A 121,896-nucleotide genomic window follows, 5' to 3' on the forward strand; every position below is an offset into this window, starting at 1 on the left:
TATTAGTTGCTTCTTGATGCAACGTTGGATATCTAGGGCAATTATTCAAACTCACAAACAATACATTCGACTGATAGCCAAAACCAAATCCAAGTGATGTTCATCGACTGCATATCGTTGTAGTCAATAGACTTATAGACACCACCGAATATGCTTCCGCGTATAATGGAAACAGCTATAGTGAAAGCAACGACTGAGAATATCGCTGACAATATGAGCTTTTTGCGAAAGCTGACGCGAATCTTCCATAGAACGCTAATTGGAAAGCACATAACTATATGAAGGTTAGCGATTAGCTTCGTGGGCGGAAGAACAACTAACTAAGTATATCTGAGAAGACATCCACGACACATGAAACGATAGCGGCAGTATACTCTAGCCTAAATGCCGATGCTGTGTAGCAATAACCAAAGAAGACACGTTCATTTGAGCCGACGAGACAATCATATCTCACGAGACCGAGAGTCACGACGCCACAAGCTGCCGTGGTCACAGTGACTATCCACCAGAAAATCTTGAAACCGTGTACATTGTGAATTAGACGGTAGAAAAATAGGAGAAAGTTGAATTTGACGGTCCAAAGGCATACGGTCCCAAATACAATTTGTAGTAGCGTTCCATACAGTGCCCTGCGTGTGTCTTCTATATAGTTGGGGCCCGGCATCATAACACGGTTGGCGATTGCCATTAGATCGTAGACATCGTCGATGTAAAGTTGACATATAACCGAGGAGGCGAGGATCAAGGCCAAGGAAGTGAAGGTAAGATAATCTTCAAGGACCAATTTTCTGAAGCAGACAAATCGAATATAGGCGCGAGCACTGAATGATATAGCGCATAAAACAAGCCCGCCCCAGATAATCCCCTTGAGAAGTTAGCACGCCGATACGTAGCATGGATTAAAATTCTCACTTTGAAGGCATCCGACGATAGTAGCTCGTCAGTAGAGTGAACCATGTGCTCAGTATCGTTGCTATTGAAACTCATGGCGTCGGCTATATGGAGAGCAACGGAATGGTGGATTTTTGTAAGGCTGATCGTTTGAGTGACTATATTTCGTAATAGCAATTTCAGAATAGACAGGTAGATACCTCTTTGTAAAAGCTGAATGACATTATGCAAATGCATACCAAGCCTATGTCTTTAAAAGTATAACTCTAAAGCATTATGTCGTGCAACTATACTAAATGTCCTGGCAGCTTATGATAGAATAGTAAAGCCCTTACATCGGCTAGGGTATTCTATCGCAAATCCTGAGAAGATAACAGGTATCACTGCAGAGGATAAACAGTAATTCATCCAATATGTATAATCATGATCTCCAATAGCAAAGTTGATAGCGTATCTTTTGGTTTCACCTCATAATAAATGTATAACTTCCAGTATTGCACTTGGTGTTACTTACCAACAACTGGGCATAGGAGTACATGTACATACTTAAGTCTACAAGTCCCAAAAAGGTACCTAGCATATGTCAACACGACATTCATACCCCGGTGAAGGATAATAGATCAGGTACATGTAGGTCCCTCCCTACTTCCAGGAAGCCCCCAACGCGGTAATGCTTGGCTACATACATGTAAATATACTGCACGTACCAGTTAATCAGCTGAAATGGCTTAGACTAGGTAGCATAGCCTTAAATACCTTGCTGCTAAATAGACAAAGGCGACTGAACAAACCGATGTTCATCATCCCCCACAATATTATCAACTCAAAATTTACTAATACTCATCAAGATGACCTATCTCATGTCTTAGATTTCCCTTGACGCCTTAACACTTAAAGATGTGGAGAAACCCTCTCCGGTCTCTCACTGCGCAGCTCAGGCCCATTAAAACCCCTGATGCAGATCTTACTGGAAAGGTCGTCATTATAACTGGCGCCAACTCTGGTCTAGGGCTTGAGGCGGCCCGGCTGTTTGTGCGGTTTAATGCTAAGACCGTAATTCTCGGTTGTCGAGATATCCAAAGCGGCGAGCATGCAAAGCGCGATATCGAGGTCTCAGAGAATAAACCTGGAGATGTCGTTCAAGTGTGGAAAATCGACTTAGCATCATACAATAGCGTGACGGAGTTTTGCCGCCGAGTAACCACGGAGCTCAGTCGCCTGGACATCGTCGTTGCAAATGCCGGCCTCATAGCGTCGCGTTACGAAGCCTTTGAGGGTTATGAACGCCAACTAACAGTCCATGTCATCTCAACGTTTCTAATGGTCCTTCTACTCTTGCCAATGATGAGGCGGACGAAGGCCATGGATAGTCAGCAACACACGCCTATATCGTTACCACGGAGGTTAGCTACTACTGATGTACCACATATCGTTATTGTAGGCTCGAACTCTCATTTCTATACCCAATTCCCAGAGCGAAAGGAACCATCTATTTTCGAAGCCCTCAGGGGTGACTCGAATATGGGTGATCGCTATGGCACAACAAAGCTCCTCTCGGTGCTTATCGTAAGAGAATTAGCCGAGCACATGGTTCTTGACAAAGAGTTAGAGCCCTCGGTCATCCTCAACACACTTGATCCAGGCTATTGCCAAACTCGCCTTTTACGGGAAAATGCATATTCACGCCCTCTTATGTGGATTCTTGCTATAGCCTCTACCTTGGTAGGCAGAACAGCTGAGATGGGGGCCCGCACGTACGTACTGGCAGCTTCTGCAGGGCGGGAAAGCCACGGAAGATACATGGAAGATGGTGAAATTAGTAGGGAGAGCGGCTTTGTGTATAGCCAAGAGGGGCAGGTGGTGCAAAAAAGGGCTTACATCGAGTTACGGGAGATACTGGAGAGAATTCAACCTGGTATATCGAATCATATCCAAGGCTAGATTTCAATTTATCTAATATATGAGATCTGGTAAAGCTTTCCTCATTACGTGGTGATTAAAACCCCTGGACGTCCGCGCTGGATCATGCCCTTAGCATAACATAGGAGTAGTAGGGATGCTTCCGATTTCATTTTTTCGTAATGTTTGCTACTAAGCCCCAGATCTGATACCAATCAGGTGAAGTAATGCCATAGGTAAACGTGGAGGGTCTCATCTTTGTACGATATTCTTTAGCTTTGCCCCTGACATACCTTATCTCAGCGCCATAACTTCAATACTATGTAGATATAAACGCCACACAAACCAACACACACAGATACGGAGATATTACTATAGCTACCTCACAACCCCACATAGCACAACTGCGCATCCTGCGGCGCGAGGATCTAAGACTCGGGCACTCTCAGCGATATCCCTTTTAAGGTAGTGAACCTCGAGTAGAGATGTTTGCCGCCTAAATTTGCTTCAGATATCTCCGTTCTAACCTAGAAAGGGCGGGATACTTGAAGTGACTTTCCGCATCATCGTCGTACGGCATGATACCTCTTCGTTTGAGTACTTAACTTACCTCTACTTTAAAGGTACCTCTTAATTAATTACACTTGGCATTAGTTACACCACAGATATAACCCATTACTAGGTAGATTAAGATAGCAATCCACTAACTCCTTCGACGCATGCACCCATACGGGCCGGGTCACTAAACTTGTTCTGATTACACCAACATGTAACGCCACAGTTGGTTAACCGGTCTGGGGTTGGTCTTTGGATTTTAACTTACTTTCGTATATGTATCTCTTATGCTTGGCTGTATATCGTGAATAAACCTTTGTGTTTCTCGTACCCAAATACTCATTGCCGAGTCAATTGTCTGTTAGTTTCTTCATATATTCTGCCATTCACGTACTCCAGGGCGCCCTGATATCTTCCTTTTCTATTAATTAATCTTGCCGCCTTGAAATGATGTTTCTTACGCTCAATAAGCTCGGCCACTGGGCAGAATGTGTATACTTCGTGCTGAAAATTACGGGATACGAGCTTCAAATAGTATATTTACTCTTCTATTAATCGTATAAACGAAAAAGGAAGGTCCTTATACAGATTTCCAAAAAGAAGACTTAACGAGTTGTACCTGAAAGTAGTATCTTGGCTACTCGCTGGGACACTTCTCTGCATTTACTATTACGTGGTGAGGCCAAGAATCCTGACAGAGCATATCATTCGCCTATCAAATATTTCTTGGTTATGACGAGTTTCCTCATCCCTTGTTAGGGTTATTTGCCTGATCTGGTCGGTCCCTAGCACCCCCTTAGCACTCCTCTGGGAACTCCCTTACTCTTTCTCGTCTCTCCCTTCCTATCCAATAACAGCACAATTTTGGCTTCCTAGTTTAAATGTCCTGATTGAGAACAAGTAGCCAAATAAGTACCTAAGGTAGTCATTGACGCAAGACACAGCCCATCCTATACAATGCCGAGTTACTCACCGCAATCGCATGGCTTGGTTCCTAGTGCTACTAAGAATCTACCTTCTAATGATAGAGACTATATTTACCAGCACTTGAATGAGCCTATTGTAGAACTTCTGGGCTGCTCATTCCATCGGTATTCCCATATTATTCCTATCAGCCCCCTAAACCCGGGTTGGACCTTAGTAGGCCAGAAGGTCATTTCATTCTTGCGCCGCCTGCCTTTGGTGATAACAGCTTCACCAGGTATAACTAGCGAGCATGGGAGGTCGAGGATTGATATCGATCTCACTCTGAGATGGGTGATATCTGAGTCTTAATAATGCCAGTCGCTATATACCCCTTAATATATGCCATACGTAGAGCAAATGTTAAAAGCAGCAGAAAGGCCGTTGCATAGTAGCCGTGTAGTTGTATAAATCTACTAACATTTAACCTTTTACTTTCTTTCGAGGGCGCGTAGTGCCTTTCTATAGCTACCTACCTATCTTAGATATATACCAAATTCATGCCAGTACCCATTATACCCTGACACATACCATCAATGAAGGCCGGAAGCGGAAAATTAGTTCCTACCCGAAACACTGACATTGACGCTTGAGGATTGTTTATATAAATCCAGTGTTTGAAACATTAACACTAATCAAACTTTAGAAATGTTAGATGTATTCGACCCTAACATACTGACTGCAAGGCCATTCTCGAAACCTTCAACTACAAAGACTTACTAATGAAGATTTCTGCATTACAGACTGAAGGCGAGAAATATAAAATACAGAGAGAGACGGTCACTCATTGTTCCAACGAAGATAACAATGAAGTCGTATAATCAGAAACTATCGGCCTAGCTAACTATATGCTTAGCTATTAGACGTCGAAAGCATCCGTCAAATCAGCAGCTGACGATCTACGCACGCTATCTCTATACGTACTTTCTCGCGCAGGTTTCGGGAAGTCCTTCAAATTCGTAGGCCACGACGAGAGGCAATTCTTTACGAGTCCGTCTAATAGCTACAAGGAGGCCTACTAACGGATAGACGATCTTTCCTACGACGGCCTTATCTTGTAAAAAGCCACATTAGAACTGGTAAGGAGAACGCCATACGCAGCCATATTCTCTTGCAGATCCAAGACGGGATATGCTGCCGCGTTAATATATCGCAACGTATCGTAATCCTCAATATGGGTATGGCTTTGGACGCCCACCATCTATCGACCTACCCCTCGGGTTTATCAGTTGTTGTCCACGTCATGGAAGCGCGAATTGAAATTGCGGTTAATGAATCATGAGAAGCATAGGAGGTAGATAAGACATATCAGCAACTAATATTGCGTGGTCAACAATTATTAGTTTCCATTGCCATTCGTATCTTAACTGCCAACGAATAAGAAATAATTGAGGTTGTATTAATGGTTGGATCTCACCTTTTAATTTCTTGTGACAGTTTGTTTGCATATTCACATCTATAATCTCTCTTTGCTCCTAAGAGGGTTTGAATCAATTAACGCCCACCCCTAAGTCAAGATGGCCGAGATCATAGCAACAAATACGGAGCCTCTCCCCGAATATTACGTCCACAGCTTTCCAGCGCCGGGCCTCAATCAGATCGTTAGGCATATTACTGGAAATAACGCTAATGGTGAATCTCGATTCCTATGTTCAGACCATGGGGAACATTATCGTTTCATGCTGGAGCATCAAGCAGTAGCCAACATCATATATTCTACCCGAGAGACCCCTGTTGATCTGAATGCCAACGCAGATATCATCAAGGCCCATGAACAAGAGGTTTGCCGTTCCTAACCCATACTAGATTAATGGAGTATATCCTATCCATTAACGAATTATCCTAGCCCCCGTTACACTATCCCAACGGCTCAATTGTCCGCATGATTGATTTCGGTCCGGGCGTAGAGTCCCCTTTTCATCGAACACTAACCATTGATTATGGAATCGTTTTGGAGGGGGTCTTCGAACTTACTCTTGATTCGGGCGAGAAACGAATCTTGCGCCAGAGTGATGTGTGCATTCAGCGGGCTACTTCACACAAGTGGAAGAACGTCACCGGCAATGGCACCTTGCCAGGACGCATGCTGTGGGTTCTCCTTGATATTAAGGAGGTTACCATAGATGGCAAGAAGCTTAGGGGTGACCTTGGTGACCTACAAGAAGAATATGCAGGCCATAGCAGTTATTGACATTGGAACTTTATGGTCTTCGTAGATAGTCGTTTGGTCCAAAAGAATACATGTATGGATGGACAATAAAAATATAGCTTCGACCGGCCAAAATGGTCCTTGGAGTAAGTGAGCATGGAATTTGTAATTATGCCGGCTCACTAATACTCACTAATACTAGTATAGGGGTCATATACAAACGGAAAATGGTCTCTGATTGGTTAATCTCGCTTTCAAGGGGGCGGGTAGTTTCTAAGCAATCCTTGCTTATCAATCAAAATATTCATAGCCCAGATATAAGTAATGTTGTTCAAAATGTCGAGGGCTTCTCACCGATGTCATGTGTTATAAAATTTATTTATACATTCCATATCCCAACAAACAATTATAATGCCTCCAATTCGAACTGCAATCATCGGGCTCTCAAGTTCCTCCTTCGGAAACTGGGCCAGTCATGCCCATCTCCCGTACCTACTCAGCCCCGAAGGCCAGAAGAAGTTTCAAATCATTGCATTATGCAACTCGAGCGTAGATGCTGCCAAGCGTGCTATTGATACCTTCAAGCTACCACCTGAGACGCGCGCATATGGTGATCCAGATAGTCTTGCCGCGGATCCAGATGTTCAGCTCGTCGTATGCGCGACACGTGTGGATAAGCATTACGAGACAATTCTTCCAAGCGTACGCCAAGGCAAAGATACATACGTGGAATGGCCCTTGGCTCAGAATGCGTCACTCGCAAGTGACCTAGCAACCCTCGCACGGCAGAAAGGGGGCAAGACCGTCGTAGGACTGCAAGGCTGGCATGCACCAGCAGTTATGAAAATTCGAGAGTTAATAGGGAGTGGTCGCATTGGAAAGGTATTGAGTAGTGAGGTTCGTGCGTCTGGGGGATCAGTGGATAGGCTTTCCTTGCCGACTGGGCTGGAGTACTTTGCGGATAGGAAAGTTGGGGGAAACCCATTTACGATTGGATTTGGTCACTGTGAGTTTGTATAAAATTCTTATTATGCCCCGTACTAATACTCATGTATTATCATAGTATTCGATTTCGTTCAGTTCGTGCTTGGAGATATCCAAGTTCTACACTCCCATTTACAACTCCAACGACCGGACGTGAAAATCTGGGACCGATCAAGCGGAAAAGTCGTAAAAACAGTTCGTTCGGATGTCCCTGACCTAATTCTCGTGATCGGATCGCTACAAGCTTCGGAATACGTTACTTCAGGCGCAACAGTCCATCTAAGATTCCGTCGAGGGCAAGCTTTTAAGGGAGAAGACCCCTTTGTATGGTCAGTAAATGGAGAAAGGGGCGAGATCCGTCTCAGTGCCTCGGGCGGACCAGGAATCTCAGCAGCTTCCCACGGAAAACCGCTAACTATTGAGGTTCACGACTTTGATACGGATAAAGTAGAGAATGTGGAGTGGAATTGGCATGGAAGAGAAGAGCTGGATATATCCGCAAGAATAGTTGGCGCCCTTTATGAAGCATTTGCCGCCGGCGATGCGACGAAGTATCCTACATTCGACCATGCCTCAAAGCGCCATGAACAATTAGATAAGATATTAGCACAGTTCTCGGCCGCGTAAATGGCAGGTAGTCTTATAAGCCAGCCAGTGCCGGTATCGTTAAAGCAGCACCTGTTCATTACATTCCTTCAAAATGGATTCTCCCCTTCAATGTTCCTATACTAAATAATATCCATGACTCGTTATGATACCCCAATAATCGTAATCTATAAGTAGCATCACTCTTAATTAAACTCATCGCCTTAACATGACGTCCTCCAGGAAGCCCAAAGGGGTAGGGATGAATAGCCGCGTCTTCTTTTCTTGTGTACTTGGGGATATATCAACGGAGTTTAGGCATACCTTGAGAAGTCATCAGTAGTATCTGAGATATAGAAGGATGAAGCAGACGAAGTATGAGATAAATGTCGCTAGTGGATATACAGTTAGTGATGGCTCTAATGTAACCCCATAGTCCTTTTGTGCCTTAGAAAGTAGATTGGATATCTCTATTAGAAACTAACTACTAATTAGCTATGGTCTGTATGCTTCAAGCCAAGTAGCCGTTGAATCGATATAGTACTATTTTGGCTTTTTGAGAACGAATCTGCGAGTGTAGAAAGAGACGCGATAAGCCCCCATACCCTTTCCAAGCTTATTGTGTCACACATTGCACTTGCTGTACTTCTGGTTTCTCTCGGCGAAGTTTGGTCAGCACCCTGTTCCACGGCCTATTTCGTTTTCTCTCTGCAGCTTCCTTCTCTGCCCAATACTTCTCTTGCTTTTCTTTCAGCTTCTGGGCACAGATTCCCTTCATCTCCCCTTCCTCCATGATAAATACAGAAGTGTTTCCGCCAAGCCCTATCCATTCCTCGTTCTTGACGACATATGCGTAGCCAGGTTCAATGACCGCCCCTTGTCCATCAATGAATATTACGCCGCGGAGTAGAAATATCAGGCAATCGTGAAGGCATGGAAAATGGATTTTGATGATAAGTACGGTAGGAGGGAGGTGATCGGGCCCGCTGTGGGAGTAATGAATATCACGGGCCGGCTCCGATCTTTGGAACTACGTGCTTGTTAGAAGTTATATTTCGTTTCATTCAAACGTATCCCGCTACGAATCACTAACATACCTCCTCCTTCAGGGCTTCTGTCACTAATCTGCTGTCGTTTTGATCGATAGAACTCCAAAATCCCCTGCCTCTGGGACCTACTATCTTTCGTATAACTGGCATGCTGATAATAGAAGTAGCTAACTACGAACGGTTCGCTACGTTTTTGAAGTTGTTCGTGACAAGTAGGCTCGATTAAGTGACACCTGAGTCAAGATCAGGCTGTGTAACGACCTGGCAGCGGGGTCATGGTGTCGACATGTGATTGGTCATTATTCTTAACATGGGATAAATATCACCTTTAATTCGGATCATTTGCCTTTATAAACAAGTATTGAATATCCTAGATCTCAAAATTCTAGTATCCTTCCATTCATTGCAAAAGTATATACCTGACAAAGTACAGTACCGATAACACCAAGATATAGAACCAAGAGAAGTAAAAAGAAATGGCATATGATATGACCTCTCCACTTTGTGGTTCTTGCAAGGCTGTAACTTTTACGATGCTGCTCTACGGCTTCGTTCACTCTAAACCCTTCGCAGACGCTGTTGTATCTGGTAGGACATGCAAGCTGTGCAGGTTGATGGTGTGTATGTATTCGAAGCTGCAGTTGGAGAGCCCTTGGAGTCCGTATGAAGTTGAAAAGAGGTATGATATGATATCTGACTCCCTTCTTTCTCTACCAGCGGTTAGACGATGGGTAGTTGGAAGAGAAGACCTACCTTACTTTCAGACCCTGGCAAGACCAGTGGAATACTTGTCTTGGAACCGAAGAGAATATATGGATTTCATTCTCGGGCCAAAACTCGTTTTGACATCCGGAAATTTTGGTGGCGGGAGCACAATCCAGGTTAACGCATGTGAAGGTGAATTTCTTCCGTTATGTCTAAAATGTTTCATTTCTAATAGTTCGCTAGATTCCTATTACCATTTATCCGACATGGTTCCTCTGCGAGATGTTACTGCATGCACAGCATCTCGGAACTATACTATGCTGCGCAAGTGGATGAAAAATTGTATGGAAACCCACATAGAATGTCGTCCGTTAGAACAGAACTCAGTTTCCGATCCATCTTGCGAATCTGTTACTTTGCCTACCCGACTAGTCGATGTAGGCTCTCCTGATGGTGAAATATGCCCCTTCTTAGTCGAAACCGAGGGGAAACAAGGTTCATATCTCACACTGAGTCATCGATGGGGAAAACGCCAAAACTACAAAACTACAAAAGACAACATAGAATGCTTCAAGCAGGCTCTCCCACAAGAAACTCTACCACGCACATTCAAAGACGCAATAATGGTAACTCGTCAATTGGGATTTCAATACATCTGGATTGATTCTCTATGTATCATCCAAGATGACAATGAAGACTGGCTTCGTGAATCGGAAAAAATGGGAGACATATTTGCGTCATCAAGCTGTACCCTTGCGGTAGTTCATGCGTTGGATGACGATTCTAACGATCAAGGGCTTTTCCCCCCTCATAACGATGCGCTAGCAGTGAGAATATGCTGCCCTTTCAGTAGGGAGGCCGTTCCTAAAGCCTCTGCTAAAATACGCAATGCAGCCGGACGGGATTTCGTCTGGAAGTACAAGTGGCTCAAGAAAGAACATGGTGAGGACGACGTCAGTAACATCATTCGTCATAACACCATTGTATTGCGGCCTCGGATCGTCAGTCTTCCTTATAAAATGAAGCAGAGTGAATGGTATAATCGTGGATGGGTATTTCAAGAAAGAGTGCTTTCAAGGCGAATCATTTATTATACAGGAGACAAAGTGTACTGGGACTGCTTTCAAGAACAGGGCGATGAACAAGGAGTAGAGATACGTCAAACTTCAAGAAATGCATTGATTTCTCCGAAGAATATAACAGCACACACTGCCCAGTCCTTTGCGGAGATGTTGGCTATGGAATACTCCACTTGCCAGCTTACCAAGCGGAAGGATAATCTCCCTGCTATTTTAGGAGTTTGTAACAAGTTCAGAGATTATGGACAAGCATTCTATGCGGGTATTCTGGACGATGGCACCGGCCAAAGCCTTCTTTGGCATGCATACGAGGATTCTATGCCGCAATATAAGGATTTCCATGCACCATCCTGGACCTGGATCGGTCGCTCAGGCAAGCCTTCGTACTATATTCCTTGGCCACATGAGGCAACCTCAAGAAGTCTAACTAATAGCATGTCATTCCAAACGCGAACATATTGCGATTCTAATAATTCGTACGGTCTGTGCGAGGGTACCTGCACCTCGGGGGATGTTTCTCTCGTTGCGCCAATAGGAGAACTTTTTAGGTACGAGAAACTGTACGATATGGAGTTTGAGGGTTTCGATGGTCCAATTGAAAGAGCGCCTAACCAGCTTCTAATCTGGGTACTCGGCTCTGGAGTCCATCGTTTAGGCGTTTCAATCCCTAGATACGATATTGAGAGAGGAATTACTATATACAGTCCACGCAATCTGTTTTTGCCCCGCCATACAGAGTTTCTGCAGGACTCTGGCTGTATTATAGGCTATTTCGTCCCGGATGTGAGCAGATCTAATAACGAGCCCATTTCGGTAATTTGTGCTGGAGTTCAGCTGTGGGAGTCTAATGGATCGCTGGAAAGACCGTATGGTGGGCATGTTGAAGGTTACGGTTATAACCAGGAAAAATGCATTGATATAATTGGACTTGAGAAACTAGCGGATACCCCTACGAGATATCGACGAATTGGCCGAGGTAGGATAATATGCAACGCTTGGCTCGGTCAATGTACAGAGAAGAAGATCACTATCGTTTGATAGTATTTAGTTCCAAGATGCAATGAAAACAAAAGTATTTTCCCGTGAGCGTTCTGCAGCATAATGCAAGAGCCGCCCCTGTCCTACCAGGTCGAGACCAGTGAAGTAGCTTCCCCAAGTATATCAAGAGTTTAGATGATGGCTATGTAGAGCATAATTGTTGTAGTCATCTTGGAACTAATAATAGGTTGTCGTTTAGGTAAATAGTCATTTTGTTTGAGTCCGACGGCCATTTGATAAATAAGACCGGAGGGCAATCCCTAACGAGTACATATATTCGAATGTATAACTGAGTTATATATTCCTATGGGCCAGCGCCTAGCCTATTCTAATAAGGCGCTTATACATCCCTACCTTTAATGAAGAAAGAAGCCAACACCAATGGACGATAGATAGTCACGGACAATAAACACTACAGTAACAAGTTATACACTATGATGATGTAGTAGAATATGTTAGCTTCGAATAAAATAAAAAGAGGAAAAAAAGTCTTTTGGAATATGCTCGCCTAGTTCAATTGTTGTAGAGATTGCTTTTGAATCTCAAATAAAAGGGGTTGACAAGAGAGGAGTTAGTTGCATGAGTAAAAAGGAATTTCTTCCACACAATTCGCGTATATAAGTAGTATAGGCGCTTAAGCTAATCTTCATTACTTCGAGTCCCTTAAGAAAATAAAAATAAAAATAAAATAATACCTTATAGTCATTTATCATCAACTAAACATCAAAAAAGGAAAAAAAAAGATTGCGGTGAGTGTGGATCGAACACACGGCCTTCAGATTTAAAGAATGAAGTGAACTTCAGTCTGACGCTCTCCCAGCTGAGCTATCCCCGCTTTATTGTCAGTCTAAGTTTAAAGGTTATATTCAAAAGTCCAGGCCGAAAGTCTGCTAGAAAGTTTGCATAGGTAAGTTTACGAGACGATAAGTTAGATCTATTCCTTGGAAAGCCTTACTTACGGGTAGCATATTTAATGTACCCATTGAAAAAAATTGTCTAGCTATAAACGCGTGGTGCTATTTCGTAGGCCATGCTGTTATATCTAACGATTTTGCTCGCGAGAGATTGAAACATATAGAGATAAGCATGGCCTTAAGTTGAAGTTCTAGGTTATTTCGAATCATCTAAACTTTAATCTACCAACTTAACTCTTAAGTTAAATCATGCATGCAACCTAGGTCCTCGGCGATGAAAAGAAGACGAAGAAAAGAAAACAGACAGAAATGTGTACCTAGGTAGGTATTTATTTTCTTCATCGGATCTTAATTCATCATTGAGAAAAATTCGTAAACGTTGAAATATTCTTTCGTTGGTTTTAAAAGCTTCTAGATTTTCGAACTCCTCCCATAAATAAACTCCATGAACTTAGATAATTTGTTCAATGCCTCGTATTTAATATTCTCTTTCATCTTCAAGTCGGGCCTCAAGGGTAAAAAGGGTTAAAGTTCATTTATGTCATCATAGCGCATAGATGATAGTTGATATAAAAGAACCGCCATTGGAGAAGACTTTTACACTTGGGACACGAAGCAAAAGGTAGCTCATCATGGACCTGTTTTACCTTGAGATCTGAGACTCAGTACCTAACGTGTAACTTTTCTAGCTTCCATAGTGAATTTGCTGGATTATAGCCATGCTTTTCTCAGACGAGGCGGTTAAGTGTCGAATTGAGGAATAATATCCTTTCCAGAGACGGATCTCGAGAGCGACTCCCGTCCTACTCGTTCTCGTTCTTTGAATAACTAATAAACCTGATGGTATAATCCCTATCGGGTAAGATTAAATGAATTAGTAAGTTTGAATCAAGTAGGAGTAAGTATCATTAGTAAAGCCTAACACTCATTGCGCAGATTTTCTAGTTAGGTATTGTAAGTACGAAAGTTTTGATATCTCAAGATCGACGCCCTGTCATTGGCCAATCCCACCAGACCGCCCGGCAGTATCATGCACGAAAAATGTATGTGGAATTGATTGAAGTGTCGTAGGAAAATGTGTTGAACACGTAAGTAATTATAGGAAAACAAATTTTCCTCAAGTTACTTAACTATATGTAGCTGCCTACATAATCTAACAATAGTGCGCATTTACCTATATTTTAAGTGTTATAGTTACCAGTCATGCAATGTAAATGGGAGCTCTACGAGTAATGGTATATAAAACTAAATATCAATCAAGAATATCATCCAATCAGCGGGGATAGCTCAGCTGGGAGAGCGTCAGACTGAAGTCCACTTCATTCTTTAAATCTGAAGGCCGTGTGTTCGATCCACACTCACCGCATCTTGTATCATTCTTCATTCGATCTTTCGGGGTTGTGATGGTTTTTTTTTTCGCATTTTTTCTCTCTTGTTTAGATCCAGACTTTAGTTCTACTATGTTTGATATGTACTTGCCTTAATTTTATGATATTTTACTTTTTAAGCTTAAAAGAGTTTGACTTGGTTAAACCTTCTTTGAAACTTAAGCGAGAAGCACAGTGCATTGTATTTCACGTACTTACATAATATACGGATTACCTCAGGTACAAATTACATAAGGTACATGTAGCGTCTAGTTTTTCCACTACGCAGTTAAACAGCATAATGAAATAGACAAACAAACCAATCAGAATTCTCCTGTTCATAATTTTCAGGTTTACCATCGTTCGTAGTGGCTCACTTGTGATTCAGCCACGAATCACCCCTCATTGCCGACCCTATGTGTAATTTTTGATACCCCACCGAACTTTGAAATACATAACTCGTAACTTTCTATCAGGCGCATTTTGTCGCAACATTTTGTCGCACCAAATTCAACGTCACCCTTTGTTCCTTATATCGTTGGCCTCACGATATTAGGTGACATTTAACATATTCTTCCTTCTACCTCATATCCCTTTACAAGGAATTGGTCGTCATATTCCCCTACTATGGCTTCTAAGCTTACTCGGTACGTAAACTATGCGATTTCATTGAAATTCATCCCCTGCTTTGTACTACTATATATATGCTAACTATTTGATCTTAGTATCGCCATCGTAAACGATGACAAGGTGCGTTTGATAATATTTACTCTTCTACTTGATAGCGTTAGGATTAAGCTAATATATGATGTCTCGTAGTGTAAGCCCAAGGTAAAGCGACTTGAGACCCGAGCAATAAAACCTTATGATGATGCTTACATTCTATAGAAATGTCGACAGGAATGCAAGAGGTCTTGCCCGGTATATATTCCCTCTCTTTTTTTTTTTCTCCTTTCCGACCCCTAGAACTAAAATAGTGGAATTTATAATCCTCAGTAAATCGGTAACTTATTGTATACTTGGCAGGTCGTTCGTAGTGGAAAGCTTTGCATCGAAGTTGCCCCGGATTCGAAGATAGCTTTCATCTCCGAAAGTCTTTGCATTGGATGTGGTATCTGTCCCAAGAAATGCCCCTTCGATGCCATCACCATCATCAACCTACCCACCAACCTCGAAACCCAGGTCACCCATCGATACTCCGCGAACAGCTTCAAGCTCCATCGATTGCCGACGCCGCGACCTGGCCAGGTGCTGGGTCTTGTCGGAACCAACGGTATCGGAAAGAGCACAGCTTTGAAGATTCTCAGTGGCAAGCTTAAGCCTAACCTAGGAAGATATGAGAACCCGCCGGACTGGGAAGATGTCATCAAGTACTTCAGAGGATCCGAGTTGCAAAGTCAGTCAGCATTTCCATTTCACTAGCAAGCATGTTTCTCTTTGAATTTTAACTGACACGTAACCTAGACTATTTCACCAAGGTCCTTGAAGATGACCTAAAGGCCGTTGTCAAACCCCAGTACGTTGACCAGCTCCCGCGAGCTGTCAAGACGCCCGACAAGAGTGTCAAGTTCCTCCTCGAGCACAGATCCGCAATGGGCAATATGGACTTGGTCCTTGACACCTTAGAGCTTCGTCATATCTTGGACCGCGATGTTAACCACTTGTCTGGTGGAGAATTGCAACGATTCGCCATTGGAACAGTCTGTGTCCAGAAGGCTGATGTATACATGTTTGACGAGCCTTCTTCTTACCTCGATGTCAAGCAGCGTCTTTCTGCAGCTCGAATGATCCGTTCTTTGCTCGGCCCGGATAACTATGTTATTGTTGTCGAACACGATTTGTCAGTCCTTGACTACCTTTCCGACTACATTTGTGTTCTCTACGGTAAACCCGCTGTATATGGTGTCGTTACTCTTCCCCACTCGGTCCGTGAAGGCATCAACATTTTCCTTGACGGTCATATTCCTACCGAGAACTTGCGGTTCCGAGAAGAATCTTTGACGTTCCGTATCTCGGAGGGCACTGATGACTTCCAAGCCGACAAGGCTCGCGCCTTCAGCTACCCTAAAATGGAGAAGACTCTCGGAAACTTCAAGCTCAACATTGACGGCGGTGACTTTACCGACTCGGAGATTATCGTCATGATGGGTGAAAATGGTACAGGAAAAACGACCTTCTGTAGGCTTCTGGCCGGCGCTCTTAAACCTGATAATGCCGAGAAGGTTCCCGAGATGAGAATCAGCATGAAGCCTCAAACTATTACCCCTAAATTCGAGGGTACCGTCCGACAACTATTTTTCAAGCGAATCAAGCAGGCATTCCTTTCCCCGCAGTTCCAGACTGATGTCGTCAAGCCTCTTAAACTGGATGATTTCATCGATCAAGAAGTCAAGAACCTGTCCGGTGGTGAACTGCAGCGTGTGGCTATTGTCATGGCACTCGGATTACCAGCTGACATCTACTTGATTGACGAGCCGTCGGCCTACTTGGACTCCGAGCAGCGTATCATTGCAGCACGCGTGATCAAGCGCTTTATCATGCACGCTAAGAAGACGGCTTTCATCGTAGAGCACGATTTCATCATGGCTACATACTTAGCAGATCGCGTTATTGTGTTTGACGGAAAGCCGGGTCTCGATGCCCATGCTAACACGCCCGAGTCGCTACTCACTGGATGCAACGCTTTCTTAAAGAACCTAGATGTCACCTTCCGTCGTGACCCGACAAACTATAGGCCTCGTATCAACAAGCTGAACAGTCAGTTGGACCAGGAACAGAAACTGGCTGGAAACTACGTAAGTTAAATTTGCTTCTAATGTTTCATCGAGGCTTATCGCTAATATAATACATAGTTCTTCTTGGAAGAGGACAGCTCTTGAAACGGGCGTCCCACGTGATAACGGCTACCATCAAGGCCGCAAGCATCATAAAAATACCCCATCAGCATCGGATACCGGCATTTTAGGCGTACAAAAAGGGGGGTCGACGCGCCGAGAGAACGGGAGCGCGCATGAGTTATCCGGCATGGATGCGGATGGTGGGGAGGAATGCGATGATCCGGACGAACATCGAGTGCGGCGACAGTCTACCCCCGTTCGTCTAGTCCTACAAATATTAGGTTCTGGGAGCACCTCTTGCTGCTTGATAAGGCAAGACTGCGTTCTAGCCACGACTTATCTTGCTGCATAAGTTTATTAGGGCGTTACTAGATCCGTTGGCTGCAGAGTGAGGGACGAATGGCCCAAACGGATGACTGTCGCCATATCTACCGATGGCATATATATAATAACATGTGTCGTTGGGGCTTTGAGATCATCGTTGCTATTAAGGATAGGTAGATAGAGACTTCGCCCGCAGAGAAGAGACGGGGAAAGAAATACACGGCTTGTTCATCAGAATGTACCTCGGTGTATTTTAGTGAACTAGACTGTTTTATTTATGATATGGTGAACTCTCTAGGATGATTAATGCTTCAATTACCTCATAGGCACTCCCTCTTAAGATATTACAAACGTGTAGGTTGTAGGTAGTAAGTAATTCTTGCACGTAGCACACCAGACTAGGTCGTATTATAATAGATAATAGCTATCTTCTAGTTTCAACCGTCGAGAAAGTTTCATTTCACACAGCAAAGGAAAAGAAAAACATGCGAATAAGCAATGTAGATAAAACCAGGATTATTACACTATCTACTAAAGTCCGATTTTCTCTATTAGGGCAAAGGAGGGAAAGTATACACACCGAGATCGTATTCCAAAGAGTCTTTTTTTTTTCTATCTGGCCCCGGGCCAGACCTATTACCACCGTATTAAGTCCTGCAGAAGCGTGAGAAACCTCTGGATGCGTAAAAAAACGAAACGACCAAGTCGGCGTTATAAATGAACGTACAGGGAGAGATGTGCGCGAGTCTTCTTTTTAGCTTTATTCAACGGCGATACTATGGGAGGGCGAAGTATACGATGGCGAGTTTCCGAGCTGCATCCGGGTGTCCCAAATCATCTAAGCTCCACAAAGAACGTAGTCGGAAATTGACACGTACTTTTTCAGTTTATTGATGAGCCTTGATGGTCAATACTAGGGCGGAGCAGCCCATGTCTTGCTTGGAGACGCCTAAGTATGGCAAATGCTGCGGTTATGTAGTGGACCTTGACCGTCTAATCTCGGCCTAAGGCTATCGTTGGAGCTTGGAGTGTATGAATCAATTAGGGGGTGGGGGATAATATCAAAGATACATTGTATAGATCAATCAAAAGGCTAGTCTTCTTCGATTTCACCCTCTTCGCTACCGGAGTGCACACCAGTGTCGTCTTTGGTAGGCGGCTGAACTGCTGGCGGTGGTGTCCTAGTTTTAGGACGAGGTTCACGATGGGGGGAACGCTCACGGGGTGTTCTTTCTCTTCTTAGTCTCTGTATTCGCGTTAGCTGGTTATGATTAATGATAGGGATAATCGAATCATACCTTGGAGTCTCTAGAATCGTGACGATCGAGGTCATCGTCTTCCGCTCGGCGGCGTCGAGATGAGGTCGGACGTTCATCCCCATAAGGTAGTTCTTCGACGGGGCCTCTCTCAACGCGACGCCGATACTGCCGCTCTCGTTCTTCTTCCCTATCCCGTCTTTCTCTATCATAATGACTCGGTGGATCATCACGTCGAGATCGAGGTGGGTATTCCCTATCCCGGTCTCGGTCCCTATCTCGGTCCCGTTCACGTTCACGCTCCCGGTCGCGGTCGCGGTCACGTTCACGGTCTCGATCACGGTCCCGGACATCACGGTCTCGATAAGAATCCGACGCCCGACGGTCAGATAACAAACTCTCAGCCATACTGGACTTACGATAATTCTTCTCGCGCTCAGCAATAGCTTTGCGGCGGTCTGCTTCATATGCATCTGGCTCCGGGCTGCGGCTATGGCGTGGCGGTCGTGCGCGGTCACTACGGTGAGAACGATCTCCCCTATCTCTATCTCGGTACGTACCACGATCAATAGACCGTTCACGGCGTTTATGACGATCCCTATCTTCATCTTCCCGATCACGAACTCGGCGAAGGACCTTCTCAAACGCGCCACGGCGCGCATCTTCGGATTTGACGGCTTGGAATTCGGCTGCGCGGGCAAGACGGGGTCGAACCTTTTCCCAAGTATCGTCTACAGTAATTGGTGGGTCTACGTGCTTAATGTAAGACCGGAGGTCATCAATGGCCCTCCTCTGCTGTCTCTCAGAGTGTTTATCCTCATCGGACCGTTTGGACTTCTTTTCCTGAAGCTATTAAATAGGTCAATAATAAAGTCTTCAACAAGTTATATCTTGAACATACCCGTTCGAATATCAACATTATTATATCGCCATCAATGTTAGCAGTACGTCGATCATTTTTCAGTACAGATGAAAATTCTTCGAAAGTGGTCTTGGGGGTAAACTCAAAACGGTTGTCCTGGATTCAACGTCAGCTAACCAATACCATCGAAGGAGAGCAACGAAATACGACTTACATCCATGACATCGAGCACGTCGTTACGTGTTGTGCGGAGGGCTCGTTCCTCTTCCTCGACGATATCCCAGAAGAGATCAAGAGGGCTTGATCCAGCCTGGCCGCAAATCGACTTGAATCGTTCATCATTCTCGATCAGGGGATATATTTGACTCCATTTAGTTCCGGCCTTGATCTTACCAGCTCTACGAAGCTCCTGAAGCAAGTCTGTGAACGCGTCTCGTCGCTTCCGCTCGACGCGGAGCTTTTTATTTCTCTGGTTCTGTCGAGTCTCATTAAAGCTCCGTTCCAAGGACTTGATATGATTTTGAAAGGCAGTCAGGATATCAAAGTTGGTAAGAGTTTTGTACTTCTCATCATTCTGGAAAGGAGCAGTTGCCTTGAGGATATTCTGAGCCTCAGACCAGCGCGTGTAGGGCTCTAGGTTGAGCTTAGGGAGAAGATCAATGAGACCATCCATTGCGCTCTTCCTGACACCGGCCTGGTTCTCCACGTGGGTCTTCTTCAGCTCTGCTATGTAATCCTCGAACAACTGACGTCGCTCGTCTTCATCATTAGTTGAGCGGAAGATTGTTTCGCGCTCGATGATGGGACGGGCGGTTTTCCAACGTGTATAATGCTTAATCTCAGGGTGGCTCTTGAGCATAGTAGCAAAATCAGCACGAAGTTTTGTCAACCTATCCTTTGCGCGCTCCTTGTCTTGAATAACCATATCTTGGCAGTACTTCTCGAAGGCAGCTTTTCTATCCTTAGGATCCTTGATAGATCGGTACTGAGGATCCTTTATCGTAGCCCGCATAGTCTGTTCCCAGGTCCAATCGGGCTGCACACCGCTCCGGCGTAGCAATTTCATGAAAGCAGCCTCAGCTTCTTCAGGGGTCGCATATTCGGGTTCGTTGCTCGCGGGAACAAATGCCTGGACACGCAAGTCACTACCATGTGTCAACTGACGAGACTCGGGGAAACTCTCTCGGTGATCGCGATAGTGATCGTAGTTGGAGTTCGAATATGAGTTATTGGAAGCATGTGGCGTAGCCGGCCTGCCTAAGTTAGAATAAAGTATAGAGGACATTCGATCAGATGCTTACGCGGGTGTCGAAGGTGTAGCTTCATGGCCTAATGCTTTTCTATAAACCTCGGGCATCTCCCAAGAACTTTGCTTCGTTTCAGTATTATACCAATACTTGCGCCCACCTTCGGCGGTATATTCCTTCCATGGCTGGTTCGCCAAAGCGCGCTGTGAACAAGATCAGTATACTGAAGCGACATGGACATTATAGACGCGCAAAACAAACCTCGGCAGGTGACATCAAATCTTCTGGTTTTGTCCATTGTGTCGCTTTAGTAATTGAATTATAGTAATAAACGCGTCCATCAGGACTTTTGTATTCTTGCCAAGGGTTTGGCTGGCCATAATGGCCGTTGGCTCCATTCATCATGGCTAAACTTTACGAGCGCTTTGTATTTCCCTATTATCAAGACGCCTAGTTAAATGCTTTCTCCCGTTAAAGGGAAAATGCAATTGATGGAAACTAAGAAATTAGAAAGTAGAAAATGCGGTCGGTGAAGGATCTCGGTTGGTTTTGACAGAGATGAATATCTCTGAGCCAACGGAATGAGGGATGCGAAGATTCAGAAAGCTACGAAATTTTAGCTCAAGAGGTTCGGAGTTGGGAAGGGAAGGTACGTACCTATTACCTTAAGTTACCTAAGGTAACTTTTTTTAGTACTTCGTACTTCGTACTAAAAGCTTAAGACGGAAAGGCGCATACCCGAAAATGCGTACAAGCAAAACGCACGGACCAATTAAGCATATTGCATTCATCGTGAAGCTTCAATAACACAAATAAGTGAAGGGTACTTTAGAGGTACGTATTCACATCTCCCAACTCCATCCTACATGATACTTGGACATATCTAATTTCGAAATGCGTCAACTTCCTACAAATAGTTCTGAGCATATTTATGATTAATATAGCATCATTTAGAAAATGTCCACTCCTTCGGTTAACGTAACTCCCGCATCGACTTTCGACCTTGTTGACGATTCAACCCTTACGTACTTCATACCCCTTGCCACGAATTTTGATGTTGAGGAAGCTTTTAAAAATGATGCGAATAAAACCGAAGAACCGTTCAGTTCTGTAGAACGGCGAGAGTCTCTTTTCTTCGGTATGTTATTCTATATCTCTTCCAAGAGGTTCATTTTCTCACCATGCTCATTGTTAGACCCCAGATGAATCCGTCGACATTTACTTCGTCCTTACAAATCCTCATATCCAAGAAGACGTCTTACGATCCTCCCTACGAAATGTAATTCTCTCTCTCGAGGCGCAAATCGTCAATGGAACCGCACTAGACCGCGACGGCCAACCAGCCTCCGAAGTCATTTTCACGGGGCCAGTAGAGAACCAAAAGGATCCGACTATATTGTTCAGGCTCTCAGGGGAAGATGATACCCACTCCGAAGACAATTTTCAGCAGTATTCCGTGGCCGTATGGAAGCAATCGGTATTTCTTAGTCGGCCTAGGATGCGACTTCAAAGCCCTTCTGTTATTTTCAATGCGACAGCGAGCTTCCAAATCGGAAACCAATCCTTGGCAGATGGGCCTCGAGATGGATATCTACCAAGTGGCATGGCATGGGGTCTCAATTTGCTCGAATCTTTCGGAAATGATCCTGCTATGAACGGGATCAAGCCCCATCTATCGGCACTACGAGTATCTCGTGTTGCGCCAGTCACACAACAAGCCAAGGGCCAACTACGACCTATCAAGTCTTCGTCTAAACTTTCTATGCGCATCTACCCAGCGGCGCATTCGCGCATGCGTTTTACCCATCTTAATACCACCCCTTCTACAGCAACCGTTCTCGCGATGCTAGAACTTGACTTTACACCCTTCTTTGAGTGTGAGATAATCCTTGACAGCATATCAATTACAGTCGTGGAGGGTTTAGTAGAAGATCTAGCAAATCAGTCTGGAATGCCGCTCCCTATATCATGTGTAGCTCACGACCATGTCACGTTTCTATATCGTATTTCACCGGCTGAAGCTAATGTTGTATCAAAAAATCCGATACGGGATCTTAGCATTGCTATCTCTGCGAAGGCTCTAGTTCGTCCAGATATATCCGAACCACGATTAAGCATGGCGTGGACTACTACGGTTGATTTCACGGTCCCCGTAAATCCAGGATACGGGTCCACCATGCAACCGATCCAACGCATGCATCGACCAAGTCAACTCTCGATCGGGGGTGACAGTACCATATCTTTAACGGCACCATCCGTTGCCCGACCAGACGCATTGCCCTCCCTCGAAGCCGCGACGACACGAGAGACCACTGTACCTGATATAGGAATTGCTATGACTTTCACTGGCCCGCCCCCAAGTCATCAGATCTTCCCCGGCGATGAATTCGTCTGGAATGTATTCGTCGTTAACCGATCGCCCGCGCCGTCGGCAGCACCAAGAAAGCTAGCAATAGTGGTGATTCCAAAGCGAAGGCGTAATGAATCCCGAGTTAATCGACCGCCCTCGATTTCTCGGTTGCCTGAAGTCTCGTATAGCCTATCTCAACAGCTAAAGACGCCAAGGGACCGAAGCGTGGCAGATGCTGTTCTTGACGAGAACGTGGTCCACGCCATGCAACATAACAGTATTGTCGAAGGCGCAGAGGTAGTTTGCCTAAGCGCAGATGTGAGAGTTGGACCGCTCGCACCCGGAGCATGTCACATTGCTGAGCTTAGGTTTTTGGCCTTGAAAGAAGGCATCGTAAGTGTTGAAGCTGTGAGAGTTATTGACCTCACCAATAATGAGCATGTAGATATCAGGGATTTACCCACCGTCATTGTGCAGAGTAGATAGGCGCAAACCAACATCCATAATTAACCTACTATACTACCTACTCTTCAATACAAACTTCGTAATAAGTATTCCGAAATACAGAAACCGCCCAAATAATTATATTAGCTCTCTTTCCGAAGGCATTAACTCCCTTCACATATACCACGCACTATAGATACGCATCCTTATCTTGTGTATATCAGCATACGTAGGAGACACTTAGTACCTTGGATATGATTGTTAACAAATTTCAGTAATAATTGAGGCTTCAACATAATCTCATATGTCTACGACCGAGAATCCTTTCTCTCACTCGCCCCTTTCCCTGATGCTCCCAACCCCGGTATTAGTACTCCACGTATTTATCACCTACTAAATGTGGCTTGACATAACTTCCTTTCGTGGTAAAACTGAGACATTAATAAGGCGTAGTTCCACTGACATCCATGATGTGTATGTTTTTTTTTTTTTCAGCCAGAGCGTAATGGATGAATTCGTATACATACGTCGTCAAACACGTATCCAGCAATGTCAGCTTCGGCAAAGCATTATAAAACCTACCTAAGAATCAGGTATATTTTCCTTCATCATTCTCGAGGTGAGTTGATTCAAAACAGCAAGCGCCGCAGGCGCCTAGGGTATGTTACCCCATGCCAAGGAGCAAGGGACGATTGAAGTCTTCCGCGCTTCACGCTTCGTTCGTGGGGGGGGACATAGGTCGGTATGTATAAGACTTGTTCGCTTCGCTTAGGTAGGTAGTTCCCATCGGGTTTCGAGATGGGGTTCTCGATTCTTTGCCCTCCCGGAAAGAAATCCGGTGGCCGGGGAGTAAAGAGAAATATGCTGCGCCGAATGGGCAGCCCGTGGGGCCTTGTCCTGGGCACAACTAGGTAGGCAGGTCGCGGTCGGTTGTGCAGGCATAACGTCTTGGGAGCGTCCAAGCGCACCTGGGCATGTAACATCGCCTCGTGACAATGCCGGCTGCAGGCTTCGGGGGCCCTGGTCCGCATATTAAGGTGGAAGGACGCCGTCTTCTCGCTTCGGCCGTATTTAAGCAATTTTTCCTTTCCTCTTCTGGTATTTTCGCTCAGACGGTCTCGAACACGTCCGTGGGACAATGTAGTCAGGGAATATGTTCCCGTCGGTCGTTCTAACTGTCAGGCACATAACATAGTAGAAATGCCGTCGACTTTGGTACGTTTAATATCGGTTGGTTTGGTATTTAATCCCTTGGAAGATACTGTGGCCAGCAAGGTCCATGATACTGAAGAGTATAGCTAGCATGGTTTCTATTTACCTCGATTAAAGGAATTAGCTACCTAAATCAACTACGCCGCCAAGCGAAGTCATTCAAGCCCAGTCATGTAGCCAATTCTTCAGTAACGTCGGGACCGAGCATCAGAGCACATTGACCGGCGAGGTATAACTCCTACAGTACAATTTCAGGGTGATTAAGTTCAATATGAAAAGCAAATGCTATTAAGAATTAGACATGAGAGTAATATTTTTGCACTCTAACATTTCAGACGTGGTGCATTAATATAGGTATATAACACTTGACCTCAATCGTGAAGGGAGTATTTCCTAGAGTCAGATGTTGTAATACCTATTCGGAATGAAGTTTAAAAGTCGTCACGATAGTAATATTCGGCACGAAAGTGCGAAACTCGCCCGCACGTCCGGCAGTTGGCAAGCCGTCAAATCTATAATCTGGGGATAGCGAACTAAATGTTTTTTAAAATATGAAACCGAACACTCCAATAGCATATTCGGAGATTTACCGTCGCTAAAGTATGCAGACCATTCGCTACCCATTTAGACGGTAGCTGTTCTCTGTTCCTTCTTCTACGATGTTACCATTGACTTCTCTTGTGGTATACGATCTAATTTCCAAGAGTAGACTCAAATGCCACCTAGGTATCCTGGCCGACCCCGGCGGACCGGATCGCCTTCCGAATTCGTCTGAGACTGGGGGTTAAGAGTGTACCTAATGTAAATACTTAGTATGTAGCGGATGGCTCAAATACAAAGCGAAGTATCTTTCATCAGCCCTTGACCTTGGATGATGTACATATTTGCGTTCGCAGTAAGAGATTTCACAGGCAGAGTTAAGCATACACGTTCGATCTAATGTCGACACATTTACAGGGGTTCCATGAGGTGGGGTCGTTCCTTGAAGTGCAGCAATACGGCGCAGATTCAAATCGGGCTGCTATGATCCGAGCAGGCATTGTGAGACACATGTTAGCGATGTCGTCAGGAACAGGTAAAGCCTAGTAGATGAGACACTTGACGGCTCGGATTCCGGAGTCCAGCAGGACGGATACGTAGATGACATGTAAATGAACTCAACACATCGGCCGCTGGAGACACGTGTAGGTAATAAGAAATAAATATGTTTCTGCATAACCATAACACCCTGCGCGTCTTGTCGCTGTTAGTCAGTGACTTCGCGTAGTTTCGAGCGATTTAGGCTGTCGATCACCACGCCAAGGGGAGTGGAACTCGGCAGAGAATATTAAGCGTAAATTGTGGACAAACTCTTCAACCGATATGGATATCATCGCCGTGCCTTGCATTCGCAGTAACACTCGCTATTCTCATTGTTATAAGTGTCAACAGAAGCGGAGAGGGAAGAGAAGGGGGAAAGGCGATACCACCTATGTAGGCGATGTCGACTATTACATATATCAGACACGATAGAGTTCATCGGTTAACCCCCAAAGCCCCTAATCCGTGTTATCAATGCGGGCATATCAGTAGCTTGTGAATCGTTTAAATAAAGTTGCCAAATTCGAATTCTGAACGTAGGGGCGTGGCACAGCAGTTTATGTCTTTGCGCGAGTCCGTTCCACGTCTCACTCACGAGGCTACCAAAGGTAAACATATTTACATCGGCGTCCCACGCCACTTCAAATGAGTGTTGGTACGCATTAGGTAACTTTGCGGCTTATTAAATACCGAGATGGTAGGTAGAGAAAAATGGCATATGTATGGAAGCTCGTGGCGCATATGCATACTACATAGGAGTTCGTGTATAGTACGTTACATTTAACTCATTCCCTATACATAGTAGTCGAATCGTTTCTATCGTTTCATTGGCCACAAAGAACCAGCTAGCCAATGGTTCCTCCAAGGGAGTATACAAGGGACCCCAGCTCACAATATAAACAAGGGCAACTACATATGTAGAACCCCCAAGTGCATAGAGGCCGGGGAAGAAGATGGTGTTATGCCCCAGATACGAGGTGTTACGCCAAGTAGTATAGAATAACACCCGGTTTCATTACTCTGATGCCCTATATGACTATTAACGAGAAAGAGCCAAGTTAGCAACTACTAGTATATATATATAGGAAATATCCTCCTTCAAGAGGGTATAATGAGACCCGGATAGGAAACCATAAATGGTATGTACTTGAGATACGGAGCCACTTATATCGCTGCACATCGTAAATCATATTTAATCGACATACGTTTATAGAAAAGAGCGACTCGGCCAAGACATCAGGGGCCTCATCCAAGCGAACGCAAAATTGTAAACCCATGGCTCGCCATCGCCTAGATCATCCTAGGGTACTACGTTGAATCCCTTCATAGTCTAGCGTACGGTCCTACTCGGAGCGTCCCAAGTCGCTGAGATACCGCGTTACAACCACGCATTTCTATTATTTTAATTTTTTTTGCTTGTAACGGGCCGGCGATCATTTCGCAATTTGTCTAGGAGTTGCGGCACGACAGGTCAAGTATCCGCATTGAACTCCCCTGCTATAGATCCGAACATCTGCAACTGGACTTGCGATGGGGGTCGTGCTCTGATGATATACATATTCCCCGGCGCCACTCAGTTGATCGGAGTCCGTCCCTTCGGGATCTTGCTGCCCACTCTACTCCCCTAAACTTTATGTTCAACATCGCCTCGGTCCCTGAGGCAAACAGGTCAAAATGGCGGCAGTACAGGATACCTTAGGGCCCATGATGAATGCTGTTAATTGGGCGTTGACAGCATTGGCGGGAACGTTTCTTGGTCTACGACTGTATTGCAAGTTCAGTCGTCACAGGGGGTTATGGTGGGACGATCACATCTTAATATTCGCTTGGGTAAGTGATGAAATCTCGACTTCGGTTATAACAAGACATTTTCTAACCTACTATGGCGACGTTATAGGTATGCCTTATCGTCGCTGTCGGGTTCATTACCAGCTCGATTTCATTAGGATTTACCAGCCCGGCAGGACCTCAAACCCCTGAGGCTGCCATTCGACTTCAAATCCACGGAGGTGTACAGAATGTATTTTTCGGATTGGCCACGGTTTTGAGCAAGACCTCGTTCGGAGTTACACTGATGAGAGTCACTGAAGGCCGCATGAAAATGCTTGTCCTATTTCTCACCGTCACTATGAACATAGCCGTGTTTCTATACATTATATTCACCTTCTTTAAATGCAAGCCGGAAATATATTCTTGGATCAAAGGGCCCGGTTGCTGGAGCACCGAGAAATATATTCACTACGGTATATTTGCTGGTGGTAAGTGAATTCTATATTATCCTTTAAATGTATGATGTGAACTAGTTCGCTGACTCGCGGTGTAGGCTACTCCGCTTTCGTGGATTTCTCGTTTGCGATTATCCCCTGGTTTTTGATCATGAACCTTCAAATGAGGACGAGAGAAAGATTCGGCGTTGCTATTGCTATGAGCTGCGGTGTAATGTATGAGTCACTACAACTAAGAATTCGACGGCTTGCTAATTACCGTCTAGTGCTGGAATAACCGCCGTGATGCGATGTATCTATCTGCCACTCCTCACTATCGGGACATTCTCGAGTAAGTTAATTGCGCTATAATATGTGCGCTTGTAAACTCGATGACTGACTCATGATTAGCTCAAGGCACAACACTGGTAATATGGTACGTAGCTGAATCGTCGGCCACCATCGTCGCGGCATCAATCCCTGTTTTACGAGCCTTGATCAAAGAAATATCCTCGTCCATGGACCGTTACAACCGTAGCACTGGCAATAAATCAGGCCTAAAGAGTCATACGAAAGGCACCCCGAGGGGCCTACATGCTAGCAATGTTGTAACGACAGTTATCAGTTCTCGGAGAGATCCACATGATCCCCACGGCGACGCGAGTAGCGATAAAAGTATTCTCGATGGAGCACACGCACCGGGAAAATCCTCCGAGGGGAGTAGAGGGATTATGCAAACACAAGAAGTCAGGTTGAGTTATCACGACCGAAGCGACAATGACAGCGAACAAGGATACGAGATGGAATCTATGGGAAGGAAGTCGCCTTAATTTATGATACCCGCAATAGCTATGCCTAGCAGGACTTAACAGCTCTGCCGAATTTATGTATAAGATATTGTACGATTTACATGCGACATGTTATAAACCTCAACAGCCTATTTTCAAACGTACTCATGGAAGCGCCTCTAGGGTCGAGCCTATCATCGAGGCATAAACAGGGGCTATAAATATGTTTCATCTTGATCACAGTAGAAAGCGTATGCGGTTGCCACTATTTTCTTACCTAAGTCGGTCCTCACATCCTTTATGAGTATCCCATGATAGATATCTCATTGCTAATAATGAGCCCATCAACACTTAGTTCTCTCATTTTAACCCACGATCTCTCTACCGTGACAATATACAACATTTACACTAGGTGTAAACCAGTTAGTTTGTGGGCTTCAATGGAAATTGCGTGATTTGCTATATTGCAACTACAGCAACATTCCTGGTAAAGATCTACATCGTACCCTTGGTGTTCTACGTGGTTAATGAATTATGTAACCTTGTTCGAGAATCACTTTGTAGTTTCTGGAATAGGCCGAGAAAAAAACTTCAATTGATAAACAGACGTAACTTCTTTAGGGAGGTTGTATTACACATAAATAAGTGGTGGCTAACATGTGAATATTTATCTTGATCACCATTATAGCTTAGCTTTCTGAATTCGTACGTGGCTTTTACTAGTGTACATTGAGTACTCTACCTACCTCAGGTACCTTAGGTAGACATAAGTCTTATTAAATATAAACTCTATAACGTTAAGGAGATATTAATCTACGTCGTCGCAGAGTTATATATAAATTTGAGGGGTGGAGACAGCTACGACATAGTGATTCTTTATATGGAGACATTTAATAGTGTTACAATTCAGCTATGTATGCTCTATCACATGAGGTTATTAGGTGGTCTTTCTATATTGTTATTTGATCACCTAGTTACCTAGATTTATTGTTCGTTGGTCCCATGTCACGTGATCGCCCTTGTGGTATGTAATGAGTAGTGGGAGATACCTACGGTTGAGTAGCAAATATAATATTTTATATTTTGGGTATTTAAATGATTGGGTTTGGTAAGATGCATTAAAGGAGTATTGATTTCAGTTTCCATCCATAAATATGTAAAATAATATGAGTAGTAGGTTAGACAAGTAAAGAAGCATAACTCGTAGAGATACGATAAATCAAATATTAATTTAGACATGATCTTCAGTCTAATAATACATACTTCTCTAATAATACTTCAAACAAGATGCACGTGTGCCCAAGTGGCGAATAGTTTAAAAATCAACTATGTAACCATTCGATCACGACAAGCAAACGTCGATTTCCTGATATCAAAAATCAAGGGGTCTCTTAAATCATAGGCACTGATAATATTGCGGGATGGTGCGCGATATGACAACATCCCGCTGTACGCCAGACCGAGAAGGGTTAAGTTTTAAAAGCCACATCTGCGACTTTATATGATTATTCCAGAATCCCGGCTAACATCCTGTACATAGTGCGGCTGAACTATTGATCAAGGAATGACGAAAGATGCGCGGATCTACACAAATAAATTTCATCAGTGCGGACCCTGTTCTGCGGCTCTTCTGGGTCTGGGTGCTGCTGATATGACAAGATGAATAAAGATAGGAGGTATTTACCTACTTTGGTTCCGGATAACCCGCAAAGTCCGGTTCTTCCTAGCGCCAACTGGTCTTGGTACCTTTGGGTAGGTTTACGTGTGTCAGTGTATGAATGAATGAATAAAAATGTTGTGTGCCGTGTGCCGCATCGTCCATCGTCGGATACTCGGAAGAGAGAAACCTGCTTACTCTTTTGTGGTCTCGCCCCAGAGCCCGTGACGTACAACAAAATCACTCAATATAAGTTACGGTGAAGTATCTCGACTAAGGTAAAGTATCTGATTCCGTATTATTTCGTTGCGCAACTCTCGTTTTCGTCGAGCATCGAATAGGCTCCCCCTAATATAACCTATTGACAATAACTTGTCTACTCGTTTGTTCGTTCGTTCGCTGTTCTAGTCGCAACACACAAAATATCTATACGTCCGCTTGAAAGAACCTTGGCATATATCCGAACTTACCGAACTACTAAAAAAAAATCATGGACGACTTTCCTAAGAACCTAATCATCGGACTCGTCGTCTGCGCTGTCGTCGTCGTGGTATCCGTTTGCCTAATTTATTATCTCGCCCTCAACTGGTCTAAGTTGGTACGACGAATTGCTCCCAACCGCTGGGCGGAACCACAGAGCGAAAAAGCAGAATGGCCGCAGCCAAGGAAATCCATCGAGACCGACTTTTCACCTACGTCTTCGCCCACATCTTCTCCTAGATCGTCAAAGATGAGCACCGATCCGATGATCGGACACTTCAAATCCCACGATGACGAACCAATAACACCCCCTCCCAACGTAAAGTCATAAAGAGGTGGCATCTCCCTTTGTTTCTTTCTGCCACATCACGAATTACGAATTACGAATTACGATTATTAGGCATTGCATTCACGGCGTTTTGAAGTAGTTTCGGGGTATGGGTTCTGGTATATCTAGATGCATGATCGCTCAATATGCTGGCTAGGCGTTGTGGAGTTATGAGACGATGGGGATATCGTCCATGACATATTTTTAAAAGGGCTGTGGGGACTGGAGATTGAGGGGTCACACACTAGACCATTAGATCGGGTTGCTCTAGAGTAGATTACAGCCTAGAACATCTCAATGAAAAGCTCTATGAACAGTAACTTCCCTAAAGCACACATGGTTGATCCTCGTAGCGAAGGTAGGGTTCTAGACTCCTAGTCTACCATCTAAAATGCCTGTTGGGATCAATATCATTTCGTCCGGTACACATTTGGGTCGCAACGTAACTCTGTTGGTCAATAGTTTTGATATATCAACACCGATAGACGCTTGGTAGTAGGTAACCCCTTTATGGGGTACCTATATGATATTGCAATGCCTCGTTGCAGTAAATAAGCCTTAAGCGGCTGGTATAGATGACTCAACACTACCATCTCAAACTCATATACATACCTAACCTAGTCTTAACCTCAATTAAAGGTTAATAAGTACTCACACCCCCTCTGTCCGAGTTTTGAAAAAGTAGTACAAATTGACGCTGCGACCCCTATTACTCTAGTAGCGGTGGCGATCGCGGCACCGGCAGCCTCAGCCTCTGAGCGCGAAGAGTTTTTCCTACAAAGTCCGCCGTAATTTCAACCGCATCCAAAGCCACGCCGAAAATAGTAGTCTTGGTCAAGGATTAGCATAGTGATGGGTCGGCGCCTAGGAAGCTCGCAACTTGCATCTCGAGCGACGCGAGTGCGAAAAGAGGATAAAATATTGCTCAAAAAGCTATAATAAGTTAAGAAATTCATTGGTTCGATATATTATCTTAACCAAACAACCAATAAACTCACCGATAACCATGCCTTAGGTCTACATCTTCATACTCTTATTTATAATAAGACTTAGTTAGATTAACACCGAAGGGCCACTGCTTATTGTATCAGGGCCGTGTGTATCGTAATAGTTAGATGATATATGAGTATCGTGACATTAGAAAAAGTCTTTACTTCTTCTAGTTCGCAGAGATCTACAGGCTGTCTAATGGAGCTTCTTGTGGGCCGCTCTATGGGCCGCTATGTCGATGTGATTCGTCAGAGGTATCCTATAGACCTGCATAATAATCCTTCGGCCCAACCCCACTGTAAAGCTTTAGGAAGAGTAACCGGGCTAGTCATAGCAGTATATATTCTCGTATCGAGCTCATAAATGTCTATATCATCCCCTTATTGTCCTCTGATAGAGCCTGGAGAGATCAGACTCCTTTGCCTTGAGCCTGCGCCTAACCGAGAAGCGCCTCTCAAAGGCTCATTCGAACATATCATACTTCCCGATCATTATTTCACCGACCCTTATACTGCTCTATCATATGTTTGGGGCGACGCTACAGCTGCAGATACAATACTTGTTGATGGCCATGTGTTCGGTATCACTGCTAATCTCGGGGCCGCATTGAGAGATATCCGTAATGACGTGAAGGTCCACCACCTGTGGGCGGATGCGCTATGTATAAATCAGAAGGATATTCCCGAACGAAATCAACAAGTCGCTCTGATGAGGGATATCTACTCTAGCGCAAGTAGTACGATAGCCTACCTTGGCGTACTGAGCCCGAGTGTGGAGCTTCTTCTTGAACAGGTACCAGAATGGATATTTGGGGCGTCGGACAGTATGCCTGATGCGAGTGTGACTCCTCAACAGCTGCGAGGGAGCAACGATAATCAAGTATCAAAAGGCACCTCAGATATTGTAATGGGAACTGAAGACTTGCTAATTAGACCTTGGTTCCGTCGAGCTTGGACATTTCAGGAACTGGTTTTGTCGAGGGACCCTTGGGTTCAATGTGGTTCAAGAAAGGTGCGATGGATGGACCTCTGCAAATTTCTCATTCCCCTATTAGAGACGTTATCAAGAACGGAAAACACATTGGCGCGTATAAATAAAGTCCACGATGCTGTCTACACCCGTAGTAATGTGGACTCCGAAATACTCAGTTTTTGGCGAATACTCGAGCTCCGAGGAGATAGCCAGGCAACTGACCCTAGGGATTTGATATATGCGAACATGGGACTTCACATGGACCGTCAAGAGGTCGGAGAATTCGTACAGATCGATTACAACAAGACGGCTCGGGAGATATTCATCGAGGTTGGCCTTTACGTGATGAAACATCTTGGTTTTAATCGGGCGTTGTCTAATATCTCCGTCTCCCCTCTCAGGTCTATTCTCCCATCATGGGTGCCTGACTGGGGTTTCGACGCCAAGTTGGAATCCACCAATGTCCAAGGGGTCGATGGGACAGAGCATAGCCTTTTAACATCAGAGAAGGATGTATTGCTAATCAGATCTAAAAGTCCTCCGCTAGTTGTTACTCACGTCAGCGAGATTCTGCCACCCCCGAGACCACCCCAGGATAGCTGCATGGACAATATGACCGTAATAGGGGGTAGTGTCTATTTCGCGAAACTTTCACATAAGCCTATCAAAGATTCAGTTCCAAAATTATGGTCGGAGTTTACTTGGTTACGGAGTGTGCTCGAAGAGGGAGGCTCGCGCCCTATTGATTGGTTAGATAGTGTTGGTGATGATAACGCTTGTGAAATAGTATTGAAGCTCTACAATAAGGATATACACGATCCTAAAAGTCCCTGCCGACTAGCCTTACTCGATAACTCAATAGCAACCGTTGTTAATGAGAAGGTACGCGCGGGAGATAGCATTGTCAAATTGGAGAGCATCTATTTTTATCAGGGGGGGAGATTTCGTACAAGCGAGCAGGAATTCCCGGCGCGAATTGTCATTCGCAAGTTGGAATCAGACTTACCCTCTGAACTTGACAATTGGATTGTTGCTATGTTTCCCCCGGACGATAAATACACCGGACGACGTCAGCATTGCCGTTTGATAGCCCCTCAGGAAATGCGGCTTGAAGAAGAGGTACTTGAGCAAGAGTTTTTATTAATCATCCACTGATAATTACTTCTATTGTTATATACTAAACCCCGGATTTACTTAATTTTTGGGCAATTCTATATAATTGTGTTAAATATGGGTGGTCACCTAACCTCATAAGTGTAGCAGCTGTCTGATAAGTAATAGTTGACACAACCATAACAAGATCATAAGCATTGCCTTTATGGAATAAACATTTTTCCATTTACGGGAAATATGGTAGTTATATGTAATATTAGAAACAATGTGAAAAATCCCCCATATTTTCAAGCCCGAAGACGATCCTAGAGACAATCGAATACCAAATCATCTAACCCAGCCTAGTCCATAGCGACCACCATTTTACTGCCCCGCCCCCTTTTTCTTTCCATTTAGGCAATGAGTGACAGGTGTTTATAGAATATAGGCTGCTCCGGGCATCTTTGACTCGAGATACATTCTACCATCCATATACCCTTAATATCCAAGAAACCAAACCTAGCTTTTCCATTTACATCAATAATTTGTTTCATACATTCTTAACATCCACTAAAGATCCAGCCTTTAAGATAATCCTTTCGCTCGCTTCACTCACTAGAGGGGAGTCGCACCGTACTTAAGTAGCAAATCCACTGCTCCTTGGTTTTGCTTCGCCATAGCAATCTGTAAGGGAAGGCAATACTCAAATGTAAGGGGTCGCATGAGAGGCATATTCGGATTAGCTCCTCCGCAGAGGAGAGCGTCAAGGCATGCATTTGAGTATTGGGTCGTTTTTTGATCGCACACATGATACATAGACCGAATTTGTTCGACCGCCGGTGCCGAGCGGAATAAATCCCGTTGAACCATAGCTCGTACGACCTCGGGGTTTCCGCACAGGACGGCTCGTAGGAGGGCTCCCGTATGAGGCTTGCCGGTCGATCTGTTGATGAGTTCGGGGAAAGGGTTTGCGCCATAGCCGAGTAGGAGCTCGCACATGGCCAAATTTCCTTGGTCGATGGCTAGATCAAGCGGAGTCTCTCCTTTCTGATTAGACTGGTTTGGGTCCGCACCCCTTTCCAGTAGCATCCGCGCAACCGTTATGTCTTTACCCCTGCATGCATAAAGCAGAGAAGTCCATCCCGACTTCGATACATATTCCCAAGGAGCGCCGACATCAAGGATGACGCTTGCAACAGCATAACTCCTAGATTCCAAAGCTTTGAATAAACGTGTCTTTGTAGATAAAATCTTAGTTGCATCTTCGAACTGTAAAGCATATTGGAGAGAAGCAACCTGGTTCTTGTCGATAGCCTTGATTATCATCGAGGCCAATCCTGTCCTCGACGGAAGCCTGGTGTTAAACCTTTGCAAGAGTTCGCAGATTTCTATATGACCATCCATAAATAGCGGATGAATTAGTGATTCAGTAGGATCGCTAGTCGCATTGGGAGGTGAACCATACTCCAACAATAATTTGACCATGGTAACCTTGTCGGGATGTTTTTCACCTGAACGGCATAATATCTCTAAAGCTGTCTTCCCAGAGGATTCAACGTCGGTTGTCGAGGCACCCCTCTGAAGTAGCAACCTAATAGTTGGGAGTAGATGATTCAGGTCACCTATAAACGTACATGCTTTCATGAGCGGAGTCATTCCATTAGAATCTCGGGCGTCAACCGCGGCTCCGGCATTGAGTAGATACTCCACGATGAGATCTAAGCCCCCCGCGGCCGCGACTGCTAGAGGGGTAGTGCCATTGAGGTTCCTCGCATTAACATCCACTCCGGCCTCGACAAGCCGTTTTACGAGCGCCAATCGACTATTCGTCGATGCATACCCTCGCTCGGCTTCTAGAATTGAATTGTTCACGGACGTACCGGGAGCCTCGCAACAATAATGTAAATAAGTAGCTCTAGAGTCGTAACTAGAGTTAGCACCTAGTTCGATGAGAGTGAGTGCATCCCGGAAACACCCTCTCGCGCATGCATCCAAGAGCAGCGTGCAGCCATTATTATCTTGAGCATTGATATTTGCGCCATTTTGTACCAGCCAGCTGATCATATTCCAACGACCTGCCTTGTAGGCCCAGTGAAGCGGGCTCATGCCATGACGATCTTCAATGTCGATTGATGGTTGATAGTGGTCTAAGAGGAATTGAGAAAGGTCGAGAGCATCTACAGAGCTTGATATGTGTAGAGCTGTTATGTAATTGCTCGAAGAACCCAATTCTCTTGATGCTACCTGGAAAGAGGCACCTCGGGCTACTAGGATCTGGGCTGAAGAATAATTCTTATAGCACTAGGTAGATATAAGGATAAGCGATTGAAAATGTAGTGAATACCCGGCTAGGTATATCTGTCCATGGACCTACTATAGCTGTGTGAAGAGGCATCCACCACGGATGCGCTAGTTCGTCTAAATTTGCCCTGAAAGCAGATTCATATGGGCCTCCGCATTCACAGAATCCACGAGAGAGGGCGTTGACGTTCGCGCCATGATCCAATAGCAAGTTGATGATATCGTCATGACCTAAACGAGCAGCAAGATGGAGAGGTGTCCATAGCCGTGAAGGTAGTTGATTGATCTGTTGTTGTGATTGAATCGTGCGAATCCCACTATTCGTGAATGGCGTCGTGTTATTATCATTATTCATGAGTGTCCGCCGCATGTGATTCTGCCGCTCTAAAAGAGCTAGCTGGAGCCCATAGTCTTGTAGACACGATGAGCTTCCAAAAGCATTAGGGGAAGGATAGAGGAACATGGCCTGGTCCGGGTTGGTGCCTGCTGCTAGTAACTTCATAACTACTTGGGTTCTTCCCAACTCAACAGCCCAGAAAAGGACGCTAATGTTCTTACCAGCCCGACGATAAAGGACGTGATCTAAAGCTTGGTGGAGAGCATGACAACAACGACAGGATATTGAAATATCCCTGGTGTCCAAGTGTCCCGCAACGAGAGTAAGGAGTTCATTGGGTAATCGTAAGAGCGCCATTTTTCGACTATTTGCTTCTCAGTTCATTCCTAATCTAGAATTTGGTTTGAAATAGACGCAGCCCCTTTTATAGAAAATGTGTGTGTGAGAGTAAATTTTTTTATATTATTAATGTAAATATTTAAGTCATGAAACACCTCAACACAAACGTAGACGCGAACGCGGACGCGGGGTTGGAGTAATCAAGGCATCCTGTATGTAAGATTCTCTTGTTACTTAAGCCGTCAAGGCAATTGGAAAATAAGCTGGCCAAGTGGTGCAGATAGACAGAGTCACAAGGTTTATTCTTGCCAATCAGCTCGATTTGGAGTCGAGTATCAATGCAATAGGATAGGATTCTAATTCTAATCTTGCATAAGACTTGCTTTTTCTATAACTCGAATTCAAAGGAATAAGGCGTCACGTGAGTATCACGTGTATATTTCATAGAGACAGCGTTGACAGGAGTAGAGGTTCTAAATCCTAAGTCTCAACTCTCCTACTTACCTATTCGTAGGGTCTTCTCTCCCTTTTTAATAGTCTTATATCAGACTCTAAATTAAATAGTTGATTTAAACCCAAATAATAGTAATGACGCACTATAGTTGTATTATTATATACTTGAATGATTCTTATAAACGATGACTTTCATCTAATGTATTTGGCAAGTTATGAGCCATCATTTGTTCAAGCTGTCGGAAAAAGGCACACAATGACATGTAGGTATTCAGTATTCTAGTTAGTTACCTAATTACTAGAACTCATAACCTCATCACTTATAATAATTGAGGATATATGAGTTGAGCTTTGATCTAGTATCAAATGACTTCGTAATCTCTTAGCTGGTCCTTTTTTTGAAGAAAGAAATATCATTTGTATGAAGTTACATGTCGATGTGAAGGCCTATGTAGAGGTTTAACGAAAGCCCGTACAGTATAAAAGACAGTAAAAATAATATGACACAGTATGAAGAGTATTTACGCACGGTAAAGAGAATAGTCGTAGTTAGTCTATTGTTAAACTTCCCATATGAGGTAAACTATTGTTGGACAATAGGGATAGGTAGTTACTTTCTATAATAAGGTAGTTAAATATAAATTGCCCTTAATTACCTTTTCTTGAAACTGAATTGACTCTTTAGCTGATTGGCTACGGCAGTCGACGGGTAGATCAAACATTAGCTTGGCTGATGAAACTCATAGCTAAATCAAATCGAGGGAAATAAATTTAAAAATGAAGGTGACGCAATAGGTACCTAAGTAATGCGAAAAAAAGTTAGTATTTCTCGTGTCTTACATGGTCATAAGAATATCATTATCATCTTGGCTTACGGTGGGAGGGTGTTACCATTTATCACTTAGCTATCCAAATTGTAATCTAAACTGTCATCAGTCAGATTTTCCTTTGATATGAACTTACATATGCTAGTGACAAAGAAGGACACGTGCAAGTAAAATGTAACCATATCTATCCTCTCTTGCATATGAGTACATGCAGGCTGTGAAGGAAAAGAAGATCGGACGACGTTACGGTCAGAAAATGCCTAGGGTCTATGAAACCAATCAGAAGTTAGATGACGAACATGGCTTTAAGATAAAACGAACTGATTGGTCAATTCTTCAAATCCAATTAAACGCGAATGAATATTTGACGCGTCGAATTCGCGTCTCAACGCGTCTTCCACATTTTCCACATCTCCCACATTTTACTCAGTTCCACTTCTTCCCCTCCTCTTCAACCCAAAGCTTTCGCCGGTCTTCCACTGCCCCCCATAATGATTGACATGCCCAGCGATCGCACCAAATACCGGTTGAAGCCAACCGGGAAATTTTGCGTAAAGTGCATGCAGAGCCTACCTTAGGTACATTATGCAAAGTTAGGTACCTACTAAAGTTAGGTACTCATTTCTTTAATGTCTATTGCCCTGCGTGCATTATCTAAAGCAAGGGCATTGTGAGAAGGAGGGGTGATCCATCTTGATAGTAAGTCCATGTGAGTGGTCTCGTGTAAGTACCTAGGTCTCGGGCTGTTTCCCGCTGCTACTTGATGAGACGAATATAGGATATACCTCGACATACAAGTCTATCCTAATCAAAGAAATCGTCATGCAATACGCAGGGATCGACAGGAAGTTCGAGATCTGGTTGCCTTATGATATCGGACTACGTAGTATGTATGTACAGGATGACCAGTAATACCTAGATTAGGTATATAGGTGAAAAGTGATTAACTACCTCTAAGGCTTCGTCACCTAAGCTGACTGGAATTTGACGGTGACCGTACGGTGACCGTTCGCGCCAAATGCCATTACGCGCTTTCATTCCCGGTTACATTCCTGAGAATAGCTCCCTTCGATACTCGCAGGGCGCAAAGGGCGGTTGCAGTCAAACACTTTAACATCTAGATAGGAAGATATAATAGTCAATCTGACGATAAGCTACTCAAGGTAGCAGCACACCATCGCAAAAGGAGATTTTGGTTGAGACTATATTGTGAGACTATTCCCAACGTAGACGAAGCTACAACGTCTAGTTTTTAAGGGCAGTGGACCTGAATAAGTCAATCAGGTCTAGCGGCCTTTCTTCTGCCCTACAAGGTGCCCTCGTGCTCCTCGTGGCACACCATCTTCAAGGAGAGCTAAAGAGTTAGGAGGTGATAAATTACTAAGAAGGTTTAGAATCAATGGCGTAAGGGTTGTGTCAAAAGTCTTAATCGGGCTATAAGTGCTTCCTTGTAAAAGTGCTTCTCACCTTCTTACCCTCTTATTCCTCTTATTCCTCTTACCCCCTGGTTCGTCTGAGCTACATAGTACATTTATAGTACATTCATAGTCTAGGTTATGTACCTAACCTTCTCCCTTGATGTACCTGACTTTTTAATGGACGGGTCACTCTCCATAGCGGTTAAGCTAGGTCAGTACCTGAGTTCCGATCCACTAAGGTATTGGCCCCATAGTGTACACCTCTAGACCGAAAACGGTACGTATCATGTGGGCCATCCGTGCAACCTGGACAGGCAGTGCAGTTTTTTGACCCGTTCCTGGGGGATTCTTTCTCTTTCTTGTTGGTCTTATTAGGCGCATTATTCCAGCCCTCCCGTCTTCCCACTCCGAGCTTCCACTTTCCCACTTACACCTCATCTCCTAGCAACCGTCCGTTGATCGCCCGCGTTTCCCGTCGCATAACAATCATCGCTCAACTCCAACATAACATACATTACTATCGCGACTTGCTCTTGAATATTAAGACTACCAGACGATTTAAATATTACTTATATTAAAGTTATATAATTATTTACGCAACTATTATTATTTAACTACATTGCGCGCATCGCATTCCAGCTACAGTCGCATTCGAAATCTCGCAACACATTCCGCTTGGAGCAACGTCTCGGCACGTATTATTGCAGCACAAGCAATACCAAAGCAATATTTCGAATAAGTCGTCGTCAAAATGTTGATGCCGTCAGCACTTTCGTGCGACTCGTCGCACCCGCCTGTTACTAGGCTTCAATCTGCTCTTTTCGCGTCGCCGCCTGCTAGTCCCCCAACGAGCGCGCACAATAGCACTCTCGGAAACATTTTCCAGTCATGCCGCGCGCTCCAATCTATGCTTACAGTACCCGCGACAATTCCCTCAAATGACAACATCGATGCGCGTCGGGATCCGCTACCTACACCGCCAATGGCCCACACCGCTCTTCCTCCTCTAAAACTACGTCTGCGATCGCGCAAAACAGACACCAATGGGGAAGTTCTCCCTAGGAAGAGAGTTGTAAAGCGATCAGCAGCACCACCTCGCGGCGTCAATAAAAGACGCCGCGCCGTCGAGGATGACATGGGTCGTGATGAGGACATGGACAGCGACCTAGAAATAAGTGGTTCGGAGAACGAAGAATCAAGCGCCAGACCTAGTACGCCAAAACGCGCTCGCCTCGCGCCGGAAGTAATACCACTGGGTCTAGGGCGGAGAGACTTTCACAATTTACAATCTACTAGAGACAAAGAGAGTATGGTAGAAGGCACAGAAGTAGAAGTAGAAGCAGACGGCGAGCGGTGGAGCAAAGAAGACGACCGGATATTGGTCGAGCTTGTCCTGGAGAAGCTCAAACTCTCCAAGACGGATTGGCAGGACTGCGCGCGGAGTCTGGGCAAAGACCGGGGTAGCATCGGGCGGAGGTGGAGGAGTTTGATGATCAATGGGGATGTCGGGCTCAAGTCGTCGAGGAGTCGGCGAAGCAAACTACACAGCACCTGGAGGTGAAGTCCACGTGCTCTATCCATTCATTCACCTGTTTATTTTGTTTTTCTATCTATTATTCTCCTGGATCTCGAGAACCGAGTCCTAGCTGTACTTTGGACAAATATTGTGGTGCAAAAGGGAAAGGCTTAGGCGCTTTAGAGTACTGGATACCTGGATAAGATATCCCATATCGCGCGAAATGCGCTTGATAGGTTGGCGGTAATTGTCGGTTATACTTTTGGATATCAACTATTGTTGAAAATACAATAATCTTGCCTCTTACTATTCTCTTCGTCTTCTTCCTAAGTGTGAAATCTTTACTTGTGACTTGTAGCTGGATAGTTAGACACTAGATTCTTCATGCATGCAAGTCCCCCTTACACGCCAAATGTAGACATCTACACTATTGTAAACCTCCCAGGGCTGGCTAACCTCCTAATTAGAGTAGCTATTACGAACTTCCAACCCCGGTATTTTCCAAAAAGGGCAGATCAGTGGCCTTATTACAAAGTTGTATGTAGATAAAACCCTCACAATCCGCACACCTCGCAGCCGAAAACGGACTACCAAGCGCTCTCGGTACCCAGCATTATCGCTAACGGCCACCAGGGTCTTTTTTTTTTTTTTTCTGCTTAGGTCTCTTTTCGCTTCGAGGCCAAGTTTTACTGGTCGACCCATCTTAGCATGACAAGTTTCCGCGGCTCCGCTGCGGCGGCTAGGGTTACGTTGGGTCCCGGGGGACCGGGGGGGTGTTCCCATATTTCGGTTACGGGAGGCTGGGAGATTCATGCCGCGAAGCAGATAAACTAACTCACTCTGAAAAGTCTGGGGGTAGTGTTTTTTTTTTTTTTCCTTTCTCCTGCTCCCCCGCCTTCTTCATTCCTAGAAAGGGATGGTGGTGGTCGTGTCTGAGTTTCTGAGTCTATACGCACATATGACTTGCATTGAGGATCGCCCCCAGCCTCCTATCCTGCCCCTCGATGCTGCCCCCTTGCTTCTGTTCCAGGAGGCTGGTTATACATACATATACAGGTTAGTTTTGGTAGTACGTTTAGGGTTAGGGGGATGTGGAGAGAGATACACAGATTGGTAAGTACTAGATATGAGATTCGCACGCGTTTTATCTCCCAAAAGCAACTACATATTCCATATAACCACCCTATTTAATAATATTCATCCTCGTCCTCGTCATAGTAATATTCGCCCTCGTTCTCATCATCCTCCCTCCCACGACGCCCAACCGGTTGGTTCTCATGCCGAGGATATCCATCAGCTTTCCGTTTCTCAATGCCAGCCAAGATCCGCTCTAGCCTATTGTGTACTGCCCAATGCTGGATATGAAAAATAGCTGTTCGAAATTTCTTGAATTGCTCGAGATTGGCCAAGGCGAAGCTTGAAATGAATCAATCTTATTATATAGGTAGTAACCAGGACAACGGTTCGTTTCCGTGGGAGTAGTAGTTGCGATTACTTCTCTCCACATGACGTAAAGATGTGCGAGATAGGGTATTGTGCTACTATCATGTCGCCGTCGTAGTCTTTTGGTTCTACGATTAAGTATGGGAAGCAAACGTGTCCTTCACGCATGCTTTTGAGCTGTCCGTAACCCGGGTTTCCCAGAACGGGTCTCCGCATAGCATGTACACGCAGATTATTATACCCAAAGACCGTAGTGGGTTTCTGATTGCGCAGCGTATTTGTGCCATTTTCCGGGGGCAAGAAAGTAACTTGGAACGGTTCTTTGACACAATACGTTAGTAGCTAAGGCTGGTATCTTTCTTCTTCTTCTTCCGGAAATAGGGAACTATTGGTCCATTTTCGTTGTCGAAGATCCAGAGCAGAAAATGAAATCTTCGATAGAAAGTTCTTGTTGTTACTCATTAGATCGAGGTTGTGGCAAGTTACACGGTGAGGATGGAGGGTAATGATCAAGAGGCAGTTGCTGTTGTTGATCAGTTTGGAAGTCCATGATGATAGTATGGTAGTATAAGAGGTAGGCATAGGTCTTAATCTGACTCCTTTGCAAAAGTGCCTAATTACGAATAGGATAGATACGCGAGATTGAAAATCATGTAGGAGAGCAACTAGGTGAATACTAAAGAGAAATCTTTTATCCCAGATTTATTTAGTCTTGCTATAGCTGAAGCTCGTAAATATATCTGATCATCTACTTATTATGCACTTTTCGCACTATCTTTTGAGAAAGCCTGAAGCAGTAACACTGTATAGGTACCTCTTAGGTGTATTGCTGGTAGGTTGACTATCTTGTTCATTCGATTTCATAATTAACCCCCTTTCTTATTTAGCTCACCCATCACAGCAGTTCATGTTTAAATCAATAAGTTAGTCTTCGATTCGGTAATGTTAAGTACGATCCGAATGTTAATCTGAAGTTTATGCCAACGTAACTCTTCTCAGTAGCCATTGGTCGTTGTGAGGTTGGTTGCCTTTTCGCGGGGTATGGCGGGCAAGGCGAGAGAAAGCTGTCACTCGTCTTACCAAATCTTGGTAGGTAATAATAAGTTGTGTAACGGCAAGTTGCATTTCATTGTGCATGGATCCGTGTCCAATAAACATGCCACAGTCCCTCATATGCAATCGTCGCTGTTCTACTTGTCCGAGCCTATGAAAACAGGTAGGTATCATTTTATATATCTTGTGATCCCAAGGTTACTATCCCAAAGATATTCAGCAACACACTCTTCACCATCTATTCAAATTCTCGATTTACACCATTAAAATATGAGTACGCTGATTCCTAGGGGGCCTTCGAACACCGCCCGTGGTCAATGGCGGGGTCGTGGTCGCGGTGGTAGCGGCCGCGGTAGCTGGCGAGGGCGAGGACGAGGCAATGATGGGAGAGAACAAGGCCCTAACTCGAGCCGAAGCAAAGATCAACCATCTAGGAGCACTATTGATGATGCCCCTCTCGGTCGACTTATCACGAAGATTACTTCAGAAATTACTTCGAATTATAGTACACAGGCGGGTGATGCAAAAATTAGCAATTGCAAATACGCAGCATCGTACTCTCTAGTCGATTCTAAAGCGCCCAAAATTATTATTCCAGGTATGTCACCAAGATCAATGCCCACCAGAATGCTAATACGGTAAATAGGAGAACCAGCAAAATGGACGCCACCTCAATTACCTTCACAACTTCCTGGAGATCATGGCGATTATCTTCGGGATCATAACGGAGCAAGATTTCCTGAGCATCCCATGTTGCCTTCTGTTCATTCCCTCCTTTCTCTAAATGAAGGGTTTGACACGTCAGGAGTTGACATTATGGGTTGCGCGAGTTCCCTTGGAGACATTCTCCGATTCGTACGATCGGTCAATTTGACCTTCAGATTCGATGTTGAAATGGTTGGAGATACTTTATTCATGATTCGTAACTGTCGCGATCAAGTCATTCCTGACGTCCGTGGATATGGCCATTCCTTCTTAGATTCTTTCACTTCTTATGAACCTAAGATGCAAGAAACTAAATCGCATCAACGCATCGTCTCTTATTCATTCAGCGGGTTGAAATGTCTCGTTCGTTTTGAATGCGATGGTTATTTAGCAAGTGATAGAGAGGATTTCACTACTACGGCTATTAAACTAGATGGCTTGAACCTTTCAAACTCCCCCGCTATCGAGACAGCCGGAGCGGTCATACCTCAGCAATCAATCATTGAAATTAAGACGAGATCTAAGGCAAGATCTCAAGTCGGTGCACCAGTTGATATGGACGAGCAATTACCTAGGTTATGGCTTCGTCAAATCCCTAACTTCGTCACGGCATATCACATTACAGGAAACTTTGAAGATGTTCAAGAAAAAGCCGTCGAGCAAGAGTTACTTGATTGGGAAAATAACCATCAATCCGAACTTCAAAAGTTCTCTTCCATTCTACGACAACTAATTGTTGAGGTCAAACGGGCAGGTCATTTGAAGCTCGAACTGTGTCGAACTGAGTCAGGACCACTCGAATTAAGAGAGCAAGCCGGTAAACCTCGGGAAGTACTTCCAAGTGATTGGAGGGATATATGGGCTAGGCAGAATCATGGACCAGGAAGCGATGGCACAGCCTGCCTGAGTGATGAGGATGAGGACGACAGTTATCCCAGCCTGCTTTCTCGGAAGGGAGAATCTGACGAATCGGATGATTCTGATGATAATTTCTCGTTAGATTTCACAGCGTGTGACACCAGTTGCGGATATTGCGGTAAGTGTGCCTAAAGATGAATGTGTTGGCCTCAAGTAGTATCAAGTAGCATAAGGAATCCCCCGGTTTCTCTATTGCGCGTTCGCGCATTTACGTGTTTGTGCTCGTGTGCCCGCATGATAGGCATAATTTACTCCGCACTTAGGCCAATTGATAGAGAGCCGTTATATTATTGAGTTGAATCCCGCATGGTACTGTGTTACATGTAATGCAGGTTGGCCATAGAAATGTGAGATATGAGATATGAGATAATGCGGCCTACCGGTTCGAAAGACACGTTTGAGACAAAGAGACTCGAAAACCGAGGGGCATCTACTCTATCACTACAACTACCTAATAGAAAGTCTCAACTGTTTGCCTTATTACTTTACTTTATTTTATAGAAGTAATGTCCTTTCTTTATCCTAGAGCTACGCCAATCTTCTGTCCAGTTAGGTAATTTCGTTCATTATTGACGACGGCGCGATGTCATACCAAGCAGCTGCTAGCGGGCCATCACCAAATCAAGATCAGGACACCAGCTTCCGATCTCGAGCGCTTGATAAGTTTTTCTACAGAATACTTGAAGGGAAAGGGAAAGTCACTGGGGTTAGAGATGCACAAAAGTTTCTCGAGTCCATTGTGAACAGAACTGACAGGCCAGACTGCATCGAGAGGTTAGCTTCGTCAAAAAGTGGTCAAGAAGCCCTCCATAAATCATTAACTATAGATACCTCTGCCCAATTCATTAACAGTCATGTTTCGAATCTCTTGAAATTCCTCACGGATCCTACCCTACAGAGGGTTTGCGAGGGAGAACTCCTCAATCAAGTCCTCTGGGTTATGGTTGACCCATCGTTATTCTGGGATAGTTTAATCCAGAATATAAAGTCTGAACAACTTGAGACTCAAGCCGTAGAGGGCTTCGCTTGGTTACTATTGCAGTTAATACTATTGCCACAGCCGCAATCGTCCAAGTTCCGGGAGACTGCACTGTCACTCTGCCAGGACGACACTCTCAAGAAACTCGAGGAATCATCATCTCCGATATGTGGGAGCATATTTCAGAAGATCCGGGCATTAGTCCAGCCTTCAAAGTCTGTTGCGAATTCTCATTTGGTCAATAAATTTAGTCCAGGGGGTCGTCATGATAACGACTTCGCCAATTACCATGATATATCAATCCTTCCTACCAGGGCCGAGATGGAATCTACCGAGATGCCCTTCTATATGCAGGCAGGGGTAGCATTTGAGGAGGGGAACGTAAATCGAGCGCTTGACCACCTCGATAATCAGTTCCGTCTCCTTAGAGAAGATATGCTCGCAGATATGCGCGAAGATCTCAAAAATATGAAGAATAAAGCTAGGAGGCAAAATTGGAGAAACATGGTCATCAAAGATCTCTCGTTAGAGGATATACACAGAGACTCAATGGCTAATGACCGACCATGCAATCTGGTGCTCAGATGCTCGGAGGATATTTTGAACATGAAGAAAGCGAGTATCGAAGATAGAAAAAAGGAGTTGAAGAAGTCTCAAGGATTCCTAAAACACCAAAGCTTTGGTTGCTTTATGAAGGATGATACTCTCCTGGCATTCGCATCTCTGGACAGGAACGAAGATAAACTATCGCTTCACCCTCCTCGCATCTGCTTACAGGTCGTAGGCGAAGATATGTTAGCAGATCTGTTAGTAGCTTTGCAAGGAGGTACAGTTGACTTTTTACTTGTTTCAACCCCTATTTTCGCCTACGAACCGATTCTGGAGAGACTCAAGCGGAAGACTGATGTTGAACTCGACCATGATATTCTGGTTCGTTCGAAGGAACCCCAAGAGTCACCAATTAAGCCGGATGCCACCATCGATGCCTTAGAGGCATCTTTAACCACCCCGACTGACTTACGACAGCTCATTAAAGCAAAGAAGAACATCAACCTAGACCCATCACAAGTTAGAGCCCTCATGTACGGTTTACAGTATCAAACATGCCAGATACAAGGTCCACCAGGTGTGAAAGTCCCAAGAGCAGCTGCTTTAAGGCTATAAATTCTGACTTATAATACAGGAACTGGAAAATCTTTGGTTGGTGCTCTTCTAACTAAGATCCTACTCGATAAAACAAAGGAGACGTTGCTAGTTTTATCATTTACGAACCATGCACTTGACCAATTCATTGAGGACTTGCTCGACATTGGGATCGACCGCAATGTCATTGTCCGACTTGGATCGAAGTTCACTGATCGGACCGAATCTCTCACCTTGAAATCCCAGACGGCCGGCTATGTTAGAGTAACGAGGACTCGTCAAGACCTGATCAACGCCGAGAAATCCAAGTTGCAGTCATTGGCTGAAGGAGTAGAAAAACATTTCGATGCCTTTTCGAAGGCATATATCTCTCATAATGACCTGTTAGAGTTTCTCGAGTTTTCGGATACAGAGAGTCACTTCTTTGATGCGCTCGAGGTTCCAGAAGCGGTGGATGGAGAGACCCGTGTTGGAAAGAAGGGTGCCTCGATGAAACCCGACTATCTCTTCGATCTCTGGGCAAACGGAAAGCAGCCCGGTCCGTTTGCTAAGGATAAGTCAGATGCTTCATCCAAGGAGGTATGGAACATGAAGAAGCCAGACCGGCAGGTGAAGATCGAGGAGTGGAAACAAGAAATTTATCGAGAGAGGATTTCCACGCTCGCCAAGTGGATTACCGACTTCAACAAAACCTACAAGACCCTGCAAAGCTTACGGAAGGAGAAAACAGAGCAAACTCTCCAGAGCAAACGTATTATCTGCTGTACTACTACTGCTGCTTCAATGTATGCGCAAGAGATACAGTCCGCTGCGCCTGGGATTATCGTTGTTGAAGAGGCAGGAGAAATCTTGGAAAGCCGTATGTATATTCCAAAGCTGTTTACCCATCCTTACCCCCTTTTCAAGTTGTGGTCATCCACATCTATGAAAGTATATGTCGACTGCTATAACCGAGAAATCTCGTTGCGTTATCCTCTTAATGTCAATGGCTAATCCGAGATATTCAAGACATCCTCGCGGCTATGGGTCCCAGCACGAAACAGCTCATCCAAATCGGTGATCACAAGCAGCTTCGGCCGAAGGTAAAGAACTTCAAGCTTACCGTGGAAGCTGGACGCGGGTTCGATCTCAATCGGTCGTTATTTGAACGGCTCATACTCCAGGGGCAACCACACTGCACGCTATTGAACCAACACAGAATGAGGCCAGAGATTTCGGCTTTAATAAGACATAACTATCCTGACCTGGAAGACGCAAACGATACACAAAACCGACCACAACTTTTAGGGTTTCAAGATAACGTCATCTTCGTCAATCATAATGACCCTGAAGCGAAGCACAATGTTCTTGTCGACAAGCTTGATCCCACCGCTGGATCAAGTAAGCAGAACAGCTTCGAAGCGAACATGGTTTTGAAGTGTGTCCGCTACTTAGGACAGCAAAATTATAAAACATCAAATATAGTAATTTTGACTCCGTACCTAGTAAGCCTCAATCAAATAACTGTATAGCATTAAGTCGCTAATATACCATAGGGTCAGTTATCATTGCTCAGGAACAAGCTCAGCGAGGACCATGATCCAATCTTGAACGATCTTGACTCCCACGACCTTGTCGAAGCCGGAGAAATACCAGCCGCGAGTGCAGACGTAAATAAAACACCTATCCGGCTTTCAACTATAGACAATTACCAGGGAGAAGAGAGTGATATCGTCGTTGCCTCATTGACTCGCAGTAATGATGATGGGGATATTGGATTCATGTGTGCCCCAGAGCGGCTGAACGTACTTATCTCCAGAGCTCGAAATGCATTAATCATGATCGGCAACGCGAGTACCTTCATGAATGCTAAGAAGGGACGAGATGAATGGACAAGATTATTTGACCATTTGAAGAGGGATGGAAGAATCCAGGACGGATTTCCAATCAAATGTGAAAAGCACCCAGACACGAAGAATATTGTTCATTCACCTGATGAATTTGAGTTTTACTGCCCAGACGGAGGATGCAATTTGCCGTGCAATGAGTTGTTATCTTGCGGCAAGCATACATGTTCAAAGCGATGTCATATACGAGTCGATCACTCAAAGATGCCTTGCAACGCGATCATCAACGATGTTTGTTCACAGAAGCATAAACTGGTATGGGCTTGTTTTAACAAGACTCCACCCGCCTGTCAGACCTGCCGTCGAGAGCAGGAAGAGAAGGCTCGAAGAGCCCGCAGAGACAAGGAGTTGGAACTTGAGCGGCAAGCAAAGCAGCTTGCATATGCTAAGCTACTGAAAGTCATCCAAGACGACATCGAGAAGCAGAGGAAGATGATCAAAGATGCCGAGGAGGAGAGAATAAAGGAGCAAACTCTACAACAGCATCGTATTGAACTTGCCGAGTTGACAAAACAGGCCCGCAAACCCGTCATTAGCAATAACAATCCCGTACCAGATACCAAAGCTAAGCAACAACCGACTAAGGATTCAGTCAAGCCCAGCAAAGATGACAACAAGAATCCTCGACCCAAAAACCCACCTGCTGATAACATGCCAGGCCAATTGCCCACCGAGAATACGTCTACATCAAGTACGAAACATGATGATGATAATAACAACGGCAACAAGAACAATAGTAATAATGGTAGTGGGAATAATCATGGTGACAGTACTAATGGCAGTAGCAATGGTGGCGGTAACAATGGCGATAACAATGGCGGTAATAGCGACGGTAAAAACGACGGTAATGATGGCCATAACAGTGATCACACTGATCCCAATGACGATAGCTCCGATGACAGCACACCTGGGACCCCTCAAGGCCGGCCATTCCCATCTAGGGGACCTTCAGTAGCTGAAACAGATTGGCAGTATCAGAAGAAGTACGAGAATGCCTTCAATGAAGCTCTTGACTCTCTATTTAATATGATAGGATTGGAGAGCGTGAAGAAAGAGTTTCTGGCAATAAAGGCAAGAATTGATACTGCCATTCGCCAGGGAGTGGACACCAAAGATGAAAGATTCAGTGCAGCCTTGCTAGGGAATCCTGGGACAGGCAAAACAACAGTCGCCAGACTATATGCTAAGTTCTTGTCGTCCGTCGGGGTAATTCCTGGGGCGCACTTTGAAGAAACTACTGGCTCACGGTTAGCTAATGATGGGATACAAGGTTGCAAGGCATTAATAGATAAGATCCTTGAAAAGGGGGGCGGCGTCTTTTTCCTAGACGAGGCGTACCAAATTGTGTCCGGGAACTCCACTGGAGGAACTCAGGTGCTCGACTTCCTTCTAGCAGAGATAGAGAACCTCACAGGAAAGGTCATCTTCGTTTTCGCCGGTTACCGGAAGCAGATGGAGGGTTTCTTTGCTCATAATCCAGGCATCCCAAGTCGTATTCCCATCGAGATGAGTTTCCACGACTACGAAGACGACGAACTTCTAAATATCATGAACTATCAGATAGGAAAGAAGTACAACGGTCGCATGCAAGTCGAAGGTGGACCTGATGGGTTGTATATGAGGATTGTGGCGCGGCGTATTGGTCGCGGTCGAGGAAGAGAAGGATTCGGTAATGCTCGTCAGGTAGAGAACGTACTGGCGAGAATTATCTACGAAAGACAAGCAGACCGTCTTAAGCGAGAGAGGCGCAAAGGTATGATGCCAGATGACTTACTGCTACGGAAGATCGACCTTGTAGGACCAGAACCAAGCAAGGAGTTTTCTACCAATAAAGACTGGAAGAAGCTCCAAGGTATGATAGGATTAACGTCTGTCAAACAGTCAATCAAGGTTTTCATAGACCGCTTACAAAGGAACTATGAGCGAGAAATGAAGGAGCAACCTACTGTCGAATGCTCGTTAAACAAGGTCTTCGTCGGGAACCCTGGAACTGGAAAGACAACAGTTGCTAAACTTTATGGTGGAATTCTTAAGGCTCTAGGTCTCCTAAGCAATGGTGAAGTCATTGTTAAGAACCCATCAGATTTCGTCGGCGCGTACCTTGGTCACTCTGAGAAGAACACCAAAGCTATTCTCGAGTCTACAAAAGGAAAGATTCTCATCATCGATGAAGCATATATGCTTGCCGATGGAAGTTCACACCCTGGAGCTACCAGTGACTCCTTTAAAACGGCAGTCGTAGATACAATCGTCGCTGAAGTTCAAAGTACCGCATTGGAGGACAGGTGCGTCTTGTTGCTTGGATACAAGGAGAAGATGGAAGATATGTTCCAGAAGGTGAATCCAGGTTTAACACGACGATTTCCCATTTCGTCCGGCTTTGACTTTGAGGACTATGATGACGATGAACTTCGACAGATCCTTGATCTCAAATTGAAGGAGCAGGGATTTAGGGCTGGAGAAGCTGCAAAGAGAGTCGTTATTGATGTCCTCAGACGTGCGCGTAATAGACCAAACTTCGGAAACGCGGGTGAAGTCGACATTATCCTCGATAGAGCCAAAGAGAATCAACAAAAACGATTGTCGGCCTCTCCTCAGAAAAAGAACAACGACGTCCTGATCCCTAAGGATATCGACCCCGAGTTCAACAGAGGTGAAAATGAAACCAACATTCGTATGCTTTTCCAAGATGTTATTGGGTGCGACGACATCATCGAACAATTAGAAGGGTATCAACAACAAGTCAGGAATATAAAAATCCTGAATCAAGACCAAGCCGGTCAAGAGTTAGATCCTCGTCAGCAAATCCCCTTTGGATTTCTCTTTCGTGGGCCGCCAGGTAATTTCCTTCTCCTGCAAATGTGTGAACTACTTCTAATCCATACCAGGAACCGGTAAGACTACGACGGCCAGAAGGATGGGTAAGGTATATTATGATATGGGTTTCCTCTCCGATGCTACTGTAGTGGACTGCTCAGCGACGGATTTGATAGGCCAATTCGTTGGCCACACCGGTCCCAAAGTCCAGAAGAAGTTTGACGAAGCCCTCGGAAGGGTGCTCTTCATCGATGAGGCCTATAGGCTCGGCGAAGGTCGCTTCGCCAAAGAAGCAATGGACGAGATTGTTGATTGTCTAACTAAGGAACGGTACCAAAATAAACTTGTAGTCAGTAAGTATAACCCAAGAGTACATATCTTACTACCCCTATTTTCAAATTACATCTTTAAAGACAAGTTTCATCATTACAACACTATGAAATATCAACTATAGCTCAAAAGCTACTTTCAATACCATTATAAACTACAACTACTGACTCTAAATGCCATAGTTCTTGCGGGTTACGACAATGATATTAATCGGCTGATGAACCAGAACCCCGGTCTGACCAGCAGATTCCCAGAGACAATCTGCTTCCCCAATCTTCCGCCGCGCCACTGTCGAGACTTTCTACTACAGTGTCTTCAAAAGAGGAAACTAGACACAAAGGATCTAGAAGCCTCACCTACTCTAGACGGAAAACTATTAAGTTTATTTGGCACGCTTGCATCAACGGCATCTTGGGGTAACGCCCGCGACGTACAAACGCTCGCCAAGTCTATCTTCTCCAAGATCATGAAATCCAAGACCCCCGATCCAAGCCGACTGGTACCCGAAGACACCGTCATAGAGGTTATCAAAGCCATGATCGACGAACGTACCAACCGGGCTAAAACCACCACCACCACCAGCGCCAACCCAGCCCAAATCCCACCTCAACCAGCCCCAGAAGCCACCCAGGATCCGCCGCCGCCGCCAAAGATCTCGACCGCCACCGCCACCGCCACCGCAACCGCAATAGACACGTCCGCGGAGAAAAAGGACGCCGACCCCCCCAAGAAAGACAACGACGGACCAGGAGGCCCGCCGAACAACAACGCCAGCATGCGCGACGCCGGCGTCTCGGACGCGACATGGGAGCAACTGCAGCGGGACAGGGCAGCGTTCGAGCAGCGCCAGCTCGAGCTCGCCGAAGCGAAACGCCAGGCCGAGGAGCTCGAGCGGCAGCTCCGACTACAGGCGGAAGCGTTCAAGCGGGAGCAGGACGAGGCTAAGCGTCGCGAGGAGCTGCGGAAGCTGGAGGAGGCGCGGGTGAGGCACGAGCGGGCGGAACGGGCGCGCCGGGAACAGGAGGAGCGGCTGCGGAAGGAGAAGGCGGTGCAGGAGACGCTTAAGAGGTCCGGGAGGTGCCCGATGGGCTACGATTGGATTCCGCAGGGCGATGGGTATAGGTGTGCGGGGGGCTCGCATTTCATGTCGAATGGGCAGTTGGGGATTTAAGTTGAGCGAAAGGGGGGGGGGGGGGGGTGCTTAGGAGGTGTGTTAGTTAAGAGAGGGGGGGTTGTAGGAGTGCTTTGGGATGACCCCTATTTCGAGGGAAAGGAGGTATTTGACATAGCTATGTTTAATTGGATATAGGGATATGATGATGTATCTTATATAGATATTTGGGAATTCTAGGTATACCCCTAAGTTGGTACTTCAGAAGAATAAGTTTATGATGAATACAGGTTTTCTACGGTCATAATAGGAGGTAGATGTTACAATAGAGTATGAAAGTATCTATACGTTATAAATAGTTGTCTAACTAACTGGATCTTAAGGTGAAGAGACAAAAACCCATGTTCGAATCTTGTCATTGTTAATGTAATTTATCAGGAGAACTGAGAGCTTATTACTAGTTCTAGTTACTACTTGGTAACTCTCTATGAGCTATGTAAGATAATAAACCCTTATATAATAAAGAATAGAGATGAGGGCTATTGTTGGAACATTGTCTAGTTCGCCTAGTTTAAGCTAAGTATTAATTATGCGGGGTGCTGTAGCAGCTTTAATTCAACCGCAAAGACTTTCAAGTCTTGAAATATCTCTGCGATGTCATGTTTAAAGAACTTTTAGCCTTGGTAGCAATGTTGACTACTTCAACATCGAACTTGGATAAGTCATTTATCAGGGTTTCGCCAATGTTACTGCGAACTTGGGGGAAGAAAAGGAGTGTCTGTCATGATGTCTCTTGTCTTGATTTGACTTGTTGATTAACGCTTAATATGATACAGGAGTGGCATGTAAGATTTATCTATCATATGCTGAACCGTAACTTTCTCATATCTCATCACAACTTATTAAATTACAACTTTTATATTCTTGTGAGGAATTCTAGATTTACAATTAGATAGATTTGGCCGAGGCAATTACCGTACCCACACTCTCAACTAAGCAATTATAGTTAGTATATCAATCACAACCCCTCAAAAGACTTCAAGTAGACGAAGCCTAGACAATCTAAAATACTAGTAGTATATCATTCACCGCATAATCATGTAGTAGTTCTAACATTGAATAGATCGACATGGAAAAGCCCAATCCAGTAAAAGTGCCTGGCCTTACTAGAAAATATTTTACAACACTCTTATATGCCTGAATAACCCGTGGATCACATACCTATAATGTCAATACTCTAATAGAAGTTTATATCGCGAACGTGACAGACAAACGTGAGTGACCCAGGTGGAGAGTCATGGGGTCTTAAACCAACACCATCAACAGCATTCGGCACTATAATAAAGCGCGAAAGAATTATGGTCTCGAACTCGAGGTTCCACTCAGGCATCAAATGAAGATATTAGAAATGTTGAATAATGGATATTTTACACGTATGATGCTGCAGAGGAAGTCAGGCATGTCGCCAATAACGCCTGATTTTCTTAAAGCAAGCCAATGCTGGCCAACGCTGGTCAACGCTTAGGGAGTTTGATAGGTCAGAATGGTAGACAAAGACCGTGGAGAGCCCCAGAAGGAACCAGACGATGCATTCAGGGATCCAAGATTGCATATTAGGTTTTTATAACCCTGAACATTTCCTGCCTTACATACATAGGATCCTCATCGAATGTATAAAATTAAGAGGAACTCATCAAGATTGTTTTTTTCGATATATGAGGTATCTACCTACCTATATATATTCTCCTGGAATAGAGCAACATTGGTTACATTTAATTCTCCGAATAACAAATGAAAGGAAGAGAAAGGTAAATTACAGCACGTGAAAATCGAGATCGCGCGACCCCTTAAAAAAAAGGTTGGACCCACAATAAACCCTGGGCACAGACATCATCCCTTGCTCTAGAACCAACAACTAGACCAATCATATCTTGGCATACGAAAATCCCTCCACCTTTTTTGCCAGTTATCGCCAGTTATCGTCATCACCGCCCATTACCAATCGCGTGAACCCATTTGTCGACCTGGGGTCAGTAAATAATAGAAGAAAAAAAAAGAAGAGAGTTGCACACCACCACCACCACCATTACCACCATCAAAGCCTGGTAAAACTTGTTCTTCTTCCCACAAACCAGTCAACCGTGTTATACTTTCTTTCTTCACCAAACAATCCATCTATTATCGCATACATCAGCCAACGCCGTGTTTACCTTTTTTTGCTCTGTTCGTCCTTCGCCACTGTTAGCGTCTTCGTAACCTGTCACTTCTAGCTTTCTCAAATCAAAGTACCTTAGGTACCCTACCCTAGGTACCCAGCTTTAGCTTTAGGGGTTTTTAATAGCGGTGACCCGATTCTCTCAGCGAAGACGAGCCCATCTCAGCTCGTTCCTTCTACCATCGATATTTACTTTTTTTTTTCTTCACAACACAGCTTTTGGTGTCGCACCATCACATTCCTTTTACTGTTTAGAGAAGGGCTAGTCCAGACGAAAAAATACACATATACACACATATTATCAATCATGGACCGAGGTGGTGATTCCGCGTTATTTGACGCTTTACAAGGTACGTAGCTCATTCACCGCGTTTCACGTTCCTTCAGAATAACCTCATTTCCATTCATTCATTCATTCATTTATTCAATCATCCCATTTCCCCCCCTTCCCCCCTCTTCTATTCTTATCCCGTATATATTATTTAACATAGTGTATCTACATACATACACCTACCCTACATACATACATACTCCACAATCTTCATCTCCTAAATATCTATCCGAACAAGCCGCTAACCCCATCCTCCTTCCCCAGGCATCTTGCCCGAACAGACCCTCACCCTCATCCAAGCCCACATGCAGGACCCACAGACCGCCCTCCGAGCCATATGGCAACAGACCACTACCCTCACACAAAAAGCAACCGCGACACTATCACCTGTTCTTGCGCCTCTCGTCCAGCGCGGCATGCAAGCTCTACACGACTCCCCCGACCTAGTCGTCCTCGCCTTCGTGCTAGCTGCCTTCGTACTCGTCATCCAGGTCATATCGTTCGTACACCGCACCATGATGTACGTGACGCGTCTAGCTTTCCGACTTATGGGCTGGGCTCTATTCTTCGCCCTGTTGGCCTTTATATGGCGTCGGGGCCCTGAAGCCACAATCCGAGACGTGGTCGTCTTCGTTAGCAAGCTAGCGGGTTATGCGTCTCTTGTCAAGGATATCTGGTGGTCTGAATACCAGAAGTTCGACGCTCAGACCAAGCGCGGTGGAGCCCCTGCTGGGACCCGAGGAGCACCTTCGGGAGGTTACACTAGGTCGAGAAATAGTGCTTGGTGATGATTTGGGGACTGGGTTAGTGCTATGCGTGTGACTGAAAAATAAAAAGGGGTTGGGGCATCTCGTCGTTTAATGTCTTATCACGGTTTGGGAATGAGTTATGACTACGAATTGCTTTTTCTTTTTTTGTACAGAATGAATAAACAGCATAAACAGTATGTGCCAAATGTACTCGAATTTTTGGTATATCTGAGTTGCCTCAAGCCAGTACGCCGTCGCTATGCAATTACATGTGTCCAACATTGCCCTTCGTGATTAATCCTTATGCCATATTCCTTTTTGATTTATATTTGGGCAAATCCTGTTTATCTGCCACTAAGAAATCACCCATCTATACCATCATCCATATTGTCAAACTCATCATCCTTTAATTCCTTTGGCTCTTGAGCTTCGTGATACTGGATGCAGTCGTCGATATAGCTGAGAATGGCCCCGACGCTATCCTCATCTTGCACATCTAGCTTTAGGTAACTAACCATGCTAAAATTCTCGATCAGGTTTGCGACTGCCCGGTTGAGCTGTCGGAAGCTTGAACCTCGCATGACGGCATCCTTGTCCTGGGGGTTTCCCGCCTCATCTTCCTCTTCTGTCACACCCTCTGCCTTTCGCCGAGCAATATCATCCGGGTCATCGTCTAGTAGGCCAGTATCTGGCGTGAGGAATCGTTTCATATCTTTCTTGCGGACCTGATCTTTTACAAGATCCATTTTAGACAGAATATTGATATGGGGGACCTCTAACATGATCATGGCACTCATAGCGCTCAGAGTACCAGCAAAGAACTTGGCTCTATCCACGATAAAAGTAGCTTCTAAGAGATAGGCAGCACAGAGCCGAATGTCAAGAGAGCCGGATCGTGTCAAGAATCGGACGAGCGCGGGTAAGATAGGAACGTGGGTATAGAGCTCGATCTGGCCGGGCATGTCAAAAATGATGAGGTACTCCTCAGTGAGGGAGTCTAATGCCTCCGTTAGGAAATCGAGATTTTCCATGAGGAATTCGAAGCAGTAGATAAGACCGCCATTTGGGCCAAGGCCCATCTCCTCCATAACATCTTGGAGCGATATTAGATCTTTGATATCTAGATCTGGTGTATGTTCGAAGGACTCGGCGGCAGGATCGAGGTTGACGTAGAAGCACGAGCGACGGTTAAGTTGTAAGTGGGTTATAAGGGAGGCGCAAAAGGTGGACTTTAGACAGTAATGTTAACATTGATCTATTATCCGAACCTCAGATAACATAAAGCTTCAGCAAGCATCTCGACAAGCTCAACAAGCTTCGTGATAGTAAAGAAAGGTTACAAGTGGCGCAAAGAAGAGTCCATCACATACCTTGCCAGCCCCGGCGGGGCCCATTACCATAACTCCGAACTTACTCATGATGTATCACCAAGATTTGTTTAATATCTAGTTAGATGAGATGATTACGTTGCAGCCTAGGCGGATTCGGTTGATCGAATAAAGGAATGACGGAATACCTAGTAGGACTGGATCTAGTATGTAAGTATTCAGCCTCGTCTTGACTGCGGCGTACATAGTAAACACTAGGCGCCAGTCGAGGAATTTTTCTTAGATGGTGGGGTAAAAACGATTAGGTACTGCATGTCGCAAGGTTAAGACAGTGGAGTCAAGGGTCAGGATCGAAGGGTCTAAAATATAGAGTGGGGCCGAGCTGATCAAGTTATCTCGTAAGCTTCCTCTCTTACTGCATAAATAATGGGATGAATTAGGTAGCCTTGCAAGTATAAAAGTATCTTTAGCTTTAGAAGCAATATGGATTTGATAAAACATTTGATAGACATTTGATAAGCATTACCTATTGCTACTACGGTACCTGAAACTAGGTATTTTCTCTCACCGCCTTGACGGAATTTGACTCTAAAATTCCGGAATATGAGCCGCTCCGATTCTATGTAGTGGAATTTACCGCTTCCCGGTAAATTGTTTTACCCTGCACCGTACTAAGATGCCACACTCCCCGAGATGCTACAGAAATATAGGTGGGATACGTACATGTAATACATGTAAGCAAGCTTATAAGACCACCGGTTGCGGACCTTGCTTCTTAGATATAATAACCTAAGGTACGAGAGATAAAGCGAAGGAAAGCTGAGAATCCTTTGCTTAGTAAAGTCGATTTAGTGCTTTACATACTACGCAATAGCTGCAAGGGAAGTTATTGGATATACGATGAACCGGGCTGTATTATATGAATATAAACCTTGCCGGCCGAACACCGAAAGTCTTCGACCGATATTTTTGTCTCATAGACCTTCGAGACTCGAAGACAGGTGCCGAAGTTGGAACCCCTGTCAATCGGTGGGACCTAGTGCACGTTTTCGAGAGGGGCAGACGTGGCAGCCAAGGGTCCCCGAAATGGATCAATGGTAATGGATAATTGAGAATGAGCTTTAGTTTATGGAACTGCCCCGCGTAAAGTAGTACATGCGTTCATTGTCTTCATAGGGGATGCGGTAAGAAGAACGGAGGTAACGGAAGTCGGAAAAAGACCTGGATGGCTCTTACACATCTTATCAATTGTTAGATATTAGAGGTAGGTACTTATCTAACAGCCTATTTATTATCTTAAGAGATATCTAGATAACCTAGTAACTGCTAATTATTACTAGCTCACCTACGAAAGGTTCTTAGCTTTAGTTTTATCGAATTCAAAGGAACATTCCTCAGTTACTACGAAATCCAAGTATATGCTGACAGGATGCGAACGAGCGGCACAAAAGCCTTACATTCTAGAGCTTATGTATAACACTCCCGTTCTATACTCGACGGTCTACTTGGGTAAAGATCGTTCCCAAACCTGACGTAGATACTGCGTGTGCTCGGGACCGCAAAGAGTGTGTGTTGGAAGATAAGCCTACACGTCCACCCGGAGAAATATAAAAAGTTATTGATATCCGATAAGACGGTTACTTTGACATTAGTTATTCTATAAGTGTAGCCAAATCAAATAAAATATCGACTAACCTTACTAAATGGAGTTACTTTATGTAGTTTGGTTAAGATGTATTAGTGAAGTTACTCCGAGTCTTCCTGTAATAAGTATGCTTGTAATGTAATGTTTGTAGGTGTAAGTAACTGGTATACATAATACTTATCTGCGCCCCTCTTACTCCTTCTGAGAAAATTCCTTCGGCTTGCCCCACTCCAGGTACTCTTTCCTTCCTACCAGCAGTCAATCCAGACGCCATGATCCACGGCTCAGGGACAAGAGCGAGCCGCTAATGCTAGGTTTGGTTAAACCCACTAGCTTCGCAGCTTACCATAAGGTATTAAGGTATATAGTGTGTAAAAGTAATGCCTTAGTACATAAGTCTACTTCCTAACATAATCTACCTTAGGTACGGGCATGTATACAATCGGCATATAGTGAAAGCGACAAGCGACAAGCGAACGGATATTGCGCCATTCGAGTTGTTATTTTCAGTTCCTGCCCCTCCGTTTTTTTTTCTCTCACCCAATTAAAAACCCTAAAGGAAAAACTCCCGCTTTCTACTCTTCCCTTCATAAACCTCTCCTTCCCCCCCTCATCCAACCCAACTTTTTATTTCTTCCGAGAGACACTCTTGGGCTACGCATTTTTCTTTGGGTGCATAGAATTAATCAACTCGTACTTCCTTATTTCACACTCTACCGTCACAATGCCTGCTACCAACGGTCATGCTAGCTCCTTGAGCACCCCCCGAAACCCCGGGGCTTTCCTCTTCACCGTAAGTATGAATTATTACATGGCAATTACATGGCATTTCCTCCTCGGCGTTAGCAAGTTCGGGGAATAGTAAACTGATCAATTGTAGTCGGAATCCGTCGGTGAAGGTCACCCCGACAAGATCTGTGATCAGGTCTCCGATGCTATTCTAGACGCCTGCTTGGCGCAAGACCCCCTCTCTAAGGTCGCCTGTGAGTCGGCTACTAAGACCGGTATGATCATGGTATTTGGTGAGATCACGACCAAGGCCAGTATCGACTACCAATCCGTCATCCGAAATGCCATCAAGGAAATCGGATATGACTCTTCCGAGAAGGGTTTCGACTACAAGACCTGCAACGTCCTCGTTGCCATTGAGCAACAGTCCCCCGATATCGCTCAGGGTCTTCACTACGAGAAGGCCCTCGAGGAGTTGGGCGCTGGTGACCAAGGTCTCATGTTTGGCTATGCCACCAACGAAACCCCCGAACTACACCCCCTATCTCACCTTCTCGCCCACAAGCTGAACAAGGCTATGTCTGATGCTCGCCGGGACGGAACTCTCCCTTGGCTCCGACCTGACACCAAGACTCAAATCACCATGGAGTACAAGCACGACGGCGGCGCTGTCGTTCCCCTACGAGTTCACACCGTCGTCATCTCTGCTCAACACAGTGGTGATGTCAACACGGAACAAGTCCGAAAGGAGCTAAAGTCCAAGATCATCGACACTGTCATCCCTAAGCAGTACATTGATGACGAGACTATCCTCCACGTAAGTCTTAAAACCCTAATTCGGCTACTCCGGCTGTCGTCCTCGATTCCGTGTACGCAATACTAACAATTATTACAGCTACAACCCAGTGGTCTTTTCATCATCGGTGGCCCTCAGGGTGACGCCGGTGTTACCGGCCGAAAGATCATCGTTGACACCTACGGTGGATGGGGTGCCCACGGTGGTGGTGCTTTCTCCGGAAAGGACTTCTCCAAGGTCGACCGATCTGCTGCTTACCTTGCTCGATGGGTTGCTAAGTCTCTCGTTGCTGCCGGCCTCGCTAAGCGAGCGCTGGTCCAACTCAGTTACGCTATTGGTGTAGCCGAGCCCTGCTCTATCTACGTCGACTCCTACGGTACTTCTGACAAGACTGCCGAGGAATTAGTCGACATCGTCAAGGCTAACTTTGACCTCCGACCTGGCGCTATCGCCAAGGAACTTAACCTAGTCCGCCCCATCTACAACCAGACAGCCAAGTTCGGTCACTTCGGTACCAACCAGGAATTCACCTGGGAGCAGCCTAAGGCGCTCAAGTTTTAAGCTAATGAATTGTAGAGTTCCGCTGGGGGGATCTTGTCACATTTATAGTAGCGGAAGAATCAACTTCTTTCTGCATTGCGACTGGCGTTGTTGGGTGTGTTATCTAGAAGACATAGGATTCCCTCATCGGAAAATGTCATGAAAATTTTGGGCATGGCAGCATGGCGTACGGTTTCAACATACCTGGTTTGGGCAAAGGCACAGATAAAGTGGCATCCATGGGGCCACCGGTCTGGTAAAGGCGGATAAATACCTTAAACATCCGCATTGCATTTATTCAACACGGCAATACGTCCAAAGGGACAAAAATAAAGATACCAATTTGTCGTACCTCTACAGATATTCGAATTTAGTGAATATTTATTATTTGGTGACGATAATCTATACTTTGTGCTCTCATTATAGAGTTGACGGGACGTCGAATTCCGTTCGTTCAGGAGCAGCATGTCCATCACTACAGTCGCCACTTTAATGATCTGACGTGACTTGTCTATAGAAAACCCTAGCATCATATTATAATAATAACTAGGTGAAACGGCATTATCATATCTGTCCCTAGTTGCCACTGTTCTCTTTCTACGTTGCACTCATGGCCACACATACTCCTCTAACTTGTTTCTCGCTAATGCTGTTTGGTTGTCATCTTCTCTCCTACTGCCGTCGCTACTGATATTGCTACTAGGGTACTCTTCTCTCGTATCTGCATCTCCTTCGCGATCGAAGTAGTCGGTTGAATAAAAGGAGAGTGTTGGCGATGGAGGATACCTCTGTGCGGGAAAAAGTGTGAAAAGGGCTAGGAACTCTTCTTGGAAGCGGTTGGTGCGTAACGGGGAGAGCGGTGGGGAGATAGTGCGGTTTCTGTCGTTGGTGATGGTGGTGGTAGTGGTGTTGAGTATGTGGTTGCTATTTGATGAGGATGGAGAATGTTCCCGTTGTTGGAAGAGATCTGGTCCTCCTGCATCTCTTATTATATGGCTCTCTGTTATATGGTGTTTAAACGGCACCTCGATGACGGCGTCGAGGATACGGATTCTGAAGATGGGGGTTGAGGGTGATGATGTTTCCTTGGTTCTCATGGTTTGGTGTTCTCCGTTGAAATTGGATATAAAGTTTGTTCTAGGGGCAGTGGTTTGTAGTTGATAATTGATATTCGTGATAGATAAACGCTTTCGAAAGTATTCGGCTGTATTAGAGAAGTAGGTAGGGGTTTAAGAAAAGCGTGGATATGTCAGGTAACTAACACATAGGAATAGGACCAACAAAGCCACGACTGTTATATAGAGAAATGGTGATTATTTTTACGTCTGGGGCAGAAATACTCTTATACTACTGACCTTAACCAATACACCGAAGATCGGGTATATATATACAGGTATATGATATAGGTATTACAGCACGGCTCTCACAAAAAAGCCTCAGCTTGTCCGGGAATCTACCCGGGTAACGCCAAGGAGCACCTAGGATATAGACCGGCGATCGATCCCTCCGCTCAAGACATCGCGAGCTATACGGGCCGCCGCGTATACGTATAAGTAGAATACGGACGAATAACACAATAGCTCTACCGCAGCCACAATTCAACACATACCAACCAACCAACCAACCAACCAACCACATAAGCCCAAGATCAGCGTAACGAGGGTGAAAAAAGAAGGCATGGAAAGAGATGGTTTGACACCCCAGTAAAACATAAATCATAAATATGAAAGAGAAAATAACTACATCCAACAGTTTATCAAAATTCCGGAAGCACAATTGTCACCCATCACTCCCCGATCCCCTTGGTCTTTGGTGGCCATACGTGCTCTTCCTCGTAGCCCCATCGGGTTTAGACCAGGTTAAGTGCGAGCCGCGGCGTCCAAAGCGAGCAATACGAAATACGACGCAACCAACCGGCCGGGTATACGGTTGGCTGTATCCATCACCCCAGGGACCTATCACTCCTTTTATGGACAGATACAAACCTATATTTCAACAAGACACAAAGTTTCACATCAGCTAGGACAGTTATTAGGGAAAACAAGCACATTAGACCAGTCAAAACACTGTTTATACACTTGAGACACGCGCTCTAGTAGAACGCGATTTGTCCCTATCTCGCAGCTGAACGGTACGCTCCACACACAAACTCCCCGAATCTTCGACAGAAGCGGCCCTAATTCCCAATTCTATATACCTAGGTAGGTATATAGACATACCCTTTCCACGTACAAACACCAAAACGCCGTCCACTCCACCTATAATATATAGCCTAACCTGAGAGAATAGCTATTATTTCAAGACATCTGAGCCTGAAAAGCACCGTGTGAGCTATATCCCGCGTAGCATATTTTAGGATAGGACAAAACAAATTGGTGGATTAATCATCCTCTATATCATCGTCGCTTAAAACCAATTTCTGTATGGATGGTATCCCCGTGGTAGAAAGGGAAGACACATCGCTCTTTTGCCGTATGCCAAAGGCGACGCTCTTCTTTCGTGGTGATGATTCTTCCGTAGGCTTATCAGTTGCCCATGCTTCTCCCGCCTGCTCCATATTATCATCTCCGTCGAGGGCGTCATCATCCGCTGCCTCTCCAATCCCGGAAAACGAGGTTACCCTTTCAATCTCCTTTAACCGAACATTACCTACTGCGCTTCTACGTCCCCGTGCTATGTGGGCCATATATGGCAGTCGTTCCAGTAACAATTCCCTACGAGCTGAGTTCCCAAGGAAGAGCAACGGGGCTGTCTGTTGGTCTTGGCTCTGTTCGGTTTTTTTGGCTTGTTGGCTGCTATTACGTTGCATAGAAGCCTGGTGTTTACCAATCCAATCTCCACCGCCGCTTGATGCTGACTTAGGCCGTCTAAATGCAGAAGCACCTTGAGTGAGATTCTGACCAGTCTCGTCCCCCTTTAGCAATCTTGATGCCCAGTGGTCTACGACTCCTTCAAGTTCTTCCTTCTCTCGCCATAGCTTGAGACTTGCAGGATAGAACATCTTATAAGCATCACTACCACCGCGTCCGGAGGTCTTCGCGATTCGCTTCACCGGATTTGGTAGAGAAAATAATAATCCTCTTGTCGCGACTTGGAAAGTAATCTCATCTTGTCTTAGCACATGGCCAGCCGAATCTCGTCCCGAGAATGTTGAACTGCCAAATCCACGGCCCCGGAAGAAGATATCCCAAGATGGGGAGAGTAGGTCGCTCTCGGAAAGGAACTCGATGCAATTGTTTACGTAGTCAAGCGAGGAATTAGGATCGGAAAGCCCGCTAGGTTCACAGGACAGGGCGTAATTCTCGTGAAGTGCTGAAATAAATGTGTGCGTATCAGTCCCGGTCTCGTCAATGAGGCTATCGACGGAGACCTCGGATCGTTTTGGCCTAGAATGATGAGCCATAAAGTCAGGTAATATTTCAGCCTGACCCTCGAGAGTTTGCTGGCTCATCGGAAGCTCATCTCTTCTATTGTATACTACCTTTCCGACAGCATGAAATATTCCTAAACTTGCCTCGCGTTGCGAGACAAGCTCTAGACTTTCCACCTCACCCTTAGTTAAAGATACTTCATTCTTAGATCCACGTTTAGGTTTTGTGAAGGCTACCTTTGAGCCCCAGTCCGCATCGTTATCACCTTTGAGGCAAAGAAACTCGAGTGAGGAGATTGCGCTTCTTATATCCCCTATTTCCCCCAGTCTCTTTAGAACAAGCGGGCCCGGCGTCCGACGCCGTCCAGACTTCCGCGCCTCTTTCTGTACGATTAACTCGAGCGCACTCGCGAGGAGAGTAGGCGCAATAGCGTTAAACTCTATAATACAAGAGCCTGGATGTCGAGTGATTTCAGGTCCTAGCAGGCGATGGGCCGTAAAGCTATCCGCAGACGCTGATGTAGTAGTTAGTAGAGTCTCTGATATGATCATAACGATAGGCGTGATGGGGTCTATGGAAGTTGGCCGATCGTAAGTGGCGAGGGATGGCGTATTAGCGGCTAGGTATTGTAAGATAGTATTTCGAAATGTCGTCAAAGCTACTGACGAGCGTGTAAAAGTGTTTGGGAATTCCTCAATGAGAATGATTTTCTTCGTATTATTATCATTATTATCGTTCTTGCCGAGACTCGGGGGAGTCGAGTCAAGATCAGTGTCTAATTGACCGAATTTTCCACTCCTCCCCATGAATTCTTCAAACTGCGCCGAAGCTGACTGGAGCCCTTGATTTGCCCCTAGGGAACCGACGGGGTTTCTCCATTCGAGTAGTTCACAGCGCATGTCTTTAGCAAGGAGTCGAACCGTAGTGGTCTTCCCTGTTCCGGCAGCGCCCTTCAAAATTAAAAGCCGTTGTCGCATTCGTCCGGCCATAACATCTTCAAGCCACCGGCGAACATCTGCTACTTTCCTTTTGTGAACTGCAAGCTCTTCTATATTCGTAGGGCCGAACCGCTCCGACCAGGGCCGTTGTTCATCGCCCGTAGTTGGGTCCTGTTGAGGACGGGGTGGTTTGAGGAATTTTTGGCTCGATGTAATTGCCGGGCCGCTACTTGGTTGAGGCGTATCCCGAAAACGCTTACGGGCGTTCTGCCCAACTCGACTAGTGTTTACCGCCCTGTGTTCACCCACATCGTCATCGTCTGATATCGGATCGCTAATAATATCGTCCCTCTTTGTCGGAGACGCTGTCGGAGCTCTTTGAGCCTGTTTAGAAAACATAGTCACAAGATCCGCCGTCTTCTCTTTCTCGACTCGTTTCCCTTTTGCAAATGGCTGGGCCTTAGGCTTCCCCGGACTCGTACTAAAACCCCGAAATCCATTGTTCCTTTGGTGAAGAGGCATAGAACTCGAGGTCGAGCTCGACGGCTTAGTGGCTAGCAAGCGAGACGACTTCCTTGTAGGACCTGGAGAGGGCGTTGTAGCTCGGGAGGCATCTGTGGTAGAGGCGCACTTTTGAGTAGGCGAGGAAAGAAGGTAATTGGTAAGAGTGTTAGGTTTCGACTTTGGCTCCTCTTCATCGTCTGAAGAGGCATGAACGATGTTTCGCTTCCGACGTTTTGTGGGTGGCGCCATGGCGATAGGGTGGATGTGAGATGCACGGCATCTATTAGTGGGTGTAATTGCTCACATGGAGAATGGAAACGAAGAATGAAGATTTTGTAATATGATTTTGTAATATTATTTTTCGCTCCGCTGCGGAGATTTAACCTTTAAAACTTTAATATCTACCTGGAAAGAACTGGTTTGATTGCTGTCATGGACAAAAAAAAAGATGGTACAACTGAGTTGAAACTTAGGTACCTTCCGTCATTCCCAGCCTAATGGAACCTTTCGTCGCGGGCGGGTTGCTTATGGCGCGTCTCCAGGCGACCTAACCCGCTGTAACTACGATGCGCCATCATGTGATCAATTAAACCTGCATCACGCTATCTGATATGTACAGCTACATGAAGTGCCTTTACCTATTTGTTCTCGCATGTAAGTCGGCCTTAGTATGTACATTCGTGATATAGTCCAGTAATATTTATTTATGCCTTTTTTCTCTTGTTTGATTCTGCTTTAATTACCATAGTTTGTCATTATTTTATTTTATTTTCGATCATTACATTTTAAAATAGTCTCATGTGAGAAGCCCAAGTATAATTGACAAGAATAAGAACATGCCAGCTCGGAGATCAATTTTGTCCATATATCCTCATGATTCATATATATCTCACAGCCCGTACTACAACACAGATATCAAGAGACTCAATATTATGAAAAGGTCCATCCCTGGAAATCATCGGCAAACCGGACGGCCGCAGCCAAATAACGTTCATGTACGTCGCCCCAAGTACGAGCCGCTTCTTTAATAGCACGCACAACTATACAACAAGTTAGTACCTTGGTAACCTATATCGAAATTGATCAAAGGTCTTACCCTTAACAAAATGAGCGTCAGTGGCATAATGTCCATTTAATGCCTTGTCCTCCACATAATTCCACTGCTTCCCAGCAACATCTTCCGGCTTGATGTAGTCAGGATCAATTTTCGGGCGGAGTTCAGCGATATAGACGGCGATTGCGAATAGCCACCATTGCCTAACTAAGTTGATGCGGAATTCCGATGGGATGAATGGAAGCAATATCCTGACGGCATGACTCGTCGTTAGCACATGACAAAGGAAGAAGTTATATGAATGGGTTCCAGGCGGGACTGTGGCAATTAGGATAGCAACCGCAGCCTCCTGCGATTGCTCAAAGTCTTTCACCGGATCATCGAGTGTCCATGCGTTCCAGTACTCCATAACAACATCCTCGTACTTCTTGAATAGCGGCTCAATATTGTCAGGTCCAGGTTCCTTGAAGACTCCGTCCAGACGACTATCACTCCTTAGTTTTAGGAGCAGTTCCAAGGGCGAAGACGGCTTGATCGAGGATGGCTTCGAATATGAAGCATTGTCGATGTACTTATGAAGGAAGTTGTATTGCGTAGCCGCCATGCCAAGGGCCTCCATGGCAACTTCGCGGCTGTCTACCTCATAAGCATATCCCAGATGAATGAGAGGATGTCCAACTAATATAAGTTAGTTTATGCTTATATAAAGTTTTAGGGGTTGAACGTACGGCCTCCGATGAGGCAGTTTACCAAGGGCTCCTTGCCCCCATATATGTACTCTTCTACTACACCTTTCCACTGGTAGTTGTGCCTCAATGCTAGAGAATCTTCGAAGAAATCAACATAAGCACGTTGGTACTCTGGTTCTCCGAGAAAGTCTCTCCAGTCCTCCTGGGCTATTTCAGCTGGCGATTCTTTCCACGACTCAAGATCTTGTGCCTCCACATCGTAGATCTTATGTAATTGCTGAACATCTGCTCCGAGGATATAAGCAGAACCTAGGATATGGGGTAGATGATTATGAAACTCCAAATTGTGGTAGAGAATAGAATGATTGACGTGGTTTGCCCTTAATAGGTGCTTAAGTGTTCTTGGTCGTTTCTCAGGTGCCGTCTCCACATTGTGAACCTCAACAGGTGGGATGTCAATGGTCCGAGTCCGACCTGTATTAGAGACGAGTCGGTTCACAATTGGAACGTAAGAAAGTACAGAAGCCATATTTTATCTTAAATAAATTAAATTAGAGCATCACGATAATTAACTGTCTGAAGGCTAAAGTGGTTGAAGTTGAAGTGACGTAACAATCGAAACAATCGAAAGTGCCACCCGCATGATTTAAAGACGTTATTATATGTAAATATGCATTTAAATGAAGGTTAACGAATGCATATATCGCATTTAAGAAAAGTATTATACAATTAAGAGGTATATTAAATGAGGCTAAAATGTTTTAGCTGAATAATACGCTAAGGAAAAAGTACAAGCCATTGTCGTCTGCAGGGCAGTTGTCTTTAATTAATGTTGGTCTGTGCATCTTCGAAATACTACAAAATGTATCGCGTCCGATCATTTTTTCGAGTATTAACCATTTCCCCGTGTGCAACATGAATGAATCACGTCCGGTTCTTATATACGCCGAACTTCTATCGCGTATACAAGGGGTATCCGTCGGATGCGAGCTTTATACACCAAGCTCACCCGATACTAAAGCCACCATCTCATCTGATGGTTGGTTCTTCACAATTCATCACGATGGCATACAGACTTCCATACATCTCCCCGGGCAAGTCGTCTCAGTTAAGCAACTACCAATACAGAGTATCGGCAAGAAACATCTCTCCTGTCGATTGCCTCTTGCTTCAAGTCTAGAGCGCCATGCATTTTCCACGCCAGGAGAACAAACAGTTCCGTGGTCCGCGACTGATCTTCAACCAGGATCACACATTACTTGTCGAAGATGCCACGCCAACATTGTTGAGCCTGGTTTAATTAAAGTATGGAAAGATTTGCCCAGTGAGAACTGGGCTGAAATGATGGAATTCTGGCATTGCCATAAACCTCATGACCACGGACACGGACACGAACATGATGATGATGGTGTTGCCTCTAAAGCATATGGTGCGAATTCTAGGATATCTGCCCAAGCAGGTGTCGGGTTTGTGGATCTCTCCTCTTTTCTACTATCAGAGACGGATATTTCTGTATCGGCGGTAAGTGTTTTCTTTTTTATTAATTTCTTGAAATGGGTATATAGAAGGTGGCCAGGCTGGCATTTTTGCTCCTCAGTGGCATGGTTACCGATACTCTTACCCTAGAATAACATACTTTCCTATACTGGTATATAAGTGCCGAATCCGAGGTTTTGCCCTAGGGATTTAGCATTGATGTATTAGAGGAATCCCTCTGTTTTCCACCAGGAATTCCCTTGGACGTGGAAATTCCGGGATTAACTAGAGGTACATCTCTTACGCTTCTTAGCTAGATGTTAAACATTTCAATCAAGTGTCTTTTAGGAAGTTTTGCTAATGCAAGCTTCTTTAGATAACAAAAGTTCCATCCTCTTTAGAGTCACGCAGTGAATCAGAAAATCGTGATGAGACACATGAAAATGGAGAACCACATAGTTTACACCCAGACAACATATCCATTTCCTGTGTATCCTGTAAGAATCAGTTAGGAATCCTGAACGAACTGGGAGCTGCCGTTACTCTGTTCAAGTGGCAGGTCTACGTGGATGAGCAGATTTCACAAGGCCCTGATAACTCGCCCAATCTATTCCACTGGGTCAGCTCTATTCTACTTGCGACGATAGCCCGCTCCGGCTGTTCAAAGTCCATCTTACTACCAATGAAACTAAAAGACCAGCCAGTGCAGAATGTTTCCCAAGCAAACGGAACATCCCAGTCTCTATTAAATATCTGGGTATTCAACAACATCTCCTTCTCGTCCACGGGGGAGGGAAGGTCACCGATGAAGGCTATAAAGGTGTTTTATCGCATGGTTAGTCAAGGTGAAGCAGACAAATTACTTGACTCTATGATGTCAGATGTACAAGACATTACCCTACCGGCTGAGGCAATCGAAAAGGTAAAGGATATCCTAAACCGCAACAACTTCTTATTGCCCCAAAGTGACCGTCAATTCAAGGAATGGAAAGTAAGTCTTCTGGAGAAGTGGGAAGGAAAAGACGGGTGAAGACTACTAGATAGGGGCTGAGCTATGTACCTAAGCTTTCGTCTACTTACATGGCATGTATCCCTACACAAGGTATTCGTCATGATCCAAGTTCCATAGGTATGACCTCAATAAGCTACAAAGGACAATCCAATGATTCTAGTTGGTGATGGCACATTCGTGTACGGATATTAATTCACGCTTATCTTATAGAAGAAACGAAGTCAAGAACACTAAGCGAGACTCGAATGAAAGGGGTCTAGAACGCAAGGCTGATTCTTAAATCAGATTAGGGGTAGCTTAAAAATTAAACGACCAGCCCATCTTCACTAATATTCGTTACACAGGAGCAGATGATTCTTCCATTATCGTAATCTATGTTCAAATATTTTCTAAGCTCCCGCACCATGCCTGTATGCAGGACTACCATATTATATGTCACAAAACGTTGCAGAGTCAGTATTGGAAGGATAGTTTCTTTTTGACTAATGCACAAGGTGTTTATAAACACAGGGGGGGACAAAAGAGATCTTTGTCTGCGCCATGGAGTATCTGTCTAAACTGACTTGTCTATTGAGCCTTGGAGGACACAATTCCTGAAAACTTGTTAGCTTGTGCTATAAGACTGTCAATAATACACTTACTCTCTACGTCGGCAACGCTTTGTTGCAGGATTTGTTGAAGAGCCTTAGGGCTCTCGAGCTCCTTCTTCACCCTGGCAATAATCGACTCGGCCAGTTCCCTCTGCTGGCGCTGCTTGACCTGGCCTTCGTATCGTACCCACGAATCCAAAACTGACTTGGCCTCGGCCGCCAGAGCAGTAGACTGCTCGAGCTCATACGCTTGGGCCTCGAGCTTAGCAGTCTCCTTAGAAACCTCGAAGAGAGCCTTGGTGATGTCGACAACACCTCCCATCTGCTGAACGTTCTCGATGCGGTTCTTGACAGCCTGGGTGTGGTCGGCACGCGCGGCGTTCAGGATGTTCTTGATCTTCTCATTCTGTGCCTCGGCCCATTGCTTATACATGGGACCACCATACTTGATCAAAGCACCCCAAACGCTGAGCAAGCAGAAGGCGACAACGGTTTCCTCGTTCACGACGTAGTACTCATTGCTAATGGCGTAGATAGACAGACCAGCGGCGGAGGACAGGATGGCGGTCTTGGAAACGAGGGAATTTCCAGGTAAAGAGTCAATGATAGACTGTGCCTTAACCTTAGGTTCGGGAACATTGGATGCCGGTCGGGTAGCAGTCAATGCGGTAGTGACTGCGGGAAGAGTTCGCGAAGGGACCGACGGCCGTAGACGGGCGGCTCCTACAATTCGCGATAAGTTTTACATGGCCTAATTGGCTTGCTTGTAGCAATGCAAAAACTTACCGAAGGCACGGATAGCCAAGCGGGAGGCCATTGCGAAATTAAATGACAAGAGAAAACGGATTTGGGTGAGAGGAGATGGGAGTAATTATTGCTTGTCTAGAAGAGCTTCGGAATTGAAGTCGATGAGGTTTTAACGAACTTAACGAACTTGCACTTAACCCAATTGAACCCTCAACCCAGTTTCAACCGACTTCCGTGATTGGTCAATCAGGCACGTGATTTATACATTCCTCCCCACTTCAATCTCGATTTTATCACTTTTAGGTCAGCCTTGCATTTGTTCTTTCTCAAGGCTGTTAGCAAATAAACTTTTTTTTTAATCATTTCCTCATTATTCAAATGTCCGCAAAAGCCTAGTTATATAATTCAACTACATAACTACGCGAAAATGTCAGGATCCGTTACTGAGGAGTCCTTGAAGAGGAAGCGATCAGAAGATCCTAAAAAGGCAAATAAACGAGCTAAACCAAAGGATAGCGACGAAAGCGACGAACGCGACGAACATGATCCCCAAGCTGAGATCTTGCAACTCGAAAACGAGATCCTAGAATCCAAGAAGAATTACAATAACATAACAACTCTTCTTGGCCTCGCTCAAAAAGATAACGACGATGATTCTACCCAACTTGCAGTAGTATCTCTGTGTAGAGTATTTCTACGTCTGTTTGCATCAGGAAATATAGCGAGACGGAACGGACAGTCAGAAAAAGATATCGTAGTCGTTCAATGGCTTAAAAAAAGACTCGGTGACTTCAAGCAAATTATCCTCTCAGAATTGGGGCAAGAGGACACCGCGTCTACTGCGTTGACTCTAGCTATGCGCATCTTGCAAGCTGAAGGCAAATATACGAACGATAAGGATGAATACAGTTTTCCAAAAGGCTTCCTTAAAGAAGTGGTGGAAGCACTTATCCTAAGCGAATCTGAAGACATTAGAGAAGAATTCTGCGAGAAGTTTCTAGGCGAGTATGCGGATATACGATTTTACACGTTCAAAGCCTTGAAGTACGTAGTTGACTCCTATTTGACATGTGTGTAGTACTAACATATCTACAGGGATATTCTTTCTGAGGAACCTTTAATATCCTCTAATGAGATACTATTTGATAGCGTGTTCGACTTATTATCCTTCTTTGAAGATGTTCCGACTTCCACTGAAGAAATGGGCGAGTTCTATATTGATGCGCCGAGAAAGAAGTCGCATCCCGTCGCATCCCTGAACCAACAGAAGAAACAAGCCCAAGAAGCTTGGGTAGCACTGCTTGACCTAGGCCTCAACCGAGAGCAAAGGAAAAAGGTGCTTCAAATCATGACCAAGTCCATCGTTCCATGGTTTACTAAACCAGAGCTTCTGATGGACTTCCTGACAGATTCGTATAACTCTGGAGGCGCGATTTCTCTGTTAGCTCTATCAGGAGTTTTCTATCTCATACAAGAGCGAAATCTGGACTATCCGTCGTTCTATCGGAAGTTGTACTCATTATTGGATGCAAATATCCTACATTCGAAACATCGGTCCAGGTTCTTTCGACTGTTGGACACGTTCCTCTCTTCTACGCATCTTCCCGCCGTCCTTGTCGCAAGTTTCATCAAGCGAATTACGAGGCTGTGCCTTAGCGCCCCCCCTGCCGCTATAGTTGTAGTCATACCCTGGATTTATAATCTATTCAAAAAGCACCCGCTTTGCACGTTCATGATGCATCGCGTGCCTAGGTCACCGGAAGAGAAGGAGGCACTGGAAAATGAAGGGATGGCTGACCCGTTCATTGCTGACGAGGAAGACCCAATGGAGACTTGCGCCATCGATAGCTGCTTATGGGAGGTCGTTCAGCTGCAGTCACACTACCACCCGAACGTTGCGACTATCGCGAAAATAGTATCGGAGCAATTCACTAAGCAGTCCTACAACCTTGAGGATTTCTTAGATCATTCGTATAGCAGCGTAAGTCACATGTGCCACCGTCCCACATACTAGTTTTTGTTTTGCTTACGTATTTCTAGCTACTTGATGCGGAGTTATCCAAGCAAGTGAAAAAGGCTCCTGTTGTGGAGTTCATGATACCCAAAAAAGTGTTCCTTCCTCAGGATCTAGACTCGGGGGTAGAGGACAATCTTCTGGCGAAACTCTGGGACTTCCAATGATCGCCGCTTTGACGTCTAGGATAGTCTCGGAGCGTGCGTCACCTAAACCTAGAGTTCTCGGCAGCTACCCTTCTGTTATTGCTAGGTTCGAGATTATCACGGCTATCAATCCAGGGATACTCACGCCATCGATTCGATGGAGAGCCCACCGCGGGTCGATGCTGAGGAGACGGATTCGATCTGGCTACAAAGCCACTCACCGCCTCAACCAACTAAATATATGTCGCCACCGTCGCGGTCCATATTCTCCGCTCGGGATCGCGAGATATTGTTATGAATTTGCCATCGTACTTCGCGGCTTCTTGCGGCTTCGTACTACTATAACCGTATCACTCAAGTACCCTCTAGTGCAAGGTACAGGAATGACAGCCTGCTGCGTACCGTTCGATCTTGAAATTTGCTTCGACGCGCAGCCTCAGAACTCCACTTTGCACTACGTAACGCGAAGTGGAGAAAAACGCTATTTCAGGTGTTCGAGTCGGGAGAAGAACTCGTTTCAGAATGCTGAAGTTCGAAGGAGATAAGTGGTTGAAATGCGCAGGAAGGATTCAACTACATTACTCTCAAAGAAGCTTCCTAGTCTAAAGTCCAGGTCTGCGTGGGCTTTCCCGAACTATCGGAACTACACCGCCATGTTGGCTGAGTCCTAACATGATATTCCTTTAGAGCAAACACAAAGTTCAGTTCAACTTGGCAGAATGAAATAACAATTGCACGAAGACAGCAAGAGAACATCAACGTCGCTCTTCCTTAGTGTGACAAGATTTTTACATAGATGTGACTCATTATTCTCCCCCTTTTAGGCATACTGCAAGCGATTATCGGGGTCCTGGTGGTTGAACGTAATGCCGCATGTGGCTAGTGGAGCCGGACGGTACCTTACTGACGAGTCGCGATGAAGGCTGCAGGTCTCCGATGAAAAGTTAGATCTGAGAAACGGCTGCAAAGTACGTAGGCCGCTAAATAGACCCGATGGCCATTATCATCCTCCAAACACGTCCACATCAGCAGCATAAACAATCGCAGTGAGCAGCTGAACTCTTTGGACAGGCTCGCCCGAGCAGGCTTAGGATCATCTCGAAAATCGACATATTCAAATGTCGATGGCTCCATGGCGCCCTGATTTTGCATCCCTTTGGGCAGAAATGGTGGTTTCGTATTTGACTATCTGCCATAGTACTCCATACTAGGATCGATGATTCCCAAAGCTGGTTGGTCGAAAATGCCACTCACCGCTGCTTACGAACTATCCCTTTTTTGGCATTGGGAATCCCCGACTGGCGCACATGTCTTGCACGGACGAGAGCAGTTAAACTTAGTGTTCTCCATCAACCCCAAATTCGTCCTCTCATCACCTTCAGATCGTACCAGAAGGGGATGTGATCCATCTTATGTGCCTCTGGTCGCATAAAAGCCGGCCCGCTAGGTGTCACAGTAGCTGCATGTATGAAGATGTATGAAGTTCGTGCCTAACCAAGAGCTATTCCAATCTGAGCAAGTGCTCAAGCCTTGAGGTCTCGTCGGTATTCCGGAATAAGAACCACAGTCGGTGTAGATAGTACGATACATTGAGCTCCGGTCCAACCAAGACGGCTTATTTCGTCCACACCGCGTCGCGTCCGCGAGCAGTGGTGAGGTCTCCGGTGCGTCATTGAAGCAGATAAGGCCTAAAAGCTACCGGCGCTCCTTGTTTTGATCTAGAATCGTCCGGTTCATATTCAACCGGTTTGTACTCAGTTTTGCGTATCGCGGGTAGAGCAGAAACGCGATGCGCCAAGCTTGGCCTGGCTCTCAGCCGACCCGCAAGAGCTTGCTTCATTCATAGCCAATCACTCAGACGAGGCGAACGCTTCAGCATGAAGTTGCAGCAGAATACACGTGCGTTGAAACTCTCCCTCGCGCTTCTTTTCCTCGGGTTGAATCGACTAGAGCTGATTGATCATGAAATTTTTTTACTCGTATCATTCAGGCGTCAATTGCATTACATTGTTGTCGCCAACGACTTATTCATCATTTCTCCGGTTGGTTGTCTCGGCTGCAAACACCCTGAGCCCATTACCACCAAACCCGGTTACGGTGGCTCGCAGAAAATATCTACTTGTACCGGTTCTTGATGTTGAAAGGCTGTAGCCAAGATATCGGCCATGCCTATACTCTTCTCAAATTGACCCGTTCCAATCTTTGCCTATAACAGAATCTTGGAATCCATCCTATTAACCGTCCCCATGATACTAGGAGATACTAGGAAAATGTAAAACCTCAAAACGGAGCCTCCACAAGGCTTTCATTAACTAAGCTGGTCGGGGATCTACACCTGTACGTCATCTCAAACCGGACAATTTCCTGTTGGCTACTCTATGTATTCCTTCTGCCGTATACGCGGTGGTGGTGGCTGAGCGTGTTTTGATCGATCATTGTCGTTGCTGGTGTATTCGCGTCTCTCGCGACAGCAGTTCAAGCTAGCATTCGAATTGGTACTAACTCCGAAGAGCTTGGGTTTCCAGAGAATTCTTTCAAAGTGCAATTTTTTTTTTCTTCTTAGCATCTCTCCAACGCTCGATAGCGCACCTGGACCCTGGCTCCGGAAGACCCGCCGGCCAACAGGGGGAGCCATGCCCCATCGTGTCAAATCCGTTAGGAGGAGAACTCGAAGATTTTAGAAGATGGACCCATTGTCTGTGCTTAAGATTCCACGGCTTAATCGTTCTTATTCTTGGCTATTTTTAACGTTATTTGACTAATATCGCCCTCACCGCAAGAATCCCGTGCGTGAACCTACCAACCAAGAAAAACTAGATACACCTTTTCGGACTGGCTCATAATCAGCATGAAAAGCGGACGGGCGAGAGGAACTCATCTGGCCGTCGCCGAACGGAGAACGTCAAATATTCTTCCAAGTAATTGTAGTGACGCTGAGAGGTCGTAACAGAGTTGCCTCCGAGCATGGGTGAGGCAAGATCGGCCCCAGGCTCCCGGTCTCGGTCCAATCTGACACTTGATACTGCCGCCGTCCCGTTCCGAGATCTGAGCATGGTACCGTAGAGGAAGGTGTAGAAAGTGACATAGAGGGGCCCTTCAATGCAACGATCAATGGCTGTACTGTATGTAGTCGTAACTATCTCGTGATCTACTGACAAACTAGGTATGATAAACGGCGCCGCATAGCTTCCTAGCAGTCCTAGGTACAACGCGGTTAGTGTTTGCTTAACATCGAGACGCAGCTGACAGTCATGACATGACTATAAGCTGTAAGAGCCTCGGGTGCACAAAGTATCGGGCTGCAATCTTTATGTTTATGAACCGGCTCTCAGGCGTCTCACGGCTTCAGCACAAACAACAACAGAGAAATCAGTCATAAAATCATGTGACACCAGTCGCACTGAACAGTTGAAGAATTAGTATCCGAGCTCTCAGGTCTCCAGTAGGAGCTCGGGGAAGCACGTCGCGTTTTGTATGGCGCAGCCTCGTCTCTGCGTCTGGATTGTATCTGGACATTCGTCATCTCACAGCGCCCATCGCGTTGAACCGTATCTTTGTATCTTGGGCACGACCCATAGCTACTCCAAAAAACTGCTCTTGACTAATGTACGGCTCGGGAAAGTCTGCTTGGCCGTTCGAAAGCAGGAAGCAGGATACTAGTCTATTGTATCGACAGATCCGGTGGACTCGTAAGTGCAATAGTGCCTAGTAAAAAAAGATCTCTTGTCACCCCACCACGATGTACTGAGCAATGGGATGCCCAAAACGAACTCAGCGTCTTGTTAGTGGGCGCAAAAAGCGTGCTCGTGGGTGCTGAGTGCATGGTTTTAGGTAGCAATTGCACCTAAGGTCATCGATGCCCAACCCAGCAGGGCTAACGACTTCCAGCCTATGATATCCTTAGCTCACTCGTAAAGGGTTACCGGTTCAAGCATCTAGCGTTTCCGCTTCTGGAAGACGATTGGTTTTCGATCTACTCCGGAGCCGTAAGCATAGCAATCCATCTCGATTCTATTTGTCCGATCTACAACGTAGCCAGTCAGAGGATGACTACTAAATCTCCACCGGCGTATATCTACACATTATCATCATGTACGGGCAGATGTACGGGTTCTACAGTTATCCGTCGCCCTACCGTAACTAAAAAGTCCCTAGCTGCAAGACCACTGGCACCTATTCCCAGTGGCTAGAGGCATGGTACAAGATCCCTGACTAACAAGAATGTATAGCTTCCCGTCCTAGGACAAATCCACCCAACCGTATAGCTGGGCTATCTCTCATTGCTCCAAGATGTAAATCTGCTGTTTCACAGACTTTTTGGAGTCAAAAACGGCCGTCTCTCTCCAGTCAGGAAAAAGACGGTGGAGAGATGTTTTCCTTGGCTGAGGATCAACCAGTGGCCCGGAACAGCATCCATCTCGCTACCTACCACACCCCCGTACCGTTACCTACAAGGGGACCATACCCACGTCCTCCCACACACCCTCACCTCACTGCACCGCGAACCCAAGCAAAAGAGATGCCGTTCGTCAGTTGGTAAGTCTCATGGGCTTCCATCTTCCCCACTACAATGCTTAAGTGACTGACCCCCGTCCTGTTAGCACAAGCAAATCCTGACAGTCAAAGAAGGACCTGACCATTTCTTGTTTAAGTACCCAGGCCCTTCCTCCACCCCCCATCATATCGCCCCCCCGATCATAAGGAAATAACTTATAAGAAAACATATTGATTGTTGCTGAGGTTGTGAATCAGGCGATTCCTAACAGCATCTATTACAAACACTTTATCCCCCTCATCTTTACATTCGTTCTGTTTTACATAGTTTTTGTAAGACGAATTCAGGCCGACAATACCTGTACGACACACGAAGATTCATAAGAATATCTCCCAAGCCGAAGAAGTTGTAAGTTGTGTAGTAACACACACTCCCACTCTTTTATTTTTCCCTTCAAATTTTTATTTTTTTTATTCTTTTTTATTTTTTATTTTTTTTAAAAAAAGTTGCCGGACCATCTCTGTTCTCCTACCCTGCAAGTCTCTCCCCCGCCGCCACCATTGCAACCAAATACTACCACCATCTTACTACCACTTACACCTCCAAACCCGACCAACCTCTTATCGCTCCCATTAATCATTGCAACATCCCCCTCCCCCTCTCCATTGTCTCTCTCGCACATACTCCCGCATACATGCACACATACACGGACACCTACACACACATATACTCTTAATCATCGTCTCGAAGCAGCTTGTTGTTCCAACTTGAGACTCGATTTTAAAGAAAGAGGAGACAGAGAATAGTCTATCAACGGCCCACCGCTACTAGTTCTAATCATTCACCGCTCGACGCACTAACCATACATCCCTGCAGAGCAGAATCCAACCTCTTCGACTATTCTATACAACAACCTGCAGAGTTCCTAACTCTCGCTTCTCTTCCAAGACACACACACACACCACATTCACACACACACATAGACCAGCAATGGTCTCAACATTTCAGATGCCGGCCTTCTACCGGTCGAATCACTTATCCGTCGATACCAGCCATGCGCAAAAGTACTTTGATGAAGAGGACAGCAACATCCTCGACGAGAACATCCTAGACAGCAACGCAATGGACTCGGGTCTGGATATGTCGCCGCCCATGGCTGGCAGCAGGAGGGATTCGTTCGCTGTACCCGGCTCGATATTCTCCCCGAAGACGGAAGTGGGAGATTGGCAATCCGTCGACATGCAGTCGGTCCCGTCAAACAACCCCTTCCTAGAGCCCCAGAACAACAACAACCCGTTTACGAGGGCTGACCCGCAAGCCGTATACGGCTCGCAAAATCAGCAATGGCAAATGGGTCAAGGTTCCGGTACATGCACACCCTTACAATACGACAGCCTTGAGAATGCATTCGACAATAACCAATCCATCTTCCAGCAACGACCTCTTCAGATGCAAACGCCCTTCAGCAATCCCGCCCACCAGGTACCGCTCTTCGCTACAGTTGGTCCTAACAATCCTCCCATGCCGAACTCGCCGCAGAAGGATTGGATGGGTCAGGACTTGAAGAACCCCTCGTTAGTCAAGCGCATGCGACCGGATACTCCAACTATCCGATCGCACAACGAGCTGCGTCGCGGTGATGGCATCCGCAAGAAGAATGCCAGGTTTGACATTCCGGCGGAGCGCAATCTCGGCAACATCGACCAGCTTATCGCATCGACTACTGACGAGCAGGAAATCAAGGAACTGAAGCAGCAAAAGCGACTACTTCGCAACCGGCAGGCTGCGCTGGACTCTAGGCAAAGGAAAAAGATGCACACGGAGAGGTTAGAGGATGAAAAGAAACACTTCACTAGTCTCATCAGCTCGATGGAAGAGGAGATGAGCGAGCTTCACATAAAGCTAGACCAGGAGAGGCGCGAGAGGGAGTACTTGGTGGCCCACGTCGAGAACTTGACCTTGGAAAAGGAAGAGTTGATTCGAAACCACACCATCGAGTCCGGCGACTTGCGCAAGAAGATTAGCGTCCTGACCGACCACGTCCAAAGGCTCGAGCACGCCGCTATCCCCAGCAATACGGGCTACTCCAACGGATATAACGATATGGACAGCCTTACTATGGATACGTCTTGGGACAACATGGGCTTCATGAACGAGTTCCAGATGGAACCCGAAGTGAAGCAAGAGCTCCAGATCGTTCCCCAGAAGAAGGCAGACGTCCAGCTCTCATCCGACGGCGAGAAGTCCACCACGCAAGGAGGTCTCTTGTTCATGCTCTTCCTCGTTGGCGCTTTTGTCATCTCCAACAGGTCGGCCCCGACGATCCCCCGCGTCTCGGAGGATGTTCGCGAAGCTTCGACAACGCTTCTCAACAACATCTTCAAGGACGCAGGCGTCGCCAACGCCGAGAGCGCCATCGTACCCTCGGCTCCCCAGCCGTCCGGTGCGGACTGGACCTCAAGCGCTTCGGTCCCGATGGCCAGTGGTGCTATGGAGGGCGTAGCGCCGTCTATGCTTGGTGATCTAGCGGATTCTCTTACCCAACCGACGCAGGAGCAGACGAACGAGCAAATCTTCTCTCTCACACCGGCACAATATAACAGTGTGACGTCGCAAGATTTCCTTCGAACAGCACCGACGCGATCGACGGGTCAGAACCGCCGGAACCTCGCAGACGCACTAAGCAACATGCGCCACGCCGAGAAGCACTCGGCGGCTGAGGTATATACACGATCACTGCTGTGGGATCAGATCCCGGGCGACGTTGTCAGGAACTTTGCCAAGATGGTGGCCGAGTGTAACAACGCGAACGGTGGTCAGAATGGCAACGACGCAAACTCATGACGATTTCACGACATAACGACACATTAACGAAAAGAACGAATTTACTACTACTATTATTACTACCACTACTACTACTATACGGCTTCGAGTCAACAGCCGATTTTTTCTTTTTTTATCGTATTTACAATTTGGATATTTTCGCTTGTTGGTAACTTAAATATCGTACCTTTTTTTTCCAAATGCCATTGTTCATACAGTTTTTACACAGCGCTCCCGCGCATCAAAATCCAGATTCGACGGTGCTCACGCACACCGAAACGACCTACGACGACGTATCATTATCATCATCTACATTATCTACATCATATCATCATCATCTATTTTGTCAATCTCGAATCGAACTTCTCATCATCATCATCATCATTATCAAAGTCATCTTATTGTTTATTTTGTGTCGAAACTTAGCAAGCGAGCCAGCATTCTGATTTAATTTAACCTTCGTCTGTCCCATTATTGAAATAACTTGGTTATTGTTTATTTTTATTTGCACGCCAAATATTCTCTCTCCGTCTCTCTCTCTTTTTTTTATCCGATACATCATCATCGGTTAAAAAAATTTTCACCAGACAACCAACGTACTGCATGGCGAAAATGGGTCGGTCATTGGGGAGCGGGATTGCCTTGGCATGTAAGCCCGGCTGTCGAGGCTACGTATTTTCTTGTACAATGTTCTAAGGGATCATTTGGGAATCGAGGGTAGGGTCAGAAACCCGAAACGGCGAGGTTCTTTCTTCACATATTCGGGTCGCTGGCTTTTCCTTACACTTTCTCTTCGTGCTACCCTCTGGCGAGCGGGCGTAGTCTCATAGACGAGACGGGGACCTTACTGAATAGGTCCGCGCCCAGAGCGGGGTATTTCTTTTCGGGACATTTTTTTTTTTTTAGGAGGGGAAATATGGTTGGGTCTCAGTCTCACGACACGACATAATGGGGGTTGGTCTTAGTTGGGTCACTCAAAGGGGCGGGGCGGTACCGGGGGTGAGCTGACGAGAGCAATGGAAACGGAGACATCTAGCTTTGTTTTTTTTTTTTTTTCCTTTCTTTCCTACATATTTTATTTTCCTAGTATTATTTTTTTTCAATCCCCATGGAAGGGGCGGCAACTCAAGCCAAAGGGCGGTTTATTGGATGTGTGAGACTCATCATACGAGAATGACGAAGATATGTCACGGACAAACAGCACACAGGGGCGGCATGAAGAACAGGCAGCTTACCAGTAGCTGAGAAAGGGACATGTTCTTTTTTTTGGGGGGGGGGGGACAGCATTGCATAGCATAGTAGAGCGATCCATGGTTTGGATCGCACTTATTTGCGGCTGTTCGTCTTGTAACTCATCAGTCAGTTTATTAGCGAAACGTCAAGATGAATATGAAAAACCCCCAAGCAACCAAGCAAAAACACCAGTCCCACCAAGTAAAAACCCTTTTTTTTTCTGCAAATAATGTGACTGACTAGGTACAAATGCAATGATGCCATTTTTCCCTTTTTGTGTTTAGGAATCGTAGTCTGGTAACGAATAAACGAGAGTAACCAAGAAAATAGAACTACTGAACCAACTAACTGACTGACTGACTAACATGAACCCACTAACAAGTAACTACCAGAATAACAAACGAGCTAACCAAAGCACCTTGTTCCCTACCTACACATGCCGAGCATATGCACGATACGGGTACATTAGGTCAGAAATGTCAGATCAGATGGGGGGTGTGGAGGGGGAGGGGGATTAGAAGGGGGGGGAGGGTGTGTGCTTCCACTTGCCTAAAGCGGGTGGTTAGCCAAGTTTTGCGATGACGGTTCGGTTCAGTTCGTCCTTGGGTTGGTCATGTATGGTAGGCTAATGTTTATTTGCTTGGGGCTTGGGGGATTGGGGATATTGAGCGTTTCGCTTTGGCTTTGGCTCTGGCTTTTTTTCCCCACGTATGCGGCCGGGTCGGGGCGCAGCAGCAGCAGCAGCAAGTGACATATTTTATTTTTTTCTCTTTTTTCTTTTCGGATGGCATGGAGGAATTGTATAGGTATTCATTGGAAGTTAAGCGTCTTATTCTATTATAACCTATATTATAATGCTATAATTTATTCCGATTTAAATTCTTACCTTGATGATGATGATGATGATAATGGATATTCATGTAAGTGGATAGGGATATAGGTATGTTAGATACAAATATAGATTATTCACCCCCGCGTCGGGCGTGGAACTAATAGGGAACAAGGGAACGCCCATTACTATGTACAAGGTTAATCCCGTCTGGTTCAGCGTAGCTTTTTCCTTTTTAATGCCAAGTCTGCTGCAGAAGCTCACATGCGCTGCTACTTTTGGGATTCCTATCCGTTTTCTTCATCCACCTTGTCTAGTCTTGTCTGTCTTCCCTTAGTTCCTTCTCTCTCTCTCTCTCTTTTTCTCTTTTCTCGTAAACATTTACGAGCATTACCATTATATACATACAGTAGGTAAAATTAAAAAAGGTTGGGTCGGAAGGCCAGTGGGAGCGGCCGTCACGGCGCATATATATGAGCAGTTCCAAGACAGGAACGCGCAGCGGTAGGTAACGGTGGACGGGCGGGTGTGTAGTAGTTGCGGAGCGCTAACATATAATATATTACGAAGCGGCCGTGTAGGCGGCCCGTTTTGTTAGCCAGTGTGATGTGCAATTACATAGGTACATAACATAGATGATAGAGGTATCAATAATGGTGTAAGTCTTGTATGTCATAATGTCATAGATGTGTATGTATGTCTCACTCCCTACTTACATATATACACACATACACACACATATACACATATATACACATAATATAGAATTGATAGTCTTGTTAGTAATAAATAACAATAGCAACATATCCAAGGAAGAAATCGAAGAAATCGAATTCGCACTCGGCGTGACCTCAATTCATCCCACCACTTACAACTAACCCGACCTACCATATTTCTTCCCCTCGCCCATACACACGGGCCACCCTCACCCATATCTACGTAAATATAGGTACGCGTACGCGCGCCTATACACGCCCACATGCTGTCTCAAACACGGGACCCGGAGGAGCCTGCAGGTTAGTAATGTAGTATGTAGTTAGAGCGAGGTTGAACGTTGTAGCGTGGGAAGCTCGGACTCGTCATAGGGGTGGTTTGGTGGTTGTTCACGCGAGATAGACTAACGGTCCAGACGAGCACGAAGAGGGTGGGTAACCTATAAGGGCTGTTTTGGTCTCGTGGGTTGACAGTTGGCCCTCCTTACCTAACGAGGGCAGACGTATTCCCGTTGGTGGGTATATTCAGGTAGATGGACCTATAGACTTTCCCGTATAGGTTAGGTATCTAATTATTGGTTCGGTAAGGTATGTATACACATATACACATATACACATATACACATAATGTAGCAATGTATGTGAGATCACAAGTAAGATCGGAATACGGATGTTCGCACCTTGTTCATCATCCATCTGCTCTGTCTGCTGCCAATTTTAGTCGACGAGTTTGTTTTGCTTACTCCTCAACCTACATTTGCCATACCTTACTTTACTTTACCTTACCTTACCTTGCCTCCCTCCCTTCCACTAGTAACATACACCATCACCAATAATCGTGTTTATGTATGTGTGCATATGCATACGTACAAGACAAAACTAGACACCAAAATGCAAAGTGCAAAAAAAAAAAAAAAAAAAAAAAGACTATGCATAGGACATCAATATCCAGGCACATGGCTTATAGTGTCTCGCCCTGTGATCTAGGCCCACTCTTAGAATGGCATAGAGAGACATTGCATTGCTCAACGGCAGGCAAACACAACGTACAACAACGCCCCTATTCAACGGTCAATTTCGTCCGACTCATTCGTCGCCAACGACCAGGCAGCCGGGACTTTGACCGTTCGGAGGGGGCGCTGAAGGGAGGGGGGGGGGGAGCACAAAGTACGGCTAGCTGCTTGTATTGGTGCTTGTCTATCGTCCCTTTGCCTACCTATTACTATCGTACCATCATGCCATCGTCCGACCTGCGGCGACCACTCGTTCCTTTCACTCCTGAGTTCTTGTCATACTCGGTCCTTTATTCCTCATCTTCCCCCTTTTCCCCATGGGGTAGGGGGAGATAGATGACTGTCCACTTGTCAAGCCTGAGATCCAAGGGGGCTACTAGTATCACGTATATGAATGTGCGATTAGTAGAAGAGCATAGATTGGCTGTTATGGATTCCCCTTGAGATGAATATCGACTAATAAAACTTGACTGATATGCTAGTGTATATGTAGGAGATAGGTATGTATGTAGGTAGGTAGGTAGATAGGTATGCTTACCGCCAGTTAGCACGAATAGGGGCTTTACATGAATGTTCAGACAAAAGTCCTTCGCTCACCTCACCTCATAACCCTGCCTCCGTAGCAAATGCAAATTAGTCATAAATAACAAAACGTACCACCCACGTAGCTATCCGGCTTTGTTGCCCTTCTGTGTATACGTCGTATTTCCATTTCTACGATCGGCATACCTGACCTGTCACGTAAGTCCCGATGCGCTCCAGAGAAATCTATCACAAACCCGCGAGCCTATCGTCCTACATCCCTTCCCCAAGCACGCAAGGTAAAATATATACCTACCTACATACATACATACATATACACTTACATAGAAAAGCGACAAATCGAATACCGTCGCGCAAGTGACACGGGATCGCCAGACTTATCAGAATCCCACGATACCCAAGGTAGGTAAGGTAAGTTTTGTTATCCCGGCATCCGGTCAAGACGCACGGAACATCATTAGCGGGAAGCTCTGCTGCTACTGTTGCTACTGCTATCTGATCTGCAACGTGCTGCAGAAGAGACAAAAAGAAAGGGGGGGGGGGTCTGATAAGATGGTGGACGATGACGGGTCTGTGATAAGGGGTAGTTACACGCTGTATATATATCTACCTAAGGTATGTACGCACACATTTATATACATACACATACACATATACATGCCTACCTAGGTATATACGTGCGCACGGCAGCAAAAACGGACACTGCGCAGCAGGGACCTTACCCGGACTGCGAGCGAGCGAGGACTTGCGATATGATACGTAAGAATATCGGTAAATGTCTGCCTGAAGTGATGCATAGACTTAAGGTATAGGTAAGTAGGTAAATATGTAAATACTTTAGGTATCTAGGTAGGTATGTATATATGTATGTATATACCTAGGTATGTATGTATATCAGACAGACATACTACGTATGACAAGAAAGAAAGGTCACCCGGGGAAAAAGAAAACCTCGCTGTAAGACGTTTCGCAGCATAGTGCCATCCGGGAAACACGCGGTAGCTATCCGGGCCCGTAGGTTAGGAATTGCTCTACATACATACCTACATACCTACCTACATACAGCAGCAGCAGCAGCAGCAGCAGCGAAGGAAAAGTAAAGGCTCTAGAGTCCGGGGGATAAGAAATGCTATGTAAGAGGTAGACAGACAGGCAGATACCTAGACACCGTTTCTGCGCCCAGTTACACTACCTACAACTTACCTACCTTACAACCTATACTCTCCGCCCCTCGTGTCGCACACGTTGCGAAGATGAGACGAGACGATACGATAGCAAGTAAAGCTAGGTTATGTACCTACATCATAGTAACTCGGGCAATACCTCCCGGGGCGGATTCCATCGGGTAGTCAAGTCAAGTCAAGTCAAGTCAGTCCTATCGAAGTTTGGTAAAGCCAGCTGATTTTGGTTTCGTCCATGACGACGACGATATTCCCTCGAGAGAAAAAAAGCTTAGCCAGCCAGCCAGCCAGTCGGTGCTGACTGTACCCCACGCAAGGGGGGACAGGCAGGACAGCAAAGGAGAGGGAGATAGCCTACTTGGGCTATCTCGTCGCTAACTAGGTACCTAAAGCACTGAGGCTCATTCATCACGGTTACGTGCCTACATCACGATGACCTTATATGTGTATCTCATATATGTATGTAGGTTCTCCAAGCCCAAGAGTCGATGTGCAAGGACCGGTATATTAAGATATATGAAACAAATTGCAGACGGGTTAAATCAGCCGCATATTATTCCCCACACGGGAAAGACGCCTTAAGACAGCCAGCCCCAGATGGAAGTGAGTGCAAAGGGATGGGGAACCGGGGCCACCAGTTTCTCCTCGACGATCGGCTCAAGAACAGTCAAATCGGCCTCGACTGACCGCCAAACAAGCAAAATCAACCTAACCAACCAAACATTCCAATTAATTATCAACCCGCATATCCATCCCTATTGGTAAATTCTAGCTTAGAACGGAGTAAGAGGCGGCTGTTGAGATACCCCAAAGTGCACATTTAGCTATCGAATGCCCAGGTAAAAACCCATAAAACCCGTAAAGCCAAGGCCGATCACAACGATGGCGTATGCAAGAACCAAAAGTATCTGACCATCTTCACACCCCCTTTTTTGTTTTTCTCACTTGCTCATCCTTTCTCGGCGCCCTCCTGCTACATACTATGGTAATGGTAAGACAAGAACAGAATAATAAATATGCATTCCCCCACAATCGTCATTGCATATGCAAAGGTGATGCACAGCATCTCTAGTTGCTACCGGCTGCGGCCATTCTGAAGAAACCCCGCGAATGAAGCAAAAGCAAAAGGGGAACAAATGATAATAAAATCTCCTCTTCCGTTTTTTTCCTCGACGCCTAGGCGGATTCGCTCCCCCTATCGTCATGTTTGCGAGTACTTGTCTCGGTAACCTAACCTACTGCTGAGAAACCCGTATCCATTGCGCTAGGATGTCGTGATAGGGGCTACACGGACTTCTGGGGACAATGTGTATCCAATTGGCGAATAATCATCTCCATCTCTCCATCTCTACTAGCCTATCATACGTAGTGTAGTCATCGTCGGCCCGGGAGGGGGGATACTGCTTATTTCTTCTTGGAGTTCGTAGGATTATACTTGTCCTTCCAAATCCTACACCCCGTGCGTCATTGGTTAGTAAAAATAATGTTACACTGGTAGGTAGATGGGCATATGCTAGAGTATGCTAGAGTATGCTAGATTCGGAGAAGCTCGGCAAAGCGAGACGGAGTGTAGGACAGCGCAGAGAGTGTTAGGGTAGATCAGTGTAAACAAAACCGGACTGCTCCGCTGCAACTGAGGCATTTACATTGGATATGGACGTGGGACGGTAGCAAGCGCCATACGAGGGTAAGAATGGAATTGAGGAAACGAAGAGCGACATTTCCCGGATTCGGTGAAAGATGAGGCTCTGATTCGTTTAGACCCCAACTCGGCGACCCGTTTTCGCGGCCGTCTTTTGATGGAGACGAGCCCAAAAAGAGCAAAAAGCGAACCCTTGTTCTAGACCCGCTCGGAGCCTTGTTGTCAAAAGGGAAAATAAAAAGACAGGGCGAACTTCTGCAAATATGTCCGGAAAGACGGACAGCCTATCGTCTACCCCGAAGACCACTCACCCGCAACGGCCGGGGTCTCGTAGCTTTTGCTGTGCCGCCGACGTACGGGACGAAACAACAAAGGAGAAAGGGTTTGCCAAGAGAAAATAAAGGCTAGTCATACGAGTAGCTTACGAGAAGGGATAATAAATGTGACACTTACCATGTATTTCCTAGCGTTTTATTGCCGTTCTCTTCCGCCAGACGGTAGTACCTTGCTGCAGCATACTAAAGGGGAAGCATACAGTTAGTCTCATGTGATTTTTTTTCTCTCCCTTCCTTCCTTAGGCACGCAGATGGGACGGGATGTTAGGGCGAGTAAGGTACTCCAAGAGCTGTCGCCCCTGGGTGTGCGATTCTGATTTGCGGCTGGAAGCAAGCCTCATTGCTGCCCAACGGGACGAGATCGTGATTTAGGACCGAGCAGCAGGGCCGCTTTAGCTTGCCGCTACTGCTTCGGAGACAAGACATCCTGATCTAACCCCGGAAGCTAAGCGAACGAGCTGACCAGACAAGCCACAAATTTAGGCCACACGAGGCTGACACTTCATCATGCCTAGCTGTCGCTCGCATGGTGTGGTAGTGGTGAGCTTTGGGCAGGGACGTGAGGCGCCGGATTTGGAAGTGATACGTAGCAAAGAGAGGTAATAGATAGACAGCGAGGAGACCTAGCTTCGCGCCTAACGTACCTTGTCTTTCTTGCATCCGAAACCCTCCAGATAGCACCAGGCGACTTCATTCATGGCATCTGCGTACACCGAGGAACATGCCCTTGTCAGCCTATCCCATCACCAAGTCCGTTCACGCAAAGATATTGCCTGCTTTCGACGAGGTCGAACCACTCACCAGTATCTCCAAGGTTGGCCGCTGTTTCGTAGTACTGCCCGACGGTAACCATTAGTCGATTTGATCATCATATGAAAAAAAAAAAAAAAAAAAAAAAAAAAAAACAGCGGGACTTGAGTCGAGGTCTGGCTGGTGGGTACAAGGTGTCGTCCCCTTCTCCTCAGCACTCCTCACCCACTTGACCTCCGTTATGCTTCAATAATGAAACGGTAATGGTGTTGGTGGCCCACCTGCTTAGCAGCGACTGGATCTCGCGGTATGCCCCAGCCGTGGCGGAAGCAATTCGCCAATTCGAAGATGGCCAGGACGAGTTCTCCCTTAGCGGCACCTCCTTTCTTTAGGCCCGCCTGTAGCGCCATGCTCTCGACCGCTGCCGCATTCGACGCTGCCGCCGACAGGTAAGTGATAGCTCGTTCGGGATCTGGATCGCAACCCCAGCCGTGCCTAAAGCTCCGCCAAAGCACGAAGGCAGGATGTTAGCTTTTCCGAACGTACTCTTGTCTTCTTCCGTGGTACTTCGTGTTCGTATGTGAGCAACTTTGCCACCATCGCTCTATTCGCTTGTGTAATCTATCGAGCTACCCATAGCTACCCATAGCTACCCAGAAGCCGTGAATCTCTCTCGCCTTTCCTCTTTTGAGAGATCAGGAAAAGAGATCAGGGGCATTCTTTAGATGGGTCTAGACGTAGCCATGTGCCAGTGAGACACGCATGAGACGCGATGAGATGCGATGCGATGCGGTGCGATGCGGTGCGATGATTCCATAAATAGCAATGAAACGACCATGGTGGCGATCCAACTACTGACCTTAGAGCAAGACCGTAAAGAACCTGGCTTAGGGGATTATTCGCGCCCTGGGGATCGGCCAGACGCCCAAACAGCCGCGTAGACTGGTCGAGCTGCCCATCCTCATGCAATCGGATAGCTTCCTGAATGTTGTCGTCTATCACCTTTGACGAGACCACGCCGTCCGTCTTGTGTCCGTTTCCGTTTCCTCCGTCATCGCGCAGCCGCAGCCCAGCTAATTCTGCCGAGGGAGAAGGAGATGGCGACCGAGACGGCGACACGACACCAGGCGACCTGCTGCCCCGGCGTTGCCCTCTCTCGTTCGCTTCGGCTAATATCGTCGCTCTCTTCTCCCACTGTCCCTCGTATGCGTCCTTGTCTACACCCGCCCCTCCGACTCCTCCTTGGCCGCCACCCGATCCATCTTCGGCCGAGACGTTGATTTGCGGTAGATTTTCGGGCACGTAGTCGGACGTAGGCGGGGCTTTAGACAGGTGCAGACGCTGTGATAGGCGGTGGTGACCACTGGGTTGATTGCGCGAAGAGCCGTCATTTTGAACCGAGGATGTGCTGCTGCCCCGCGATCGCGGCCTGAAGACGTCAAGACTACGGCGCGTCTTCGAAGGGGACGTTACGGCTTCTTTGGCTGTTAGGTAATTGTTATCGCCGTTAGAACTTCTTGGGTAACTCGGAGGATGAATGATCTCTTGAGTGGTTGTATCAGACCGTATGAAGGTAAACTCGGGTCCGGCGAGTCTATCTAAAGTTTCGCGATCTACGCCGCCGCCATGACCACCACCATCTAATTGATCTTTCTTTTTAATAAGATCGCGTATCCCCATGGCTTACCTAATTTAACGCTTTTTATCTTTTTATCTTTTATCTTTTTCTTTCTTTTTCTCAAAGGGTATAAACCAAAGAAAAGTTGTATAGTTATATATATAGTTAAACAAGATAAATCTAGTTTGTAATAGTTGTAATCTACGAATATAGTTGCGGAAGTTGGAAAACAAAAAATAATTAATGGAACCCGATTCCAATTGAAGGCAGTCATTTCCTTCTTTAATAGGCCTCCATTATTCAACTTGTTAGCCCATTCTTTCAGCCCCAGCTTACCCGCCCAGCTTTGAGCAACCTTAAAAACGGGGGCTGTGATTTCCGCTGTTAAATAAAACAGGTAATAACTAAACCGAATAAAACATGCTACCTCTTTCCCCTATTTTGGCCCTTTGAGTAACAAAGGGAAACTACGCCTCTGTTTCAATCCTTGTGCCATGTGCCAAGTTTTGGTAGTACTAACTACATAGTTTCATACTTTCATAGAGCCCCTTCGCCTTGTAGCGCTAAGTTATTGGCGGGGTTAACTACTAGGTACCATAATATAATTATAGAGCTCAAGACTCTAATTATGACCTACCTATTCAAGTCCCATAGCCAAGTCTTATACATAGGCTATCATGAAAGGTCTAGACTTCACATGTGAAAACAATTAAATACCCCTTAATCACTCTCAAGATGTATCATGATTATACAATATGTTTATTTTCTATTGTAATTGACTATCTTTTGTTCTTCTGTTCTTTTTTTTCTTCCACTCAGGGTATCAACTCCTAACCGTCGCCTAAGGCGAAACGCATCGCAATGGGTATCACGAACTGTTGTACGAATAAGGCAACCTTCAAACGCCAACCAATGGCCGTGATATGTGCCGTCTAGATGCTAGCTGAAGAGCCAGAAACCGATTCTAAGAAAGGTATTAACATTGCCTTGGCAATATAGGCTTTGTCCAAACAAGCCATGTCTTCAATGCCTAGATAGTTAGTAGGAAACCGAGAAGGCTTGTTAAAATCCAATGTAATCCCTTTGCTGGACAAAATCGAGGTCCTCTTCGCCATCGTTTTTGATAAACTCCTCGACCTCATCTGAGTCGATGTCATCGCTGTCTGCTGCGGCGTCATCATCGTCGCTAGATACGTCTGTATCCTCAGAAGATGCATGGTTGTTTGCTTTTCGAAGGACACTCGCCCTTTCGATGTGAAGCCGCTTACAACCCTTGAGCTTACATACACCGGTGTTGCTGAAGTCAGGACACTCGAATACATGACGGTCAGGACATTGCGCTCCTTTCTCGCAGTATCCATAAATCCCAAAGGATCGACATACGGGGTCTGTTGGGGAATGTGCCGCATGGATATACGAGCACGAGGTGTTGTGGCAATTGCCCTTGGCGAAATGCACGCAGAGAGGGGTTCTCTCTTCTGTAATGTCATGTGAAAGGTCACAAGCGTCACCTTGTAGACATTTACCCTTTAAAAGATACTCTCGGCAGATGGCCGTCTTGGAAGCATCGTGGATATACCGACATCCAGGGCCTTTCGGGCATGATCCTACAACGAGTCGTTAGTATCTCTACTGGGGGTCTTACCACACCGCAGGTCTCCACGAGTCGCGAGATGGGCTTTTTCGTAGTATGAAGGAAGACGATACCGGTCCATGAAAAGGTCTTGCACTGCTCGTTGACCTTCTTAACTCCGCCAGCAAACCTACCAGCAGTGTTGCGTTAGCAAGAGATTCATATCTACTTAAGAATACATACCGCTGGGCTTTTACGACACCGTGTCTTACAAGGTTGCCGTGCTTAGTACGATGAAATTTGACACCACCGATTGATGTTACTTTGGGGGTAGCCGAAGGGGGGTTTACGTCGTCTAATAATTAATTGTTAGCTATTAAAGGTTGCACCCACCACATCCGTACTGGAAGATGCTTACCGGGCGCTTTCACAAGCTTGCTGCCTTGCTGCACAACTCGAAATAGAATGCCATCCAGCACAACCTCGTATTGGGAAGCTGATGTGGATGAGCTAGGAAGCCCAACGGGTTTACCATTAGCACCACCCTGAATCACACTGTTCATAAAAACAGCCTTCTCGCGGTTGTTCCTTTGAAATTGTTTCTGGCGATGAGTCTGCTCTATGGCACTGGCGCGTTGCTGCGATTCCTTCTCGTATACAGAAGTGTTGATCAGCTGCATATGACGATCGGTCTTCGTGACCCACGACGGAGACGCAGGATCGGAAGTCTCGTTGGTGGCATCACTACTGTCGGCTGCAGGTCGAGATTGTCCATTGAGAACCAGAGTTTTATTACGATAGGTCGGGAGGGGTCTGCCACGTCCGCCACGATAGCCTCCACGAGGATACGGGGCAGTACGATAATGGGATGCTCGGGAAGGGGGGTTAGGATCTTGGGGTATATTAGCATCTCTGAATGATAATAAATAATTGGCGTGATCGAATAAGTTTTCATACCCGAATTCACGCCATCGCGCTGGGCTTTGTGGCGATTAATTTGACCTGGATTTTAAATGAGTAAAATACACTTTAAAATACACTTAGAACATAGATGCCATGGTAAACGTACCAGCTAATTTGCTAATCTTAGCCATTAGCTCTTGATCTTCGGGTGTTGACATGTTTGCGACTAGGTAATGAGACGTAAGTCAAGTACTAGAAGTTAGAGAAAATGCCTTGTCGATCGTAAGGAAATATGCTTCAAGATGAAAAAAGGTGTCGGATAGGTAGAATGGTATGTGGTGTAATAATGTAATAATGTAATGTTTATCTGAAGCGCGACTTCCTTGCTTAGTGGCAAGAAGGGGAGAGAAATCGTTTAGGGTGGAGATCCGCAGTCGCAATGAACAAAGCCGGAATGCCTGAATAACACTGATGGTAATTCTAATTAGGCGTAGTAATAGAATCACGATCAATGAATTTAAAGGACAGTTTATGTCGTCTATGCTTGTGAATAGTGGAGGAAAGCAAACCTTGAACTAATGTCTTGTAACCTAACAAGACTATATCGTGATGTTTTCCGATTGTGTGATGTCTAAGACGTGAATTGCGGCGCAAGGAAGGTTTGGGAGGTTTGGGCGGTTTGGTGGAAAGTAACGGGTTAGGTGGGGCACATTAACCTTATCTAATCAGAATATCGGATCTAAAAGGCACCTACGTAGGTGGTACATAGGTTAGGTACATACCTACATCATAGCTGTACATTCAATTTCAAACTCCTGTATGATTACCTAAGACTAACCTATCAGCTTACTCTACCTAACCTTAGGTACCTATTATCTAAGACTCTTTGAAGACCCACTCAATCAGAACTGCTTGCAGTGGTGGCTGATTTACATCACTACATCATTAAGCTTCTTTTTAGCCTTGACACGAGCCGCGTGCTCAACCCTTTCAACCATCAACATCCAACTATTCCACCCCATCGCACCGCATCGCATCGCATCGCAACCACACGCCACATTTCTGCAGCAATCTAAAATCGAAATCATTGCAGCATACAACACACAATATCATTCGAAAGAGCTAAATCCCCTTCTTGACCCCCTTCCTATTGGATATAGCGGATACAGCCGTCAGCATGGCTGCACCCAGAGTCAAGGCCGAGCAGGGTATCAAGCCTGAGCCTAGCATCAAATCCGAAGTTGATGATGTTGGTCCTTCCCCCGGAGCTATGTCGGAAGATGACATCTACGAAGACGCTGGAGATCTTGAGTTCTACGACCCAAACGATTTGCATGATGGAGCAGTTTATTTGACCCACGTACCAAAATATCTTTACGATGCCTGGGCGAACATGGATGACAATGACGAAATCAGAATTGGCACTCTACGCCAGTGGTCAGAGGTCGGCCCAAAGGGAGAATCAAAGGTGAATTCATATTCATCATTCCGAAACGCCTATAAACCCCAGCTAATCCCGTCATAGCCACGTATAGCTATCCTGTTGGACCATAAACTTGCGCCCCATCAGCAGATCCCCAAAGAATACAATTTAGAGGTTAAGGATATGAGCCTTACCAATACATTTCTATTCACTGAGCAAGATCTTCCTGGCTACAAATCGAAGGCTCAAGGAGCTAATAGCGATATCCCTTCATACATCCGTCCGAAGCCAGAGCGTCCCCAGCAGAACGCGCAGCCAGAGGGTGAAAAGCGTGGCCGCAAAGGCCGATATCAACCCTATTACAGGAAGGCTATTCCCAGTCAGTGACGCATTTCCATCTACCTCAGAATCCAATTTCCGCTTCAGAGCACTAATTGGTTACAGAGAAAACGGTCCTTGCTGGTCGATTCCGCCACGAGCTGAACTGTCGACCGACTTGGACAGAAGAGACTAAGCATTGGCTCAGCATAAGAAATAATGATGCGATGAAACCGAAGGCCACCACCACGCTTACCTCTACCGCAAGACCTACCGGCCTTATCCAAGCTGGCGCGCATGTTTCCAACGATAAATTTAGCAACTTTGTTGTAAGTCTTCTCTTGACACTAATCTCTAACCCCGCCAGTGCGCTAACATTTTCAGCGCACTGGTCCTGATGCCAAGAAGGGAGCCAAGAAGCAGAAGGAAGAAAAAGCTGCTCGTTTACCGAAGAGCGAGCTGCGCGATCGTATCTTCAGATGCTTCGAGCAATTCAACTATTGGTCTATGAAAGCTTTCAAACAGGCACTAAACCAGCCGGAGGCTTGGCTACGAGAGAACTTGGAGGAGGTGGCGATCCTGCATAAGACGGGACGATTTTCCAATCATTGGGAACTGAATTCAGATCACAAGGGAGGACTCAATGTCCTCGAAGCTAACGGCGCTGCACCTGATACTGCTCCCGAAGAGGACGAATCGGAGTCGGACGCGGAGATGGAAGATGTTCTTCCATGATCGGAGCACGGGAGAGAGTCCCGTCGGGAAACATGAGTGACTAAAGGCCGTACGGCAGGGAAAAGGAGTTGCGGCGTCTTTTACGGTTATGATACATACTCAGAGACCTTGTACCATAAATGATACCCTCGGCATCGCACAATCAGGACTGAGGTTTAGTGGTCAGAGTCTGCATAAGTTCAGACTACATGGGATTCAATTACTACTGCGTAATAGGCTTTACAAAGTTTAGATAGGAGGCGACATGTTTGTACATTGATCGATGTGCGAAGTAGCAATCTGTTTCCAGTGTTTTTAATAGTTTGGTTTTTAACATTGTTATAAGCCAGCTTTAGCGAATATTGACTTACTTGACCTATTCATTAGGTAGACAATCATACTAATTGAATTGCTATGTATTCTTTCTTGAGCACATACTTGAACCATGTAATGAATTCACTCGGTCAAGCTATCTTACGTCAAATTAAATATAAGACCCCTTTTTAAGACTCTATGTACTTCCGTACTCCTCATAAGAGATTCCTTACCTAAGGTTAAATACATTAGGGATCTCCACAATTATATTACCTAACTCCAACCAACCAAAGTTGAAATATCAATGACCCCCTTTTCTCCTTTCCCCACTCTTCACCATCCCCCCCTTCGTGTACCTTGTATTCATACCTACCTCATACTGTATCATAATGAGCATCTTCCTAGACTTCGATGGAACGATCACGGTGAAAGACACCGTAGGCGAGTTAGCCAACTTCGCTCTGCGCGTTAGGGCAGACGAGGGCCAGGACCTGCAGAAGGAGTGGGACGCCGTCGTCAACGCCTACGTCGACGACCATAGCGCCCACGTGGACGGGTACCATCCCCAGTCGCATGCGCGCAGTTTGCCCGCTCAGGAGGTGGAGTTTCTGCGGCACATGAAGACGGTCGAGACGCGGTCGCTCGGTCGCATTAATGACTGTCGCCTCTTTAGAGGGATCAGTCCGGCTGCTTTTCGCGAGGCTGGCCGGGACTTGGTTGGCAAGGGCACGATTACGCTCCGGTGCGGGTTTACCCGGTTTGTTCAGGAGAGGCTGAGGCAGGGCTGGCGCGTCTGGGTTCTCTCTGTGAACTGGAGCTCTGCGTTTATCGAGGGCGCGTGCGGCGAGCTGTCTGGCGTTAAGGTCATCGCGAATGATGTGCGCGAAGACGGGTCGGTTGTCGGGCCCCCGATATTGAACTCGGGAGGTGCTGATGGCAGTCATAACGGGGAGCCGAGGAATTTGACGAACTCGCATGATAAGCTAGATGCCATGAAAGCGGTACTTGAAGCTGAGGGGTTGGTTGGGAAACCGTCAGTCTACTTCGGCGATTCAACAACTGATCTAGAGTGCTTGCTCGCTGCTGATATGGGGTTCGTTGTGTCGGATAAAGAAGATTCGTCGCTGTTGAAGACGCTTCGGAGGATAGGGAAAGAGGTGCCTCATGTCCAGGATCAGAGTACGACGAGTAGTCTTGCGTGGACTTCAAATTATAGAGATATACCAGATGACAAGTTTATCCTTAGTTAAGAGAACGAATGAATTGATTTTTTCTGCAGTTGTAGTAGATCTCTACCAGGTTATTCTGTTCAATTTGTTTACTCTCGATTAACGTTTAAGGTCTTTATTTAACAAGTTATTTGACAGGCACGGGTTTATACAAACTAGTATAACATAACAGTCAACATATTCGATCATAGCCTCTTAAGCTCATATTACTTAATATGTTTGACTTTCTCTTTCTTTCTTTCTTTCTTTTTTTACGTTAACTACCTCCTAATATAAACGAGGTACCTGCCTCCTATTGTTGTAACAAAACACGACCTTGTAAATACGCGTCGCCCTCCCGCCATCACACTTATCTCAAGACACAGTTTCAACCATTTTATTTAATTTTCCCCTAGACCTCTTATCTATCAAGCGTGTTAATATAAATTTTCCGTCTTTATCAATCTCTTCTCCTAGTCGTAAGCTAGTAAAGGTATGTAATACCTATGTGTTACAGTTGTAGTTCAAGCCTGGCAATCCAGATCTACCTCCTTTAAAAAATGTTGGTCATTTCTATAGAAGGTGAGTCTAGATCCATCATTTATATGATAAGCAACAGCTTAGCTGAGGGAATTAATCTCGTGTTCTTCAAATAAGGGCAGTCAAATTATAGAAGGCGGGTAGAAAGTCTATAGCTGCAATATGGTGTGCCTATCCTAGTACGCTAGAGCACAGTACTATGCTATAGGTTGGATTCGATAGCAGGTAATCGTAGAAAGAGCCTTAAGATTATCAAAGCGGGAAACTTAAATTTTGAAACAATCAGGCTCCTATATTCCCATTAATTTTACCCCAATTCATGACAATTCTGTCTGGCGCTCTATTGTGGCAATGGGGTTGGTCTTTTTGATTTGCCCCTAAATGGAATCTAAGATAGTGTTATTAGTATTGCGTGCTATTCAAGTCTTCAATTTCGCAATCTCTTCTATAGAGCATCTATTTGCTGGCCCTTCCGTGTCTCGCCTCCTAATAGGTAACTGACCTGGATACTTGAGTATTTTATTTCGAAGTAATGTTCTATCTGAGCCTCAGAAAAAAGCCAGTTAGAAATTATGAAATAAATGCTATTGTAGTTAGACAAATATGACAATAACTATTTGATACTAAGTCATATTCAACTAATATCTTTCACGAGGTTTCTTGTACTTGAAAATGATCTAACAACGACTCATCTAACTTTGAGTATGGCCGAGAGTAAGGCGTGCTTAAGGGGTGATTAGGTGAATACAAAGACTAAGAAAAGTCAGGAAGCCATCCTAACCTTCTAGATCTGAGATATGACCTGGCACATGAGTGGCTCAATGATAGGCAAGAGTTCATCTGATATGAGCTTGACTCAGTCTAAACACACATGTTATTCAATTACTGATAACCTCTCTTAGATATCTATTCAAAACTTGATTGCACGATCGCGGCCATACTATAAGCAACAGTTGTAAAAGTTATTGTACTTTCTCTTCGCCGTACTATCATCATGACCCTAGCTTAATGACACCCTTACACACATTCGGTCTTGTCGTTGGAGATGATTCACGTATCATACATTAGCAGCGTGTTTGACGATGGTGACTACAAACCCTTTGTCAATCCTTCGTCAGACCTTGGTCAACCAAGAGTTCCCAGCACATCTCCTAGAAGGTCTTGAAGTATCTACCAGGTAGGTAGCCATCCTACTTAAACATGCCCATGGCTCTCATCATCCCTCTGCCAACCATCCCAAAAGAACCTTGCCAGCAATATATACTCGAAACCTTCCTTACCTAGCTTAGAAGTATCATGAGTTCCGGCAGCACTGAGTCAATAGTCCCTGACAGGACTGAGCGAGAAGAGCGTCGCGAGAGGTACGAAATGGTAACCCGACCCTCTGGCGTACGCAGAACATGTTATACCGAATATAGCTCACCTTACCCTGATGATATCTCACCTTACCCTGACGATATCCCACCGAGCCAAGGATACGCACCTCCCGGGCCGCCTCCACCATATGTTCCGCCTCCGTACCCTTATCAGTCGAACTATACTCAAACATCACCGGCTGGATCATACTACCCTGACTACTACTCTAACTACTACCCTAACGCTAACTCAAGCCGACAACCTTACCCGGGTCCGCCTCCAGGATATCACGCCCCGAGATCTCGTCCAACTTGGCCCCAATATGCAGTGCCTCCCAGGGTGCCAAATGCTCCCCCGGCTCCTCCCACTCGATCTCCCAGGGTAGTACTAACCCCCCAATACTCTGGGTTCGTAGACCCTAACCCATATATGTACCTTCAACACCACGCCCCGGGAAGCCCATTCGCTAACATTCCCGCTGCGCCAAGGGTCAGCCGCCGGCACACTGAACCAATGGCCCAGGTGAACCTGGACGAACGGCCCGAGACATTGTCATTCTGGACAGAACAAGAGCTCTACCAGCGGATGACCGACACGTTCAGGCCGCTTGTAGGTATCATAGGACGCATCGTCCAGGAGCAGCTACACCTCCAAGAGCAGCCAAAGGTCAAATTCGACATGTACCCAGTAAGAGCCGACGATGTCACCGGTATGCCTTTAATAGTACCACACTCCATGTCGCGCGGCCCCATGTTCCAAATCACGCTGCCGGCTCCCGGCGGCACCAGGGCTGAGCTCGAGAGGGTGCGGGATGCGCTGATCGACGAGTTCGCGACGCACCCCAACGCCTGGCACCGACAGGCCGGATTCGTGTTCCGGATTTCGCGGCGGTTTCGGGTAGGAGCGTGCGCTGCTGCGAAGAGGTCCTGGGTCCCGCCGTCGTGTGTCTATAGATACTCGCGCACCGAGCGGCGCTACGTAGCGCAGTATCTCTCGCCGATCCTGGAGGATATTCGGGAGCTCGATGCGGCTTTTGTCCACGGTGATGATAGCGACGATGATCAGGACGCGCTGGTGAATGATATGTGGAGGGATGTGCGGCGCCGGAGCTACTTTGCATGCAACCAAGATCCTAGTGCATAGTTAGGTAGGTAAGGAATGGACTAAATAGGGGGTAGGGGGGAGATATTGATATAGGAAATCTTGAACTTCGGTTATTGAAGCCAGGGATTTTTTATCCCACCAGGCATACATTTAGTATTGTCTTAGTCGAGACCCTTTCTCGACCAGGATTGTCATCGCGGGGAATTATTAGTTTAGCGATTGTTTTATAGCTGAGAATAACTCAGGAATATAATATTTCTTTTTCTATAAATATGTCTATGTACTTTTGAGTTGAAGTAACCGGAGCTGATTAACGTAGCATGAAAGACAAAGCAAGCCGTATGGTATACACTCCAATAAGCAGAATTAGCCAAGTCTTATAGAGATCTTATGGGATACAAACTAGAAATAGCTTCTGATATGTGTGCTTGCGTACATCAGAATTACATGTGAACATCTTTGTGTGACTTCATGCTGATTACCCTTAAAGATCGAGGATGGTATAAAGGGGCTTATGTGTTAGGCAACTTTAACATTCTTCTAAGCTGCTTTGGACAAGACAATGCATGACATGTTATACCGGAGCCTAAGTTAAATGAACAGGACAAGAGCCTATTGTTATAAACATGAAAGGAAAAAGGCTCTTACAACCCTATTGTCAACTGAGACACATATAATACCTCCCAGCCCAAACTAAATAGTTGTTTTCTAAGCTATACGATAATTAAAGCATAGATAATTCTTAGCCAATGATCATCTCCACTAGAACTTTTGCTCGTAATCAGTAACTCTAGCATTTTTATTGGAGGATGTGTCATCATCGGAAGATTATCTATCAGTGCAACCACACTGCCATGGACCCCTCTCCCCTGAAGGTCTGCGAGGTGCAGCGGGACTACGAGTCGGGGTCAAGTCCGGGGTCATGCGAAGTTGTTGAGACACATGGATTGAGTAACTTCAGAGTTCCTCGTTTTTGCTCACCTTGTCATGACAAGAAGACAAGCCTTGATAGCCGGATTAGCCAGGCAAAGTCGCTGATAGCAGACCTGAAGAAGCAGTTAAGCGAAAGCTACGGCCAGTGTGTATTGCATATGGAAGAGGCTGGCCTGGAATCTGAGAAGAAACAGGAAACTACGCTGGAGGTCTCAAAGGAGGCGACCACTGTAGAGTCGGGTAGTGATGACAACGATCCTGATGAAACAATGGAGAAAATCGACCCTGTCGAGGAGTTCCTAAAGAAGAAGAAACAGGAAAGTTATGCTCATCTCATGATGATCTCGGATTATAAGTGATTAGGTTAAGTCAAGGGTAGGTATACTTCAATAGAATTTGCTTATAAATAGTTAATCCTCCACGCCTTGAAGGACGTAAAATATACCTCTGTATAAACTAGAAGTCTTTATGTGACCTAAAAGCCTTATAAGTATAAAACTCTCTAAGTACTATTTATGAATGTTTCGCGAATCTAGAAGAAAGACTAACGCCTGTTCGTGTACCTTCTAGCAAGTGAACACTATAACTTACCCCCATACACACGTATATATACCTATACAGCCTACTTAATAACCGACTCCTTTCACTACATCATCATCATCATCAGTATCCACCAGCCTTTACCAACATACCTAACAAAAAGCTTCAAAATATCTTCCCTCGAACCACACTATGCCGTCCAAACCAGAGATCAACAACAACAAAATGTCATGCGTAGAGAGAATACAAACCATAGTGAAGTATATCAATTGTGTGCTTATAATAGTAGTAGTCTTCATGGCCGCCCTCTTTTTGCTAGCGCCTCCCCCTTGCCCTACTTGCTCTGTTACGGATTGCAATGCTATAATGGGTCGAGTCATTGACTTATGGACCGAGCACTGGGGAGTTGGAAAGCTATGCAACTGTTTCAACTAAATGAACTGCGATTGGGGGGAATGTTGATACGTATATGACGTCTAGGGGGAGGTTATATACTTGTAATGTTTCATTGTTGAACGCGCTGGCGCGTGAGGATCGTGTACTTACATTATACGAAGTAGTATACTCAAATGCATAATTATCTAGTGCCTCTATTTGGAGTAGGTAGATAAAGGGACACAGGTCTCTTTATCTTAGGGTGGCTTATAGTTAGACATTGAGAATAATGATAATCTCCACTTAACCTTTATCTTTTTATCTTCTACCATCCCGAATCTTGTAGCCGTGTCTTATGAGTATGTCGAAAGTAGAGGAAACTATAGGCATATATTCATCTTCCTATTAGGCCAATAGAGCTCGATATACTTACAATCTAATACATTGGAGAAACAATCATTTTAGAGCTCGTCACTGTCGCTATCTTATGTCTATTAACCTCTAAACCGTAGAATCGGACATGATACGTGAGCACAGATGGGTATATTATCGACTTGTCAATTGATTGTGGTATTGTTCGTTAGCGTCGCGTATATAAGGATATGGGCTCACGTATCATCGCTATGCCCTAGTTATGAAATCCTGTTCTAGACAATTTCTCTAAGCTTGAACCTTGAATGTTCTTCCACTTGCTGTCTTCCTCTCCTTTTCTTCGTTCTCAGGTCGGGCTCTTCGGAGTACTGTGCTGATGATTAGTGTATAAACCCCTTATAATGACGAATACAATCGTACCTTGCAAGAAGTCTGCTGTTCGCCTTCTCATACGGGAGTGAATATACGCCTAGCCATTTCATTAGAAGATCCCATAAGTAGTTGGGACCAGTATCGACGTACCTTGGAGGCTTTAATGTGATAGTGGAAGTAGTCTCGGAAAGTCTGAATGTGAGAGATGACATCGGGCATTCGTTGGGGTGTCAGGTGTCGTGGGAATAAAACTATCGAGGTTAGCAGGGAACTCCGGGGAACCTGCAACATAGAACATACCAAATGTGACATATCCAACTTCGTTACCTTCAGTTGCCTGCACACCAGGAACCCCTTGTAATTCTAGGGGCGGATCATTCCTGAATAGAACTTGGGGTGCATTTTGGATGGCTCTCCTTCGGGCGTCGACGAACTCTTGAATGAAAACCTTCCCAAATACCCTGTCGGTCTCCTCACGGAAGATGGTGCTGAAGATAACAGTTACACGATCGTGGCTTGCCTTGACGTAGATAGCTTCCTCGTCACGGTAGTGGATAGCCATAACCTCACCGCCCTCTCGAACACCTTGGGGTGCTTCTTCTGATGTATACTTCGAAGCATCCTCTTTCAACTTGTAGTGCTCGGCATAAGCATGCTCGAACGGGGCAGCCATTGCGTTCCGCTTTAATAAGGAGATCTTGCTGACCAACTCATCTCGTGCCTCTGCAAAACCCGTTAATACGATCTAAACTAGGTAAGACAGTATTGTATTATGCAATTACCCTTTTCCTCCGGTAGGTTCTCTAAGTCGACTTGGACGGAGAAATCGTAGCCGGTCTCGGGTGCTACGACATAGGGACCATACTCTCGCTGAAGTACCTGTTCGGCACCGTACTTGACGAGATCCCTAAAGCATCGGATTTGAATGGAGACCAATATCTTGGTCTTGGTCTCTGGGGTTGAGATGTGGAAGATTACGCCATCGAAGTCGGAAACGGTCTGGTCAATAGAAGCGGGAGGAGCTCTAAGTACATTATCATATGGTTAGATTAGGGGTGAGATATAATAAATAGTCTTGGTTTTTAAACTTACCCAAATAATCTCTCCTTGAGTATAGACTCTATTAATACGTTCTGATAGTCTAGAAGCAGCATGATGGTTAAATATTGACTTCTTCTACTTGCTTCGTGACGTTTGTGTGGTATGAATCGGGACGTGTAGCTGAATGTATGGAAATATGGAAATATGGAAATACGGGAAAGGTGCAACGAGATTCAATGAGATCAATTCAATGCTGCCTTGGTGGGGCTTAAGTAGTATGCAGTTACGCGATTACGTAGCAAAGCGATAACTTGATTATCCATCTTATCGAAAAAGAAGTTCCGATAAGAAATTCTTATCGCGTATCTCCAGAGAAAAAAAGTTACCGCGATTGAATTTCTTGAGTAGAAGAAGTCAAAACTTCCAAACTCCAATTCCGTCGCAACCATGGTCAAGTCATACTTGTGAGTACCAAGCCATTAATGCGTAGTCGCATATAGATCGCGCTAATGATTATCAAATAATAGGAAGTATGAGTATTCAAAGTCGTTCGGAGTTGTAACTTCTAGTACATCGAACCTCCTTTGGACACAGCAGAACCGCTCCAGTACCGGTGCTGGTCAAGCGCTTGTTGCGGCGAACGAAGAGCTCCTATGCTGGGACATTAAGACGGGAGATGTTGTTGAACGATGGAGAGATGAGAAATGCTCTGCTCAGGTGACTGCCATTGCCCAAAGTCAGATCAATGAAGACCTATTCGCTGCCGGCTACGAGGATGGCAGCGTCCGACTATGGCGGAGCAAAGACCCGAGTCCCTTCATAACATTCAATGGACATCGTTCGGCCATAACAGTCCTAGCGTTCGATCGATCCGGTGTCCGACTTGCGAGTGGTTCGAAAGACACCAATGTTATTATCTGGGATCTGGTCGCAGAAGTCGGCCAGTTCAAGCTACGAGGACATAAGGACCAGATAACGGGACTGCAGTTCGTAGAACCGCAAGAGGAAGTGCAAAAAGGAGAAGATTCTGAGGCCATGGTTCTTGACGGTGTAGGCGACTCTTCGTCCGAAGGCTTCCTGCTTACTACTGGAAAAGATGCGCTGATTAAACTCTGGGATTTGGGGTCGAGGCACTGCATTGAAACGCACATAGCGCAAACTAATGGCGAGTGTTGGGCATTGGGACTTTCTCCAGACTATAGCGGATGCATAACTGCTGGCAATTCTGGCGAACTGAAGGTCTGGGCTCTCGACGCCACTTTGCTCGCCGCGTCGAGACAGAAAGTCGATATTCCTGTTAATACTCAATATCTGCGAGATCGAGGGACCCTATTTCGACATGGAAAAGACAAAGCTACCGAGGTTGTGTTTCACCCCCGCCGGGACTACTTCGCCGTACACGGTTCAGAGAAATCTGTTGAGATATGGAGGATACGCACCGAAGCCGAAATCAAGAAGAGCCTAGCAAGAAAGAAGAAGAGAAGAAGGGAGAAGCTTGCGCAGAAAAAGGGTAGTAACACAAATGGCGACGTCCAAGTAGATGAGGAAGACGACCAGGACGAGGATATTAGCAGTGCTGACATTAACGACGCTTTTGCCCAGCACCTTATCATTCGGACAGGTGGAAAAGTGAAATCTGTCGATTGGGCTGATATTCACGGCAAGAAGAAGCTCCAATTGCTAGTCGGTACAACAAATAACCAGCTGGAAATGTTCAATATGCCTCTAAAAGAGAAGAGTAAAAAGTCAAAGCAGGAAGACATCCCTGATTACGAGAGAGCCTTATCCATTGAGATTCCTGGCCATCGAGCGGATATACGGTCGTTAGCTCTTAGCTCTGACGACAAATGGCTCGCCTCAGCGTCCAACGGAGGCCTCAAGATCTGGTCGATGCTGACACAGAAATGTGGCAAAACCTTGGAGTGCGGGTATGCTCTATGTTGTGCATTCTTACCCGGAGATAAACTTGTCGTCATTGGTACAAAAAGCGGCGACATTGAACTATTCGAAGTGGCTACAGGTACTTTGCTAGATAGCGTTACTGCACACGAAGGCGCGATTTGGTCCTTACAAGTTCATCCGGACGGTAGGTCAATCGTATCTGGAAGTGCGGACAAGTCGGCCAAGTTCTGGAAGGTCCAGGTGGTGCAAGAGGAAGTCCTAGGAACGACTCGGACTACATCACGTTTGAAGTTATCACATTCGCGAACATTAAAGGTTTCAGATGACATCCTAAGCCTTAAGTTTTCACCAGATGCGAGGCTCCTGGCTGTTGCTCTATTGGATAGCACGGTGAAGGTGTTCTTCGTAGACTCCCTCAAATTATATCTCAATCTCTACGGACACAAGCTGCCGGTCCTAGATATGGATATCTCATACGATAGCAAGCTGATTGTTACATGCTCGGCGGATAAGAATATTAGGATATGGGGACTTGATTTCGGAGATTGTCACAAAGCATTGTTGGGACACCAGGACAGTATTCTCCAGGTCAAGTTTCTGCCGAACAACCGCGAAGGCAATGGTCATCACTTCTTTAGTGCTAGTAAAGACCGAACGATAAAATACTGGGATGGCGATAAGTTTGAACAAATACAGCGACTTGATGGTCATCACGGAGAAATATGGGCCCTAGCGATTAGCCAAAGTAGCGAGCCACCATTCATCGTTAGTGCCAGCCACGACAAGAGCATTCGAACCTGGGAAGAAACAGATGAGCAGATATTCCTCGAGGAAGAGAGGGAAAAGGAGATCGAGGAGCTGTATGAGAGCACGTTAACAAAATCCCTAGAGCAAGATCTGGATGCAGACGACGATAACGGGGAGATTGGAGCCGCGACAAAGCAAACATCAGAAACGCTGAACCATGGCGAACGAATCGCGGAGGCATTAGAGCTCGGCATGGCTGATTTGCACGTTATGCGGGAATGGGAAGAGGCCAAAGCGTTAAATCCGAATATTGCGCCACCGCAGCGCGATACGATGTTTTTGGCCCACGGCGGAATTAGTGCTGAAGAATACGTTATGAAGATACTTCAGAGACCGGCAGCATCTGCACTGAACGATGCGCTCCTCGTTCTTCCGTTCGCTTCAGTCCCTATACTCTTCACATTCCTTAACCTTTTCGCTATGAGGTCGATGAACATTCCTCTGACGTGTAGGATCTTGTTCTTCATGCTAAAGACACATCACCGTCAAATAGTAGCCAGCAGGACTATGCGAGTGATGCTAGACGGGATAAGATCAAACCTACGAAAAGCTCTCCAGACACAAAAGGACGAGATGGGGTACAATATAGCAGCACTCAAGATCGCGGGCATGCAGATTCAGGATAAGGGAATTAAAGACTACGTGGACGAAAACTGGGATGACGGGACCGGAGCTCAGAACGTTAAGAAGCGGGCTTTTGTACATGTATCGTGATAGAATTAGACGATGCATTAAGTATCTCTACCTATATATACATGTAACTATGTAGTGTTAGTTATATGTAATGTTTACAGTAGTTATACCAATTTTATAAAAATAGAAAGATCCAAACTTTGTTATTTGGTTGTATGGTTGTATGTACTATGTAACTCGGGATGTCATGTATAAACTTAGGTACCTAATGTACATACAACTTTCAATCAATTTATACCGCGTGCAAACTTAAAAGAGTCGGAACCAATGATATCATCCCTTTCGTATTCTCCCGCATACGCTAGTTCGGCCGAAGGTTGTCTTAGTGTCTTGGCAGGAGACTAGAGCTCTCTCCCTTGTGCTACTTTAGCTACCCCTCCCCCGCAAGAGAGCTCACCTGCAGCAATAGGATGAGAGAGTTAAGTGGAGTCCATTCCGTTACCGCCTGCCGGGTTCGTAGCCGTACCTCGGTATCTCCTGCGACGTCAATTCCTCGTTTTTTTTTTGAATTGGGCGGGTTGATCTTCGTCTCCGATTGGTAATTTACCGATTATCATATTTTACTTTTACTTTTTACTTATTGATGAGATGTGATGGCTTTTGTTTCTTATAGTTAATTATTCTTGTTTTGCTCTTACCACTAGTTACTACGATAGCTATACTTCGATCTAGACCGGATTATAGTGATAATTGAGTAGACAGACAGACAGACAAACAACAATCGATATCCCCTTTCCTTTTCGTCAGCTTCGTGTTAACTTGAATCGCGAGTAAAAACTCGGTAACTCGACCATGGCGGGCAAAGTAAGGCATCCGATCGATACGGCAGCGTTAGAACGTTATATTACTCAGAATGTACCCGAGATCAAGCTACCGCTGGACGTGAAGCAGGTTGGTTAATTTATACTATACAATCTTAATCCCATCATTGAAGCTATATACATAATATATATATATATATCCTTTCGTACCGAATAAACTAACAATACCCAGTTCGGCTTCGGTCAATCCAACCCAACCTACCAACTCACCTCCCCCAACAAAACCCGCTACGTCCTGCGCAAAAAACCCGTCGGCAAACTCCTCTCGCAAGCCGCCCACAAAGTCGAGCGCGAGCACCGCGTCATCGCCGCCCTCCAACACACCCCCGTCCCCGTCCCCCGCGCCTACACCCTCTGCGAAGACCCATCCGTCCTCGGCACGCCCTTCTACATCATGTCCTTCGTCGACGGACGCATCATCCACGACCCAAGCATGCCCGCGCCCCACGCCCAGACCCCCGCCGAGCGCGAAGCCCTCTGGCGCGCCGCCGTCGAGAGCCTAGCCGCCCTGCACAGCGTCGACCCGGATGCCGTAGGCCTGGCCACGTTCGGGAGGAAAGGCGGCTTCTACGCGCGCCAGCTGGCCACCTGGACGCACATCTGCGATATCCAGGCTCGCACTACGGATGTCGATTCCCAGGAGGCGGTGGGCCCGATACCGCATATGGACGAGTTGGTGGCGTTTTTCGCCGACGAGGCGCTGCGGCCGCGCGACAGGGCTACGCTCGTGCACGGCGACTACAAGATCGACAACGTGGTGTTTGCGCCCGGGGAGCCGCGCGTGGCGGGCATTTTGGACTGGGAGATGAGCACGATTGGACACCCGCTGTCGGACCTGGCCAACCTGCTGAACCCCTTTTACCTTGTTTCGTTATCGCAGTTGCCGACTTTTGCCCCGTCGTCATCGTCGTCTTCTTCTTCTTCGAAAGACGGGGTTCCGAGTCAGAGCGAGGCTATAGCAGCTATAACCAACGCCGGTTTCCTCCCCGGCGCCACGCCCGGCCTTCCTACCCCCGCCGCGGTGTTATCTTGGTACGCGGCGGCCGCGGGCTGGGATCCACGACCCGACGAAGTAGCTTGGGCCTGCGCGTTCAGCGTGTTCCGGCTCGCGGCCATCTGCCAGGGTATCGCGGCGCGTGTCGCTACGCGTCAGGCCAGTAGTGCCGATGCTCGTCGACACGCTGCTGCTGTACGACCGCTCGGCGAGTTTGCGTGGGAGCTGGTGAGGAAGGAGAAGGAGAGGCGGAAAGCTACGTCTGGTAGTGGCGCGAAGCTATGATAGACCTCTACCATCGTCATGTTTTTGTCACTCTCGTTGCGTTGCTACATAAGCCTTTGAATCTAAAGTGAAGGATTTGGCTAGACGGAAGTAAGAAGTTTTACGTCTTGCTGGAAACTTCTGAACAAGTGTGAGATTACTTAGGCCGGAGAATATGAGTTACGATCACAAAATCAGCATTCTTCTCGTGTATTATATACCCAAGTTAAGCCAACATATTTGTATGTGTTTTCAATAAGTCATTACTTATTAAACGAATCGATAGTATTGAATACTTGCCTACGTCAGATAGTAACTATACAATGATAAGTAGAACAAGAATCTAAGCAAACTCTCATAAGCTCATGAGCATATATAACCCCCTTTCGAAGGATTACTTTTCCATACAGCAACAGGTCATTACATCACATTACACAACACAAGCACATCAAAACATCGCAAGCTATCAAAGCACGTCGCTCAATTACAGCCTATTTGGCTATCTGAATTAATGAGTATAGTTAACCCTTCACCGCAAATCTGCTTCAGGACGGGGAGTCAAATATATGCATTCATGAAGAAGCCATATCGCCTTGAGGCCGAATAGAAATCCCTATCAAGTTTTTGTTTCGGGGGAGGAGACTTCCCAGTCTAATAACCGTCTCCTAGAAGTGAATTTCATGCCTGTCGTCAAATCCGGCGGCCCGCTGAAATCGAAACCGTCCGTGCTGAATGGGAAGAAAATATCATGGTGAACCTGATCTGCGTATCGTGCGTAAAACTTATAGCCGCCCTATCCGTCCCCCTAAAACCTCGCCCCCCTTCCCCTAACGCCTAGCAAAATATGTCCCCTGAGTTGAGTAGAAGAAGTGTCTGTAAAATAACTGCCCTCGCGAAATCCTCAAATCAACCTGCGAATCGTGCCAAACCACCGAGATGCCGTGTGCGGAAAATAAAGAAAATTGATGCAGATCTCTATGTGGATTACCTGCTCCATAAGACCTCGCATGCACGAATGAAAAAGAAGAAATAACAACTTAGAAGCACCATATTGTTGCTTCCCCTATCGCCTGTTATCGGAACGCACAATTCGTCCTAGTCTATTACGTTGCAGTAGATACTGAGAACTCTGTGTTGCTCGCGTCATATGTAGAGGTATTGACATCGGGTTTCGGTGATAGTGAATGGTAGGTTGTAATCCAGGGGAATTTAGGTCCGGGTTTCCCATCGCGTATCCCTATGACTGCTGGTGAGAGATAGCCCCTCCGTAGATAGTCTCGTCGGCATTAGACATGTAGACTTCTGGGCCTGCATATGTCGGGGACATCGGCGAGGCATGCTGTGAGCGCATATGGGGTAGTGGGGTATACTCATCCACATTACTACCAGAACCTCCCATAATTAATGGGTTCAGATACGGCTCGGTCGGTGCTCCTCCCATCTGTGGCGGAAATTGGAAAGCAGGGACATTAGTATCAAATGTCGGTCGGGTAGTTGTGTTCGACGAAGATACAGAATGCTGGCGATTGTGTGAATGGTTCGCATTCGGTCTGCTAAGCCAGGGGTACTGCTGCAGCGAATTGTTAGTAAAATTTACTTCCTCCCGCAAGGCTTCGAGGAATGCAAGCTAAGAATTACGAACCTGAGCTGGGGCGGCACCGTTTGATGAGAAATGCGGCCGTCCAGAGGGGAATCCTCTCAAGCTTCCGTGGCGAGGACGCACTCTACGTCTGCCGTCGCTAGCCTCGCTAAACGGAAGCGGAGAGTGACGATCCCCGAAATTGCCATGCCATGCTGGTGTTCGAGAATTATACATCGACGGATTGTCTTGTCTTCTAGCCGGAGCACCATTTAATGCAGCATAGTCGAGTTCTGGGAACGGGCTATACCATGTGTTAGTATAGGGGCATAACACCATAAAAGAATTACAAATACCTCGAAGCTAAAGTTGCTAAACCGCCTAGCGTATTTTCAGCAGGTCGCCCGAGCGAATCTTGCTCGCTACGTTCGTGCTCCCGGGGGCTCCGGTTCTGCATCTGCATCTGCATCGCCACCTGGTGGTGCTGGCGTAAGAATCGATAGACGTTATGAGCATTCATCGCGTTTCGATATTGAGGTTCCGATGGGACTTTATCCCTACAGTAGGGGCAGCTATCCGATTCTTCAAACCACTTCTTGATGCAATGGTCTCCGAAGACGTGCTTACACTTTGGCAGCCGCAGCGGGTTTTCACTGATGCCTTCGGGAGTCTCGGCTCCATAGTCGTTATAGCAGATCACGCAGGCTAAATACCATTAGCTATAATTACACGACAACGGGCTGGACATCACAACTCACTCCTCTCATTTTCCGGTAAATGCGAAATTGCCACGCTCTCAAGTGAGGTGATAGCTTTCTTAGAAGCGACCCTCTTATTTGACATGGCCCCCCTAATAAGTTGGTGCGCTCTCAAACGATCATCGGATGCGTTGTCTAAACCAGGTGCATTGTTGACGGCAGCCTCCAAGAAGGAAAACGCAGCGGGATCGGGTTCGGAGTCGTCGTCACTAGACCAACCCGACTCAGATGATAGTCGCGGGACAGCCCGTCTGTTTCGGGTCGCACTAGCCCGACGCGGCTCGGAATTTGCTATCTCGTTTGACATGTCGCTAGTTCGAGGACCACCAGGTGCTCGGCGGTGAGGCGAAGATGAGGCTATGGCAGAATCATGGTTAGACTAACCTTAATATACGAGCAAACATTATAAATAAATATTAGTAGCGTACCTGAGTTAGAGGATCCGTAGTCAGTCTGCCCACCCGAAGGAGTAGTTACGTCGGAAGTCGTAAAAGGTGATGGTATACTATGACGAGTAAATGGAGGATTGTGTTGGCTCGATTGCTGAGTGGGGTGCGAAGTTTGGGGAAATGTTGTTTGCAAGTTTTGGCTTGCAGTTGTAGGAGGCATAGAGGTGAGGGATGGTAAGGTTGTCCTCGAACCATGCACCGAGGCGTTATGCCCTGTTTCGCCCGCAATTCCACCCTGAGGTTGTTGCTGCTGTTGCTGTTGCTGTTGTTGTTGACCTTGATTAGAACCTGAGAAACCTCCCTGACTATGCTGAATAGGAGCCGTGCCTCCAATCCGCTGCAAACTGAGCAACGGCGCCCGGTAACGGAATTGGTGTGGGTTACTATGTGGGTTGTATAAGTTGGGCCCGTTCGATTGATATGGCGGCTGGTTCATTTGGCCAGTAGCCAGTGGTAAAATAGGCGGAGAAGGTTGGTAGAGAGGATCAGTGTTCCATCGGGCATGTGGTGGGGGTAAAGTTTGCCAAAAGTGAGGGTTGTTGTGCACCGGATCGAAGTAGTAATTAGGTCGAGACGGAAACATCTGTGGTGGATGTTGGTTGTGCTCAGCAGCAGCAGCCCTTAAGGCCGGACATGCAGAGCGAGCTGTGTGATCAACGTTCGCCGACGATGAGGACGGATTAGAATGCTCCGGGGGGTGCATCATGAAATCCATTGTCGAAGGGTCCATGCTATTATTTTTCTCTACTAAAGTATCAACCTTAGTTTTCAAAGACCGTCGCTCCCGTTCCTATATCCTTACGATTTCAGACGTGTGGTTGCCTTTGATGTCTTTGGTGGAGAGAGTGGGACGGATGAGAACCGGACGATAGACGGAGGGGTCGGTGGAATAGATAACCAGGGCTGATGGCCTTGGGATGCGGATATAAGTAAGATCACCAGGGGTTAAAGTCGGTACAGTTGGAACAGCCGACGATATTGAAGTATTTTCTTTTCCTTTCCACACGGTCCCAAAATGACTAATACTGTGTCAACCAGAAGATCCTACCTACTTGACACTTTTCGCAAGGTGCGTGGGGAGACGGCGATGACGGCATAGACAAGGACTGATGGTTTATGTGAAAGTAGAAAATTTGGTGTGGGATATCGTGCCTGCGACGAGTTTGTTTTCTCGGACCGTTCGATTATGTACCTGAGTCGTGACGGGTAAAAAAAAAATAACACTGTTGCCAAGTGACAGAGAGGTCGAACGTGTGTCAGGTCTTCAGGTCTTTGTGATCTGTTGCTACCTATGAAGACTTACGTCTTCCCCCCCCCCAAACGCTAACTAACCGGGCAAAGTGCTGTGTGTAAATAAGTAATAAGACTTGCTTGCAAACGCTTGCCTTTGACGATACTTAAATATCAAAATACTTAAGGGCGGAAATGGAGAATATTCGATCCTAGGTATTTGACGACAAATTGATAATAGGATATAGTTAGGTAGGAAGATGGTGAGAAGATATGTCGCCGATACGGCGAGAGGGTAGTTTAAAGACGGAGATTGAGATATGGAGGGGTTTTATTTAGATGCTAAAAGCTAAGAACCAACATCCGATCCGATGCATTCATGGGCCTACCTAGGATGTACTTTGGATCTATCTCCAGAGGAAGGTAGGTTCGGGAAAAACAACGAAGGAAGAGGGAAAAATGGATAAGTAGGAAGGTAGGAGGGAGACAAAAAAGGACAAAAAGAAGGCTGGCAGAAAACTGACTGTGCTTCAAATTAAGAAATGGTAGTAAGTGCGATGCAACAAATACGCACGCTCTTACCATATTAGATACAGATACAGATACAGATTACAGATACAGCAATACAGGAATACTTTTAATAACGATACAGCCATAGGTGCACTGTATGTATTCCGTAATATGTAATAGGAAAGTTAGGTTAAGTGGGAATGTCTATTACATGTATTGATGTATGTAGGTATGTATGTACGATACGATACCTATGATACGATACGACAAAGTATGTACCTATCTTTCATACCTTTCATACCTTTTCATACACTACATGCAACCAGTTCCAGTTTGACCTCAATGGATCCAATGGACCCAATAGACGATGAAGGTGGGTAGGTACTTACAAGCGTACTTCGTACATACACTACCTACATAACCTACATAAAATCCACCTTACATACATTACATCCATGACCTACCTTCAAGGTTACTACCTAGGTAGGCTGCTAGGTAGCCAGGGCTGTCAGGTAGGCCTACCTTGCCTGCCTACATCCTACATACGTAGTAACATAAGCTAACGTGCGTGAGTTGCAAGTTTTAGGTAGTTTGTGTTATCCAAGGGATTTCCATTGTCCACACAGGTTTTTTGGTTTTTTGGTTTTTTTTTTATCCATTACACGGCTCTCCAAGGAAGAAAAAAAAAATACCCCCCCATTCATACGTACCCATGTACTCTTAGACCTACCCAACCAGGTACTTGGTTGGCATGATATTATTGGTACTATGAACCGAAGGAGTCATTATCGCAAATCCCAAAATCAGCAGCAAAAAGATATAAAAGGATAAAAATGCCGTCGGACTTTGACACGTTATTCGCGGAGAGGCGACAACTAGCACTCCCAAATTCCAAGGTCCAAGCTCGGAGGAAAAAAAGGTCCAACGCAGACTCCGGGCCAGTCTGGACTGGCTTGGCTTGGCTTGCTCTAGGCGGACTCAGATGCTGACGGGTGCCTTCATCCGGCAGAAGAATAAATGCTCATGTAGAAGCCCTAGGTGTTTGGCATCAAATGCTATATAGAAACAGTTGACGTGTTGCAGTATCCATATATGTAGGGATTGTGCAACTGGTGCAACTGGTGCAACTGGCGTGCAACTGTGTTCCTCTACTGCATTGATTCGGGGACTCGGAACTGCGGTCGTTGGCTGCGGAGTGCTAGGATGATTGCTGCTTTGGTTTTCTGACAGGGAGATTTCAGAATTGGTTTCACATTGTGATTTTGGGTATTTGTACAGAAATTGCACATGTTACGGGCGTGCGGGTAAGATAAGAATATTGCGATAAGGTCTTATCAATATCAATCGTATAAAGTACCTGACTTCCTTTTCTTCTATCTGTCATTATGATAAAATATAAGATCAGATTTTATAGCATAACTACGCCAAGTACAAACCCAATTACCTACATAATAACAAAATAAAAATAAAAATAAATCTTCTTTTATTTCTCTTTGAGACTTTGAACTAGTTAATTATTGACTTTAAGCTCTTGAGTCTGTTGGACTTGTTGGACTTGTTGGCAGGGTTCCGTTCCGGCTATTGGGATAGCGCTTCTTTCCTTATTCGGTAATACCCGACTGAAGAGTGGAGATAGTCCGTATGATACGGTATAATAACTAGTACGGATAGACATTCATGCATTTAAAGTGAATATCGCTCAAAGTCGCTAATATGGCAACATGGAAATCTTCCGCATCATGTAGGTCTTTAAGTGGTAATTCAACTTTAGTCATTTCAATAGTCATTTTAACATGATCACAATCCTGAAATAACGAATCAATATTCAAGATTTCCATCCCATTTTACACAAGTGGTACCCTACTGACTCGTTCCCCAGCCACATGATGGGATCACCGCCCCGACTAAGCCAAGCTGTTTTTCATTGATCACTCATCGCAGATATTCGTCGTATTGCTATGGAACCCCTCATATCTCCCCTCCCCCCGTCCCATACCCTGCCCTGTGCTAGCAAGCGCAAGAGAGAGACAGCCCCCCAAGCCAGCGCCTCGCTGCAGCTAGGATGCTATTTTCACTTATAACCAACCAAAAAAGTACAGCACCGACAAGCAGCCCGTCACGGTATCAGCCGGTCGTGGAAGTGATCTTGTGGTCGAGTAACGATACAATGATGCTACCTACTATTACATAGGCCATCTTACCTACCTAGGGTCTAATGAATCATCCCAGTCCTTCGTGGATACCAGTTTAGGTAGCCCTGGCCGCCAATACCGCAACTTGTAAAAAGAAGCCTGCTCCCTTCCGTCTGCCTCAAGCACGTCTTGACTTGATCTATCGTCTCTTACATCCTTGTCTATGAGCAGATAGACTAACACGCACTAAGCATTTAATGCTTACAAGTCATACCCTTCTGTCGCAAAGATGTGCCAGTCTAACACGGTCCAGAAAAGTTCTATATATGACGAGGATAGGAGCATTACACGCAACAATACAGGACGCCCCACGACTATGAGATTATGAGATTATGAGCAAGCAGCGCGGTTTGTGCGGCGAAATAGTAAGTAGGTTTTCGGACCTAGAGGGTTCGAAGATGGTAACATCATCACCAACACCAGTTTCAAGAGGGGTCCGCATCAGTCCGAAAGACATGTACTATTTTACGGAGTATTCAACACGGTTCCGTGCGAGCTCCAACCACGCAGATCACACGCCTGCATAGATGATTCTGCGGACACACACATATCGGTCCGCCGTTCACTATCCACCCTAAAGCTACCCCACGGAACATTTACTATTATGTAGGCCACTAAATAGGTCAACGACGTTCTCCATATCGGCGACCTAAAAAAACGACTATGAATTACTACGTGCAGATAGACCACTGGTAGTAGTTTAGCTAGCGATCTCCATAAAGCGTTGGGGCGCTTCTTCCCTTATCTTGTACTCCGAGAACAGGCTCATTTGATAGCCTGACTTATATTACCCTGTTCTCACTCATACCTTATACCGCCTAGGTTAGCCAAGTTCTTGTCTGCGACTGTTGCAAGGAATTGCGAGCCCGCCTATCCGTCAAGACACCGCTCAGGTAACCTAGCCTGCATCATCACATCACGCTGACTTGTATGCCTATTTTGTGATCCATTCGATATCATGACGCAGTCATGCTACGAAAACCTCGTCGGTATTGCGCTGCTCGTAATCTTGTTAATAGCTCAAGTTTGATGGCATGTCGTCCCACCCAAGACTACCTAAGAATGATGTATTTGCTAGTTTACGAGACGAAGTTCTGCTTAGAAAAGTTGAGCGATCAAATTTGTTGGAAAAAAAAAAAGAAAAAGAAAAAGAAACCCCATTTAAAGAAATATCCTCTTCAAATTCTACATACAGTACCACAGAGGGAAGGAAATATTGCAGACCCCAGTAAAGCGATTAGGACCAACAAATATCTAGTTCGAACCTTGAGGGGGCGGCCGACAATGGACCATATATATTTTACCATGAGAACTTTATGCTAGCCACCCTCTCACCAACCAGAAAAAAACTTGAAGATATGATACTGTATATGGTTTTTGGCTTATGAAATCTCTTTTTTTTTTTTTTCTTATTCCCGAGGCGCATATTTACTATACGCAGGCTAAAAAGGTTGTCCAAATCACTTAGTTATTGGAAGCCGTGTCGTAAAATTAAATAGGTAATGTCAAGGTACTAAAGATAGGTACATTTCCTATGACCTCAATGGATCAAACTTTGGTTTATCAGAAATGATCTAAACCAGTATCAATATCCTTTTAAACGATTGCGAAATCACCCCGCCAAAACCCTGTCGTTAATATTTAATATTGAAAACTGTATTCCGTACCCACCGTATCTTTGGAAAGTTTGTACATACGGGAATCCTTAACTAACCACTAACCTAAGGGAATCAATTAATACTCCCTGCATCCGCCCGTACGAAAGGACCATTTGTCGTTCTTGGTAATAAATGGGAAACTCTAAGCACTTTGATTGGCTATCTAGCAAAAAGGATCGACTCAGGGTTCTACTCGTTAATTTTGTAAAACAACTTTTACGGCTTTTGCAGCATTCCTATGGACATTCTTATGAACATATGAACATATGGACATATATCAGCATCTTACTGTATCTTCTTAAGTGCCCAAGTCCCCCTCTCCTCCCCCCCGTTCGATGGGAACATGGTCGGATATAACATGGACACATAGTATGGATTCATGGATTAATGGATTCAACCATGTCAGCTGGAAAATATGACCTCGAGGACGTTTTCGGGCTTTTGCCCCGTCCTACCATCAATATTGAACCAATACCTCAACGCCATCTATTCTCTTGGTATTTCAAGCCTATCGACAGAACTACCCATGCAAATGATATTTGGCGAGAACGAGGCCTAAGCAAGGCCTACTATTTAATTCACGATTTAGAAGACCAATCTGTACGGCCCGGATCACAGCACAGCCTATTCTTTTCCCATCCGTGCTTCTAGGCTTTTTGGTTTACCTTATTACCACTACCTACCTAGGTACCCATGCTATCATGCTCCCATACTCTATTACCAGATGGCTGGCCGGGTTTAGATCCCAAATCATGTCAAAGTGGACAGACAAGTTCTTATTCTTAGTTCTGTCCCAACCGCCACCGAGCTTCTAGATCAGATACAGTGCCTGGCCAAAGCCACTGATATATTATTACCTTTTGTTAACCGGCGCCAAACTTCCCTACCACCAAATTTGAGTCATATGATGAAATTGGTCTTTTTCACCGCATATCTGTCTCCGCTCAAAACCCGCCGCCAGGGAAAAAAAAAGTGCCCTTGCCCTCTCGGTATTCCAAGCATACCATACCGGCAAAATATAGTTTTGAGATATGATATTTAGGAGGTGGAATGATATTTTCCACAATTACCATTTATTTTACAATAATTATTCCTTTTTTTAAAATAGCGTATTAATAAATTTATATAGGAAAATATAATATAAGAAATTATCTTTTATAAAGTAATTATTTTTTATCTCGGAACCATTTTCTAACCTATATAACCTATATAATTTATTATAATTTATTGTTTATATAATTTTTATATTATATATAAGTTATATGGTATATTTTATAAATTATTACCAATTATATAATATATACCTTTAATAAAATATAATAGATTATATTGCGAATTTAAATGATATTTAATTATTTTTTATTTAATTATAACTTTAACTTAAATATAGAAATTATTGTAAATTTTACTACGCTTTATTGTTTATTTATTTTTACGCAATTATACCTTAATAAAAAAATAAAAAACAATTTTATATATATCTTTAATAATTTTATCAAAATTACTATTATTATTTTGGTTTTTTATAATTAGTAAATATTAAATAAATTTGTTTTTAATATACTTTTCCATTATTAACTTATGTATTTTTTTGTTTATTTTTAAACACGTATATAACTTTTTTAATTATAAATTTTAAACTTATATAATTTAAACTAAATATTCTATTATAATAAAGGTAATAAATTTATTAATAAAATGTAAACTAATATAATTAAGTCTTATTATAACTTTATAAATATTAAATATTTTTTTATCTTTAAGCTAAAATTAATAAAGATTAAATTTATTAAAAATAAAACTAACGATATTAACCATATTATTAATTAAATCAAGGTTAATATATTAATATATATTTATTATATTTTTTATTAATAACTTTAATATAATTAATATAAATATATATAATATAATAAATAAATAATATATATTATAAATTTTTTTTAACAAAAATTTTAATAAATTTTAATTTATTAAATTTGGTATTAATAATTATAATTATTATAAAAGAATAGAAAATAATTTATTAATATATTATTTTAATATAACATATATTAGTAATAATTGATTAAATATTAAAAGTAAATAAATTTATTTTTAATATAAAATAATAAAAATAAATTTAATTTTAAATAAAAAATTAATTAAAATTAATTAAAATATAAATTTATTTTTAAAGGCTTATAATTATAAAGGAAAATCTTTAAATAAAGGTAAAAATTATTATTAATTTTTATTTATAATTACAATAGGTATTACGTATATTAAATTTTTTATAAAAAAAAAAAAAAAATTTATTTGCTACTTTTATCTTATATAGTCTTTTTATATAAAATATTTATCTCACTTTTTTATTTTAAATTTTTATTTTAAATTTAAATTTTTAATTTTTAGTTTAAATTTATTTAATATTTTATTATATATTTTATTTTTGAAATTATTAATAATTAATAATTATAATTTATAATATTTTAAATTTAAACGTTAATGATTTTAATAGTTTTAAAATTATTAATAATTAATAAATAATAAATCTAATTTAATAATATTTTAAACGTTAAAATTTTATTAATTTTAAAATTTTTAATATAATTAATAATAAAATAAAATTATATTATATAATCTTTATAAATTATATACAAATAAAAATTACTTATATAATAATAAACTTAATAATATTACATGTATTTAATATTATAAATATAAAAAGATTTATTAATATAAAAATATTATAACCATAAATAAAATAACAAATATATAATATAAATAAAATAAAATATAAAAGAAGTAAAATTATAAAAAATATAAAAAATTAATAAATATAAAAGGCAAATAAAGTAAAAAATAAAAAAAATATAAAAAACTAATAAAAAAGAAGATTAAAATAAAAAAGTTTAATAAATAAAAGAAAAAACAGAAAAGAAAAAAGGGATAGAAATAAGGTATAAAAAGAGGGAAAGGTTAAAAAAAAAGGAAAAAAAATTAAAAAAATAAAAAACTTAATAAAAAATAATTTTAATTATTTG

General features: G+C 45.1%; 26 protein-coding genes across 27 annotated transcripts; 17 read left to right on the forward strand and 9 right to left on the reverse strand.

Annotated features, from left to right (window-relative positions):
* Nucleotides 1-1,788: 1,788 nt before the first annotated feature.
* On the forward strand, nucleotides 1,789-2,832 carry GL218_08636 (Short-chain dehydrogenase TIC 32, chloroplastic; the record flags this gene model as incomplete). Its single annotated transcript, XM_033585442.1, has 1 exon — nucleotides 1,789-2,832. One exon carries the CDS (start codon nucleotides 1,789-1,791, stop codon nucleotides 2,830-2,832), a length of 1,044 nt encoding a protein of 347 aa, XP_033440581.1.
* A 2,993-nt stretch (nucleotides 2,833-5,825) lies between these two features.
* On the forward strand, nucleotides 5,826-6,499 carry GL218_08637 (uncharacterized protein; the record flags this gene model as incomplete). The annotated part of the gene is made up of 2 exons (XM_033585443.1): nucleotides 5,826-6,089; nucleotides 6,155-6,499. The coding sequence occupies 2 exons, from the start codon at nucleotides 5,826-5,828 to the stop codon at nucleotides 6,497-6,499; spliced, it is 609 nt and encodes a 202-aa protein (XP_033440580.1).
* Nucleotides 6,500-6,868: 369 nt separating this feature from the next.
* GL218_08638 (Galactose/lactose metabolism regulatory protein GAL80) lies at nucleotides 6,869-8,068 on the forward strand (the record flags this gene model as incomplete). The annotated part of the gene is made up of 2 exons (XM_033585444.1): nucleotides 6,869-7,463; nucleotides 7,521-8,068. The coding sequence occupies 2 exons, from the start codon at nucleotides 6,869-6,871 to the stop codon at nucleotides 8,066-8,068; spliced, it is 1,143 nt and encodes a 380-aa protein (XP_033440579.1).
* A 6,737-nt stretch (nucleotides 8,069-14,805) lies between these two features.
* On the forward strand, nucleotides 14,806-17,057 carry GL218_08639 (Translation initiation factor RLI1; the record flags this gene model as incomplete). The annotated part of the gene is made up of 7 exons (XM_033585445.1): nucleotides 14,806-14,825; nucleotides 14,904-14,928; nucleotides 14,998-15,009; nucleotides 15,067-15,099; nucleotides 15,205-15,574; nucleotides 15,643-16,973; nucleotides 17,031-17,057. The coding sequence occupies 7 exons, from the start codon at nucleotides 14,806-14,808 to the stop codon at nucleotides 17,055-17,057; spliced, it is 1,818 nt and encodes a 605-aa protein (XP_033440578.1).
* A 1,375-nt stretch (nucleotides 17,058-18,432) lies between these two features.
* On the reverse strand, nucleotides 18,433-21,109 carry GL218_08640 (Pre-mRNA-processing protein prp40; the record flags this gene model as incomplete). Its single annotated transcript, XM_033585446.1, has 6 exons — nucleotides 18,433-18,585; nucleotides 18,638-19,444; nucleotides 19,497-19,613; nucleotides 19,672-20,710; nucleotides 20,759-20,907; nucleotides 20,966-21,109. 6 exons carry the CDS (start codon nucleotides 21,107-21,109, stop codon nucleotides 18,433-18,435), a joined length of 2,409 nt encoding a protein of 802 aa, XP_033440444.1.
* Nucleotides 21,110-21,661: 552 nt separating this feature from the next.
* Nucleotides 21,662-23,540, forward strand: GL218_08641 (uncharacterized protein; the record flags this gene model as incomplete). Its single annotated transcript, XM_033585447.1, has 2 exons — nucleotides 21,662-21,842; nucleotides 21,907-23,540. 2 exons carry the CDS (start codon nucleotides 21,662-21,664, stop codon nucleotides 23,538-23,540), a joined length of 1,815 nt encoding a protein of 604 aa, XP_033440445.1.
* A 3,924-nt stretch (nucleotides 23,541-27,464) lies between these two features.
* On the forward strand, nucleotides 27,465-28,824 carry GL218_08642 (uncharacterized protein; the record flags this gene model as incomplete). The annotated part of the gene is made up of 5 exons (XM_033585448.1): nucleotides 27,465-27,620; nucleotides 27,688-28,048; nucleotides 28,114-28,231; nucleotides 28,282-28,346; nucleotides 28,406-28,824. 5 exons carry the CDS (start codon nucleotides 27,465-27,467, stop codon nucleotides 28,822-28,824), a joined length of 1,119 nt encoding a protein of 372 aa, XP_033440442.1.
* Nucleotides 28,825-40,727: 11,903 nt separating this feature from the next.
* On the forward strand, nucleotides 40,728-41,537 carry GL218_08643 (uncharacterized protein; the record flags this gene model as incomplete). Its single annotated transcript, XM_033585449.1, has 1 exon — nucleotides 40,728-41,537. One exon carries the CDS (start codon nucleotides 40,728-40,730, stop codon nucleotides 41,535-41,537), a length of 810 nt encoding a protein of 269 aa, XP_033440443.1.
* A 14,862-nt stretch (nucleotides 41,538-56,399) lies between these two features.
* Nucleotides 56,400-57,211, forward strand: GL218_08645 (uncharacterized protein; the record flags this gene model as incomplete). Its single annotated transcript, XM_033585450.1, has 2 exons — nucleotides 56,400-56,442; nucleotides 56,688-57,211. 2 exons carry the CDS (start codon nucleotides 56,400-56,402, stop codon nucleotides 57,209-57,211), a joined length of 567 nt encoding a protein of 188 aa, XP_033440441.1.
* A 323-nt stretch (nucleotides 57,212-57,534) lies between these two features.
* Nucleotides 57,535-58,590, reverse strand: GL218_08646 (GPN-loop GTPase 3; the record flags this gene model as incomplete). Its single annotated transcript, XM_033585451.1, has 2 exons — nucleotides 57,535-58,401; nucleotides 58,543-58,590. The coding sequence occupies 2 exons, from the start codon at nucleotides 58,588-58,590 to the stop codon at nucleotides 57,535-57,537; spliced, it is 915 nt and encodes a 304-aa protein (XP_033440439.1).
* A 2,279-nt stretch (nucleotides 58,591-60,869) lies between these two features.
* GL218_08647 (S-adenosylmethionine synthase) lies at nucleotides 60,870-62,231 on the forward strand (the record flags this gene model as incomplete). Its single annotated transcript, XM_033585452.1, has 3 exons — nucleotides 60,870-60,938; nucleotides 61,026-61,691; nucleotides 61,770-62,231. 3 exons carry the CDS (start codon nucleotides 60,870-60,872, stop codon nucleotides 62,229-62,231), a joined length of 1,197 nt encoding a protein of 398 aa, XP_033440440.1.
* Nucleotides 62,232-64,590: 2,359 nt separating this feature from the next.
* On the reverse strand, nucleotides 64,591-67,272 carry GL218_08648 (Cell cycle checkpoint protein RAD17; the record flags this gene model as incomplete). The annotated part of the gene is made up of 1 exon (XM_033585453.1): nucleotides 64,591-67,272. The coding sequence occupies one exon, from the start codon at nucleotides 67,270-67,272 to the stop codon at nucleotides 64,591-64,593; it is 2,682 nt and encodes an 893-aa protein (XP_033440446.1).
* Nucleotides 67,273-67,953: 681 nt separating this feature from the next.
* On the reverse strand, nucleotides 67,954-69,295 carry GL218_08649 (Oxidoreductase AflY; the record flags this gene model as incomplete). Its single annotated transcript, XM_033585454.1, has 3 exons — nucleotides 67,954-68,063; nucleotides 68,120-68,755; nucleotides 68,806-69,295. 3 exons carry the CDS (start codon nucleotides 69,293-69,295, stop codon nucleotides 67,954-67,956), a joined length of 1,236 nt encoding a protein of 411 aa, XP_033440447.1.
* A 386-nt stretch (nucleotides 69,296-69,681) lies between these two features.
* On the forward strand, nucleotides 69,682-71,272 carry GL218_08650 (uncharacterized protein; the record flags this gene model as incomplete). Its single annotated transcript, XM_033585455.1, has 2 exons — nucleotides 69,682-70,287; nucleotides 70,619-71,272. 2 exons carry the CDS (start codon nucleotides 69,682-69,684, stop codon nucleotides 71,270-71,272), a joined length of 1,260 nt encoding a protein of 419 aa, XP_033440604.1.
* A 549-nt stretch (nucleotides 71,273-71,821) lies between these two features.
* Nucleotides 71,822-72,661, reverse strand: GL218_08651 (ATP synthase subunit 4, mitochondrial; the record flags this gene model as incomplete). The annotated part of the gene is made up of 3 exons (XM_033585456.1): nucleotides 71,822-71,847; nucleotides 71,896-72,567; nucleotides 72,631-72,661. The coding sequence occupies 3 exons, from the start codon at nucleotides 72,659-72,661 to the stop codon at nucleotides 71,822-71,824; spliced, it is 729 nt and encodes a 242-aa protein (XP_033440603.1).
* A 357-nt stretch (nucleotides 72,662-73,018) lies between these two features.
* On the forward strand, nucleotides 73,019-74,772 carry GL218_08652 (uncharacterized protein; the record flags this gene model as incomplete). Its single annotated transcript, XM_033585457.1, has 3 exons — nucleotides 73,019-73,635; nucleotides 73,687-74,572; nucleotides 74,632-74,772. 3 exons carry the CDS (start codon nucleotides 73,019-73,021, stop codon nucleotides 74,770-74,772), a joined length of 1,644 nt encoding a protein of 547 aa, XP_033440606.1.
* A 5,464-nt stretch (nucleotides 74,773-80,236) lies between these two features.
* GL218_08653 (putative bzip transcription factor protein) lies at nucleotides 80,237-82,090 on the forward strand (the record flags this gene model as incomplete). Its single annotated transcript, XM_033585458.1, has 1 exon — nucleotides 80,237-82,090. One exon carries the CDS (start codon nucleotides 80,237-80,239, stop codon nucleotides 82,088-82,090), a length of 1,854 nt encoding a protein of 617 aa, XP_033440605.1.
* A 7,440-nt stretch (nucleotides 82,091-89,530) lies between these two features.
* On the reverse strand, nucleotides 89,531-91,988 carry GL218_08654 (uncharacterized protein; the record flags this gene model as incomplete). Its single annotated transcript, XM_033585459.1, has 6 exons — nucleotides 89,531-89,627; nucleotides 89,677-89,741; nucleotides 90,203-90,261; nucleotides 90,360-90,393; nucleotides 90,590-90,803; nucleotides 91,168-91,988. The coding sequence occupies 6 exons, from the start codon at nucleotides 91,986-91,988 to the stop codon at nucleotides 89,531-89,533; spliced, it is 1,290 nt and encodes a 429-aa protein (XP_033440600.1).
* Nucleotides 91,989-92,988: 1,000 nt separating this feature from the next.
* On the reverse strand, nucleotides 92,989-94,620 carry GL218_08655 (uncharacterized protein; the record flags this gene model as incomplete). 2 transcript variants are annotated; one of them, XM_033585460.1, is made up of 7 exons in its annotated part: nucleotides 92,989-93,404; nucleotides 93,467-93,533; nucleotides 93,572-93,689; nucleotides 93,743-93,854; nucleotides 93,918-94,391; nucleotides 94,457-94,501; nucleotides 94,569-94,620. In XM_033585460.1, 7 exons carry the CDS (start codon nucleotides 94,618-94,620, stop codon nucleotides 92,989-92,991), a joined length of 1,284 nt encoding a protein of 427 aa, XP_033440598.1. The 2 variants fall into 2 exon arrangements, with proteins under 2 accessions (XP_033440598.1, XP_033440599.1); XM_033585461.1 differs by having other exon boundaries at nucleotides 92,989-93,533; nucleotides 93,577-93,689.
* A 959-nt stretch (nucleotides 94,621-95,579) lies between these two features.
* Nucleotides 95,580-96,878, forward strand: GL218_08656 (Transcription initiation factor IIF subunit beta; the record flags this gene model as incomplete). Its single annotated transcript, XM_033585462.1, has 4 exons — nucleotides 95,580-95,870; nucleotides 95,928-96,204; nucleotides 96,270-96,472; nucleotides 96,528-96,878. 4 exons carry the CDS (start codon nucleotides 95,580-95,582, stop codon nucleotides 96,876-96,878), a joined length of 1,122 nt encoding a protein of 373 aa, XP_033440602.1.
* A 683-nt stretch (nucleotides 96,879-97,561) lies between these two features.
* GL218_08657 (uncharacterized protein) lies at nucleotides 97,562-98,422 on the forward strand (the record flags this gene model as incomplete). Its single annotated transcript, XM_033585463.1, has 1 exon — nucleotides 97,562-98,422. The coding sequence occupies one exon, from the start codon at nucleotides 97,562-97,564 to the stop codon at nucleotides 98,420-98,422; it is 861 nt and encodes a 286-aa protein (XP_033440601.1).
* A 2,283-nt stretch (nucleotides 98,423-100,705) lies between these two features.
* GL218_08658 (uncharacterized protein) lies at nucleotides 100,706-101,419 on the forward strand (the record flags this gene model as incomplete). The annotated part of the gene is made up of 1 exon (XM_033585464.1): nucleotides 100,706-101,419. The coding sequence occupies one exon, from the start codon at nucleotides 100,706-100,708 to the stop codon at nucleotides 101,417-101,419; it is 714 nt and encodes a 237-aa protein (XP_033440608.1).
* A 770-nt stretch (nucleotides 101,420-102,189) lies between these two features.
* Nucleotides 102,190-102,672, forward strand: GL218_08659 (uncharacterized protein; the record flags this gene model as incomplete). Its single annotated transcript, XM_033585465.1, has 1 exon — nucleotides 102,190-102,672. One exon carries the CDS (start codon nucleotides 102,190-102,192, stop codon nucleotides 102,670-102,672), a length of 483 nt encoding a protein of 160 aa, XP_033440607.1.
* A 1,216-nt stretch (nucleotides 102,673-103,888) lies between these two features.
* On the reverse strand, nucleotides 103,889-105,126 carry GL218_08660 (Actin-related protein 2/3 complex subunit 2; the record flags this gene model as incomplete). The annotated part of the gene is made up of 6 exons (XM_033585466.1): nucleotides 103,889-103,968; nucleotides 104,021-104,069; nucleotides 104,123-104,223; nucleotides 104,273-104,695; nucleotides 104,755-104,996; nucleotides 105,065-105,126. 6 exons carry the CDS (start codon nucleotides 105,124-105,126, stop codon nucleotides 103,889-103,891), a joined length of 957 nt encoding a protein of 318 aa, XP_033440467.1.
* A 334-nt stretch (nucleotides 105,127-105,460) lies between these two features.
* GL218_08661 (putative WD repeat-containing protein C3D6.12) lies at nucleotides 105,461-110,515 on the forward strand (the record flags this gene model as incomplete). Its single annotated transcript, XM_033585467.1, has 3 exons — nucleotides 105,461-105,477; nucleotides 105,541-108,421; nucleotides 109,409-110,515. The coding sequence occupies 3 exons, from the start codon at nucleotides 105,461-105,463 to the stop codon at nucleotides 110,513-110,515; spliced, it is 4,005 nt and encodes a 1,334-aa protein (XP_033440468.1).
* Nucleotides 110,516-111,731: 1,216 nt separating this feature from the next.
* GL218_08662 (uncharacterized protein) lies at nucleotides 111,732-113,138 on the reverse strand (the record flags this gene model as incomplete). Its single annotated transcript, XM_033585468.1, has 4 exons — nucleotides 111,732-112,064; nucleotides 112,137-112,377; nucleotides 112,430-112,778; nucleotides 112,832-113,138. The coding sequence occupies 4 exons, from the start codon at nucleotides 113,136-113,138 to the stop codon at nucleotides 111,732-111,734; spliced, it is 1,230 nt and encodes a 409-aa protein (XP_033440469.1).
* Nucleotides 113,139-121,896: the final 8,758 nt, after the last annotated feature.

Source organism: Daldinia childiae (genome assembly GCF_008694065.1).
Source record: "Daldinia childiae strain JS-1345 chromosome Unknown Scaffold13, whole genome shotgun sequence".
NCBI classification, from domain to species: Eukaryota; Fungi; Ascomycota; class Sordariomycetes; order Xylariales; family Hypoxylaceae; genus Daldinia; species Daldinia childiae.